Source organism: Eptesicus fuscus, chromosome 10 (assembly GCF_027574615.1).
Source record: "Eptesicus fuscus isolate TK198812 chromosome 10, DD_ASM_mEF_20220401, whole genome shotgun sequence".
Taxonomy (NCBI): Eukaryota; Metazoa; Chordata; class Mammalia; order Chiroptera; family Vespertilionidae; genus Eptesicus; species Eptesicus fuscus.
The window spans coordinates 70,032,994-70,177,172 of NC_072482.1; the positions used below are offsets into that span (position 1 = coordinate 70,032,994).

The 144,179-nt window shown below is 37.9% G+C and overlaps 3 protein-coding genes and 1 long non-coding RNA gene across 7 annotated transcripts; 2 read left to right on the forward strand and 2 right to left on the reverse strand.

The window, feature by feature from the left end:
• Positions 1–544: 544 nt before the first annotated feature.
• Positions 545–49,309, reverse strand: VTA1 (vesicle trafficking 1). 4 transcript variants are annotated; one of them, XM_054722061.1, is made up of 9 exons: positions 49,167–49,231; positions 35,789–35,932; positions 30,056–30,150; positions 28,125–28,252; positions 27,396–27,471; positions 17,717–17,825; positions 15,539–15,712; positions 8,145–8,225; positions 545–2,669 (listed from the first exon to the last, which is right to left on the reverse strand). In XM_054722061.1, the coding sequence occupies exons 3-9, from the start codon at positions 30,134–30,136 to the stop codon at positions 2,524–2,526; spliced, it is 795 nt and encodes a 264-aa protein (XP_054578036.1). In that variant the 5' UTR covers positions 30,137–30,150; positions 35,789–35,932; positions 49,167–49,231; the 3' UTR covers positions 545–2,523. The 4 variants fall into 4 exon arrangements, with proteins under 4 accessions (XP_054578036.1, XP_054578037.1, XP_008160052.2 ...); XM_054722062.1 differs by lacking the exon at positions 35,789–35,932 and adding an exon at positions 47,547–47,659 and having other exon boundaries at positions 49,167–49,185; XM_008161830.3 differs by lacking the exon at positions 35,789–35,932 and having other exon boundaries at positions 49,167–49,309.
• A 101-nt stretch (positions 49,310–49,410) lies between these two features.
• On the forward strand, positions 49,411–58,124 carry LOC114230300 (uncharacterized). Its single transcript, XR_003616198.2, has 3 exons — positions 49,411–49,482; positions 52,214–52,294; positions 57,769–58,124. It is a non-coding gene; the product is annotated as an uncharacterized LOC114230300 (long non-coding RNA).
• On the reverse strand, positions 55,230–57,024 carry GJE1 (gap junction protein epsilon 1). Its single transcript, XM_028140171.2, has 3 exons — positions 56,986–57,024; positions 56,147–56,329; positions 55,230–55,625 (listed from the first exon to the last, which is right to left on the reverse strand). The coding sequence occupies exons 1-3, from the start codon at positions 57,022–57,024 to the stop codon at positions 55,230–55,232; spliced, it is 618 nt and encodes a 205-aa protein (XP_027995972.2).
• Positions 58,125–88,194: 30,070 nt separating the features above from the next.
• On the forward strand, positions 88,195–107,038 carry NMBR (neuromedin B receptor). The gene is made up of 3 exons (XM_008161851.3): positions 88,195–88,616; positions 102,540–102,888; positions 106,637–107,038. Exons 1-3 carry the CDS (start codon positions 88,195–88,197, stop codon positions 107,036–107,038), a joined length of 1,173 nt encoding a protein of 390 aa, XP_008160073.1.
• The last annotated feature ends 37,141 nt before the right edge of the window (positions 107,039–144,179 follow it).

Here is a 144,179-nt window from a genome sequence, read left to right on the forward strand (position 1 = left end):
TTTAAATTTTTATTGTTGAAAGTATTACATAGGTCCTCCTTTTTTCCCCATTAACCTCTTTCAGCCTGCTCCCATCCTCCCCAAGCCCATTGTCCAAGTCCATGCGTTATGCATATATGCATAGTTTATTGGTTGATCTCTTCTGTTTCTTAAAACTCAAAAAGGTAGGCCCCACCCTTAAGAGTTTCTGATAGGGTGGGACTGGGGGCAGGTAGAAACTGAGATTTGCATTTCGAACAATTACCCTTTGAAAACCACTGGTTGAATACATTATATAGTTTTATTTATTTTGTTACCTCTAATTCAAATATAGTCTATGAGGCAGTTTTTTGTTCCTCGTTTTCAGCAATTTCTTTACGCAAAAGACAATTATCAGGCACAAAGTAGCTGCTCAATAAATACATGTTGAATGACTAACTGAAAATTGCCATCCTAGTGTTATATCAGTAAATTTCTAACTTCGTCTTAGATTTTATAGGAAGAAGTACAGTTAAAACATCTTTATAATTTAATCCTCCATAAAAGAAAGCAATAGACCAGAGACAACTGGGATCTCCTGAAATTCAGGAAATAAATTATTATTAACAATTGATAATATAACATTGTTAACAATGAACATTTGTAGATTGCTACTATGTGCTGACTACCTGATGTATACTCTCTCATTCAGCTCTCAGAACAAACTCTGAGGTGTCTGGTGGTATTGCTTCCATCTTACAGATAAGGGCTGTCAGACCATGGCGCACTTATCAGGAGGTTCCAGGGTTCCCACACTGTCTTCTTCCCTCCTTCTCCCAACTGGGAACAACAAAATAGAGTGTGAAATAAGAGGTGACAGTTTTGTCTTTTTTTCTTGTGTCCAGACATGTTAAGATGTGAATTAAAAATTTTACCTCTTTAAAGCACTAATAATCATTATAACCACTTTTCTACTGCAATAAAGTTCTAAAGAAGTATATCAGGGCACTGGATTTCTAGATGTAAATGTTGAATCCTACAAAATGCTGTAGGACTTTATTTGTGAAAGATATGAACATTAATCAGGAGGCATGTTATTTGGGACTTGTTTTTTCAATAATTTAGAACAGTTTATTCTGTCTGAATCCTCATTCTATCAAACCTATACCACAGCATTACACTGATGCAAAGGAAAACTAAAAGACACAAATGATTAGGAGTTAATAATTCATTTTCTTTCTGATAGACCATGAGATCAGGAGTCAGCAAACTTTATCTTAGGGGGCCAAATAGTAAATATTTTAGACTTGTAGGAAATACAATTCTGCAGTTGTGGAAAGCAACCACAGATAAAACAAATGAATGGGTACGGTTTTGATTCAATAAAACTTTATTTGAACAACAGGTGGCCAAGCCATGGACCATAGTTTGCTGACCCATATGTTAAAGTATTTCAATCTTAGTGGAATAAATGGACCAGATACATTACAGATAAATTTACCAAATTTATCTCTCTCTTTTAAAGAAAATTGTGTCTTACTACAGAAATATCATATTCCTGTAACTAAAAATAATGACTTAAAAATGACAATTCTAGCATGCAAATTAAAACAGACATTTGGCTCTGTAGTAAATTGAACTAGTGAAAAGAATCCTTGCATTTATTTTTTACACAGCACAAATGCAGGTGACACATTAAGTCCAAAATTCCCCATAAAACTTATAAACATAACAACTGAGAATCTAATTTCTTATAAACTTCTGCATCATTCATAGCTATACACTATAGAGAACCATTCCATAGCAGCAGAGGAGAATCCTAACTTAAAGCACCAGGTTTCCAGGCATTACTAAAACTGTTTTTTCATTCTCTAATACATGCAGTCAAGCTGCCTATGAAGCAAATACCAATTCACCGTAAGCTTCAAAGGATAAGGAAAAGCAGTTGGGAAACCAACATCCTTCTTAAGTCTAAAAGTGATTCTACCTCCTTATCTTCTTTTCCATGAAAATTTAAACTTTTAATGTAGTTATAACATGAATATAAATTGAATTTTGAACATAATCTCTTTCAGATTAATCTAACGGTTTAGGATGTTCATACTTGTTTTATAAGTTTTGAGGAAAACAAAAAGCATCATTTCTAATCTGGAATGTTCTGGCCATCTTTATTAAAATTAAAATTTTATAGCAAAGTACTATGCTCTGTTTGTTCAAATTATAAATTAAAATATTTTTTAAATCATGTAAATTAAGGTACAAAGCTTATTCCCAATAAATTTTTTAGAACTGTATTTTCACTTTTTGATGCAGAGTTCAATGGGCATTTTTAACATCAGCCCGATACACCCAGAGATTACTGGATCCACTAAATGGGCAATAAAAACTGGTTGAGGCCGCTGATGAATGCTTCTACAGGAATCTGATACATAGACACAGATTTCATTGTTATAGTCAATGGAACTGAAGTCTTCCTTAAAACTGTGCTCCTGATAGGTGGAAGATAGAGGCTAATGGACTGTTAGTTCTGTAAGCCAAAATGCATGGATCTGCTGTACAAAGGCTTTATTCTCTGCCTGTAGTCAGTAACTTGAGGGCCTTCTGCAGATTCTGCACAGCAGTGCTGACATCTTCGTATTGCAAAGCACTGCCAGCATATTTGCAGTATTTCTGAGCTCTAGCAAAGTCCTCGGGTGTTAGACAGATATCCCCTAGAAGAAAAGAATAATTAAGATATTTATAAGAATATAAAGTGTTCTGTTCAGGCTAGGAAAAAGCTTAAATTCAAGATTATAGAAAATATTAGAGGTTATGGAAAAACATAAAGGATTTTTCAATCCCAGTTGTTTTTAAATAAATTTTTCATGCTATTATTTTTTATTACTAATATAAAGCACATATATACCAATACATAATAACTTACTTGAGCAAGGTTTTCCTTTCAGAAGTAATAAACTAGAATTCTTTATATTTTGGAAAATTAATTATAAAAAATTATACTCTGTGAAACAAGGGTAGTAGGTTTGGTGTTTATGCTAGAATCACTCTGCCTCTCTTTTCATGGAACAATACACACAGACTAAACCATTCAACCCTCATTTGAACTGGAAATCTAACCCTCAATTTAAAAAGAAAGGAATAACAAACTTTATGTGAAGATTTTATATAAGTTGTTTAACTCCTTTAAATATAAACAAAAATTTATCTTTTTGTGCCACCCATACAAAAACCTCTAAGGTTTAATTAAGTTTTATATAATTAAATTACACAATTTAGCATGTAAAGCACCCTTATAATTTATTTCTCCAAGATGTATTTTCTCAGCAAGTGGTTGATATGTGTAGAGCCCAATCTAATAATTTGGGTAACAAACCATACTAAACACATGTCATTCAATCTAGGATTTGAATATACCTGAATATATACTTCTAAAGATAAAATTAAATACTTTGTATTTTGTCTTTTGAAATGAATACCCCTTTCCTTAGAAATTTTGAGGATTCTAGGAGAACTGATCAGAAGGCTAGGGGCAGACTATAACAAACATAATATATTTTGTTACCCATTAATCCTAAATAATAATTATCCTGCAGATCCTTAGATAATTTAGTCAGGCATGCCTCACTTTGTATTTTTTGCTTGAAAATACCTACCAGATTCTTTAATGGCTTTTCAACATATATTAAAAGACTCTAGTAACTAAGATATACATACTTTCTAAGTAAGTGGTAAGTGAGACATCTTTAAAACTTAAGTTTACTATAACTCTACTCATTTTGTGTTTTAATATCCTAAGCTCCTATCTCAGGGCAATCTTTAAAAATATAAGGCATCCGCCCAGAATTTACCGGATTTCCTGGAAGAAAGCCCTAATGCTCAGGACTAATCTTATTTTTACAGCATTAGCTTTAGCACTGTTTTGCTGACATATCACTTATTTATTAATCAGATAAAATGTGTATAGTGGCAAGAATTCAGTTACTATTTTAGGTTTATAAACTAAACTTATCTACCAATGATAAAACTATTTTAATATACAAAATACTGACTTTTCTTATAAAATAAATATTTCAATATTTATAAAATATAAATGAAAGTATTTTAAAATATAATTATATATATGTAACAAATATAATAGATATGTATGACAAATTTGTAACTCAAAAAAATAATTAGATAACAACCAACTTATGATTTAGATACAAAATATAAGTTATAGACTTAGATATGTAATTTATTTTCAACAATCAGAATTATAAATAACTTATTAAGCCATTTCAAATAGTTACTTCTGGTATTTCGTAACAGTTTAGGCTTTCCTATATTAAAAAAAAATAATATGTAAGTCATTAAAATAAAACATTTTAATTAAAATTCTAAATAAAAATAAAGTCTGTTTCTTAATTATGACTCTTCTAAATTAGCATTTAAAACCTAAATAGAGGAAGTGGAAAAGACATAGGGAGGAAAAACAGTTCAATTTCATTTTATTTGATTTTATATGAAAAATAGTAAATACTGCTTAATGTACCAAAATAAAAGTTGTTTTTTTCCTATCATTAAAATTTGCCAGAACCCATAATCAGAACCAGACAGAGAGAATATTGTGGGCCTAGAAGGTGTTTAAAGGATTAGAGAGGTTGTTTAACATAATATCTCTTTTCTGAAATATGTGCTTTTAGGTTCCTGATGGCTTCAGACAAGACTGTCTGAACCACAGACCTGATTCTCCTTCACAGGGCAGGACAAGAGCAGACACAGAAGACAGCTAGAGCTATCCATCAAGTTCTCCATTAGAGTGGAAAGAGAGCCTCGGTCAGCACTGAATCAAAGGCAACATTATTCGGTATAAAGAGAAATCCCTGCATGCTCAGTTGGCATAAGCAACCATTTCCAAGGCTGAACTATCAAGTTTCCAAGGAATAAAACTTAATTGTAAATATTTCCAAAATGAGTCTTTAGAGATTCTTTTCTTTTCTATTTAACCAGGTAGTTCTAGAAATTCATGTCAAGAACCTTGGATAATTTATTTGATCCTAATATACTCTATTATTCCCTTACTCAATGGATGCACAGGCAGAACCGGAGGGGAGCCATCTGACCTGCAGTAAATCTTGGAGGTAACTGTAAAGCATAATACTGTAACCTTACCTCCTATCCAGGCACTGCCAAAACATGACACTTGTTAATGGCAACAACAGTAGCAATGATTAGAGGTAGAGTTTCATTACATCAGGAACTATGCAAATGCCGTTTAGATATTCTATTCTCAAAAAGTTTTTTAAGTTGTTATTCATATTCTAATACTATCTAGAGAGAGGTACACAAAGTAAAAAAGGTAAATACTGAGCCTCAAATACCCTTTCCAATTCCATTCTCTTCTCCAGAGATAGTAAAAAATTCATTACAAAAACATTTAAAATATATTAATACTAATGCACACATATTATGTTTGTATTAAAAGGTAAGAAGTACTAAACATTAAAGAGAAAAATGTAACAGGAAGGGGGTATTAAAAGTACTAGAAGTGATAGTGATGGTAGATATAGTGGATATGAAACCATTATTTATTTTTGTGACTTCTCTAGGCTTTTCCTATGCATTTAAACACATATATACACATAGGAGGATATAGTTTTGTTTCAAACTTTTTTTTTGTTGTTTCCTAAACAGGACCATACTATATAATGTTCTGCAACCTGATTTTTTACTTACTGTGTCTAGATCTTTTCACATGAGAGTCATCACATTCTTATTTATTTTTCCATCACCATTTATCCTTTCTATGCCCTCTTCCACCTCCACCCACTCCCTCCCCACAATCAACCACACTGTTGTTCATGTCCTTAAGTTCTTTTTTCTTCTTTTTTTTTTGCTCAACCCCTCCACACTCCATCCTCCCCTCCCCATTAGAGCTGTCTGCCTGCTCTCTCTGAGTCCATCACTATTTTGCTTGGTAGTTCAGTTTTTTTTCTGTGAAATTCCACACATTTAGTGAAATCATATGTTACTTTTCTTTCTCTGACTGGCTTATTTCACAGCATAATGTTCTCCAAGACCATCCATGCTGTCACAAAGGGTAAAATTTTCTTCCTTTTTACGGCATAGTATTCCATTGTGTAAATGTACCACAGCTTTTTTATTCACTCATCTACTGATGGGCACTTGGGTGTGCACATATTAAAAAAAAGAATGTGACTGATGATGTGACCCCAATCACATCCTTTTTTAATATGTGCACAGTATTCGTTAGTATAGATCATAATTGACTACTTTTCCATTAATAAACACTTAAGATTATTTTCTATTACTATAAATGATGCTGACATAAATATCTCTGTAAATACATTTTATGCCTATGTCTAAGAATATTTTAAAAATAGATTCTTAAAAGTATAATAGCCAGGCCAAAAAATTATATTTGCCATTCTGATACTGACATAATGCTAATGAGAAAAGCTTTACCAATTTATAGTCCCACCAACAGCATGTAAAAGTCATTCCCTGTTTTCATTAACATTACAGCTTATCAATCTTTAAAATATTTTTGCATCTATTTACATGTATAGTCACCAACATAGTCTTTGGTGTTTGGAGACACCATTACCTTCAGTAGAGAGTGCACTGTGCTCCAAACTCTCATGTCCCCTAACTTTCATTAAATTCTGAACCAACTATAAATAAATATTTTTGCTATCATACTAGTAAACCAAATGAATGCAGAATTAGAGGAACACAATGTAATCAATCCATGTTATGTTCATAATGACATCAGCATGGTAGATGTGTCACCCCCTCCCATCGCGCTTCTAAATAAAGCTCTTCTAGTTCCACAACTTAGAGGCAGGTAGCTTATTGGCCAGTTTCCATTCACACTAGGAGAATCAAAAAATCACGTGGGAAACACCTGCAGACATAGTATCAGGGTAAACACAAACTCAAACTCAGTAACAAAATTAAAAATAGTAGAGCAAGGCTTTCATTCTAAATAAAGAGGACTAAATCCCATCAGACATATGATGATAACTGAATGAGAAAGACCAAAAGAAACATGATAAATTTCAGAGGGAAGGTGCATATATGTATAACCAACCCATGGACAGACAATGATGTGGTGGAGGGGTGGGAGCTGAGTGGAGGGAGTCAATGGAGAAAAAGGGACATCTATAATACTTTCAACAATAATGATAAATTATATATACATAAATAAATAAAAAGAAACTATTGTAATAAAACAAAACAAAAACACCACCATGGACTGGGGGGGAAACAACAGAAAAGTTGGATAAGTAGCAAAGATTAAAATCAACAAACAGTGAAGGCATGTGCCGGGGGGTAGGGGAGGCCGGGGGAGATCAATGGGGGAAAAAAAGGAGACATATGTACTATTTGTAATACTTGAAACAATAAAATAAAATTTTAAAAAATCAACAAACAAATCACCTAGCCTATTAAGAAAATCCAATCAAAATAATTATCCTCAGAGATTTTTATTTTCAATTAGTTTCTCATCCTAGATAATCTGATCACTCAGTACAGATGAGAAATATCATAATCATAACACATGGCAATCTTTTAAAAAAAATTTTAATCTCGCCTGAGGATATGTTTTGATTGACTTTTAGAGCGAGAAGAAGGGAGTGGGAGGGGGAGAGGGAGAGGGAGAGACAGGGAGGGTAGGAGAGAGAGAGAGAGAAGAGAGAGAGAGAGAGAGAGAGAGAGAGAGAGAGAGAGAGAAACATTGATGTGAGAGAAACAATGATTGGTTGCCTCGAATACCTGCCCAGACCTGGGATCAAACCTCTAACCACATATGTGCCCTGATCAGAAATCGAACCCACAACCTTTTGGTGTACAGGATGATGCTCCAACCAAGCCACCCGGCCAGGGCAACATATGGCAATCTTGAACTAAACTAATCTTAGCTTCCATGATATCTTTGGCCACATGTTTGTGCCACTATATATACAGTAATAAAAAAAAGGAACTATAAAAATTAAAAAAATGCCTTGAGATTTAGGTATTTTTGATAATATGAAACAATCTTGATTCACTGTAGAATCTAGTGAACGTGGCACTCAAAGAAATGTGTTTCAAATTACCTGGACACTCCTAAGATAAAATTACAAAACAATACCCCAAAACAAAAGATACATTATAACTTATAAAGCACTCAGCTGACTTACCCTGGGAACCTGTATTGAAAAGTGCAGGATCAATGGCCGGAATAGTTTGTGGAGTAGGTTGAAGAGTATTACTTGTTACACCTGCAAATCAGAAAACCACAAATGGGTATTAAAGTTTCATACCTCTTAATTACCTAGTAGGAAAGCACTTAAAGGATTATGGAAGAATTGCATCACTTTACTTACTTGAAACCTTAATGAATTCTAAATTGATAAAGTTATTTGATGTTGGAGGCAGGTGTAGAAAATATGCAGGAAAATACATTTTGAGTGTTTACATACACAGTATTGGTTACACATTTCCTATTACGTAGTTTGTCATATCTAATGCTTAATTTGCTTCTCAATTATAGCTAACCAAATATCTGTAGAAGTAATAGAACCCTTCCTACCTTTTAATTTCTTAGTCAATTAAGTAATTTGGGGACAAGGTGTGATGTAATTATGATTTAATTGACCTTACAGGGTAAATCCCATTTCACCACTCTGCATGAAATAAAGATTATACTTTCCAAATTTTCCAGTTAACATGTTTTTAAATGATATTTTTGCCCAGCTGGGGTAGCTCAGTGGTTGAGAGTCAACCTATGAAGCAGGAGGTCACAGTTCGATTCTGATCAGGGCTTGATCATTAGTAGGGGGCATGCAAGAGGCAGCCAATTAATGATTCTATATCATCACTGGATGTTTCTATCTCTCTCTTTCCCTCTCTGAAATCAATAAAAATATGATTTTAAAAAAAGAATGCTAGTTACTCACTGAATATAACAGTCATAAAAAGTTCTAATGGGAAGTTAAAACTAATTGCTTATTGGTTATATAAAGAATATCATCGTTTTAAAAATACTATTTTTATTGATTTCACAGTGGAAAGGAGAGAGAGATAGAGAGAAACATCAAAGAAGAGAGACAATCACTGATTGACTACCTTCTGCACACCGCCTACTGGGGATAGAGCCTGAAACTCGGGCATGTGCCCTAACTGGGAATCAAACTGTGACCTCCTGGTTCATAGGTCAATGCTCAACCACTAAGCCATACTGGCTGGGCAGTAGCATTCTTGATTAATGCTAAGTAATATAATAGAGTTGAAGGTTACTAATCACCTAAAATATTAACACAAATTGTTAAAACTTCCCAGAGGGACTTACATGATACAATTAGCAAGCAAGCAAATGAAGAAAAAAGTTGATTACTCTAAATCAATACACTCAACAGAAAACAGGATTCATTTCCCCAAGCTAACAGATTAAATTTGAATAGGCAATTTGTAGTAAGTATCAAATGGGAAAGACAATGTAATAAAAAGGAGAAAATCGAAGGAAGAAAATAACTAGGAAGTTTCTAGGAAAACAAAAACATAGCCAATGAAAGTTCTAGCATGATGGTTTTAAAAAGGTTGACTTAAAATTTAAAATAGTATTCAGATCTAAGTTTTGACTTTGAAGCACCTTCTCATTACCAACCCAAAAGAAAAATTGCTTAAATATGTACTATGTTATCTCATTTAATTTTGATTTAGGGCAAATTAATTTCATTTTACACCTTTGGAACTATTAATTCATGAAAATATTACTTAGGCAATATTACTTTACAAGAACAAAACAGACGGGGAGAAAATGTAGGTATGTAGTAAAATTTTATTTGAGTAATATTTTAAAAATAGGTAGTTTGCATTTTATTAAGGACTTCTGGTCAGTCATTCAATTAGGACTTGAACCGACAACACAGGCTGCTCAACATGCCTCATACAGCAGTCAGAAGATGCTGCATCTTGTCTGTCTTGACACACATGAGCCAAGGCCTGTCCTCTTGGCAACCACTGTAGAATGTTGCCATGGAGCCTAGCATCCTGGCTCAATACAAGTGCATAAATAACAGTCAAATTAGTAAAAAATTGTTTTTTAATTTATGTTTATTATTTTTTTGAGATGCCCAAATCTAGCATTTTTCCCTTTTTTTCTGATTTGGAAAGGTATCATTTGTCAATTCACAAATGGGTTGCAGGCCCCTAGACTATAATATGTGTGTGAGAGTGAACATTCCTGGGGGATGTTGAAAATGGCTTTCTATTATTTAACAAAAAAGAAGTATTAAAAAGTAACTGGGTTAATTTTTAAGTAGATGGCTGCATATCCTATTAGGTGGGATTAATTAATACACATTAAAAAATTCAAGATCACAAGATTTCTAATTAAGTATTAACTTGTTGTATAAACGGTGTGAGAAAAATGGGTGTTGGTTAGAAAATTAGAGAAGACTGTCCAAAAAGTGTAATTAAACAGAACGCTGAAATGTAGCATTTGGAGCAGCAGACAAATAGGCAGAAAGACATGCTATCTATGAGGAACACTAAGTAGAGGAAAGACAGGAGGACTGGGTTGAATAAAACTTCAGTATAATCATGGAAAATAGCATTGATACAAATGATTAGGCCAGAATATAAACAACTTTGAAAACTGTATAGAAGAACTCAAATGCAGTACTGCTGACATTTAGAAGAATTACAATAAAAGAACTAAGTTTTTGATCTATATATGAGGTGAGCTGCATTTATAATTTAAAGGCTGGTATTAATTATAAAATTGTGACTTAATCTAGATTTTTCACTGAGATCTTCCTCTATATTTACCAACTGTAAAAAGTGATGTTTCAAAAGGAAGAAAACAGTACACTGTATTGCCCATATCTGCTATTACAGTGATTAAAGCCCAAAAGCAAACACATGTCCTCTTTAAACAATCACTATCCCTGCTCTCGTTGTACCCATTACTTTCTTGTGGAAGAACTAAAAACTATATTAGCACATACTATTCTTTTCAGCTATCTTAAGGATTTCCCTTTGATAAAAGTGCATCCTGGACCTTTATATGGGAGAAAGTAAATCATTCTTAAAGCGAGTAAGAGGGGAAACATCTGCTATATTTATAAACTAAAAATTTTATTTCAGTTTCTATTAGGCAACTATAACGGATTAAAAAAACTGTTTTAAATATAATAGAAAAAAATTCCTCCAGCAAAGAGAAGATTCCAACATCTCAAATCAATCTTAAGAGTAAATATATATCAGAAAAGTAGGTTTATATTTGATAGAATATTAGCTCCTTAGAGGAAGGGATAAAAAAGTAAGGCTCCAAAAACACAAAATCAGAATGACTTGGGTTCAAACTCTAGTTCTCTACTTACTAAGTATGTTTGTATTTTAATTTTTGAGATAACTGGTTAATTTGTTTACTCTTAGTAAAATAAGGACAACAATATCTAATACAGTTTCTGTAAGAGTAGATTTGTAAGACAGTTGTAATTATATAAATGCTAAGCCTATGAGAGTGTATACAGTAAAAAGATAGGACCTTATTCCTAATAGAAGATTACCTCCTAATATCTATCTTTATGTGATGCATATTCTAAGCAGGAGATATTGTCTGTTAGTTTGAACATATGAACCTACCAATATTCTATCACTTTTGTTGAACAAAAATAGCAATTTCATATGGTTCAACCTGACAGAACCCTTTTATTGGAAGTGTATGTTCCCTTGCATATGTACATATAGGATGTCTACAAATAAATATGTATGTATGGCTATACCTCTACTCAGCCCTAAGATATATTATATTGTCTAAAGCAATACCCCGTAGGCAATCTTTTTAAGGTCATATCCTATCCCCAAAAGTGACATTTCCTTTGATTCACAAAATGATTTTAAGTGTTCATTAACTTGCTATTAAATATCCTGTCTTTCTTTGGCATAGAAATAGGAAGGAATAGAAAAAAAAAGAAAGGAAGCTAATTTGCTGAATACTGAGTTTGTGTTAGGCATAGTACTAGTCAATTTTTATTCTTTTTCTCCTTTAAAAATTAAAACCATGAGAAATATAATTAATTTCATTTTAGAAAGAGGAAAAACCTTCGTCAAAAGAAGGTAAATAATAGTTGAGTTCGTGGTTTAGCAAGGGGAAGAAACTAATAACCAATACTATTTGACTCCAAAATGCATTTATTTTCATTTCACTCTTCTACAGGGCTGCTTGTGTCTGCAGCTCTTGATTAGTGTTTAAATTTAGTAGTATAATTCAGACAGTATTCATCTACGACTAATATGCCTAAAATAGCTGGTTTTGCTTACATTTTCTAGAGAAATTATCAATAATTCTAAAAGATTAAATATTTAAAACAGTGCTCTATAAAATTTTACTTACAAACTAATTCAAATTGCTTTGCCTATTAATATTATTGCACAGATAATAAAGCAGTGAAAAGGCAGGACAAGGTAAAATACACAGAATGATGACACAAAAGAGATCATTGTTAAAATTATTCCTTTCATTTATACTGTTAAAAATTATTATCAATACTAGAAGCCCGGTGCACGAATTTGTGCACGGGGTGGGGGTGGGGGACTGTGGGAGGTTGACTGGTGGGGGCGGGGGGGAGGGACCGCGGGAGGTTGGCTGCTGTTCCCAAGGAGAGAGCCGGCCCTCAGCCCCCATGAAAAAGGGGTCGCATTCGCCGCCACCTACCCCTGGTTCCCTGTCCCAGCCCGGGCCCTGAAGGCCCTGGTGGGGTCGAGAGAGGGGTGATGGTTGCCAGGCCGGGCAAGGAAGGAATGGACACCGATGCCACTGTCAGCACCCTGCCACCACGCGGTTCCCTGTCTCCCCCCCTCCTCGTTCCCTCGTCTCAAGCCAACACCGCAGCGGGTGGGCATTCCCGGGGGAAGGGAGAGGATGTGAGACAAACCCTTGTGTCGAGGACTGACTTTAAATAGATCGCAGTGAGGGAGCTGCTCTGCTACGTAGGAAACCCTGACCCAGAAGCAGGTCTCTACGAATGGTTTAGCACCAGGGTCTGATGGGGCCAGGCGGCCAGAGGGAAGGGCTGCAGGAGATTGGCTGTGGGAGCGCACTGACCACCAGGGGGCAGCTCCTGCATTGAGTGTCTGCCCCCTGGTGGTCAGTGTGCATCACAGCAACTGGCCAACCAGTCGTTCTGGTTGTTCTGGTCCACCAGTTATAACAGTCACTTAGGCTTTTATATATATAGACTAGAGGCCTGGCACACGAAATTCGTGAACGGGGGTGGAGTGGGGGGGTGTCCCTCAGCCCAGACTGCACCCTCTACAATCTGGGACATCCCTCTCACAATCTAGGACTACTGGCTCCCAACTGCTCACCTGCCTGCCTTCTTGATTGCCCCTAAGTGCTTCTGCCTGCCACCCTGATCACCCCCTAACCACTCCTCTGCCAGCCTGATTGATGCCTAACTGCTCCCCTGCCAGCCTGTTTGCTCCTAACTGCCCTCCCCTGAAGGCCTGGTCACCCATAACTGCTCTCCCCTGCAGGCCTGGGTCCCCCCCAACAGCCCTCCCCTGCTGGCCATCTTGTGGCGACCATCTTGTGTCCACATGGGGACAGCCATCTTTAACCACGGGGGCAGCCATCTTGTGTGTTGGATTGACAGTCAATTTGCATATTACTCTCTCTCTTTTTAAAAAAATATATTTTATTGATTTTTTACAGAGAGGAAGGAAGAGGGATAGAGAATTAGAAACATCGATGAGAGAGAAACATCAATCAGCTGCCTCCTGCACACCTCCTACTGGGGATGTGCCCACAACCAACATACGTGCCCTTGACCAGAATCGAACCTGGGACCCTTGAGTCCGCAGGCCGATGCTCTATCCACTGAGCCAAACCGGTTTCAGCCATATTACTCTTTTATTAGATAGGAGAGAGGCCTGGTGCATGGGTGGGGGCCGGCTGGTTTGCCCTAAAGAGTGTCCAGGATCAGGGTGGGGGGTTCCCTTGGGCCATGGGGCGGCCTGGGCGAGGGGCCTGTGGTGATTTGCAGGCTGGACACGCCCCTCGGCGACCCAAGTGGAGGCCCTGGTATCTGGGATTTATTTATCTTCTGTAATTGAAACTTTGTAGCCTTGAGCCGAGGCCAGGGCAGGCCAGGAAGCTTGGCTTCCTCCATCACCTGGGGCAACCCAAGCCTCCTGCTCTCTCCAGCTCCGTGGCTGCCGCCATTTTTGTTGGGATTTATTTATCTTGTATAATTGAAATTTTGTAGCCTTGAGCGGAGGCCAGGGCCAGCCAGAGCAGGCGGGAAGCTTGGCTGGCAGCGGAGTGATTAGGGGGTGATCAGGCTGGCACCCCCTAACCACTCCGCTGCCAGCCTGATTGATGCCTAACTGCTCTCCTGCCAGCCTGTTTGCCCCTAACTGCCCTCCCCTGAAGGATGGGGAAACCCAAGTCTCCTGCTAGCTCCGTGGCTTCAGCCATCTTGATTGGGTTAATTTGCATACTCACTCCTGACTGGCTGGTGCGCGTGGCTTGTGGGCATAGCAGAGATATGGTCAATTTGCATGTTTCTCTTTTATTAGTGTAGATTTGTAGATAAACTGAGGCTGACAACTGAAAGTCAATGAAGTAGTGGTGTTCTACATAACAGAAATGGTAGAAATCAGGACTTAAATGATGACTCTCATTTTATCAATTAAATGCTTTGAAATATTTGTAGAGTTTACTACCACAGATTATCCTTATGCTGAAATAAAAGTAAAACTTTAAGAACAACTTTTATTAAAAATTAAAATAAGTTAAAGATTTAAACTATGGTTTTAAATAACTTTCTGTTTGGAAGTAGGGTTGATGCCATATTAATAATACATACATATAGAAGAGTATCTCTTTGCAACTTATAAAAATATCTTTATCTACGCATATTAACTTATTGGAGGCTAGTTTTGTCAGACTGTTTTTCTATGAAAATAGACATACAGTCCTAAATTATTCCAAGATAGTAGATATCACTTCCCTTCCTTGTTTTTAGTCACATTTTTGTAATCCTAAAAAAAAAAAAAAAAGTAACCCAAAGCCTCTCTCCTTTTACTAGTCTGTGATTCCACTGCTACTCAGATTCTATGCCTCTCCTTTATCAATAACCCATGTTGAAGGCAGAGCAGGGTCCTAAGGAAATAAGACAGGAAAAATGGACTCTTGCTATCATAGTGGGATGCTGATTGACACATACTATAAAAAACCCCCCTCACCTCAGTGCTATTCTTACAACATTAAAGGGGAAAAAGAGGGGTAAGAAAAAGAAATCAGCAACACACATAAAAGCATAGAAGCTATTCTTATTAATAAAATATAAAGTCAATGTAATCAATCAATACATTTAAAAGTTCTGTCATTCTTGTAAAACTAAAAACATAACTAATATTAAAAAATTTCAATAAAAAGAATTTAATGCTTTTTTTTGTAGGTCAAAATGGAATTAAAAGATCTTATCATGCTTGATGACTACCATTATGTAGCACAGATATAAGTGCAGGTCTTATTTATGAAAGAAGAGTGAGTTCCAAACTTTTGAGTTTCATTTTCTACCTGTGCTGTGAGGCACTTCTGCTGGTGTATTTGCTGGGGCATGTGCACCGGGAGGAATCTGTATTCCAGAATAGTTGCTCGAAGGCATATTGCTGGGGTCATAAGTTGAAGATGATGGCTGAGGTGGCTGAGTGGGCAGGGAGGTGGCTCCAACATCTTCATTTTCTTCAACATCTATTATAGAAAATATGTGCAATGTTAAACTAGGTATTTTGAAATAAAAATGTTTAATATTCTTATTTTGCTATACAGGCATGGCAGACCTTCAAATACAATTTTATTTAATGCTGATGATAAGCAGGCTCTATCTTTAAAAATAATAGTTTTAAATAGTTTCTAAGTTATTCCTGGCAATATGATTACTTCTTTTAATTCTAATTCCAATTCTATAAAATCTTTGCATATAGTATATTTTTCCTGAAAATAAACTTCCTTTAAACCCACTCTTTAAACTTATAAAAAAAGTGACATTTTCAGCAAAACATGTCACATTTATGCTACCCAATAAGAACTCTATTTTCTTTCAGCTGCCCTTTTTACTTAATAGCAATTGTTTTTTATCTATTAATTGACTGTGTGTTTGTTGTCCAAATTATTAAGTTAATCAATAAAAACAAAGAAATAAAATTTCACATTCATCTATCTATAATGAAAGAAGTAATAAGAGACTTGTGTTGCCCTGACCGGTTTGGCTCAGTGGATACAGCGTCTGCCTGTGGCCTGAAAGGTCCCAGGTTCGATTCCGGTCAAGGGCATGTACCTTGGTTGCGGGCACATCCCCAGTAGCAGGTGTGCAGGAGGCAGCTGATTAATGTTTCTCTGTCATCGATGTTTCTAATTCTCTATCCCTCTCCCTTCCTCTCTGTAAAAAATCAATAAAATATATATATTTTTAAAAAAAAAAAGAGAGACTTGTGTAGACAACTCCACTTGTGAAGAGAAGTCCAACATTTACATATTCTGGGAAGGAACACAGCTCTGCTGTTTAAAGGCACTGAAGAGTGACCAAAATCTGGTAGAAACTCGAGTGATGATGGACCTTGGAAGAGGAAATCTCACCAGGTAAGAACTACTTTTTTGTGGCTTTTCACCTGAGGGTACTAAACAGTCTGTACAAAGGGAAGTACTACAGAAAAGTGAGCCTTAAATGTGTATATGAATCCCAACTAAATGTCTATATGGCACTAAAATATGCATGTACACTGGGAGAAGACTCTAGTGGGCCTTGAAGAAAGCAACAGCCTTAAAGATGAAAGAAAGAGAGGCAGCATTTGAGTTCAGGCAAGTTAACTGCTTGTTATAAACAATAATCAAGACTTCACAGAGGAAGATTACAGAATGCAGAGGAACTACAAATTTGTTTATTTATCAACAATGAAAAGGAATACAAATATGGGGTGAGAAAAGTATGACCAGAGTCACCAGAAAGTCTATAGAAAAATAACCCAGAATGACCCAGATATTGATATTAACAGAAAATGACTTAATACCAGGTACTTTATCAGAGAAAAATATAGTCATAATGAATGAAAGAGGAAAAACTCACCAGAGAAAAGAAAACTATAAGGGGGAATAGAAACAGATGGGACAAACAAAAAACAAATGGCTTAAAATCTAGCTAAGCAATTATTATATTAAATGTAAATGTACTAAACACTATTTTAAAGATTGATGCTGTCAGACTGGAAAAAAACACACACAACAACACCTATATGCTTTAAGACTCATATATGTTTAAAATAGGAGGATGAAAATAGATATACCACATAAATACCAGGCAGATAGAAGCTGAAGTACTACTTTCAATAATAGACAACATAAAAATCATGACAAGGAATATTAACAGAGGTAAAACAGGATGTTTCATAATGGTAAAAAGGTTAGGCAGTTAACAACAACAACAAAAAATTTAAAGGTGTATGTGCTTAATAAAGTTTCAAATAAAAACAGAATTAGTAAATACTAAATTAAATACTATATATTTTAAAAAACTTTTTAGACACTAGAACAGTTTGGTTCTAATCTCTCACTGTCCCAAATTTATGATTTTATAACCAATTTTCATGAATTTTGGACCAGATGGGAGAAACAATTATATGGTTCCTTCAGAAAACTTCAGATAATACTGAAAAATTATGATTCTACTAAATCATTTTACATAGAGAAATAAATACATACCATTATCATCATCAATTCCAACAGGCCCTGCTTGAGGAGTCTCTCCATTCTTTAAACAATTATGGATATATGTTGCCTTCCACCTTGCATATTTTCTGTGTTTCACATTCTAAAAAAAATATTTTTATATCGATATTAGACTGCAGTAAAAAAGTCAAGCAAAAATACATATTTATGATAACTTATATTCTTGAGGTAAAACCCATTTTTGCATTGTACAGCTCTGAAAGACTCTAGCACCCTCTCAATCCTACCACTGGGTTCTACCAACTGTCTAGGGCTAAACAGGCTTAATAAAAAGCTATCTTCCTCAAACCACATGTCTAATGGTTCTGAATTTCAGAAAAGGTCTGCAATGGAAGTATGGGAGTATCCTTCAAGCAAAACTTGTAACTTATATGCACAGGGGAGAAATAGGCTAAATGGAATTATAAAATCCTATATAAAAAAGCTAATATGCTAAGTGTCTGCTCGTCCGTTCAATCAATCAAAGCGTAATATGCTAATGATATGCTAAAGCTGCTCAACCGCTATGACGTGCACTGACCACCAGGGGGCAGATGCTCTGACTGGTACGTTAGCTTGCTGCTGGGGTCCAGCTGATCAGGACTGAGCGAGGTGGGTCGGACACGCACTGGAGGCCTCCCGCGATCCCTCTGCGGCTGGCCAGCCTCCTACATCTCTCCCCGGCCCCAAACATGCATCCGTGGGACCCCTCAGGGGATGCTGGAGAGCCAGTTTCAGCCCAATCCCACAGGGGAAGTACTGCTCAGCCAGAAGCCAGGCTCACGGCTGGCAAGTGCAGTGGTGATGGTGGGCCTCTCCCGCCACCGTGGAAGCACTAAGGCTGTCTGACTGCAGCGCTAAGGATGTCTGACTGCCAGCCATCAGTTGGACATTCCCCAAGGGCTCCCAAACTGCGAGAGGGCGCAGGCTAGGCTGAGGGACACCACCCCCGAGTGCACGAATTTCATGCACCGGGCCTCTAGTTAAATATAAAAGATAACAATAAATTGAACTATTTTCACTAGAGAAAAAAAATAAATCTGTACAAATCTAAAAAAAACTAACACGATGTACTGGTTAAAGCAAGCAAACACTAAGACAGATAGCTAGGCAAACTTCACTTTTAACCTGTAGCGTACTATTTACCAGCTCTGAGTCTCATTTATTTCAATTCCCAAAAGGAGAAAATAATAAATCATGGGATTGCTGTGAGAACTGAAAATATTAGTGAAGAACCTGCTAGTTGCCTCTTATTTCCTGACTTTAAAATTTATGCTATATATCATAAAATAAGAAAAATAATGTTTTAAAGAATATGAGAATAAAATCTGTCAGAATTTTTAATGGACTAGTGATTTTTCAGTTCATATAGTTAATGGACCTTTATGATACTCCTGGACCAGTGGTACTAGTATCAATTGGGAACTTGTTAGAAATTAAGAATCTTCAAGCCTGTATCACAATCTATATTGTAACAAGATCACCAGAGGATCTGTATGTACATTAGTTTGAGAAAACAGTTTCATTATGTTGAAAACAACTGTACTTTGCCTTTTGTAAAGATCCACTAAGTCACCAATGAGTACAAATACAGTATACAGTCTAGATATTTAGTTGAGTATTTTATATGATATTCTCTAGATGCTACAGATTAGTATACAGAAACCTAAAGAGTAACCCAACAATTACTGAATTTGTGCCATATTTAATTTCCCTTTCTTCATCAAAATATACTTTTACATACTCCATTATAAAAAAGGTTCTATAGCCTGGCCGATGTGGTTCAGCTGTTGAGCACTGACCCAGGAATCAAGAGGTCCCAGGTTTGATTCCTGGTCCATTTCACTATTTATCTAATATATTTAAAAGCATAATATGGACATTTCCAGTTCCAATCCAACACAATACAATGTAGTATTCTCCCATCCAATATTTAAGTTCTTCCTCCAGAAGTGAGAAACCTGGTTCCCTTAATATACTTACTCATTTGCTTAATCCTATACAGAGTAAGCAATTTTAGAATTGTCAACCTAATACCATCAAGAAAAATCAAACCTACAAACAAGAGTTCAACATTTAAATTTATTTTTTGTGGTAAAACTGACATACCTTGAGATAAATAAATCTTAAATGTATATAATTTGATGGGCTTTGAAAAATAGATATGCCTGTGTAAAACATACTCCTATCAAATTATAACATTTCTAGTTGCCAGAATGTTCCTTCATATCCCTTTCTAGAACAAATTTCCCCTTCCCCGCCCCCTCCAACAAACATCCCAATTTTTTCACTAGAATGAATTTGTCATTATATGAAGGGAATCATCCTATTTGTACTGAGTTTTCTTTTGCTCAGCATAAAATCCACAAGATTCATTCATGTTGGAGGGTAGATCACTAGTCCCTTTTGGTATTTTAGTAATAGCACAATTTATCAATTCCTTTGTTGGTGGACAACTGGGTTGTTTCTAGTTTTGGGCTATTATGAATAAAGTTACTATGAGCACTCTTGAACAAGTCTTTTTCTAGACACATGTTTCCATTTCTTTTAAATAAACACCAAGGAGAAATTACTGGGTAAAAGGTAGATGTGTTTAACTTAATAAAAATCTGCCAAATCTTTTCCCAAAGTGGTTATAATGTCTAACATTTTCACCAAGCAATGTATGAAAGCTCTTGTTTTTCCACATTCTAGCCAATATTTGATGTGGCTAGTCTATTCATTTTAGTTAATTTTACTGTTTTTAAACTATTCTACTGATGACTGAGGGGGGGGTATTAAATCTCTAAGTATGACTATGAATTTATGTATATTTTTATTTCTATCAATTTTTGTATCATATAGTTTAAAACTGTTATTTTGGTACACAAATACTTTTAACTGTAATATCTTCTTGATAAACCGAACCCTTGATTACAAAATATCCATTTTACCTCTAGTAACACATCTTAAAGTTCCTTTAGTCTAATACTAATATAGCCACTTGGGATTTTATATACTTACATTTGCATTACATATTTTTCCCTTCTTTCACTTATAAAACATCTGTGTCTCAGTATTTAGAGTGTCTCTTGTAAACAACATAAAGTTTGAGCTTTTTTTTTTAAATCTAGTCTGAAAAATCTCTAGTTTAAATTGTAGTGTTAGTCCATTTACATTTATGGTACTTACTAATACAGGTGTATTTAGGCCTAAAATTTGCTATTTGTTTTATATTAGTTCCATCTGTTTTTGTTTCTCTCTATACTCCTTCCTTCTTTTGGGTTTTCCATAAACACACACACACACACACACACACACACACACACACACACACGAGGCCTGGTGCACGAATATTGTGCACGGGGGTGTGTTCCCTCAGCCCAACCTGCACCCTCTCCAATCTGGGATCCCTCTAACAATCCAGGACTGTTGGCTCCCAACTGCTCGCCTGCCTGCCTTCCTGATTGCCCCTAACCGCTTCTGCCTGCCAGGCTGATCATCCCCTAACCACTCCCCTGCCAGCCTGATTGATGCCTAACTGCTCCCCTGCCAGCCTGATTTCCCTTAACTGCCCTCCCCTGCAGGCCTGGTCACCCCTAACTGCCCTTCCCTGCAGGCCTGGTCACCCCTAACTGCCCTCCCACTGCAGGCCTGGGTCCCCCCTAACTGCCCTTCCCTGCAGGCCCGGTCGCCCCCAACTTCCCTCCTCTGCCGGCCTGGTGACCCCTAACTGCCCTCCCCGGCTGGCCTGATCACCCACAACTGCCCTCCCTTGCAGGCCTGGTTCCTCCCAACTGCCCTCTCCTGCTGGCCATCTTGTGGTGGCCATCTTGTGTCCACATGGGGGCAGCCATCTTTGACCACAAGGGAGCAGCCATCTTGTGTGTTGGAGTGATGGTCAATTTGCATATTACTATTTTATTAGATAGGATATGCATAATTATAATAATTTTTATTTAAACAGGTATGTTTTTGAAAAAATAAAAAATATAGTTTTTTATATATTTATGTACATAACATGTCCAACGTACTTCATTTCTCCCTATAAGTCCAAATTACCATCTGGTATTAATTTTCCTTCAGACTGAAAATTTTCCTTTCTACGGGTTAGTAACTTAGCGCTTTAGTGCAGATTTGATAGCAATGGATTAATCTGCCTGAAATGTCTTTTATTTTACCTTGATCTTTTTAAAGGATACCTTCCCTCTTTAGAGAACTCTGAGTTGAAAGGGTTTATTTGCTTGTTTGCTTTTTGCTTTCAGTACTGTAATTGTGTCCATTTCATTTTCTTCTGCCCAACACTTATTTAAAACAAAAAAATGAGAAGTAAACCATCCTTCAAAGCATTTTTACCTTGTGCAGAATGCGTTCTTTCCCAAGACGACTCTTTTCAAGATCTGCTCTTCTATTACTGAACTTAACTGGTTTGACAATGATGTTCTTAGATGTGGTTTTCTTTACATTTATCTTACTTGGCGTTCACTGAGCTTCCTGGATCCATAACTTTTTCACACAATTTAGAAAATCTATGGTCACTATTTCTTCAAAATCTTTTTTGTACATTTTATTTCTACTCTCTTTAATGGGACTCCAATCCTATATAATAAAAGCATAGGTGGTATTGCGTGACATCATCACAAGATGGCCACACCGTCATCATAAGATGGCCGCCACAAGATGGCCACCCCATGTCATCACAAGATGGCCACCCCCATGTCGTCACAAGATGGCTACCACAAGATGGCCACCCCCACATTATCACAAGATGGCTGCCACAAGATGGCCGGCAGGGGAGGGCAGTTGGGGGCGAGATCAGGCCAGCAGGGGAAGGCAGTTGGGTGCAACCAGGCCCGCAGGGTAGGGCAGTTGGGGGCAAGATCAGGCGGGCAGGAGAAGGCAGTTGGGGGCGACCAGGGCAGCAGGGGAGGGCAGTTGGGGGTAATAGTGCCGGCAGGGGAGCAGTTAGGCGTCAATCAGGCCGGCAAGGGATCGGTTAGGGGGCAATCAGGCAGGCAGGCAGTCGAGCAGTTAGAGGAGTCAGCAGTCCCGGATTGTGAGGGTGATGTCCGACTGCTGGTTTAGGCCCAAACGGGCAGTCGGACATCCTCCAAGGGGTCCCAGATTAGAGAGGGTGCAGACCAGGCTGAGGGACACCCCCGTGCACGAATTTCGTGCATCGGGCCTCTAGTTACACATAATGGGACTCCAAATATAGCTAGTAGCAATACATAATGCCCATCTATTTCTAAATACATTAATCTTAAGCAAATATATGATTGAGCAGTTTTGAATAATATCCACTAAAACTTTAATGTATTTGCTGATGTCCTCTCTAAATGTAGTACACTAGACCATTATTCATCAACTAATAAACGCAAGAACTAATGTTTTTTAAGCATTTACTATTGCTAGGTACTCTGCTAAAGGCTTTATGAGTATTTTCTCATTTTATCCCCAGGACAACTTGATGAAGTAGGTATTATAATTTTCTTCATCTTATAGATGTGGGAACAAACTTAAGTAAGTCAAATAACTGAGTGACTCAGTTATAAACTGGCATGTGGAATTTGAAGTCTGTAGTATTCTTAACCACATTGTATAAATACTGCATGCAAAAATACTCCATTCACAATTAATTGAATATTAAGTGCAGGTATAGATACAGAACACGCACTTTTGTAATTAGATAAAGCTCTCCCACTCAACCATGGTTTTCTAGGTTAGCAGTGAGATGTTGCTTAATTCAGAAACTTCCAATGCAAATGGATACCTGAAACAGACTCCCTCCAGATGGCGACACAAGTACATAATTGCTCCAGTTGTGCCAGAGCCCTGTTTTTCCAGAAGCAAGAGTCCCAGATTGGGATAAATTGGGATTCTCTGGGATCTTCCACAGAGGGATCTAGATCAGTGCTAAACAAGATGTGGTCCCAGAACCAGTGCTGGTCTGCAAACTGCTTACCAGTTTGAACAAAATAGTACACAAATTGAGAGTATTTAGGAACTTAAAGCAAATTAGGTTTGTATTTTGCATGTCTTAAGTTTCATTTTTCTAGTGTTTCAATTATTACTTGTATTTTACATAACAATCAGTCTGCAACAGATTGCAAATTAAAAAAAAAAAAAAAAAAAAAGCTGGACTTTTATCACCAAGTCTGAGATCACTGTTCTGGGCTATAGCATCTGGAGACAAGGTACTCACATTTTTCTGACCCTTACTTCTCTCACTATAATTCAGAGTTGCGAAAGAAAAAACAAAATATATCTGAGGCATCTAAGTACAGTGCCTGGAAAGTAGTAGAAGTGGGTCTTGACCTGTATTTTCTCATTACTAGACCACATATCATTATAGTTAGCTTGTTTCTCTTTCCAAGTTAGAACACAAGGTCTGTGAGGGTAGGAAAACACCATATTCACTTGATTCCTTAAAATTAGCAGAAACTCAAGAGATAAGAGCAGTGTAATGAACTTTTATAAGTGATTTTCATATTCTTCCTAAATTAGCAGTAGAAAACCTAAACCAAAGACTATAAAGAAAAAAAGGTAAAATGGTATCTGTTTCTTAGACATTGCTAGAAGTGAAATCTATAATAATAAAAGCATAATATGCAAATTGACCGAACAACAGAACGACAGTCCAGACAACCTTCCAGAGGACCACGCTATGATAAACACTGGCACCAGGCCAGCCAAGGCGGGTGAGATGCGATTGGTTGGGGGGCCCCGCAAGTGCCCCCTGATCGCCCCGCAGAGGGAGGCCCAGGCCACCGACCGGCCAGCGACACTGTGGTGGGTGTTTGGGGCCGGCCAGCAATCGCCCCGCAGAGGGAGGCCCAGGCCAGTCAAAGAATCGCACCCCACGCCTGTCACCCGCAGAGGGAGGCAACCAGTAGTGAGGAATGGGGGGGCAGCACCACATAGATGGCAAGCAGTGGCATCAGTGGGGGCTGGGCCAGCTGCTGGCAGCTGGGGGAAGGAAACCCTGATAGGCCCTGTTCACCAGCCAGGCCAAGGGACTCTACCTGGGGTCCCAGATTGTGAGAGGGCGCAGGCCGGGTTGAGGGACATTCCTCCCACCCCCCCAACCCTCACCCCGGGCTGAGGGACAACCCCCTCATGCACGAATTTCGTGCACTGGGCCTCTAGAAAATATATAATACAAAAGAAAGACTCTCAATAATGTTGACCATAAATAAAGTAATCAAGAGGATATAGTAGGAAAATAATATGTTTTGAACATTTCTTGCTTTAAAATATAAAATTAAAGTATATTCTTATGACTCTATACTTAAAACAGGGACATTAAATCCAAGAAAGCTACAGGAATGTGAGAAGTTTGCATTACAAAAGTTTAACTAAATACTAAGATGGAATTATGTTGGGCACAGTTAAAAGAGTTCAATACACAGACCTAAAACAGACGTAGAGTTGAGAATCAGAACAGTAGCAGACAAAATACACATATATAAACAGCTGAAGACTAAAGAAAATACAGACTTTATTTAGTTTTGTGTAACCATGAGTAATGACATGAAGTTAAAAGGGGGAAAAATCAGGAAATAGACCAAAATGCTGTGAGTAATTGAGACATATTACATTTCAGAAGAGTTATGAAGGATGTTCTATGTAAACAGGTCTGAACATTATTTCCAACTACAGGTAAAAAAATAAAAAGCTAACTATAAGAACTTCTGAAATATTAACTAATTAGCCACTGTATTTACTGTGTGTGAACTGCACTTAATGCAAAAGAAGAGTAGAAAAGACAAAGTTCTCCTTTCAAGGACTTGCAGTATAACTTACTCCAAAATATAATATATAAAACCCAAGTCAATACATTTATAGTATAATATCCATATAGTTGACACTCTAAAGGTGGAAGAGTTGAGAGAATGGAGAAATTCATATAATGTCTAGAACAATGTAGCTAAGACTTAAAGGGAATGCAATGTAAGCAGGCTAAAAACACAAAGTCCCCAGAGGTGAAAGCTGGGAGGGTGGTAAGCAGGCTGGCCTGACAAACAAGAAATGGGACTGGTAAGAAAGTACCACAAATAAGATAAACCTGCACAATGCCTGAAAAAGAAAAGTCCCTATGGGTTCTTCAGTAAAACAATGACAGTGAAGACTAGATTGCATAGAAAAAGAATGAAAAATAGTATAAACTTTATTTTTTTTTAAAGAAAAAATAATTTATTTAGAAGACTAAAAATCTTTATGTACAAATGTCATACGGAAGGCCTCAGGTGTTTAGCTTGCTCACTCCAACACTATGGCTATACTACCTTTCTTCTCCCTTCTTCCTACTAGAATTGGTTCTTACCTGGTTTATGACTTACTTTTCTAATCTGAGGTCCATTATTCTCCTTTGCCTGCCTGGTACTCTCCATAACAATATTGAATTAGCTAAAGCTTTCCATAGTTTCCTGGATAAATCAGCCCAGCTTCCTTAATTTCTAATATTGTGCCACATACTAGTACAACAGATGGGTAAAGAAATCCAGATCAAGAATCAGAAACAGGAGTAGAAAGGGAGCTAAACAGAGTGAACCCACAGGGCCTTCAGAATATAAAATGTGCCATGACTGAGAAGCATTTCAGGTTTCTACACTTCAAGTTTCAGTTTCCTCTTATACTACTATGTCTCAAGAAAACTGGACAGCAGTGGCTCTCAATGGGCACTGTCCCATACATGAAAAGGTGTTTTAGGAATATATGGGATGGTTTCTGGTTATCTGAATGACTGGGGAATGCTGTGTAGGCAAGGGCCAGGAATGCTTGGTGTTTTGAAATAAAAGGAACAATCACATAATAAACTGTCTCTTGTTCAGCACAACTTTGAAATGTCCTGCACAATTCTGCCAATGCAAAAACCCAGCTTATAATCATCAAGTCTAGAACCTGATTTTATTTTACATACAAACATAAAGAATTTGTTGCACAGTTTGGATATATTGTTTTATAAAAATGCAAATATCTCATAGATTATACTTTATTTTGTTTGGAACTTTAATAACTGCTCATCACTTCAAAAAATTCCTATCACAGAAAGCAATGTTCTTCATAAATTTTAAATCACCAGTATAAGAAGCCTTTATCAGTCTCATTATGGCTCTCCTTTTTTTTCACCCTATCTCTTTCTAAATTAATATCTCCCCTCACAGTAAAACAACAATGAATTCACAGCAATGTTTGTCACTTAGCCTCAATTTACTCATGTATAAAATGAATATGCACTCTATCTTACAGTGATTATGAGAAACACATTAATAAATATGAAGTACCTTGTAAAATATCATGTTCTATATGTATTTTACAATAGAAACAAATCATAAACAATATTTCTGAGTAGAAATAAAATAGGAAAAGTTCTTAAAAAGTTTCTGCCTCTATGTTTACCAAATAACAGTGAAGAAACTTAACAGCATACAGGATTAGTAGTATTTAAACCCTTAATAAAATCAGACTCAAAACCAATACAAAATTAAAGAACTTCCTACAAAAATATATTAAAAATAATTTTATCTTTTGTTTATACTTTAAAAAATGTATAGTAAGTTAAAATTAAAAATTTGTTTACATTACATTTCTTATGAACATGCTGCTCTAAGTAAACATTGTCATAATAAATGTGGTAAACAGCAACAATACTGATCTTTAGCTATTAAGACAATAAAAACTATATACTCACTTCATCAGTAAGTTCTCCAAACACAGTTATGACATCTATTAAAAGACTTGCCGTATAGAAGGACTTGATCATGTTTCTGGAAGAGAAAAGAGAGCTGGTCTAGTTTAAAGAAAAAACATAATGATGTAGAATTAGCTATGTAGCTATAAAAAAATTCCAATTTTTATAAAAGCATTCTGAAATTATTTTAAATAAAATCAAATTATAGGAACACAAGGAACTCCTCTTACAAAGTTATCAGGAGCAAGTAACAACACTAATACTACATGTAAATATGGTACAGTAAGGATTTATAGTATACACTTGATCTTGAATAATGTAATTAGAGTACTATCTACAACCATATCAAGCCATGTGCATTTTTTTTCATTTAAATATTATAATAATAATGACAAACCATTTGAATCAGTGGAGTGGGAATTTTTAAAATCAGCATCATTAAACCAGACTGTTTTTTGTCTAAAATAAACTCTTACATTTTCAGCAATGTTAAAGAACTAGAGTGTGTTTTCTGAGAAAATAAATCTGTCCTGGGTGTTCTTCTTTTAGTAATATTCTCTAAAAAAACAGGATTGCATCTGATACTCAAAATCATTCTAGATTCTACAAGTAACTTTTAAATATTTAAATCATTAATCAGGAAGTCAGAAAGTGTTCAATGCAAAATTGGATAATTCTGGTTTACAGTAACTAAACTTACCATTTTTATTTTCCTCTTTCTTTACTTACTTGTGAAATCGTGCAGCCCGATCTTCATTATCTGCATACAAAAACATTTTCAAAGCATAATTCTCCAAATGGGCACAACCAACTATTTCTTGAGTAACAGCTTCATTATCACCCAACTGTTTCTTAAGCTAAAAGAAAATCAAATGCAAAGCTTATGATTTTGGACTTACAGAAATGTATACTTAAGTACAAATTATCCTAACAATCATTTTAAATGAATTACTTATATGCATTTCAGCAAAAGATGTATCAATGGAACCCTGCAAAGAAAAATCGCTCTGCCTTAGCCAAAGGTATTTAAAACACAATCCAATGTTCACAAAATTCTGATTATACATATGATAACCTGAAAGCATAATTTATCTCTAAAAATCAAAATAACCAAGAATAGAAAGATAACACATCCAAATAGCTACTTTAAAGCATCAAATATTTCTAAATAAAATATTATCCAATGTACAAACAGGTATCCTAAAATGAAATTAAAAATTACTTCCCAATCATATAATTTAAATTTTTGATTTATTCCCATTTCTATTTCTTATCAAATAAAAAAAGAATACTAAAAGGATCACTATATCCTAAAATAGTATCTTTCAGAGCACATGTGTAAAAAGGGAGGTCTTATTCTAAGTAAGGTATAGATGACAAACTTGGAATTGGATTATACAAGTTTTTTAAATTTAGAAAAGCATAAACCTGAAATCAACATAATTTAAAACTGTGTTAATTTCCAGTCAGTATATCCCTTTCCTAAGTATATAATAATTTAAAATATTTTAAAAACAAACTACTTTTAAATTCCTACATTATACTCAGACTGTCACACTGAACTAAATGACCTTCTGGAAAATTATATCTTAGCACCATACTACTGTTTTAAAACTGCTTTTCTCAAAGACATTATAAAATAAAAATATTTAAAAAAGGCTTCAGGATTTTTCATAAAATCAACAAATATTCTCATATTTACAACAAAATAATTTAATGCCCAGAGGGATTTAATGTTGAAAATTAAGGACATTTTTAGCTACAATTATCCTAAACAAAAATAGAAAAAGCCTGCATGAAATACTAATTACTATATCCAAACTGTGAAATCATTTAATTTTATATTAATTCTAGAGGCAGAGTTAATTCTAGAAAAAAGTTTAAAATATCTGGTAGCAAAAATATACTAAAAGTTTTCCAAATGTGAGTGATATAAACTTTATATTAGGTAGATGTGCTCTCACTATGGAATAAACTTACTCTACTTGTTATTTAATTTAGATACTAATAAATCCTGATGAGTCACTTTATAAATGTGACTTTACACTTTGCTTATTATAAAGAACTGAGTTTTGTGTTATCAAAAAGCTATTATTTTACCTACTGGAGGCCCGGCGCATGAAATCGTGCACGGGTATGGTTCTTAGGCCTAGCCTGCAATCAGGGCCATCTTCCCTGGCTGCCGGCAGCCGGCCTTGCCCCCTGCCACCACCCACCCAGGTTCCCAGTTTGCCATCGAGCGATGGGAGCCTGACGGCCTGGGGGAGGGGCCAAGAGGTGGTCAAGCGGTCGATCTGCCGTTATGATCGCTGGGATTTTATTATATAGGATTATGTTATACTGAGAAATTAATAGGGATATATTCTACATAAAATGTCTGTTAGAGATGAATTTCACAAATATGTCACTATGTGTAAGACACATTCTACTTCCTGCCACATAATCTCATTCTCCAAAAGAGTACCCCAATTTTTCCTGCACTCATGGAAGCAGTGTTAGAAGTGTTAAGGACAACAGGGGCAGTTGAATGCCCCTGTTGCTTATTTTCTCATCAGCTATAATGACATTGTTGATTGCTGCCAAGGGAAAAAACTACACAAATGAAATAAAATAGCATTTTAAACATTAACCAGAAAAGAAATTCTCTCTGTTTAACTCACAGTTTCTAACTGATCCATTAGCTTTGATAAAAATTTACGACATTCAGGAGTTTTACTATCAATCTTCATTCCAGTTTGCATTGCATATAAACGACCTAAAAAAAGAAAAATAATTTAAATAATTTAATTTTTAACATCTTCTGTTGACTGAATTTTTAAAATGTTTCATCTAATAAATCATTTAACATTTAAGTAAACTTAGAAATAAAACTCTGACTTACTAGGAATCTTAATTACAAAGAACACAAAATATTATTCTAACAAATTGTTAGCAAGTAAGGCATTCTCTTTTGGCATGTTAAAAAAAAAAAAAAGGACTAGGCTCTAAGCTGTCAAAGGGACCTGTAATTTAATTGGTTAGTTGGGATACTCAGAAAATAACCCATATGTAGAAAACCATATGCCAATTGTCAGATAAGTGATGTTGATAAAATATATAATACTAGAGGCCCAGTGAGAGAAATCGTGCATGGGGTGGGGGGGGGTGGTGTCCCTCAGCCCGGCCTGTACCCTCTCCAATCCGGGACATCCTTCTCATAATCCGGGACTGCTGGCGCCTACCGCTGACCTGCCTGCCTGCCTGATCGCTCCTAACCACCTCTGCCTGCCTGCCTGATCACCCCTAACTGCCTCTGCCTGCTGGCCTGATTGCTGCTTAACTGCTCCCCTGCTGGCCTGATCGCCCCCAATTGCCCTCCCCTTCCGGCCTGATCGCCCCCTAACTGCCCTCCCCTTCCGGCCTGATCGCCCCCTAACTGCCCTCCCCTTCCGGCCTGATAGCCCCCTAACTGCCCTCCCTTGCCGGCCTGATCGCCCCCTAACTGCTCTCCCCTGCTGACCTGTTCGCCCCCAAAAGGCTTGCTTCCCCACGCCGGCCTGATCACCCCTAACTGCTTGCTCCCCTACCAGCCTGATCGCCCCTAACCGCCTCTGCCTCGGCCCCTGCCACTGTGGCTTTGTCCGGAAGGAAGTCGGATGTCTGGAAGATGTCCAGTTGATCCAGTATAATTAGCATATTACCCTTTTATTAGTATAGATGGGCTGGAATGATGGGAAATGTGATTTAAGCTTAGGCTAATAAAAAGAACTGTTTTCACTATTTTTAGTTTCTTTTTAGTGAAAAAAGAAAAATAATTTAAATATTCTCTCTAAAAGAATCAATAAAAAACATTAGAGATAAAGGTAAAGCTAACAACCTCTCTAACAGTTTTTCCAATGGTAAGAGGTGTGAATAGTTTAGTGGCAATTGTTATCACTGGTGTGTACATATATCATGTGTAATTTACTCTTACATTCAAATATATGTTTTAGAGGTCTCTGTTCATGCTATAGTGCTCCACAGTATGGACACATCATTTTAACTAAAGCACATTTAAGGTTGTTCTCAGATTTTAATTATTACAAATCATGTTGCCCTATCATGCCTTCTTGTGAATACATTCAAGTTCCTTGAGGTAAATATCAAGAAGTGGGATTCCTGGGTCATAGCAATGCGTACCTTTTTCACTTTGAAAGCTACTCTTGAACTGTTCTCCAAAACAGGTTACTACATTAACATGCAGTTTTACCTGCAATATATAAAAGCACTCATTTCCCTCAAACTCGTAAAGAACTGCTATTGCTAAACTTCCTGTCAATGTGAATTGAAAGTGGTATCTGTTTGGTTTTGCATTTTCCTGACTACTAAATAGGTGTTAGATATTTACTGGATAGCCTAATATCCTCCTTTATGAATTAGGACTATCTATATATATAAAAGGCTAATATGCAAAGTGTCCCCTTGGAAGTTCGACCGAGAGTTCAATCGCTCGCTATGACATGCGCTGACCACTAGCGGACAGCGCAAAACTAAGGAAGGGCCCAGCCAGCAGCCGGAAGGCTTAGGTCGGCCCTGATAGCCAGCCAGCCTAGGGACCCTACCCGTGCATGAATTTCGTGCACCGGGCCTCTAGTTTATCAAAATAAAAGAAAAAACTTTTACTAAATTTTCTATTGGGTTATTTGCTTTTTTTAAAAAATTGGTTTCTGGCTGTTCTTTATAGAGTATGAAATAGGAACATAATGTCTTTTTCCCCCAAATGGAATCTTGTGAACACTATCCTCATTCCCTGTTTTACTTTACTCCTCAGCATGTAATCATCTTCTATTTATTTATCCTGTCTCTACTCCAACTAGAATTTAAACTTCATGATGACCACAATTTTAATCTATTTGGTTTGCTGGTGTATCCCTGGCATCCAGGCTAGTACTTGGCCTTTAATAAACATTTTCTGAATAGATAAGAGAATAGCTCATTCTGTCCTACTGATTTAAATGCCATTTTTATCATTCATTATCATATATTAAGTTTCCAATTCTGTATACTGTCCATCTTGCTTCCCTAGCCTACTGGGTCTACTGGGTCTATCACTGCTTTATTTACTAGTTTATAACATCACTTGATAATCTCAGGATTTTCAGTTCAATTATGTCTACCTGAGCATATCATCTTTAAAATATGTATTAATATACGCACACTACTGTGTATAGTCTGGGTGTTTTTCATTTAAAAAGTTTATCAGAAGGAACTACATTTTCAAGCTTAGGTTTAGAGTTTAAGGTTTAATTTATTATTATATTTATTTCCACAAAACAAATTTAAGGGTTTTATCCATCTAGGGATTAACAAGAGAGAAAAAAATTGAGTTCCATAAGTACTGTAGAGATATACACTGCCACACAGTGAAAAAAACATGGTGTTTCGTTTTCACTGCACAGGATCCAGCACTGGATGTCACTTTGACAAAAAACAACAACAACAACAACAAAAACAAACAAACAAACAAAAACCCCACAGACATATGCTACTTTAAAATGCAGAAAAAGCATTTGTTTTAGTTTAAGTATCCATTGCTTTAATCACAAATGTGACCAAGTTTTCTTTCTTTTCTCCTTCTTTTAACTAGTCATGTTTCTTTAGCAAGTTGTCTTGGTCCTTTTTCCCTTATACCTATTAGGTTTTAATCATCAATTCCCCCCTTCCATCAGGCCTTTTAAACATGGTTGAATGCCCTTCCCTTTTTAAACCAGTCATATTTCTTTTAAGTTCTATGCCTGTTTTAGTCAGCTTTTTTTCTTACAACGGAGTGAACTCCCCAAGACTTCTTTTTAAGCTGTTAGGTATTTTCTTCCAGCATTTTTGTTGCATTTATTATTATTTTTTTAATGCATCATGACCTTTAGATAAACATACAGGCTGCAAATACTATATAGTCTTTCAATTTTTGCATGTTGTTTTAAAACACAGAGGCTTCAAATACTTATGTATTCAAAGCTATTATTGTTTTCCCCTATCAGTTTGAAGCTTGGAAAGTTTTTTTATTTGCAAGGTCTTGATATTCAGTTGTACAATATTTCTAGTTGTTCTTATGGTTTAATATTTCAAATATAACTTTTTAATTTGCATTTTCCCCCAAGTTATTGGCACTTGTCTCAAAAATCACTTAATAACTCTTCCTTTCCTAATGATCTCTGTTCCTTCTTTAATATAGGTAATTAAACTTACTATATGTTTCATGCCTATTTGATTTTGCTGGGATCTCAAATCAAATGTCATCTCCTTATATGATAATATCTATAATTGATATAAATTTTCTTCCCCTAATTTAATCTTACTATGTCTTATTGTATTACCAACATTTTCTAAGAAATTTTAAGTGTTATTACTCTTATTTTTAAGTGGAAGGCTTTTTTTTTTTAGTTAAGAGTAGAAATTGTTAAAATATAAATTGAGGCATATTAAAAAAATTAACTCATCTGGATAGGTGACCAAAATGTTAAGAAACATGTTTCACTGCATTCTCACTTCTCTCAAGTATAAATGGTATTTTCTTGCCCCAACCTAACCCAGGCCTCTTTCCCAGGACCTCATTTCTTCTACTGTATCCCTTGGAACTGCTTCATAATCATTTCCTCAGATTCTTTCTCTCTCTTTTTAACTAAAACCTGAATGTCACTTGAAGAAATCATCTGCAGTCCTCTCCAGAATTTTTAATTCTCTTACATTCCTGCTATGTCGGGATTGGCAGGTATGACCAGTTTTCTCCTTGTACCCTACTGCTACTTACGTTCTAGTATTTTGTCAATGTCTTCTAAACATGCTGGTCTAGGGTTCAAGCTACCCTCTTCCACTTGATCTTGTTATGCTTATAATCATCTATGGACTTCCTTGTTCTTCCATCATAACCCCTATTCACACAGATAATACTTGTGGTAGAGACTGCTAATTGCCTTTACACATCCATTCTTCCCATCTTCCTTACTATCAAGACCCCTACATTATTAGGGAGTTGTAATGTACCCAGCCAAAATAGTACATTTCCCAGGGTTCCTCAAAGCAAACTATGGCCATGTAACTAAGACTAATATCATTCAACCAGAAATTGTTGGGAGAGACTTCTGTAAAGTCACCTTAAAATGGAAAATGATTATCAGGGGAAAGATCTGACTGACCCTCTCCCTTTTCTCTTCTCTACTGCCTGGAATAAAAATGGGATGACTGAAACTCTAGGGACGTCTTGGACACAAGCAACCTTGGAAATGGTAACCACGTGCTGGTTTTAGATTTGAAATTGAATGTGATTCCCTAATGACTTCATGGAATTTGCATACTGGCACTGGGTACTGCCAATACCAAACTTGCTTTTAAATGAGGAAGTAAATTGTATTTTACTTATTTTTATTTTGGGTATCCTGTGATTAGAAAGCAAATCTAATTCTAATGCTTACCCAGTACCATGTTCTCAATTCTTATTGACCCTGACCTCTAGTAATTGTATGTACTCTCTCTTACATGCCAGTCATTCCATTATTAATTTACCATCACAAACTTCCAAAATCAGTATATCAAGCACTCACAATAAACACAATATCCTTTTTTCCCAACATTCAACTATCCATCTTACAATAGGCTTCCAGTTCACTGGTGTCTCCCTACTTGTTCATGATAGTCTTCTCATCTTTAATGTTCTTCTACAACCAGCTTTGATTTTACATTATATTTTTCTAGAACATTACTATCCTATCTCCTCCTACCCCTGAATCTTTTTTTACATCCCTCTGGTAAAAGCACGCTCATATTTAAAGCCATCTATATTTTCCCTCTATATCTACATGCAAACCGCAAAGACCACTGGCATATTAGCATCATTATAAAGATCATAATTATCAAATAAGTTTAGTAACTGCCTTCCCAATCTTCCAAATGACTATCTCAAAGAATGTGAATCTCATTAAAAACAAAATGACCCAAAAAGACACACAGAAAATTTGAGCATATTTGTTATCTATATACAATATTGACCAACATGGTAGAACATGATAACATTAGTCCTATACTCACATGAAATACAGTACTGACAGTTTCATTTTCCAGGTCTTTCTCCTTATTTTCTAACCACAGTAGTGAACATTATGTGAATCCTACCATCCAGAGTGTAGTTAGCTACTTGGTAGACCAACTTTGGGGATAAATGGCTATTAAGCACAGGTAACGGCCCAGATCATATGAAATGAGGTTGGTACCTAGGTTCACCTTGGGTTTAGTGGCAGTCATCTCAGAACTTAACCTTTAAGCAGACATGCAGAAAATTAATTCAGCATTTTCTTGCTACCTTGTACAAGAAATGTATTCCTATGTAAAAAGCACAATTTTCAGTTTCAGATTAATTACTCTTCACTTCTACTATTGCTTACAATAAAATGGTGGAGTCAGTCTATCTGTCTATCTCCTTTGAGGCAAAAATCAAATTATTCCCATTTCGCTATCACCAAAACCATGATCAACAAATACCAGCTTCTTGTCCTTTAAAGGTTAACCTCAATACAGATGGCTGATTCCTGAAATACAGTGTAATGACAATATAGTTTACTGGTTTTTCCAAATGCATTTTTTTCTTGGTTTACATGCATATTTAGTCTTTGCAATTACAAGAACATTATTATACAGTAACACTTTTAAATGAAGAATTGGATCATCTCAGAATCGGAAAGATTTAGGACAAAAATTGGGCTGCCTTTACATTTTTAAATATCTTATATGGTTTACAAGTCTTACATACAGAAAATGTATCACAAGATGCATTCTGTAAATGTAATAAAAGTGAAAATAACTTAAAATCTACTTATGAAAATTAATAAAGCTCTTTTGCCATAGGGATGGAAAAAAGGATCACATTCATATAGAACTCTATTCAAGACAAGTAGCTCATTGTAGCAGCAGCATGATGAAAAATTAATGTCTAATATGGAAATTACCTACTAAAACAGCATAAATGTGTAGCTAAAATCATGTATAAAGAAATATATTTGATTCATTTCATCAAGGAAATGTGTTTATTTTAATGAATAAATATTATTTGAAGATGAGTAATGAGGCATATTTGCAAGAGGATTAAATACTTTCCAACTCAATTTTAATTTCATGTGAGGCATCTGGCGACAAACATTTACTAATCCTGAAGGCATGTGTAATTCAAAGTTCCATAAAATCTAAACATTAACATTCTAACACATCCTTGTTTATACGTGAGGAATATAAAAGTATGAAATGCATGATAAAATGCACAAAAATCATACAAAAGCAATTATGAAGAGTGATACTTGAATAGGTTCATAAATGTGGCACTCAAATAGGAATGCCATCATTATGGTATAGATTGATGTCTAAAGCAAATTTTATTCCAATAGAACTGAATATATTACCCTATTTATAAGTACATTGTAAATATTTGCTATATGGTTAGTATTACCTTTTGTGTAGGGACTTTTGAACCCATAAAGAAAAATAAGTCAACAGCCCAATGAGATCAAACAATGAAAAAATAACAGAAATAGATGACATTAAAATACTAGGAAACAATTATAAAATATTTTAAAGGAAACCATGTATAAAGTAAGGCGATAAATAGAACACGCACAAAGGAATATAAATGAAACTTCTAGAGATGAAAAATATAACATTTGAAATAAAGTTTACTGGATAAGTTTAAACACCAGAGAAGAAAAGATTAGTGAACTTTAGAATACAGCAATAGAAACTACTCAAAAAAAAAAAAAAAAAAAAAGCAGGGAGAAAGGGATTGAAAACAAAAGAAAAGCAAAACTAGAGTCTCATTGAGGTGTGGGAAAATTATCAAGTGTTCTAATATATGTGTAACTGGATCCCCCCTTCCCCCCATAAAGGGTGGGAAAATTTGGCAAAAAAAAAAAAAAGTGCTGAAACAAAAAAATAAATTGACAAAATAAAATCTTTATGCACCAAAAATATCTTTAAAAAATAAAAATGAAATAAAAGTTTATTTCACACAACAGAACAGAATTCATTGTCAGCAAGCCTCATAAGATATTATAAAGTTCTTGCCCAGTTGGTGTGGCTCAGTGGTTTACCATTGACCTGTGAACCAGGAGGTCATGGTTCAATTCCTGGTCAGGGTACATGTCAGAGTTGTGGGCTCGGTCCCGTGTGGGGTGTGCAGGAAGCAGTCAATCACTGGTTCTCTCTCATCATTGATGTTTCTCTCTCCCTCTCCCTTCCTCTCTGAAATCAATAATAAAAAAAAAGTGTGTGTGTGTGTGTGTGTGTGTGTGTATATATATATATATATATATATATATATATATAAATATATATATAAAGAGGTAATATGCAAATTAGCCAGGACACTGTAACAGTCACGACCGGCTCAGGAGGAGGCTGTGCGTGCAGATGGGCGGGAGTGGACTGTGTGCACAGTGAGGCAAGCCACAGATGGCACAGGCCTTTAGCAGACACACACACATGGCTGTAGCAGGCCCGGAGCAGACACACCATGGCGCACCAGCAGTCCCACCTCTGCATGTGAGCTGCAGAGAAAACACCTTTTCGGACCGCTCATTGGCTAAGCTCCCTGTACGCCACTCGCAGTGTTCTTGGTAACTTGGGTAATAAGAATCCAAGAAGGTAATCTAGAGTTTTTCCACCTCACTCCTGGAGTAAAAAATGAAGGTTCACTGCTGGAGGGGCTAAGAAATGTCATTTCCTGCCCTAGCCGGTTTGGCTCAGTGGATAGAGCCTCGGCCTGTGGACTGCAGGGTCCGGGTTCAATTCTGATCAAGGGCATGTTCCTAGGTTGCAGGCTCCTCCCTGGCCAGGGCCCAGGTCAGGGCTCATGCAAAAAGGAACCAATCAAAGTGTCCCTCTCACATAGACGTTTCTTTCTGTCTTTCCCTCTCTCTTCCACACTCTCTAAAAATCAATGGGAGAATATCATCAGGTGAGGATAAAAAAAGAAGGAAGGAAGGAAGGAAGAAAGGAAGAAAGAAATGTTATATCCTATGAAAGAGACATCTTGAAAATGCCTAAAGAAAGTCAAGCAAGGAAGGAAGGAAGGAAGGAAGAAATGTTATATCCTATGAAAGAGACATCTTGAAAATGCCTAAAGAAAGTCATCATTTTTTCCTGGTGAAGGGACTGGAGTCCATGTTGATGAAAACACCTTGGCTGCTGCGGTGGCCGGCAGTGGCAGCAGCAGCGGGGTGATGGGGATGGCACCTTCCCCTGATCGTCCCGGTCGCCTCCTGCAGAGGGAGGCCAGACTGTGGCTTAGGCCCGCTCCCCACGGTAGGACATCCCCTGAGGACTCCTGGACTGTGAGAGGGGGTAGGCTGGGCTGAGGGACCCCCCGCCCCAGTGCATGAATTTCGTGCACTGGACCTCTAGTGTATATATATATATCCTATATAATAAAACCCTAATATGCAAAAAGACCGAACAGTGGAATGACTGTTCGCTATGGCATGCACTGACCAACAGGGAGCAGACGCTCAATGCAGGAGCTGCCCCCTGCTGATGGGGAGCGCCGCTCAGCCAGAAGCTGGGCTCATGGCTGGCTAGCACAGCAGTGGTGGCAGGAGACTCTCCCACCTCCACAGCAGTGCTAAGGACCCCTCGGGGGATGTCCGCTTGCCAGAGGGTGCAGGCCGGGCTGAGGGACCCCTCCCACCAGTGTATGAATGTCATGCACCGGGCCTCTAGTATACATATATAAAGCTCTTCCAAACAAAAGAAAATGACAACCAGATTTAAAACTTTGGTCTATGCAAAACAATGAAGAGAGCTGAAAATGTTAATTATGGAAAAAATATTTTTAAAAATTATCTCATTTTATACATTTCTTTAAAACAAGTTTAAAAAATAAGCGTCTTTTAGGTTTTGTGGCATATGTATAAATAAAAATTATGTCAACCAAAACCAAAGAACAGGAGAGGAGAAAACAAAGTTCTTAACTTTATATGTGAGATGGTATATTGCATGACAGTAGGCTGTGATAAGATATTGTAAACATTAGAGCAACTACTAAAAAGAAAATAAAGAATATCTAACAATCCAACAATGGAAGTACAATGGAATCCAAGTGCTTCCAAAGAGAAATAATAACCAACAGAGGTAAAAAACAAAAACCATTTTAAAAACAAAAAACTTGCCAAGTCACAGAAAAACGATACATTGAATGAAAGCAGAAAAATATCAAACATTGAACCTTTTATATATAAACCTGTGCTGCTCAAGAGTATGTAAGCTTTCACTGTGAACAATCAAACACAACTGACATAAAAAATAAATCTTACCAAAACTGCATGAGTACCAAAAGAAAAGAAAATGATAGGTAAGGACAAGTTACTTAATTCCACTGACCCTGTCCCTTCAATCTTAGGGACAGGTTAAAAGAACCTAATGATGACATGATTTACTTTACTCAAAAAGGAGTAACTATTAAAATGACTATTTTTACAAAATAAAATTCATGTTTGTATATGTTTGTGAAAACAAATATAAGCTAAAAGAATGAAATACTAGCGGATAAATCAATGGTCCAACTTTCTGAGTATTTTTTGTAAATTATTAACCTGTTATTGCTATAGTAAAGAATCCTTAGTTGGCTAATAAAAAAAAATAAGTATTTAGATAACAGGACTCTGGGTTCTGATTAATCTTACAGATTTAGAGATTATAAATAAATGGCTCTTAAAGAACATTTATACAAGGTCATGGAAAGCCTTGTACAACGTCACCCCCTAGAGGAAACTTTTACAAACCAAACTTGAAACTTCATATGTTTAGTTAATTAAGCAAATTTAAAAGAAATATTTTTGAGTTTAGCTTTACCTACAATAGCAAACCTGACAGAATAAAAATATTTATAATATAGTGTCCATGTTTAATGGGGACTCAAAATTTTTCTGGCTTCATTAAAAAAAGAAAAAGAGAGGTATATAGAGCTCAAACCTGTTCTTCATTATTTTTGTTTGCTCTAAGACCATAGTAAAGTATCCTTTTACACATTTTAAAGTAAACATCTACTATTTTTTATCAGATGTTTAAATAGGCATAAAAAATGTAACTACTATACTACACTGAGTGGCCAGATTATGATTTCTGAACACATAATAATCTGGCCTCTGTGTGTGTGTGTGTGTATTATATATTAGAGGCCCGGTGCTTGAATTCGTGCATGGGTGGGGTCCGGCCAGCCTGGCCAGGGGGAGACATGGGCAGTTGGCCAGCCTGCCTGCTGGTTGAACTCCTGGTTGAGGGGACAATTTGCATATTAGCCTTTTATTATATAGGATATACACTGAGTGGCCAGATTATTATGTGCTCAGAGATCATAATAATCTGGCCACTCAGTGTACACTAAATATTGAAATCTAAAAATTATACTTTCATCTGAAAATATAGCAAATTGGTATATATCACAATCTATTTTAAAACACAAAAAGCTCTTTTTTAAGTCACATATAATACACTGTTGTATTTCATTTTAACTCATCTTTCCATTTACTTATCCTATAAAATTTTATTATAAAAAAGTATTTATGGCCCTGGCCAATTGAGTGTCTTCCCATGAACCAAAAGGTTGCTGGTTCAATTCAGGGCACGTGCCCTGGTTTTGGGTTCGATCCCCAGTGAAAGACCTGCAGGAGGCAACAGATACATATTCAGCTTTCATACTGATGTTTCTCTCTCTCTCCCTTCAAAAATAAATAAATTAATTAAATAAACACAATTAAAAAAATATATGTATATATTTATATGCTCACAATTCCTAACCTGCTTATCATACTTCTCTGCAAAGTGTATTAAAGCTAAAATTTAAATTAATCAAAATTTCCTGTGAGATAAGGTGCTAGGTGTTAAAATTTTCATTTTGGAATTTAGTTTTTATATTAAAATGCGCAATTGATCAAACATTAATTTTATATATCTAAATAATCATCTATACCAGTAGTCGGCAAACTCATTAGTCAAGAGAGCCAAATATCAACAGTACAATGATTGAAATTGCTTTTGAGAGCCAAATTTTTTAAACTTAAACTATATAGGTAGGTCCATTGTTATTAACTTAATTAGGGTCCTCCTAAGTTGGCCTTTGCTAAAAATTCAAGGGGCCAAAGAGCCTCATGTGGCTCATGAACTGCAGTTTGCCAACCAATGATCTATACTAATAAAAGGGTAATATGCTAATTAGGCTGGACATCTTCCAGATGTCCTTCCGGACAAAGCCACGGTGGCAGGGGCTGAGGCAGAGGCAGTTAGGAGCAATCAGGCCGGCAGGGGAGGGAAGTTGGGGGTGATCAGGCCGGCGGGGAGGGCAGTTGGGGGTGATCAGGCCGGCAGGGGAGGGCAGTTGGAGGCAATCAGACTGGCAGGGGAGGGCAGTTGGGGGTGATCAGGCCGGCGGGGGGAGGGCAGTTAAGGGGCGATTAAGCTGGCAGGAGGGAGCAGTTTGGGGGCAATCAGGCCGGCAGGCAGAGGCAGTTAGGGGAGATCAGGCAGGCAGGCAGGCAAGTGGTTAGGAGCCAGCAGTCCTGGATTGTGACAGGGATGTCTGACTTCCAGTTTAGGCCCGATCCCACAGGCAGTTGGACATCCCCCAAGAGGGTCCCGGATTGGAGAGGGTGCAGGCCAGGCTGATGGATCCCCCCCCCCCCCCCATGCACAAATTTTGTGCACTGGGCCTCTAGTTATATATAAAAGCTAAATTTTATTAGAAATGCATCTTATGCCCTAGCCAATGTGGTTCAGTGGATAGAGCATCATCCTGCGGACCAAAGGAACCCGGGTTCAGTTCCAGTCAAGGGCTCATACCTTGGTTGCAGGCTCCTCCCCGGCCCAGGCCCTGGTCAGGGTTCATGCAGGAGGCAACCAATTGATGTGTTTCTCTCACATTGATGTTTCTCTCTCTACATCCCTCTCTTCTACTCTTCCTAAAAATCAATGGAAAAATATCCTTGGGTGAGGATTAAAAAAAACAAACAAACAAACAAACAAAAGAAATGCATCTTATAATGAGTTAAACTGCATTATCTATGAATCAATATGATTTGTCATAATGAACCATATTAGAGTATTGGTTCTGTTTCCACTTTCATTTTTATGAATGTAACATGCCAATAAAATTCATTCACATAAAGCAGCAGATGAGTGTGAAAATTTTGTCATAGCAAACCACTGAATTTTTCAATTCCTTCTGAGTATGGACTAAAAACCTTGTAATCACCTATCATCAAGTATTATTTTTAATAATCTCTTGGCTGACATTTCAATTAAGTCTCCCTCAAAATTTGTTTTAATACTAGAAAAGAATTTATCACCCCATCAGTAAAGTTATTCATTTTCTCAATTCCCAGGAAGCATATAAAAAAAGATCTTACAAAGATTCATCTTTTTTTTTTTTTCAGTCAGAGGCTTCTTGTTTATCCTAGACAGACACAGGATTGTGAAAACTGAAATACCATTTATTTCAACATCCTCTGGCAAATAAATAAGTTAGCTTATCACTTGTTTTAAATGTATTTCTGAAAAAAAGCAGAACATCCCAGAGTTGAAGATATAGCTATTTAGTTTAAGGAGAATGTCTACCTTATTACATAAAAGACAAAATCTGATGCTAGTGCCAAACCAATAAGCCAATGAGGTTTACTTTTTCAGAAAAATACGACTTAATTTTCCAATTTGAATAAATATGTTAACCTATGTCCCCATATGCTTCATGTCATCTGAATTCCAACTCTAAAATTTTGATAAGCCACAAACCCCTAGATGAGCTTGTCACTTGGATGAAAAAGGCAATGGCCCCTTAAACATTTCTCTTTTGCCCCTTTTCTCCCTTATCTCAGGAATGACATTCTTTAATAATGAAGAGAGAATGAAAAGATAAGGTCATTTCATAAAAACTCTTTACCATTTTGGGAATTCAACACTTTGCAATACAGGCTAATTTTTTTGTTTGTTTGTATTTTTTTTTTTTGCCTGAACAGATATGTCATAAGTGAACTTTCCAGTGTGGTCCTTCTATGACTTTGTCCCCACCCCTGTTGCATAGGACCTTGGTCCCAAACTGTCCCTCCTCACCCCTCTGGATAAAATCCAAAATGATCAAACAAAAGCTGCTAATCTCTAAGAACAATTCCCCCATCTTCTGAGATTCATCTTGACAAATTTCAGGTGACTTCCCCATTTCCTTTATAAAACACTAGAGGCCCAGTGCATGAAATTCATGTACTGGAGGAGTGTGTCCCTCAGCCCAGCCTGCACCCTCTCCAATCTGGGACCCCTCGAGGGATGTCCGACTGCCCCTTTAGGCCTGATCCTAGTGGGATGGGGCCTAAAGGGGCAGTCGGACATCCCTCTCACAATCCCTGCTCTCCCCTGCAGGCCTGGGCACCCCCCAACTGCCCTTCCAGGTAGGATCGGGCCTAAACGGGCAGTCGGACATCCCTCTCACAATCCAGGACTGCTGGCTCCCAACTGCTCACCTGCCTGCATTCCTGATTGTCCCTGACGGCTTCTGCCTGCCAGCCTGATCACCCCTTAACCACTCCCTTGACAGCCGGATTGATGCCTAAGTGCTCCCCTGCCAGCCTGTTTGACCCTAACTGCCCTCTCCTGCAGGCCTGGTCACCCCTAAGTGCCCTCCCCTGCAAGCCTGGTCCCCCCCAACTGCCCTTCCCTGCAGGCCCGGTTGCTCCCAACTTCCCTCCTCTGCCGGCCTGGTCACCCCTAACTACCCTCCCCTGCAGGCTTGATCACCCTCAACTGCCCTCCCTTGCAGGCCTGGTCCCTCCCAACTGCCCTCCCCTGCTAGCCTGATCGCCCACAACTGCCCTCCCTTGCAGGCCAGATCCCTCCCAACTGCCCTCCCCTGCTGGCCATCTTATGGTAGCCATCTTGTGTCCACATGGGGTCAGTCATCTTTGACCACATGGGGGAAGCCATCTTGTGTGTTGGAGTGATGGTAATTTGCATATTATTCTTTTATTAGATATGAGGATTAGATAGGATAGAGGCCTGGTGCACGGGTGGGGGCGGGCTGGTTTGCCCTGAAGGGTGTCCTGGATCAGGGTGAGGGTACCCTTGGGGCATGGGGCGGCCTGGGTGAGGGGCCTGTGGTTGTTTGCAGGTTGGCCACGCCCCCAGCAACCCAAGTGGAGGCCCTGATATCTGGGATTTATGTATCTTCTATAATTGAAACTTTGTAGCCTTAAGCGGAAGCCAAGGCAGGCCAGGGCTGTGAAAACTTGGCTTCCTCCATCACCGGGGGCAACTCAAGCCTCCTGCTCTCCCCAGCTCCGTGGCTGCTGCATTTTTGTTGGGATTTATTTATCCTATCTAATAAAAGAGTAATATGAAATCTGACTGTCACTCAAACACACAAGATGGCTGCCCCATGTGGTCAAAGATGGCTGCCCCCATGTGGACACAAGATGGCTGCCAGCAGGTGAGGGCAGTTGGGAGGAACTAGGTCCGCAAGGGAGGGCAGTTGTGGGTGATCAGGCCAGGAGGAGAGATCAGTTGGGGGGGGACCAGGCCTGCAAGGGAGGGCAGTTGGGGGTGATCAAGTCTGCAGGGGAGGGCAGTTAGGGGTCACCAGGCCAGCAGAGGAGGAAAGTTGGGGGCAACCGGGCCTGCAGGGAAGGGCAGTTTTGGGGGGCCCAGGCCTGCAGGGGAGAGCAGTTGAGGGGACCAGGCCTGCAGGGGAGGGCAGTTAGGGGTGACCAGGCCTGCAGGGGAGGGCAGTTAGGGGCAATCAGGCTGGCAGGGGAGCAGTTAGGCATCAATCAGGCTGGCAGGGGAATGGTTAGGGGGTGATCAGGCTGGCAGGCAGAAGCGGTTAGGGGCAATTAGGAAGGCAGGCAGGTGAGCAGTTGGGAGCCAGCAGTCCTGGATTGTGAGAGGGATGTTCGAATTCCCGTTTAGGCCCGATCCCAGGCCTAAACAGGCAGTCAGATATCCCCCAAGGGGTCCGAGTTTGGAGAGGGTGCAGGCTGGGCTGAGGGACACACACACACACCCCGTGCACAAATTTCATGCACTGGGCCTCTAGTCTTCTATAATTGAAACTTTGTAACCTTAAGCAGAGGCCAAGGCAGGCCAGGGCTGCAGGAGCTTGGCTTCCTCCATCGCCGCAGGCAACTCAAGCCTCCTGCTCTCTCCAGCTCCGTGGCTGCCGCCATTTTTGTTGGGATTTATTTATTTTTTATAATTGAAACTTTGTAGCCTTAAGCGGAGGCCAAGGCAGGCCAGGGCAGGCAGAAAGCTTGGCTTCCTCCATTGTCAGGGTAACCCAAGCCTCCTGCTCTCTCTGTGGCCGCAGCCATCTTGGTTGGGTTAATTTGCATACTCACTCCCGATTGGCTGGTGGGTGTGGCTTTTGTTGTAGCGGAGTTACGGTCAATTTGCATATTACTCTTTTTTTATTAGATAGGATAGCACCCTTTTTCCCCAAATTAGATGGCTCCTTTGACATCTTCCCATGCCAGAATTTTGAATAAAAGCTTATTCTTTACTCTGACTGATTTTCTTCCACACGACACAGAGAAAGACAGGAAGCTCTACCTAATACCTTAATTAATGGAGGTTTCACTAATACTAGTAATTTAAATTTTTCTTTTTTCTGGAACCTGGAGGTTAAAAATACTCATGATTCATTATAGTATGTCTTTCTTCTTTAAACTAGGAGAATGGCAATTGTGAACAGGATGTGGAAAAAAGAGAAAGCAGCATACAGCATTGCTACTGTAGCCAAAGGAGTCTTGTAAGGAAAGGAACAGGGAAGTTGAGAATTGGGAAAAGGATTCCTGTGGAATTATTATTTACACACCAAAGTTTGAAAAGTACTGGTTTAGCATGCCTAGAGCACAAGTTATGTACCCACAAATACAGTAGCTACAGGAATTATCAGACAGCCTATATGAATATAAATATATTTAAAACATTTAAAGAAATAAGAATGTTTAAGAAATATAGTAGCAAAGGATTAACAGAAATGGGTAGGTCAATTTGAAAAGAAACGATAAAAGAAAACCTAAAAATAAAAAAATAAAGTAGAAACACAATACCTGGGTTATACAACAGGATACCTATATGAAGATGAGCACAGACCTTAAGAAATTACACCAAATGTAGCTCAGAGAGACAAAGGGATGCAATCTCTGAAAGCATTAAGAAGGAAATAAAGAAGAAAAGTGCAACACATGTCTAATCAAAATTTCAGTACAAAATAGAGAAAATAGATAAAGAATAATATGCCAAAGTCCCAAACAAGGTACTTCTTACACAAAAGGAAACCAAAGACTAGAAAATCAGAATACAAATCATAGGGAAGAGGGTGGTAAACTGGCTATATTTTAAAATTAAGAACTTTTGAACATCAAAGGACTTATAGAATGAAAAATCAACCTATGAACTCAGAGAAGACATTTGCAATGCATACAACAAAGAAAAGTATCTAGATTATTTAGACATATGGTGAAATAGAATGGTCAAAAGCAATAAATATTTCAATAGGAAATCACAAATGATTAATTAACATATGAAAAGATGCTCAATCTCATTAAAATTCAATGAATTGCAAATTTTGCTCCAATGACACACCATTTCATGTCCACCAGATTGTCAAAAATTTAAAAGTCGAATAACATCAAACATGGTGGGTACATTAAAGTTCAGTTTATTATTCCTTAAATTGTATACACCTACTATATGTTCTTTAATATGCATATGTTTCACTAAAAAGTATTTTTAAGTTGGATTTAGCAATAAAAACGTTTGTTCATGACCCTGCTGAGAGCAGTTTCAGTGAAATAATGGGCATAAAAACCAGATTTCAATGGGCTGAAAAGATTCTATGGGATAAGGTTGTAAAAACCACTACAGGCAGTTATTTCAAGCTAATCTTTAAGGTTGGGCACACAGGACAGCAACTTTAGGGGAATGTCATAGTAAGAATTTCTTTTATTTTTTAAATTAAGGAAACTGGGTAAGTTTAGAAAGAAATGGCGAGAGGGAGAGGATAATGACACAGGAAATAAAGGGTCCCTGGGTAGTCACAAAGGCATATACAGAGCCCATGAATAGGGATTAGTTTTAGACATGAACAATAGCTCCTATTTCATTGTTGTAAGCGATTACCTCTTTGTCCACATCACATCATTTTTCTCCTTACTCTAACCACTCCAGTTACAATGGCTTCCTGATCCTCCTTCAACAGCCCTCCCTCAGGACTTTTGTACATGTTATTCCCTCTATGGAGAAAAGAGAACACTGTTTGCCAGATGAAGCAAAGCCTGTTTTTCATTCAAGTCTTTGCTCAGATATGAACTCACTGAAGCAGTTAACAGACCACTTTGGAAGTGAAATTTCTTCTGCACTCCCTACCATCTTGCTCCTGGTACTCCTATTCTCTTCCCCTGCTTTATTTTTCTCCATAACCTCTAAACGTCTACATAATATACTCATCATATTGTTTAATCTCTCCATCCCAATGCATGTAAACTCCATGAATGTGGGGTACTGTAGCCACAGTGCCTGGTAATATCTGACATAGGCACAAGCTCAATAAATACACGCCGAATGAGTGATTAATGGTTCTTGCTTGAGGAACTGAATAACAAGTACAACTGAAATAATATTGTAAGATTTGAACAAAATGAAGCAAAGCCTAGAGAGTATTCAACTTACTGACTACAGAATAGGTGACATTGGGTTGGATTTTTAATCATTTGAAATTTGCCAAGTGGAGAAAAAAAGGTAGATGTTCCCAGGTGAAGAACATGGAGATCTGAAAGGGCCTTGCATTTGTGAGAAATGAAAATGGGTACACCTGGAGTACAGCAGGGTGACAGAAGGTCAGATTTTAGCTAACTTTAGTAACATTGACAACAGAGGACACCTTATGTGGGGCTTAACTCTAAAAATCCTTTTCAAAAGATGTATAGTTTCCAGGTTACTTATTTGCAATAGAGTTGGAGTATGGAATATAAAATAAAATTGACATAACACTACTAGAACACTCTCTTCACTGCGAAGGAAAAATGTTTGAACAATTTTAATCCGTGCTTCCTTTGCATCGACTGTAGATTATAAGTACTGACAATCAACCAAAGTGAGAATATTGCTACCAAATGTCTGAGTCGCAGTATTAAGACGATAAATTCTCACTGGTGGGAGAGAGCAGTTTGGACACCGAAGTGGAAATGGTAAAATCAAAATGCTTGTTTTGTAGCAGATACTCTCCATTTAACCATGTATGAGTTTTTAAACTGGTTTGCATTTGTCATAATTAACCTACACATATTACTATGTTTACAAAATTAGTCTGTATTCCTTTTGTCCACATCACTACTGTCTTTGGGACACTCGCCACCTTCAATACTCCAATTCAATTGCTCAGCTACCCAGGTTATTTTCAGGTTTCCCTGGTGGAGATCAGAGGCTTGTGTGTGTACACACAGAAAAAATACAAACAAGAACACCTTAGGTCGGTCTGTTTCAGGGTTCATGAGGCCATGTAGTCAGTTTAGGAATATTTAAGCCTAAAACAGGAGAGACGGTGGATACCACGGTGCTTTTGGAGTTTTGCCTTTCCAGGACCTGCAAGGGGGCAGAGCAAAGGTCGGGACCCCTAGGGAGGAGGGGGCACAGGTGAGAAATCAAGTCCAAAGCCAGGAGGCGGGGCCTGCCCCTAGAACCAGAGAGAGGTGTGCGGGCCCCGGGCGGGAAGGAAGGCCGCGGCGACTCGGAAAAACTCACAGTAATAGGCTACCACGGGATCCCGCTTGTCATGCTCCTGAGCCGTCCTCAGATGATGCTGTATGCTCTTAAACTGTGGGGGGAGCGGAGGCAGCGGGGCCAGCGCAGCCATCTCTACGCCGAGACTTTCCACTTCCTACTCGCGCGCCACCGGCACTTCCGCTTCCGCTGGGAGGTCACGCGCAAGAGCGCGCACGGCAAGTCCCGCCCACTCTCCCGTTGCTAAGCAACAGCAAGTCAACTACGGATTTCCAACAGGAACAAACTCAGTGCTTGGCTCCTGATGAAGTCTGAGAGACACCAGCGCTCTCTCCTGGTAGGAAGGAGGAGAATTTTTGTCATGTTTTAACTTTCGTTGGTGGTGGTGGTGGTGGTGGTCACAGGCCCCATCACCCCTTTTATGGCAGAAGGAAGGATAGAAAGGGAAAAAGCAAAATAATGTTTGTTGATTGGAAAAAAAGGATAAAGGCGTGACTTGCCCTTGGCATCACTCAGGAATTATCCCTTCCAAGTCCTCAGATCGTATTAATAGTGTCCATAGAAGCTTTTTTTTTAATCTTAGAAACTACATTCAATTCTTGGTTAAGATGAGAGATGATGTGTTTAAATTTTTAAAATTAGCTTCTTCCATATTGACACATTGGTAAAGTAACCAACAGTTTTCCCTTCTGAATTGGATAGTGTATACTTTAGTGAATGAATAACCTGTAAATCATTTATTTTTGGAAAATGATGAACAATTTGCAAAGTACTTGGGATATTCATTACTTGTCAATGTACAGAGAAGGTGTCCTGGTATACCTCTTACTCAATGCTACTGACTCATAACAGTGTAGGCATCAGCTTTCCCTTCTACCATCAGTGACTTCAGTTCTGTTTTCTTTCCTCTCTGTCCCATATTATCATCTTTCACTTTATTTACCTCCATGAATAACCTTTCATTATTTATTTTATCTTAGTCCACATTTTTGAGAGTTCATCTGAAAACGCTTTTCATTGAAATCACACCATTTCCAAGAAACAAGATCTCAAGCTCTGAAAATTTCCTCTGTCTACTCTTCTCTAATCAACACTAAACTGACCCCAATCCCTGAAGAAGCTGCTCTATGTCCTTATATTACCCCCACTTCACATCCTTTGTCTATTCTTCTTTGCAGAGTCCACCATCTTATTAAGGGTCCGGTTTTTTTTCACACAGAAAGAAACCGAGTTCTTTATTCTTCCCCAATCTCAGCAGCATGCTTAATAGCACTTGAGGATGTATTTGCTATGAACTGAATATTTGTGCCCATCACCACCAAATTCATATGTTGAAACTTAATGCCCAATGTGATGGTATTAGGATGTGGGACCTTTGGAAGGTGATACATTTCTGTTGTTTATAAGCTATGCAGACTGTCGTCTTTTGTTATAGCAGCCCAAACAAACAAAGCCATTATGATTTCTTTCTCTTACTCCCACTATCCTGACTTTCCAGTCAGAAGTTGCTGGATTGGTAGAGAAATTAATGAAGCAAAGCAGAGTGGGTTAACCATAAATGTCTTTCTCTGTCTTATGACTTCTCATTTATTCTCTTTTTATTACTTCTTGATTCTCAACTGTGGTTGTCCTTAAAGATCATCGCAGAAGTTTTCTTACAGATTCATATCAAGGTCCTACCACCAGGCATTCAGATTTCATTGTTCTGGCTTGGATCCTAAATATCAGTATTTTGAAAAAGTCTTCAAGAAATTTTAATGGGATATCTAGGGTTGAGGACAAATGCCCTAGTGAATCACCAGTACACACCTGATTCTACAAGCCTTCCCTACTCTTTTCAAGCCAGACCTCCTGCCCTGATTGCCATAGTCAAAGAGTGTACTTACTGCTGTTGAGATTAAGGCCACCAAATAGGATTTGTTTCACCTCACCTCTGCCACAACGAAGTAATAATAACTAGTAAGAATTTATTGAAGATCTCTGTATCATACATGTTTCTAGGAGTTTTATATCAACTCACTTAATTTTTATCACAACCCTATGAGGAAGGTAGTATTATCATTTTCATTGTTTTACAGGTGAGAAAAATAAGGCATAGAATGTATGTAACTTGTACTAGGGCACAGCCAGTAAGTATGAGTGTTCAACATTAAAATCCAGTTACTTTGGTTTCAGAGCCTGTGAATCTAGCCACTACTACTTGATTTGAATGGCTCTCTAGACCGAAAATAGATTCTTGTGTTTTGTCTTTTCTCCGTTTCATATTATGTCCAAAAACCAAGTGTTGCTCTTCCTTTCTGGTGAAAACTGCATCTTTGTGTTATTTTCCTAATCACTCCCTTCAGGAATGGAGGTTGCTCAAAGTCCCTTTCTCAATTGCATACATTCTAGGAGAAGAGGAGCAAAATGTCCAATTAATTGAAATGGTTAGAATTGGATTTTACTCCATCTGCCAACACATGATCTTTTTTTTTCCTAAGCACCATACTACCATCAGTAGAGGATAATTTATATGAGTAGGGAAAGTAACATAGATAACTGTTAGCCTAATAATACATTGAAATTATGCTATGAGTCAAAGTAAATATGAACAACATTAGGTTGGGTTTTCTTCTTGATATTTTACAGTAAAGAATTCACTATGATATTTTACTATGAAGAAAAACGTCAACTCTTCTTTGCTGAAAAATCTAACATTACCCTTCAGGATGGAGGTAGAATCTTGGCCAGTGAGGAGAGGGCAGAGATAGGGGTTCGTGGCAACCACAGGAAGAAGAAAAGGGAGAGATACTTGAACTGACAGGTGTTTTGATAGAAAAAAGTAAATGTTTTGCACTACTCCCCAGACTCCAGTGTGTGTGTGATCATATCACAGCAAAACTTTATGTTCCAATTGTGGTCACAACTCTTTTGGTGACAAATGACAGGGCTCAATCAATGTAATCAGGGAAATATACCAGTATATCCATTGCTGTATCTTTGGGGTACACTGTATATTGTAGAAATTTGGGTTCCAGTACCATGAGACTCACATCCTATTAATTAGAGATAGTTTTTTTCCTTAAAAGTTCCCGCAGAAGACTGAAAGAGAAGACCCTGATGACTTGGCCAGGCCTATTTATACATCCATGGCTGGGACAGGACTGGAGGTAAAAATTACAGTTTATTTTTTCAACATGCATATCTCGTTTTTTCAGCATAATTGAATCATGTTAGTGAATTAAAAACAAAAACAAAACCACACAACTATATATTTGTAGAACTAATTCTAATCTTTTAGTTTTACTGTAATCAATATACCTATCCCATACCAATTCCACACTGTTTGGCTTATTGTACCTTTATAGTAAGTCTTGAGAGTACGTAGTGTGAGTCATCTACTTTTATTTTGCTTTTTCAACATTGTGTTGGCTATTCCAAGTCCAGAAAATGGTGGAAGGATAATATTTCTGAAGCACCAAAGGAGACTCTGATAGAGCTCTCAGAAAGGCTTTATTTTTAGTAATAGGGCAACATTAGCCCTTCAGTGAGGGCTACACTGGTCCCACCTAATAAAGCTTTAAAAAATCACAAAGAATAAACTGTTTCCAACTAACTTAACTGTGCCTCAGAATAAAGTTTAAGTATACTTATGGAAGACAAAATTATCTCCAGCATTCAACAAAGACAAATACGCATTCTGGCATCCAATCAAAACTTACCAGCCTTCCAAAGGTGCAGGAAAGTATTACTCAATATGAAGACATTTGTGTGTGTGCGAGGATTGGTGGTAGCAGACTACCCTGGGGCAGGCAATAAAATGTGCATTATCTTTAATGAATTTAAAAATAAGAATGAAATGGACTAAACATTGTTGCTGTTTATTAGCACTAGGGGCTAGGGATTCTAGACAAAGACAATAAATAAATATTCCTTCCCTCAGAGTGGGCTATTTCTACCAGCTACCCCTCTAGTTCTGCCACTGAACCTCCCACTAGAATATGATCTCGTAAAGGCACTAAATCTTAGTTATCGTTGTATATGAACTCTCAGTGCAGTAAATGGTAAATGATACTCAGCAGCTATTTGCTGAATGTTGGTAAGCAGGATTTTTCTCCTGTGTACTCATGTGGAGAAAGCCTCAAGAATTTAAAAATCCTAAATGTAGAAATTCATGACATCAAACATAGGCTGAATAATACTGAGGGAAAGATTGAAAACCTCAGTAATTGACTGACTCTACTTATTTCTCTAATAAGGCACCAGTAGAAGGCAGTCATACATAAAGATTTTAAATTACACCAAATGAAGATGATTATTGGTAAGGCAGACAGATAGAAAGAAATGCACTGAATTGATATAAAATTGTCTTTGCAATAATTTCATGGCTATTTAGAAAGTCTAATGTAATATAAATATAATTTTCCATTTCAATAATCTTGAATATAGAAGCGATAGTTATATCTATGAGCACAGAGGTTTTAATTTATTTCAACAAGAAACAAGAAAGCCTTGCACAATATTTTTCATACCATTTTTATTTATTTGGAGGCTATATTACCATATCATTTAATGTTTAAAAATTCAAAAAAACAGTAGAGTATAATATTAAAAATGTAATTGCCACATTTCTTCAAGTTAGTGATCAAATATGGAATGACTCTTTTAATAATTAACTTACAACTTTTGTGCTTAAATAAGTTATACTTTACATGACTGCAAATATAATTATATCCTTAAGTTAAAACTGCATAGCTCAGTGGAAAGGGAGATAGCTTCAGAGTTAGGAAATCTGGATTCCAGTATGATTGTATGAATTTGGGCCCATGTATTAACCTCCTTGAGCCAAAATTTTTCACTCTGTGTAAAAGGGATAATAAAAGTTTCTCTATCCACAAAATACTGTGATCTATTAAGATATTGTAAGTCAGAGAATTCTATAAAAGTACTATTTGTTAAATGTATCTTTATTGTTGAAAGTATTACAAATGTCTCCCCTTTGTTCCCCATTGATCCTCTCCACTCTGCACCCCCTCCCCAGGTCTTCACCGCACTATTGTCTGTGTCCATGGGCTATGCATATCCTATATAACAAAAGCCTAATATGCTAAGTGCCTGGCCTTCCGGTTGGCCATTCAACCAATCAAAGTGTAATATGCTAATGATATGCTAAGGCTGCTCAACCGCTTGCTATGACATGCACTGACCACCAGGGGGCAGAAAGTTGACCGTCGACCTATCACTATGATGTGCACTGATCACCAGGGGGGAGATGCTCTGACCAGTAGGTGAGCTTGCTGCTGGGGTCCAGCCGATGGGGACTGAGCGAGATGGGCTGGACACGCCCTGGAGCCCTCCTGCAGTCCCTCCCTGGCTGGCCAGCCTCCTGTGTTCCTCCCCGGCCCTGATCGTGCATCGGTGGGGTCCCTCGGCCTGGCCTGCACCCTCTTGCAATCCAGGACCCCTCAGGGGATGTTGGAGAGCAGGTTTGGGCCTGATCCCACAGGCCAGGCCGAGGGACCCCACTGGTACACAAATTCATGCACCAGGCCTCTAGTATGCTTATAAGTTCCCTGGTTGATCTCTCTCCACCCCCATGCCCCGCCCCACCTTCCCTCTGAGATTTGACAGACTGTTCCATACTTTTATGTCTCTGGATCTATTTTGTTCATCAGTTTATTTTGATCATTAGATTCCACATATGAGTTGAGATCATGTGATATTTGTCTTTCTCTGACTGTCTTATTTCTCTTAGCATAATACTCTCCAGATCCCTCCATGCTGTCCTAAAGGGCAAGAGATCCATCTTCTTTACAGCTGCATAGTATTCCATTGTGTAAAAGTACAGGTTAAACAAGTTAACATTAGTTCTATGTATATTTTCTAATGCATGACAAAATTAAAATAGACTGAAATATTTGTTCAAGAATTCCTGCCTTAGAAGTTAGCATTATATTTATATTAAACATAGATTTTGGACACACTGAGGTATATTGAAAGAATAAATATTTATGTTTGATATTGAGGTACTCACTGAATAAAGTAAAAATAATTACAATGATTGATAAATAACTGTGGTATGATAGCAATTAATCAACCTCTGGGTCACTGCTTAATTAGAAAGCATAGTCTTCTAAATATGATCTCAAAAACCTCAGCAACACATAATACCATGGTAATTACAGTAAATGTGTACATTGCGATGAGAAAGATGGTCTTCTCAAAGTGATCTGGCACCATGCATTTTATAATAGTAAACTTTCCCCCCAGAGATCCAGCATCACACAGGTAGAGAGGCGTGACTTGGAAACCAAAGAGGTGAATCTGAAGCCAAAATGACATCACCTCTAGACTGATTCTTACTAAAACAGAGATGATATAAACCACAGTGTAGATGGGCTTTTGAAGAATGCATTCTTGACTGATGTTTTTAAATGCAGCATAAAGATGGAAAGTAGCACCAGGAACCAGGACAATCACTAGTTGTAATGCCCAAAACACCTAAAGTGTGTAAGAAATATCTTAGTCAAATCAATCAACATATAACCAAAATACATTTTAAAAATTCATTGATTATCAAGAGTGGCTAACTTAAGAATTCCAAGTTTCATAAGTCTTATAAGCAATAAAAATAATATAAATGAAGATAGTAATGAAGAACATGTCTCTTTTAATAAATAAGTTAAATTGTGAAAATGTAGTCATATTATACTATCTATCATCACCTACCAATTACCTAATAATGTTGAAATATTTTATTTTAGTAGCTATGTAATTTCCATTTTCTAATTACAGGCCTGGAGTATAATTTTAACATTGGTAGATAATAAAATATTGGAAGAAACTGTCAATCAACTCAAATTAATTTACCTGAAATAAACAACTGTTTAAAAATAGTAATAATTCTAGTAAATTATACCTATTAAGGTATTTTTAATTTCATTATGGCATTAATTTATATTTAAAAGAAAACAATTTTATCTGGTATAGAGTAAGGCTTATGGGCACACAGAAAAACTTACTTGTGGAGTGATTGGCCTGAACTGATTGTAACAGAAGAGGTTTATTTCCCTCCTGTCTGGATCACAGCTGAAGTGCAAAGCCTCATTCCCGTAGACTGCAAAGCCTAACACCCCAAGAAAGAACATTCGGATGGATCCAAAGAAAAGGGTGTGGAATTGACCAATCACAGTTGGAGGCTTCACCTATTATAGTTTTAGGAGAAAATAATCTTTTTAAAACAAACATTAGAGGAGGACATTTTAAAGTGTTTTTTTTCATTGTCACATTTTTTAAAATTTAAGATTCATAAAGTTTTGAGGCAAGAAAGAACCTTAAAGATCATCAAGCCCAATGCAAGTCCTGTATTATGAGATTTCACCCCTTTTCACACTGAAAATATGAAGGGCAACAGTGACATGTTACTAATCAAATGTATAATTTTGGAAATACTTAAAAAGTTTAAAATTCAATTAATATCCGTAATCCTTTTATAATAAAATCAAGAAAATGTTAGAATATCTAGGACCTCTTTTGGAAAAGTAAATAACAAATTCAATAATAAACTCATACACTATCTTAACAACCAAATAATGTTTATGTAGTTCTCATTACAGTCTATTTTCTACTACTTTATTGAATTGCAAGAGAGTGGGCTACTTTAAAACACCAACAGCTAAAAGTACTTCCTCAAATATCCTAATTATAGTTTAAAATTCATAATAGTTTGAAGTATATGGTTAACCTTTATATTACTCTCCATATATGTAGAGGAACTTATTATTCATTGACGCTCACAAGAATCATATTAAAATACACAGACTGGACTCATACATTTAAAAAAAATTTGTATAATACTTACACATCCTTCATAGAAGTTTTTGATGTAATTTAGAGACATGTCTCAGGAGATGTTATCCTTGCTTCCCTGTAGGTTAATTCTTGACCCACATTGCCAGTTTGCTTCTGCAAGAGTCAAACTCATGTTGTGTCACAACTTTTACAGCAGAAATCACTTATCACTGCGCATTTCTTTCCCCTCCTCCTTTTTTCTGTTTTTTTTTTCTCCCCCCCCCCCCCCTTAGATCTCTGGGGCCCCATACAAATTTCCTATCTCTGTCCCAAAACAAAGAAACAAAAGCCTAGGGCATGTGCTCAATCTAATAATGCCTTGATTTACACTGTCAGCACAGCAAGCCAGACAGGAGTGCCAGCAAAGCAGGAAGCCAGACTCACAAAGGCCCCAAGCATTCAATACTTCTCAATTACCTGAGAATTGCCCATATGTAAATCAGTGAACTGTGGCTTATAATTTTCTAAAAAATATATCATGACCTATTATTATCATTATTTTGGCTTCCATTTACATGTGTCTGAACAAATAAGTACAAAGAAATATTCTTGATTCCTTTTTGTTTTCTTCCATGAAATAGAACTGATTTTTGGGAAGCTATGATAGTTATTACTTCATTAACTATTACTGATGTATTGCTATATTTTCCTTTTGGCTGAATGCTTACCATATTTATGGCAAAATCCGAAGTTAGAGCTCTGTTCTAGGGAAAAAGATAGGGTACTGCTAACCAGGATGAGACCAGGATCTAGCACAAATCATATGAATAATTCCCCTTCTTTTGTCTTTCAGCAGATATACATCATCTGCTAGACATTGTTATGGGTTGCTGGTGGTCAGCAGGTACCAAGATAGACAAGTAATTGCCTTCGGATCGATATATCTGCTTAATATCTTTCATCTACCCAGACTGTCATACAGCCAGTGGTGGGTCAAATCTGCTTTCTTCACCTGCCTTTCTCATCTTTGTTTTGTTTGTGATCTGCGAAAGTTGTGACTACAGAAAACTTCATTGCTCTCTTCACCTAGTGGAAAAATGACTGCATAACACATGTAACTGTCACCAACAGGCAAGGGACAGTGGCCTTGTCGAATCAGTGTTGTCTTGGGTAGGAAAAAATAAAAAAGAACAACATAATCATCTTTCAGAGCTGTTGGATAAGAGAGTTTGAGTATTTGTCCTCTTCTCAGAAACAAAATTATAGATTTGCTCTGTGTTGATTTCTTCAAAGGGGTTCCCAAAAGTCACAACAAACATTTGCATGGGAGGAATTCTGTTTGACTTCTACCATTGTACAGTAATGAATTTTTTTGTTTAGACAAATACATACCAGTGTCAGACATGTAAAAAACCATCAGTCTTCCTGTGTCCTTTCAGAGATAAACAATATAAACCTGAGCCATAATTGCATGTGTAGAAGAGAAAAATGCAGCATCATTTTCATTGTTGGTAACTGTGAAGGACCCAGTAAATGATACCAGTCTTACCATTATAGAGTATCATCCAACTGAGTTGCAAGACAAAGGAATATGGCAGATATCACCTGACTACACTCTTATTACCGTAAAGATTAGGTTGGAGGAGAGACATGTCTTGTCTCTTTGGGAAAGTGTTATTCTTAGATGCCATGCACGCCTGGTCAGTGCCATATTATGGCTTCCTTTGCTTCATGGAATGCCCCCCTGACTCTGTAAGATTTAGGCATGAGAGGAGCAGAACAGAACCGAAGACCCTTGTGGACAACTTGTTCCTAAGGGAAAAGTGCTGCGAAATAAAGGACGCATGCCCAGTTTTACCTTCCAGATGTAAATTAAACTCACCGTAGAAGATAGCAATGAATAGTGAAGCTGGCTTCACATGTATGGCAATTGGTAGGGCTGTTAATTAGGATAATAACCTGAGCTTCTTTACATGTGAACAGCTGCAGGGTCTAAAAGCAGAAAAAGAGGGCAATCTCTAATGTGCACGCATTATTTAATTTTTTGCTTGCTTCATGTCAGCTATTACATTAGGCAAAGCAAGTTAGCGCCAACTCAGATTTAAGAAATAGCTTCTGCCTTTTATACAGTCACATTGCTTCAGGGATTGTAGCTAATTTTATATTTCACCACAGTGTGCCCTCTGATCACATATATTCATATCACTTCCACATGTCTTCGCCCTCAACCCTGGATGTCAAAACTCTCATCTAATTACAGCATTAGGGTTGAAGTCCAGGATTTTGTGATTTGTATCACGTTCAAATCTGGATATGACTCAGATGTGGCTCCTTGTCATCCAGAGTCTAATGAAACAAAAGGAAAAGTTATCTTCCACACTAGATCAATGTACGATGGTGACAGAGGGTTAGGATGACTTCAATAGACATGTCTCTATTGAGGAAGAGCAGGAGGCACACTGGTGTCACTAGTTCATAACAATTCTGAAATCTTTCGGCGACGATATTGCTAGTTCTTCCTACTCTGGAGGGAGGGGAGTGTTCCATGAATATGGCACAGTACTATTCCCTGAGAGCTGCTCTCTAGTCTACTGTACTCCACTAGAGCAGGTGGGGAAAGAAATAAAAACAAGCTAATCTGTAAATGCATTATGCTTATTAAATGGCCTGTATTGCTAACTAGTGTTTTAAACAAATTATCTCCCTGAATTTTTACAACTCCATGAAGCATACACTCTTACAGGTCTATTTTGCAAACAAAGCTTAGAGGGTTTAAGTAATATATTCAAAGTTACAATTAGTAAGCGGCAAAACCAGGTAGTGACATATAGTGACCGAGTTGCTTGTTGTTAACTGGTAGGCTATAGGGCACATGAGAATATTGTTAGGTTGATTTCTGGAGCCCTAAAACATGGGGAGTCAGGGGGAAATAAGCTCAGACTTTCTTACTTCTGTGAAGAGCTTAGGGGATTATTGGGGTGTATAGCATCTGGAGAGGGCTGCAGAGCTTGGCCCTTATCCCATGCTCCTGGCCAGATCTCATGTGAAGAGGAAAGGCCAAACAAGAGAACTAACTACATATCCTATGTGCCAGGGGAATCTCTTGAGAAGCATGAAGGACCTCACAGAAATGAATTCAGCACATGCTTCTTTCTCATGTGGAGTCAGTGTGAACGAAAAGGAACACATGGGCTCAGGAGTCATCCCTGGTTTACCATTTGGCTTGATTTGGGATCTTAAAAAAATATTGACCATCTCTGAGTCTGTTTCTCCAATGGGGGATGACAATAGTTTTTACCTCACAGGGTTGTTGTATGAGAATTATTAAAGCATTTGGGAGAACATTCTGCCCATCTTTAATGAGAGCCTAAGCCATCTATTATTTTGTCAAAATATATTTTTATTGACTTCAGAGAGGAGGGGAGAGGGAGAGAGAGATAGAAACATCAATGACGAGAGAGAATCATTGATCAGCTGCCTCATGCACGGCTCCTACCCAGATTGAGCCCACAACCTGGGCATGTGCCCCAACTGGGAATCAAACCATTACCTCCTGGTTCATAAGTCAATATTCAACCACTGAACAACACTAGCAAGGAGTGAACTATCTATTATTTTCTATTAATTTCCATTTTGTGTAGATTACAGAAAATTAAAAACGTAATCATCTTTCTTAAGCAAGGAAGAGTACTACTTCTCCAATGTAAAGAACCTTCGTGTTTATCTGAGTACAAAGATTTGATGTTTTTTTACAATGTCTATCTATCTCTTTTTGGGAGGGGGTGTCCCTTCCTTTAGAGACTATTAAGATGCCAAGACATACACTTCTGTTCAGTATGGACTAGTGGATCTAAACCCGGGGGTATTTTGAGAAAATTTAATCATTAAAATTACTTCTGTTTTACCAGCCCTAAAAATTAAAAAAATGTCCATTACATCTCCAGCAATTTCCTGAATAAATGACTAACATTTGAGGAAACCACATCAGCTTGCTTGCTCAAATTTGCTAAAAGCTTTTACTTTCAGATAGAGGAACAAAGGCAAGCTCAGATCTGCCACTTCTATGATGAACACACACACACACACACACACACACACACACACACACACACACAGCTGACATTTCTTGGTCACCACTATCTTCCACTACTACTCTAAACCCTGAAAGTTACATATAGTCTTTGAATATATATTCTTGGGGTCCTAAAATTTCTGAGATTAAAAACATTTAAGGTTTGTTTGGTCTAATCCTGAAAGGGGATAGACTTCTAATTTCATGCAGAACCCAAGACAGGATTGACTGAAATAATAGTATAGAAAAGCACTACCCATGATGGCTAACACATGAGGATCAATCTGTAAATGTTATTTATTATTGTCATTTACGATCTTCTCTAATTAATACTTTAAAATCTAGTTACCTGTATTGCTTTAGATTTATGCTTTTCCAAATGTTTGTGCTTTTTCACTCATTTTTTTTTCATTCACCCAATAAATATTGAGCACCTACAGCCACCAGCTGCCCAGCTGCTATGCAAGGTATTGGGAATGCGTGAGAATAATGCAGCCCCTGTCTTCATGGGGCTTACAGAACAGCATGTGTGCTTGAATCTATGTACTATGTATGCACATGGTTGACATTTATATTTTTGATAATTTGCTTAAAGTAAAGCATTTATATTTAATCCTTTAGAGTACAGTCACAGACTATTTTGGGTTATTTTACATGTGGCAAAAAAGGGGAAAATGACCTCTCTATAAGTATCCTTTTTAACATCCTTTGATTTTCAGAATTTTGCATTTTGTTACTTTACCTTCTTCTTAATGAAATAGCCAATGACTGTTGAATAGGATGGAATAGAGGTCAATTTAGATAGTCAAAATAGTATGTTTCACAGCAGGACAGCTGAGATAAGGCAATCTGGAAAGCTGCCTCAATTCATACATCACAGTCCTGAACCAATTCACATCTCATTGAAATCTCTGACCTGCCAAAATTGGGTTTGTCTTTCTGCATGAATAATTTATATTTTCTGGAATGAAATTGGGGACTGCTTAGAAGAGAGGGTCAATAACCAATGATGCTATTTTAGGTAAATGATACAATCTACTGGGTTGCATTTCTATTGCTCCAAAAGGAATAGACAGAATTCTACAATCTGTAAATAATTTCACAACTCTATGGTTTTATACTTCTAAGTATTATAGCCATACCGGGAGCTAGTGTACTAGCTCTGAAATTTATTGTCCTTAATTTGTATTGTGCCAGTGATTGCTTGAACTAATGCTAAAATCAAAGGCCTCATTTCCTCCTTTATCAGTAGGTTTCTATTTCAAATGTTTCTAAACTACATGATTTCTACTTATAGAATGCATATGCCTTATTTATTTTTCAAGTACTCTAGCCATATAGCCAAGTTTTACAGGAGAAGATAGTCTGTAAATCCAGAAGACCTGAGGTTTATTCTACCTGTCTTTTTCTACGATTACTGGTTGTTTTTTAAGCATTCTGTGTTAACTCTGTGACTTTAAACTTTCCCACCTGTAAAACGGAAAAAATTATTCTTATCTAATAGAGATATTGTAATTGAATAAGATAGTATATGCGATAACATCTAGCACAGCACCTGATATATAGCTGGTTTCTCAATAAACATAATTTTCCCTCTTGTAGTGAAGACTAGACTCATACCATCAAGCTTGAGAGGAAGTATAACAAATAAGTAAAAACTTGGGTTTCAAATCATCAAACAGATTGAATCATAGCTTGTTATGAAAATGCCTCTGGAAAATAATCTAACAACTCCAAGCCTCAGTTTTCTCATCTGCTTGGAATTTGTTGAGCTTTCTGAATCTGTGAATTTGTTTTCAACAAATTTTAGGGGGAACATCAGCCATTATTTCTTCAAATATTATTTCTGCCCCCCCCCTCTTTTTTTATTCTGGGGCTCCAATTACGTATATGTTAGACTGCTTGATGTGGTCCCAAATGTACCTGATCCTATCTATAAATGCTTTTTTTTTTATCATTGTGCTTCATTGTGAATAGTTATTATGCTACTTCCACTGATCTTTTCTTATACAGGATTTCATTGGAAGTTAACTCTATTTAGGGCACTTTTTATTTCTGACATATTAACCTCTAGATCAAGAGTCAGGGAACTATTGCTCATTGATCAGACACACCATTTGTAAGACATCATTTATTGCAGCATTCATCTAGATATTGTCTATGGTCGCTTTTGTGCTACAAGGAGAGTTGAATAGTTGCAATGGAGATCATATGGCCCATAACCTTGAGATATTTACTATCTGCCCTTATAAGGAAAATTTTGCCAGACTTTCTAGAGCCAACCCATTTCTAGATGTTGAATTTGATTATCTTTTTTTTTTAATTTTCCATTTTTCAAATCAGTATATTAATATTTTTCTCTACCCTAGTTCCATCATTTCTGTCTTTTTTTGTGTCCATTTATAATGACTATTTTATCTTCATTATGGGTTTTATATTCCTGTATGTGTGTTTTTTTAACCTGGTAATTTTTAACTGAATGCCTGACATTTTGTTGGTTACTGTATTTTATGTCTTCCTTTTAATAGTGTTAAAATTTGCTCTGGCACGCAGATAGGTTACTGGAATCAGTAGGATACCTCTGAGGCTTGATTTAAGCATGGCTCAGATCGGTTTAGATTAGCTTGTGGTACAGGGCAAATTTAGGCTCACAACTAAAGTAATGTGCTACTGAGTATTCTGAAGGATGAACATTGCATGGCAAGGTCTTCCCACTCTGGCTGTGTAGGCAGAACTATTCTCAGCCCAGTTTATATTTCATGTCTTTATGGGTGTTTCTTTCTCAGGCAATGGGATCTTTTTCTCAGGTATGAGCTGGTCAGTACATGGCCAGAGCCTCAAGTGGATTCCTGCAGACTTCTGGAGTTCTCTCTGTTTGGCTCCCACTTCTGTAGTACTCCGCCCTTCCAATTCTATCCATCTTTGCCTCCTTAAACACTGATCTCTGGTGCTTCAATTAGGGTTTCCACTACCTGAGCAGTGTGTGGCCTCTTAAAGCTGGCCTTCCTGAAAGCTGCCTGTAGGTCATAAACTCAATGCAATCAGGACTGACATGGTCTGCTTTCCTCTTCTCAGTGATTACAGTCCTGCTTGTCTTCTATTGCTCCAAAAGGAATAGACAGAATTCTACAATCTGTAAATAATTTCACAACTCTTCTAATAGTGGTCTTATATTTTAGAATGATTGTTACTTTTTTGGATTCAGTTTTATAGTTGTTTAAAGCAGAAAGCAGAAAAGAACATCCAGTCCTCTTTACTTCATATCTACCAGAACAAACATCCTTTCAAACTGGTTTCATGTTTCTCAACAATTCTGAAGAGTTAAGATTGTGTGACCCCTGAATAAATGTAATATCAATTTTGTAATATTTGTAATATTATGAAGTAGATCTGACTTTATACTTAAAATTAAGATGTTAACAGAGTTCTGTTCAAGCATCAAGTAGTATGTGATCAGTAATAAGTCAGACTGTGTAGATCATTTAGTTCTTACAATGAAGACATCTGACAACTTTCCTTTCAATTTCTGTTATTAAGTTATCAGTTGTGTGAAATTGGATGCATTTCTGTTTTTAGTTTCTGGACTTAAATTTCCCATCTGTAACAAAAATAATAATACCCACCCCATAGGGTTGCTATTAGGATTAAATGAGATGGGTTATTTTAAGTATTTAACACAGTACCTGCAACTGTAAGTACCAAACATCTGACAGTCAATGGTTTCTGTGAAATTATTTGCTATAGAGTCAAACTCAGAAGCTCAGGCTTAATACTGTTCCTTTGTCAGTGCTTATTCCTGACTTCACCCCAATTTTCATCAATGTAAGTTCTATAAGCCATCAATTTGTTATAATTTTTCAGTGTTGGACATAATGAGAAAGTATTAATGTTTTTGTTGCATGCCTTAGTGTGGGGAAAATTAATGATTGTTTATGTTTGGCACAGCAATATACTCTATGTTTCTTAATTTCAGTATATGTTGAATCATATTTTGTATTATAATATACAGAGCATTCATTTGACTTATGAAATGCTTGTAGAATCAAACTTTAGTGTATGTAATTAGTCTTATATGTGATGAACTCCAGATTACTGAATTAAAACTCTGTGCTAAATTGTTGGGCTATCATTAGAACTTCCGTTCCTTATTCCCTTTGTGACATGTTACCAGGGAAAATTCATTGCTTTGAATAGTAATGAGCTTGAGACAAATTTAGCTTTTGAAAGCTGATTAATGTATTCCCCTGTTATGAACACCCAATATAAAACCACCTTTGCTCCCTTTTACAAGGAAAATTTAATGTCCATTTTTCTATGAATTTCTACTTATTAAGTATTAAGATGTGCTAATTTATCTTTAAAATGTTAATATAGATCTTGGGATGCAAATGTACTAGAGCTGGTGAAATATGAAACCATATGTGAGATGATTATATTAATATTCTACTGACTATAATTATTTGAGTTTTATGAGTCATATGAACTAAAACTGTCACATATTCTCTAATAGTTTCAGATGAAATTACTTTTTCGGCTTTATATGTTAAAGGTATATAGTTTTCAAGGTATAATGAAAGGTCTTGTGAATGTCTAATGACCTTTAGTGACCTTATCATCACAAGCATTCTTGTACACTACAATGAATGGAAAGCAATCCCAGCATTTATGTTATTGAGATACAAATATTTAAGGTGAATTTATGTGCTGAAAGTTTATAAAAATGTATATAGGACTTCCTAACTTATTTTGGGTGAGGTGGTAGGTTTCTAATACTATTAATCATGATATTAGAAGTTAATAATTTGTTAAAAGCAATTGTGCTAACAACAAAGGTAGTGATTATGGGGTTATTTGGATAACAGTGGATAAAATTTACAGTAATAATAATCTGAAGGGTGATTTTATGCCATAGGTCTGTTAAAATTATGTAACACTGACTTATGAATGGAAACTTCATGAATGGATAAGAAAATTTTAAAATGTCTAAATAATACATGGCTGAAAATTGCTAATCAATCGTCAGATGATACAGATCTTGAGAAATAGCAAAACCCTGCTGAAATGAATTCCCTTGAGTTGGTAGATGGAGTAATTTAGAATCAACTGATATCACAGATATGATATAGAGACCTTCCACTGGTTCCTGATAGGTCAGAACGCAAAAGCATTAGGCTTTCAGTATCTACTCAAAACCTACCAGGGTTTCAAGACTGTTAGTGGAAGTATGGTTTAAGGGTGAGTCCATAAGTGGCTCTAAAAATAGAACTGTTTGAAGACATTTATCTGTGTCCACAGAAGATTTTAATAACTCAAACATCCCCTTAGAGCCAAGTATTCTATGTCCAGCTACCTACAGTAATTGTAGGTTGAAGGTATGTTTTTGTGTAGGTGTAGGTATATGTGTTTGAGTAGGTATATCTTTCTGTGGGGTTACGAGGATACAGCCTTGGACCATATGGCTCAGTTGGTTGGAGTGTTGTCCTGTATACCGAAAGGTGGTGGGTTCAAGTCACAGTCAGGGCACATACCCAGATTGTGGGTTTGATCGCCGGTTGAGGTGTGTACAGGAAGCAACAGATCAGTGTTTCTCTCTCTCTCACTCTCCCATCCTCTCTCTAAAATCAATAAAAAAATATCCTCAGGTGAGGATTAAAAAAATGAAGGAAGAGGATATTGGATATTAAAGTTCCTTCTTTGATTTAATAATTCTACTAAATCACAATTCAAGACCTTTAAATAAATTTTCATGACCATTATCCCTATGTCAAATTCCAAAAGATCTGAGTGTTTTAACTTGATACCTACATGGACATATATTAGAGCTAATAAGTTTTAAAAAACACAAAAAGTAATGCTCACAGGAAGACAGAACAAAACTGCATTTTTTTAGTATAGATTATCCCTCCTCTTCACTTCCACTACTTCTATACTAGTGTGGTTCAGGTCTGGTATAATAATTTCTCAATTGTCTTCTTATTGCCATATTACCTGCACAAAAAGTTTTGCACCCAATATATAATCATCTTATATTTGGCTTTATTGTTTCCCTCCAAAATTCTCTATTGCTCTCCAAATCTTACTAACCATAGACTACACACCTTAATTTAGCATTTTGAGTATTCCACAAGTTGTCTTTTTTCCATGGGATCTTGGATCTTTCTAGAAAAATCTATGCTTCAGCCACTTCAGACTATCTTATATACCTTAAATGTGCCTTATTTTTTTTTCAACAAATGGATCCTTTGAATTTTCCAAAAGACCCTACTTTACCCACTTCCCAACCCACCCACATACTGTACTCTTAATATTCCCCATTAAAATCCTATTTGTTGTTCAGACTAAATTTAATTTTTTATGTCTATGATCCCACTCCTAATAAACTGAGCTAATAGCAAACTTTTCTGTCTGAATTTTTAGAACATTTGGCAACACGCAGGGCTTAATACTAGGCCACTTGAGGTCTTTGTATAAATTGGAAAAACTCACTCCATTTGAGCAAGCAGTCCCACAGGGACACAGCTTAGTGAACAGACTGACTCAAAGTGAATTAGAAAAAAGGAATTCTTTTTTTTTTTTTTTTTTTTTAGATGAATGGATAAAAAAAGGTGTGGTACATTATACAATGGAATACTACTTGGCCATTAAAAAAAAGGAAATCTTACCTTTTGTGATAGCATGGATTTACCTAGATAGTATTATGCTAAGTGAAATAAATCAGCCAGAGAAAGACAAATACCATAGATTTTACATATACATTAAAAAACAACAACAGGAAATCTTAAACCTTGCATATGCAAGGATTAGCGAATAGAGATTCACTAGACTTTAGTTCTCTTTTTTGTCACTGTCTAGCTGGGTGACCTTGGATATATTGCTTTACCTCTCTAGATTTAGTTTTATCTCTTATAAAATAGGGATAATAATATGGAGTTCATAGTGTTGGTAAAAATATGACATGAGATAATGAATGTAAACTGTTTAGTTGGATATTTGACATATACACGCCAATCAGTAAGTAGTACTCACCTTTACAATTATTATGTTCTATGCTGCCACCCTTAGTTTCAGGACTAGTCTGTTGTTTTTCATTGAATTGAGATTTTTGATATGGAAATGTAACATATTTGTAGACACAATGCATTCTTTGACTAAAATTTTTACTGATGATCATTATCAGGCCAGTACCTCTTAAATAAATATTAGCACAACTACATTTCTTAAACTGTGATGCATTTTTATCTGCTGTTGACATTAGCTAGACACATATGTACATATGAACCCAGTGAGAGACAATAAATATGAGGAAGGTAATAGTCTTATTAATACCCTGACCTTGACTTAAGATTATGATGAATTTTGAGAAAGACATTTGTTAGCATGATCAATTATCCCCATTCAACTAATGAGAACACTTTCCATTTTCTGAAAGACAGTTTGTAAAAAATTATCAGATCACTGACCACAAAAATGTCAAAACCACCTAGTTATCTGGGGTGTGGGGGTGGGAGGCAATAGAGATGATTCTCCATACAACACCAAAGTAAAAGGCTTTAGCCGTGACCTGTGGAGACTGCCTTCAAGGCAATAAGGTAATTTATTTTTTAACCTAGACTCATTCAAATTCTTGTTTTCTCTGGCAATATAGCTGCAGGTTATATTCAGTGGACCAAATTCCTATCAGTCTTTTAACCTCTCCAGAGCACTTTGTAACAGCATATATCAGCTTTGAGTGGAGCTTTTCCTATTTCATAATTGGCCTGTATATGCTGAGAAACCTTTGGGGGATTTGGAAGGGCAGCCAGGAAAATTTGAAAGTAGAAGGGAACTGGGAAAAGGAAAATGTCTGTTAAACATTAATATACTTGCATGTGCACAATGTAATTGACTTTGATATTTTGGCTAGGCTTTTATTTACAATATATCAAAATCTTTATGTGGAAAGGAAACATTTGGGCAAAATTGAAAATCCAGGCAAAAATGATAAATATTTAAATGTTTACAGGTATTTAGATGTTTCCAAATTGGTAAGCTGCTTGTTATACAGTTGGAGACTACAGATAAGAAAATATGCAATGTGAGCATTGTTTGATTCCTCAGTGTTCTATCTGCATTAGGAATATGGTAGGAAAAAAATGAGAGTGATGAATGTCTTTAATCAGATATATGGAATTATTTTATTTTTAGTTTATTCTTAATTATAATGTTATGCTATTTTATTATTCATTATTATTATACTAGAGGCCCGGTGCATGAAATTCATGCATGGGAAGGGGGTCCCCTCAGCTCGGCCTGCACTCTCTCCAATCTGGGACCCCTCAGGACCTCTGGCTCCTAACCGCTCACCTGACTGCCAGCCTGATCCCCCTAACTGCTCTCCCCTGCCTGCCTGATCGCCTCTAACCTCCTCTGCCTTGTCCCTGCCAACATGGCTTTGTTGGGAAGGACGTCCAGAGGGACATCTAGAAGGTCGTCTGGAAGATGTTCAGTCTAATTAGCATATTACCCTTTTATTAGTATAGATGCCACCTTGTCCTAAAAATGCAGGTTGTTCCCAGGTTTTCCTATTGTGGAAGGGGAGCCCGCAGTAGCATCCTGGGTTCTGAACAGGGCTTATGCGCTTGTGCTTTATCTCAGCAGATGCAATTCCTAGTAGAAGACTCTTGGATGTACCTTGAACATTTCTATCGAATTTACCAAATGTTGAACCACTTTAAACTCCGACTAGCAACCATGCGTGTGCCCTCTGTCCCACTTTGATGCTAATATCATTGATTTCTCCTAGAAGCTTCCCTCCTGTCAGCCGGGACTGCTAGGTACTTGAGCCAACCTCATTGTTCAGCTGGGGACTTGATTTCCTGAGATAGAATTATGGAGAAGGAAAAATAGTTTTCCTCTACCTTTCTGAGTTCTTAGTGGAGGCCCTTGTAATGAAAGACAGATCACCAAGAGAAAAACAAAAGTTCATTAACATGTGTACTGTGTGTATATGTGGGAGATCCCAGGGAAAAATGAGTAACTCCCTGAGGTGGCTTAGAATGCAGATTTAAATACCTTCTTCCTAGGGAAAGGGGACGGGAGATGTAGGCCTCTTAGAGGAGAGTAAATGATATTTAGGAAAGATGAATGGGGGTGGGGGGAAATAGTTTGTAACAAAGTTTGGGTATGATGTCAACTTCTACTCTCCTGTCCTGTGACAGGAGTCAGTCTTCTCTGCCTGATGACAATTCTCCCTTCAAAGGGACCTATGACATTTAAGCTCCTTTAGGGGGGTCCGATTTTAGGCAGATCAGGAGACTTCAGTGAAAGCCTCTGCATGCATTTGCTGTTTTTCAAGCATCTGCAGCTCACGATCATCAATATAACAACACAGCATATGTTGGGGTGGCATGTTCTCTGACCTTCAGAATAAACCCAACAAAAGCTTGTTTCCTCTCTTAGATGATTTGCCACAGTAGCATTATTCCCTGTAGACAGTATTCTGACCAGACCTTCCTGGGAGTGGTCATAACATGCCCTATGCTTGTAGAAAGGTGTGGGCCACATCACTAAATAAACCAGGGTCAGTTTTCTCATCTTGTGGAAAGGGAGATAAAGTTATGATAGTTTATCTCCCTTTCCACAGGTTTCTTGTGGGTTTGTGTCTCCATTGTCCCCCAACCCCCACAGCAGCCCCAGAACCACGGTGGTGGGCCTTGGGGCTGCTGGGTGCCGGCCACCTGGCCACTATGGGTGTGGCATCTTTGTTGGGTAATTTGCATACTCACTCCTATTGGCTGGTAGCATAGCGGAGTGATGGTCAATATGCATCTTTCTCTTTTATTAGTGTAGATTACTTCAGACAAGGTCTACATAAAGGTAGTGAAAGAGCTAAAGTTTGTGAGAAGAACTTTTCTTATATAGAATCATTCTGTTTTATAAAACTCACCAACAGTTGAATATCAGCGACCTTGATACTTAACCACATTAAGTTCTTCATGTACTTCATGTCTCTTCAATAATTTCACCAAAATCAGAAGTTTGAATTACTAGCTTTTCATAGGTCATGTTTGGTGTGTATGAGTCAATGCATCTTTACAACTGAAAAATAAGTGACTTTAAGCTATAAAAATAACTCCTTTATTTTTGTCAGAAATGAAAATTTACCAACAAAGCGGTTCTAAACCACCAAATGCGGTGACCAGGCCGGCAAAATGACATATTTCAGCTTTTCCAAATGCTTAGATCAATTGAACCTAAAGTAGCAGCCTAGCTTGGATAAAAAATTCAGTTGTAGCATTTGTAAAAAATTAAATAAACTGAAAATGTTACTTCATTATGGGTTACATCATATAGAATGTTTTACATTTTTAAATTCTTTGTGGTTACCAAATATTTTTCACATGCATTATTTTATATAGTTGTTATTATAAATCTGTAATATAGTTAAAGCAGGTATGACTTAATATTTGCTTTATTCAAGCTAAAGCCTCCTTTAATCAAATTAAGTATCATACTTATATAAATGAAATGTAAAGCTAATTCTTTCCTGACATTCATTGCTCTGGCTACTGAACCTATTCTCAAATAGCTTGGATGAAAAGAAAATGCTGGAAGTATAATCATTCTATTGTCAACCTTTTGTTACTTCCACTTAGTTCTTTTTGGGTGTGCATAGCAAGTTGCCTTCTGAAATGTGACCAGCACTCAGTAGGTGGCACTAATGAGACATAAAATACTGAACTGTCACCTACTGTCAAAGATTTATTTATTATTGTAGTTTAGTAATAAGGATGTTAGGGGTAAAGACAGGCTGATCATATTGTCTTCCATTTGAGGCATGCTGATGCCACATCAAATTATTTTAGAGATTTATTCAATTCCTACTTTATACTGGATTTGAAGATAGTATTGTCTTTCTTGTTTACTTCATAATATTTGAAAATATATATAATAAAGCACCTTCTTCCACTGAAAACTAAGCCTAGTTGTTTGCCTACAGATGAACTGCCTTCCAGTCATATGTTGCAAGAGGGGGAAATAATTGATCACATTGTGGTGATTCCATTAAACACAAATATAAAATTCAAATGATATTCTTAGGAGCTACTAACACAAAAAATTGTAATCCTGTTTACCTTTGAGAAATACCTAGCAGATTATTAGGCCAAGGGATTCAAGTTGGAAAATTTCTTTTGATTTTTGGCTCCACAACATTCAGAATGAAAATCAGATGTATTGTGGCAATTAAATGGAACTTTCTGAATAAGAAAATACTATTTAACTAGAAAGGATTGAAGTATTTGCTTACTTTGTCAATCTAGCAACACAAATAACATGCTTTTGTATTAGGTATTGCCTTGGTGGCTTCTGAGCAAGTTCTTTGAGAGATATCCCACTAAGAGAGAAAGAGCTGAATTTTAAATGGGAATTCAGAGGAATTTTCTAAGAACAGACTAATGCATGTTTCTACACGAATTAAATTATCATTGACATTTATGGTATCCTAAGGTTTTCAATGTTTAATTTTTTGCTAATAAAACCCAATGTCATTCCAATTCTATGTTCTAATTTGCATAAGGTAATTCATTTCACATTTTGTGAATCTTAATTGAAACTAATGGATAGATAATACTATTTTAAATAAGTTTCCCTTTAAAGGACAATGGTTAAGATACTGCTGCATAAGTGAAGGTCTAATTAGTTTTTTTATAAGTAATTTTAACAATTGGAAAAAATCATAGAAATTGCAATATTATATAACCAAAGCAAATTTTTTCTTACTAAGAAAAGTATTTAATTTTTTTGGTTTTTATTAACATCTCAGAAATTATGACTGTTGCATATATTGCCCCTTCCCAACAGAAATGACCTCTTCCCAGATACCAGGTTTTGTTGTGTACAGTGAGTAAACCAAAAGCCGCACATCAGTGAAGTTAAGGTACAAGTATTTGTGGGCATAGCTACATATCTTTTATCATTTTATAGGGTTCATTTGAAATAGTTTCCCTTTGGGAGGGGTCTTCTAAAAGAGTTAACCAAGTTCTTAGTGGGATTATCCTATATAATAAAAGCCCAATATGCAAATTGACCGAACATCCGAATGACCTACGAAACAACCGGTTGCTATGACATGCAGTGACCACCAGGGGGAAGATGCTCAATGTAGGAGCTTCCTCCAGCCTGCAGGCCCCAGGCCAGCCAAGGTGGTTGCGAGTGGGGGCCCCCTGATTGCCCTGCTGGTTGCCCCGCAGAGGAAGGCGACCGGTGGTGGCAGCGGAGGAGGGGTAGGGCTGGTGAGTGGGTGGAACCTGGCCAGCCAAGGCAGGTGTGATTGCCCCACAGATCAGCCCTGATCACCAGCCAGGCCTAGGGACCCTACCTGTGCAAGAATTTCATGCACTGGGCCTCTAGTCTAAGATAAATTTACTGTAATTCCTGTCCCCACATGGTCAACAATTGTGTGTGACTTATTTGTATTTATTCTTGAAACCAAGCTGGCAAGGAGAATGATGTGAATTACATCCCTTATTTAGAAACTTCCATAATTTAATGGCTTCATAAATTTTCTATAATTGAGTAAGCAGTAAATATGATAAGTTGATGACCCTCTTCTTCCTCCTCCTCCTCTTCTTTCTTCTTTTCTCTTACACCCTTATTAATATATAATTAATATACCATACCACGAACACATTTAACTATGAATATATTATAAAGCATTTAATTAACAAATACAATTAAATGCTTTATAATATATTCATAGTTGTGTAACCATCACTACAATAAATTTAAAAATTGTTACTGCTTTCAAAACCAAACCTATACCCATTAGCAATTTTCCAAATTTCTTCCCATTTTTCCCCAACTTCCCAGTCAGGAAAATACTAAATTATTTTCTGTCTCTATAGGTTTGCTCATTCTAGACATTTTGTATAAATTTCATGCATTACATTTCATATACATACTAGAGGCCTCGTGCACAAAATTTGTGCACTCGGGAGGGGGGTCCCTCAGCCTGACTTGTGCCCTCTTGCAGTCTGGGAGCCCACAGAGAGTAGGCCTAAGCCATCAGTCGGACATCCTTAGTGCTGCTGCAGAGGTGGGAGAGGCTCCCACCACCGCCACTGTACTCGCCAGCCATGAGCCTGGCTTCTGACAGAGCGGTTCTCCCCACTGTGGGAACGCACTGACCACCAGGGGCAGCTCCTGCATTGAACGTCTGCCTCCTGGTGGTCAGTGTGCGTCATAGCAACCAGTCGTTCTGCCGTTTGGTCGATTTGCATATTAGCCTTTTGTTATATAGGATATGGAATCATACAAAATGTGGGTCCCCTCAAAAGTTAATATTTTGTTGTATGAGTCAGACTTTCCTAATTTTTGCATTTCTCATAATTTTGCTGAGACTTGGACATTTTAGATAATATATTGTAGCCACTTTGTATACTAACCCTGTCCCCACCCACTTGTTATTGCTTGCTTATTTATTTGTTTAGTGACTACGTGGGGCCGTTTCAATGTTGTCTGTTTTCCCTGCATCGTGCAGCCTCTGATATCACTCCTTACCAGGCACAGCCTTTGGTGTATGTACAGTCACACTGGGATGAAGTGGTTTTAGCAGTGCTCTCTTTGGCGTTCTCTTTTCCTGATCCTTATGTTAAGCTATCTGCCTCTGTAGGTACAACATGAGCTGTTAGCCTCCATTAGTTGCTGTCTGTCTGCTGCCTCGTTTTCAATAATTCCTTAATGTCATAAATCCGCCCACAGTATGTTCCAATTAAATCTGGCCTCTTTGCAAGAGCATTCTTTAAGACTTGCTTTTTATGTTTGTTTCAACTCCAAAAGGATCCTTCTTCACTATCTTTTTCCAGTTGTAAACTTGCACCTGGGTTACATTTTATTTTGTTGCTCTTACAACCAGCCTCCTCTTAATTTCTTGTCACTAGAATCTCCATTGTTTTCAGGAGCATCCTTTAGCTTGAATTTACCTATACTTTATTCCCAGTAAAGTCAGTTCCCTTAGGAAAAGCTTTGGAGTTCGTTTTGGGGTCAGAGACTATGACTCTTTTTCTTTGAGTGACACCCCTGATTTATTAGCATGGCTTTGGGCAGGGATGGTAGCTTCTGGTCTGCTTGGCTTGCCTCTTTCAGCACAGAATCTCATCTCCCCACTACAAGCTAGCTGGGGTGAGAGGGATTGGGGTGCAGTATTCATACCTGCTGCACGTGGGGTAGAATTTCTACCCTAGTAGTAAGAGTTGAGTGTGATAAAGATAGGTCCAGACCACTCAGCTGCTTTTTTTGGGAAGAGAGCCTGGAAACAAGAAGGATGAGAATTGCTACTATCCTGCCTGCCCCTTTGGGAGGGATACCACCACACTTGATGGGGAGCTTTGGGGAGAGGAAACCCTGTGTTCTTGGCTGCTCTCAGATGGAAAATAGCTTCTGTCATGCTGAGCTGGCAGTATAGGGGATGAAGTCTCAAATTGAGTCCTAAATGCCAGACTTTGGAAGTTTTTTATTGAGATTTAGTAGATATTATTGAATAATATTTTTTTTTTCATTTGCTATATGCAGTTTGGACAATTTCTAGAGACATTAAATAGCTTCTTATGTTTATTCATAGTTTTAACCAGTTCTAGATGTTTCACTGGAGCCCTTTATGCTGCCATTCCAAAAGTTGTCCTCCCACACTGAGCTGCCTCTGCTTCCATTTGTAAGGGCACATCTAACAGCCCTGCTGGATTCAGACTGCAAGTGCCTCCCACCATTTTGTTCAGTCATGTTTTCTTAACATTTATTTTATTTACTAGTAGAAGAATTTAATTAAAGCTTCTTTACCAGACTAAAAAGCTTGCTATCATTTACCTGCCCCCTGGAACAGGATAACCATGGGGCATCTTATCTTGGCAAGAAATTTCTATCCTCTTAATGTCTCTGCATTAATGGTGAATTTTGTTAGTACTGATTTTCTTATGCCTAGTCCTACCTTCCCTAAAAGTCTTTATGATCTGGTATTCAATTTTGCTTTACTTACCACATATGTTGTATCCACTGTATGCTAACTGCCTGAATAAAATTACAAAATGTTATTACAAAATTGTTGTGTTTTCTAAGACAAACTCATGCAGTAGTGGTTATCCCTAAATAATACCTTTATCTATGTATGCCTGAGGGTCTCTCATAGACCACCTGAATTACAGGAGCTGTGGTTAGTCTCCAGTTTGTGAGTCCAGTTGTGTTTCTCATGAATCTGTCTGCTTGAGTAATATTCATGTTATATATTCTTTAAAAAGAAGTAAGATAGAAAGTGTTTTGACATGTAATATTTATGACATGCTACGCAAGTGGCAGACAACTTTCAACCATAACTTGGTATTTTTGTAAGAGATGGTCATCAAAATTTATAGTTACACAATGATCTTTAGCTCAACTATTGAATAGTCCTCTTAAAGGTTTATCGGGAGTGAAGTCATTCCTATAGATCAGTGATGGCGAACCTATGACACGCGTGTCAGCACTGACACGCGTAGCCATATCTGATGACACGCGGCCGCATGCCGAGAATGAAACATTTGTTGCTCCTGAGGATGAAACATTTGTGACTAGAGTCTTGGAGTTAGTTTTTTCCTCAAAGTGACACACTACCCAAGTTATGCTCAGTTTTTTGTCGAAGTTTGACACACCAAGCTCAAAAGGTTGCCCATCACTGCTATAGATGTTCCAGAAGGGTTTGTGGTAGTGCATGTCATCTGTAAATTGAGAGACAACAGGTAATCACATTAGTGTCTCTTCATTTAGCCAGTGTAAGAGTTTCTGTGGTTTTATCAAATAAACTAGAGGCCTGATGCACGGAATTCATGCACGGCGGGGGGTGGGGGGGGGTGTGGGGGGTCCCCTCAGCCCAGCCTGCACCCTCTCCAATCTGGGACCCCTTGGGGGATGTCCGACTGCCGGTTTAGGCCCGATCCTGGGGCAGTTTGACATCCCCCTCACAATCTGAGACCACTGGCTCCTAACTGCTCACCTGCCTGTAAGCCTGATCGCCCCTAACTGGCCCCCCTGCTGACCTGGTCACCCCCAACTGCACCCCTGCCACCTAGTCGCACCCAACTGCCCCCCCACCACCAGCCTAGTTGCCCCTAACTGCCCCCCCACCAGCCTGGTCACCTCTTACTGGCCCCTCTGCCAGCCTGGTCGCTCCCAACTGCCCCCTCACTGGCCTGGTTGCCCCTAACTGTCCCCCTGCCAGCCTGGTCGCTCCCAACTGCCCCCTCACTTGCCTGGTTGTCCCTAACTGCACCCCCTGCCAGCCTGGTCGCTCCCAACTGCCCCCTCACTTGCCTGGTTGTCCCTAACTGCACCCCCTGCCAGCCTGGTCGCTCCCAGCTGCCCCCTTGCTGGCCCAGTCACTGCCAACAGCTCCCCCCCCCCGCCGGCCTGGTTGCCCCTCACTGCCCCCCCACCCCAGCCTGGTCACACCCAACTGCCCCCATTGCAAGCCTGTTCGCCCCACGCAGCCTGCTCCTCGGTCGTTTGGTTGCCCCTCACTAACCCCCCTGCCGGTCTGGTTGCTCCACGCAGCCTGTTCGGTAGTCCATTCAGTTGCGATGCTAGCTTAGGTTTTTATATAGATAGATATGAACTAAATTACTCTAATAGCAATGTTTCACAGGTCTGCTGCCCCTCAGGCCATGGCATTTTGTTGCAGTAATGGCAGAGGCTTCAGCCAAGAAAGTAATTTGCTCTGATAGAAATAAAATTCAAGATTAAGAGACAAAATTATTAGTGTCTTCCTAAACGTATCTCACAAGTCACCAAAGTTATGTTTACTTTTTCCTCTTGAATAATTAATTTGTTAGCTCACTTCTTCAAATTATAATTCACCTTCTTTCATTAAATTGCATAATTTATTTACCTAAACATTTCCTCCCAATGTAAGTCCAGTTTGTCAGGTAGATTTAGTTTGGCAGCTGAACTACCATATCTTTGGTACCCCAACCCCTATACCAGTGATGGGCAACCTTTTGAGCTTGGTGTGTCAAACTTTGCCAAAAAACTGAGCATAACTCAGGTAGTGTGTCACTTTGGTGAAAAAACATTATTTTGCAAATGTTTCATCCTCAGGAGCAGCAAATGTTTCATCCTCGGCATGCGGCTGCCTCAGTGGCCGCGTGTCATCAGAAATGGCTACGTGTGTCAGTGCTGACACGCGAGTCATAGGTTCACCATCACTGCCCTATACATTTCCTATCATATGCTTTAACAAATCTGTATGTCTTTTCACTAATTTTCTTGCCTTAGTGCAATAGCTAAAATCTCTGTAACAACATTAAATTAGATGTGTAAGAAAAGATTCTCTCTCTCTCTCTCTCTCTCTCTCTCTCTCTCTCTCTCTCTCTCTCTCTCCCTCTCAGGGAATGGAATTCATGCACGGGAGGTGTGTGTGGGGGGGGGGGTCCCCTCAGCCCAGCCTGCACCCCCCCCCCCCCCCCCGCCACTCAGGAGAAAGGCATTTCTTGTTTGCTGAGAAAGTTTATTGTGAATAGATGTTGGATCATTTCCAATGCCCTTTCTGCATCTATTAAGATGTTAATATGGTTTTTCTTTTTTTAGTCTATTAACAGTGAATTGCACTGATTTTTGAAGTGATAAGCCAATGTTGCAATCCAGGGATAAACTCTACTTGGTCATCATGTAGTGTTTTTTGCTTAAATGCATAATTTTGGATTTGATTTACTAAAATTTTGTTAAGAATCTTCATATTGGAAATATTCTTTCCTCTTCCATTTTATAGAATATTTCATTTAAAATCAAGTCATTCCATCATATTTTCTTATCCTGATTTATTTCTTGATAGCATTTACTTTTTGTTTGTTTTGTTTTGTTTTGTTTTACTTACTTGAATAATCTTTGTTTAAAATTGGCATTATTTCTTTCATAAATATTTGGTAAAATTTAGCAGTGATGTCATCTGGACCTAGAATTTTCTTTATGGCAAAGTTTTCAAATGTAATAGCCTATTTAATATAAGACTATTTAGGTTATTATTTTTTTAATGTTGTCTTTGGTAATTTGTTTCTTTCCAAAGGAATTTGTCCATTTCTTCTCAATTGTTTAATTTATTGTCATAGAATTATTTATTGTATTTTATATACTTTAAAATATCTACAGAATGTATTGACTTCATTACTGGTATTTCTCATTTGTGTCTTCTCTATTCTGATAAGTCTGGCTAGAGGCAAATCAATGTTATTGATCTCAAGCTTTTGCGTTGATTGATTTTTCTATGGTTCTTATGTTTTCTAGATCATTGAATTTGCTTTTACCTTATATTCTTTCTTCTGCTTACTTTGGGTTTAATTTATTATTTTTGTTCTAGATTTTTAAGATATAAGCAAAAAGCATTGATTCTGCTCTATTATAGGCATTTAGTGCCATAAAGTTCCCTCTAATCACTCCTCTATCCTATTCATCGATTGTGCTTTTGTAAATTTTATTAACTGGAATTACATTCTACTTTGCCTTTTGATTTATTCTTGGAATAAGTCATTTAGAAATGTTTTATTTTACATAGATTTGAGGATTTTCCAAGTAACCTTTTATTATTGAGTTCTAATATAATTCCTTTGCTGCTATTGAACAGAATTTTAAGTTTTGTATTCTTTTATATGTTTTAGAATATATTTTATCATTGTAAGTTCTCTGTAGGCAGTAGAAAAGAATGTACATACTGCCATTGCTTAAAGAAGTAATTTATAAATGCTAATTCGTTCAAGTGGGTTGATAGTATTGCTATCAACCTACATAGCCTAATTATCCCAGTCAGTTTGTCCCAGTCAATGTTCAAGTAATATTATACCATTTCATATATAGATAAGAACATTACAAGAATATACTTGCATTTCCCCTCTCCCTTTTCCTTCTAGTATTATCATATTTTACTTCTATGTATGTTATAATTCACATAATATGTATATATTTTACTTTTGCTTATTCAATTATCTCTTAAAGAGATTTAAATAAAAACAAATTAATTTACATACTTACCATTTACATGATTTTATTCATATTTGAAGATAAAGATAGAATCATTTTACTTACACCTGCAGAACTTCTTTTAGCCTTTTAGTGTGGGTCTGCTGGTGATACATTTTTGACCTTTTGTATGTGTGCAGTTATGTATCAAATATTGTTTTTCAAAAAATTTTTTTTTTTAGTATAAAATTTCAAGTGACATTTTCTTTTCTTTTAGCATTTTAAACATACTGCTCCATTTTCTTAGGCATGCATTGTTCCCAGTAAAGTGTTTCCTGTCATTGTTTTATTTGTGTCTCAGTACATGGTTGTTTGCTTATTATTTTATTTATATTAATGGCTGATAGTAATATTTTTTATTTGTCATTGTGATTTGATTATGATGTTCCTTGGTACAATTTTTTAAGCCCTAGGTGTAGTCTATTTAAAATTAAAAGCAAACTCAAGTCCCAGCCGGAGGGGCTCAGTGGTTGAGCATTGACCTATGAACCAGGAGGTCACTGTTTAATTCCAATTCCTAGTCAGGGCACAAAACAATAATAACAACAACAACAAAACATCAAGTAAGGTTTCTCTTGACAGTAAAATTTAAAGCAGATAATCCTAACAAGTAATTTTCATAAACATAAATATCTAGGTAAAATGCAGCACCTTATTAGACAAATATAACTTTTTAATATTTATCTATTTAAAAATTTGACTTTAATTTTTAGAGCAATTTAAAAGCAGTTTTAGGTTCACAGAAAAAGTGAGCACAAGGTACAGAGATTTCCTATATACCCTCTTTTCTCACACATGGATAGACTCCCCCACTATCAATATTCTGCACAGAGTAGTACATTTGTTATAATTAATGTACCTATATTGACAGAGTATCATCACCATTTGCATTAGAGTTCACTCTTGGAGTTGTACATTCCATGGATTTTGACAAATGACACATGTTCCCACTATTATGATGCCCAACAGAGTAGTTTCACTGTCCTAAAAGTCTTCTGTGAGCTGCCTCTTCTTTCCATCCTCCTTAGGGTAACCCCTGGCAACTATTGCTCCCTTTATTCTCGCTGTAGTTGTGCCTTTTCCAGAATGTCATACAGTTAGAATCATGCAGTATATAACCTTTTAAGATTGGCTTTTTTCACTTACATTTCCTCCATGTCTTTTCATGGTTTGTTAGCTCATATTTTAGAGCTGAATAATATTCCATTGTCTGTATATATCACAGTTTATACATTCACCCACTAAAGGACATCTTGGTTACTTTCACATTTTGATAATTATGAATTATATAAATACCCATGTGCAGTGAAGGATTATGTGTAAAGTAAGTTTTCAACTCATTTGAGTACATATCACAGAGCACAATTATTGGAATGTATGGTAAGTGTATATTTAGGCTTGCTAGAAATTGCCAAACTGTCTTCCCAAGCGGCTGTACAATATGACATTCACACTAGAAGAAAATATAGGCAGTAAAATCTTGGACATATCTCATAGCAATATTTTTTCTGGTATTTCGCCTTGAGCAAAGGAAACAAAAAAATATATAAACAAATGGGACTACATCATTGTTGTTTTAATTTGCAATTCCCTAATGACATATGATATTTAGCATCTTTTCATATGCTTGTAATCTTTACATGTTCTTTGGTAAAGTGTCTGTTCAGATAGATCTTTTGCCTGTTTTTAAATTGGGTTATTTGTTTTCATACTGTTGAGTTTCAACTGTTCTTAATATATTTTTCTTCCAGTTTGTGACTTGTCTTCTCATTGTCTTCTCATTCTGTTGACAATACTTCTTGCAAAGCAGAGTATTTAATTTTGATTAGCTCATTAAGTCAAGCTTATCAATTCTTTCTTTCACGGCTTGTGCCCTTGGTTTGTGCAGTCATGCAGTGCCTAACAAATGGAAATGCACTGTTAGTTGATTTTTGTTGAATGAACATTACAGAGTCCATTTACACAATCCTAGATGGTATAGTCTCCATTTTCAGAATAGGGTTTTATCCCTACTGAATATTTGCTCTTGCAAGTAATTTTCCTCCATAATCAGCTTATCTAAAATTTTCCAAAAATTCTTCATTTGCTACTACATCAACACTCACAGACTCACCAGTCACGTGCACATTATGCAATAAATAATAATTCTTGAATTGTTTAAAGCACCCAGTACTAGCAGTAAGTCTAGCATTCATAGTCAGGCCCAGACTTTTCTTTCAACATCACAAAAACAAAATTTTTTATTTGATCATGATGGTCATGGTGCTGTGAGGGATATATTTCTGTGTCTGGTCTGCAATCCAGGTCATTAACATTTTGTCCAAATTTGATAGAGGATCTTTCTGAAGTTTCTTAGTCTCATTGCCTTCAATGAAGCATATCCTTTAACAGCTTCCATCATTTTCTTCTTGTTCTCAAGATCATAGCTATGGTGGAATGGGACATGCCTGACTGGTGAGCCATAGCCATCACAAATTTTCCAACTTCCTAGTCTTTAATCACTTTTAATTTCATTTCATTTAATCACTTTTAATTTCATTTCAATCACTTGATGTGAACTCTTATTGAAAACATTAGCAATGGATTTTGTGTCCTTAGGGGCCATGATAAACTAAACAGCACACAACTGACTCAAGCACAAGAAAAATAATGCAATCAAGAGCCATGGTAAACAAGAGATGTATGAAGTTGCTGCTGGTCCAGCATCACATAAATTAGTGTTTTACAGCAAACTCTTTTTATAAGTAGAAAAGATATACTTTAAAATAATGACAAAAAGTATAGAATAGTAAATACATAAACCAGCACCATGGCAGTTCATTATCATTATTATCAAGTGTTATGTACTGTATATAATTGTATATATTATATTAACACTAGAGGCCCGGTGCATGAAAATTCATGCGCTGGAGGAGGGGGCGTCCCTCAGCCTGGCCTATCCCCTCTCACAGTCTGGGAGCCTTTAGGGGTGGGAGGTGACCTGGAGATCAGGGGAAGGCGACACCCCATCACACCTCAGCTGCTGCCACTGCCGGCAGTGCAAGCCTCGGCCAGCCCTGGTTACCTGAGCCTCTAGCAGCCCTGGGCAGCTGGGCAGCTGCCATCTGAGACTTGCCTGCACCTCGGACTGGCCCTGGGCAGCTGGGGGCTGAGGGGACTGGGGACTCCGGAGGCAGGCGTGTGGAGCGGCTGGACCTGCCTGGCATTGGGCCCGGTCATTCCGTGCACTTGCCACCCCGGTGGGGCTGAGGGGACTGGGCACCGCTATCTTGTGGCTGTGGGTGCCACCAGCTTTGAGGGTGTGGCAGTCAATTAGCATATTCCCTCTTTATAAGATAGGATAATGTAGTACATGGAACATTGATTAATAAAAAAAATCTTATTTCTTCAATGGATGTTTATTTCTGATATGCATTGATTCTATGGGCAATTGAGACAATGCCCATATACTTATACATAATTTGGTGATGAGTCTAAGTAATATGAACATAATTATAATAACTTTATAACATTTTAATAAAGTATTAGTAAGGCTTTTGCTATTAAAACATTCATTATATTCTCTACTCCCATTAATCCAAAGCTTTGAGTAAATACACGTGAATTCACTAGAAATGGAAACAATTCAATAACCTAGATGCTTATTTCTATAATGCCAGACAGTTGGATATTTGTTAATCCAGTTTTTAGGCTCAATAATTTTTTTCACCTAAAATAAACAATTTGCATAATATGGAAAACATTAGAAGAAAATATATATGTGTACGCAGGGATTTAGACTGCAATATGTTTTCATATAAAATAGATTAAAATAAGATGGTTGTAGTTTGAAAGTTTGAGAGATTTCATCATTTAGAAGATTGCTTTAGTAATACAATTTGCATAATGTGATTGGATGTTAAAATAATAAATTTAAATAAAGATAAAATAGTTATAGACTCTAAAATTTATATTTATGATATAATCTATAACAATATAATTTATAACAATAAAAGAGTGATATGCTAATTAGATGGGGCATCCTTCAAGATGTCCTTCCGGCGGTCCTTCCGAAGACATTACAGATGAAGCTGCAGCGGCAGGGGCTGAGGCAGAGGTGGCAGAGGCAGCAGAGGCCCCGGCCATTGTGAGGCCGAATTTCGTGCATTGGGCCTCTAGTATTTACATATAGTCAGTTTTATGTATATAAACATTCTATTTAGCCAACTTTCACTTAGTAACATTATTTTAAGTAATGGAATCCAGAAGACTTTATTGAGAAGAGTATCCAAGAAGAGGAGATTGAGTTAGAAAACATAACATTGATTACAACAAAAATGTTTGCCTTTTCCAACATATATCCTATATAATGAGTGGAATATGCAAATTAGGCTGGGACTCCATAATGTCATGACTGCTCAGCAGGGGGTGAGGGGTGAGGGGGGAACGGGGCCTGCCCTGGGGACATGAGCCTGTGGTGCCTCCTCTGCAGTTGGGGAGCTAATGACCGATGGACTGCGGTCCTCCTCCAACAGCCCTTTCCAGCAGGCATGGGGTTGCTGAGACCCAGGCCGGGCCTCTGGCCACAGATCCACAGCTTCACGGAGACCAACTCTACCAGGCTGCCTGGAGGCCATGTGGCTGGGCCGCAGGGTACCTGTTCAAGATGTGACAAAGAGAGGAGGTGCAGGAGGAAATCCAGAGAATGAGATGTGGGGGTTTAAGACTCAGTTCCTTTGGGCTTTGTCCTTCTTGGCCTTGGTCCTTTTCTTTCGGGCCTGGAGCGCAAGCACTGCAGGAGAGAGGGATGGATGAAGGCCGAATGTGGAAGAAAGGAGGTGACCCAGGTGAAGGTAGAGACCTAGCAGAGGTGAGAGGCAGACTGTGGGGCTGCCTGAGGGGCGGCTCCCGGGCAAGCTCGGGGGCTTTGGCAAAGCAGCCAGCCAGGAGGCGGGCAGTCCAAGGGGCGCAGAGCGTCTCTGCACCATCCCTCTATGAGGACACCCCACACAGGCGCTGCCTTCACCAGCAGGCCCTGGGCGACATCTGCAAATGCGACTGCAACCTCTAACATTCTGGGCAAAGAACTGACCCTGTGCCCCGCTGGGTACCAGGCTTGCTAGGAGTGTGCTGTCACCAATGCCACAGATCAAAGGCAAAAACCTGGCGAGGCAGGGTGCACCGGAGGGGGCTTGGGCTGGGGCAGTGGGCCCGCGGGCAGGGATCTGCCTCGCCTGTGGAGAGCAAGGTTCTGCAGTGGCCCCAAGATGCAGATCGGCCAGGCAGGGAACGAGGGGCATGGAAGGATGCCTTGGTGGAAGGGTGCAGACCCACAGCCCTGAGGCGGGGGTTGAGGGGTGGCACCACCTCAGTGGAGGGGTGCCGCACTGCAGGGTACCTGACTGGCTGCCGGCGATTCAGAGAAGCTCCTGGTGCTAACCAGGCCTCGCCCGGGCGGCCTTCTCACTTCAGAGGCAGTAACTCCTGCTCCCGCCTTGGCCCAAAAGCAAGCCCGCGCCACCCTGCCCCATGGCAGGCGCACACCTGTGCAGTGAGTGCAAAGCCTACCACCTGCTACCCAGAAGGGAGGCCAGTAAAGAATGGGGGTGGGGACCGGGGAGAGGAAAGAATGTGGAGCATCCACGATGAAGAGGTGCTTGAGAACTAGGCTCGGAAACCTGATGGGAAGGTTTGTTCTGTTTGCCCCACAGCTGCCCCTTAGGAAGGGCGGAGAGCAAGGCTGTGAGGGCTCCCTGCACGCTGGTCAAGTTCCACAGCCAACTGGAATTGGCCTCAGTTTCCTGATCTGTAAAATGGATTAAGCATGTCCCAGTGCCTTCGCTGAGCTTTGATGGCCAATTGAGATACTATATAAAGAAAGTGAGGGAAGAAATGAGAAAGAAAAGGAAGGACGAGCAACACAAAAGAAATATTGGAAGGAACCTGTAAACCTATTGTCACTTAAATAGGGAATATAGTCAATAGTGTTGTAATGATGGTATGATGCCAGGTGGGTACTGGAAATATCGGGGAACACTTTGTAAAGTATATGATTGTCTAACCACTATTCTTTAATATAAAATGTGAAACTAATACAAAATAATATTGAATGTAAAGAAATGAAAATAGGAGTGAAATATTTATAAATTTCAAAGTTTAAATAAAGGCTGTAAAGGAAGGAAGGGGGAGAATAAAAATAGTGTTTTTCATTTTACCACTTTATTGTCTTTTCAGTATGTGAAAAAGACAGTTGTCTTTATATGGTGCTTTTATACTTTCTAAGTCATTATCTCATTTGATGTTCAGGGCAACTTAAAGACAAGATAATTATTCTTTCCACTATTCAAAGAAAGGAAATCTTGGTGTCTGGCCCCAATGATTCAATTGTCAAGCCCTTATTGTAAAGCAGGGTTAGTGAAATTTTCTGTGAAGAGTCATATCTATACTAATAAAAGCCTTGGGGGTGATCAGGCCAGTAGGGGAGCAGTTAGGAGTCAATCAGGCCAGCATGGGAGCAGTTAGGGGACAATCAGGCTGGCAGGCAGAAGTGGTTTGGGGCAATCAGGCAGGCAGGCAGGCGAGCTGTTAGGAGCCAGCAGTCCCGGATTGTGAGAGGGATGTCCAACTGCCGGTTGGGATTGGGCCTAAACTGGCAGTCAGACATCCACCGAGGGGTTCTAGATTGGAGAGGGTGCAGACCAGGCTGAGGGACACCGCCCAACCCCCACCCCCGTGCACGAATTTCATATATATATTATGAACATAATCATTGTAATCATTAGAGTTTCACAAATTTCAGTGGCCTGGTGCATGAAATTCATGCACGAGGGTGGGGGGTAGGGGGTGTCCCTCAGCCTGATCTGCACCCTCTCCAATCTAGAACCCCTTGGTGGATGTCTGACTGCCAGTTTCTCTCTCTCTCTATATATATATATAGAGAGATATAGAGATAGAGAGAGAGAGAGAGAGAGAGAGAGAGCGCAACCTGGCATTAAAAAGTAAAGTCATGGGCATACATATGTTTAGCCTTAAGTGATATTGTCAAGCAGGATTCCAAAAGAAAAGTTGAAATTTGCTTTGAAAAGTTGTCAATTCCTGTTAAAGTTGAACATAATCATTGTAACCTAGCAAATCTACATCTGGGATTCAAATATGCACCAGAAGAGAGTCACAAGAATATTTAAAGAAACACTTCAAAGTAGCTAAAACTATAAAGAGTCCTAATTTCAATAGCCTTAAATGGGATAAACAGTGGTATATTTATAATGGAATATTATATAGCAGTGAAAAATCCTACATACAAAAGCATGGGTGGATCTCATAAATATAATGTTGAGTGAAAGAATTTAGTCACAAGATTACATACTTTATAATTCCATTTATGTTATGCTCCAGAGCAGCACACTAATCTTAGATGATACAAGGCGGAACCAGTACTGGTTACCTTAGGGACAGTGTTTAGCTTGTAGGTTCTGAATGGTGGTTAGCTTGAGCTATACATTTAAGAAGTGTGCATTTTATGCATGTTATATTTCAATAAAATATGAGTTTAATGATAATATTCCAGCTGTAGGAAATGAGAAAATTGGATCCAGGAAGAATAAGTGGGGAGAGAATTCCATTCATTTACTTTATTCTTTATCACCCATTCTCTTCTCTAAATTCACAAACTTCTGGCTGGGGCTCCTCCTGCTCAGAGGCTGGTATTGATGGATATGGATGCAGGGACACATTGTGAGACAGACAGCGCCCAGATCCCCTCCAATCCCACACAATACAACAGGAACTGCGAAAACAAGGCATGGGATGAGCAGAGTACCAGCCGCCCCACGCTAGTTCCCAGAGATTCAGCCGCGGTTCGCTGGACAGCGACAGGATGCCTTCCTCCGCTCCCAAAGAAAGGCAGGCAGGTACTTTCAGTCATCCCTCAGGGATACGTCTTTGTTCACCGAAGAGCCTTCCTCCAGTGGAGACTGAAACAAAGACGCAAATTGCTTTGCCTTTTTTTTTTTTTTTTTTTTTAAATTCGGAGCCAATGTGCCTCTTCTAGGAGTGAAGCGCAGGAGCGTGCGGACAGATTTCTCACACGCCCGCCCGTCCCCGCCGGGACGCGCAGTGTGACGCGCTCCCCGCAGGCAGTCAACTTGTCACGGAAATCCACTTTTCAGGGCACCTGGGCGCGCGAAGACTCCAGCGCACGCCCCTGGCAAGAAGACCATGCCCCCCAAGTCTCTGGGCAACCTCTCCCAGACCGCCGGCCTGAACCAGAGCGGTTCCTTTCCCGGGCTGTCGGACGGGGCTTTCCTGCCCGCCTCCGAGGGGACCACCGCCGAGCTGGTGATCCGCTGTGTGATCCCGTCCCTCTACCTGTTCATCATCGCGGTGGGCTTGCTGGGCAACATCATGCTGGTGAAGATCTTCATCACCAACAGCGCCATGAGGAGCGCCCCCAACATCTTCATCTCCAACCTGGTCGCCGGGGACGTGCTGCTGCTGCTCACCTGCGTCCCGGTGGATGCCTCGCGCTACTTCTTTGACGAGTGGGTGTTCGGGAAGGTGGGCTGCAAGCTGATCCCGGTCATCCAGCTCACCTCCGTGGGGGTGTCCGTGTTCACGCTCACTGCCCTCAGCGCCGACAGGTAAGGGAACAGGTATCCGTGGGGCGGCCTAAAAAGTGGTGGGGAGGGCTGGGGAGTGCACCTGGGAAGGAGAGGGGGCAGGAAGAAAAGGCTGGGGGGAGGAGGAGAGGGAGAGTGAGTATCTGGGAATTAGAGTAAAAGAAGGTAAAAAGGACTGAGATGTGAAGCTTGAGAAAATACGAAGATGATCACTTTTAAAATAACTAAAATTGCATTCGTTGGAAAGTAGTTTTAAAATCGCACATCCTACTCTTCCTCTTCCCTTCCACACACTTTGGGAGCTTTTATTCTATTTCATAGAACAGCTATAGAATGCATGGGCAATAGTGTAGCTACCTTTGCTTTTTTATTTAACCTTACAAGTTCTTCAGCAGCTAATTATTTTTTAAAAAATATGGTTTTATTGGTTTTTAGAGAGAGAGGAACGGAGAGGGATAGAAACATCAATCGGCTGCCTCATGCATGCCCCCCACTGGGGACCTCGCTGAAACCCAAACCTGGGCATGTGCCCTGATCAGGTATCAAACCAGGTATCTCTTGGTTCATGGGTCCATGCTCAACCACTGAGCCACACTGGCTGGGCCGATGTAGCTATCTTGTATAGGTTTTCTCTGTGTGCTTAAAAACTTAGACGTGCAGTTTTCTTATTTGGTAGCTTAACAACCTGATTAGTAAGAATGTCTTCCTTAATATTAGGGAAATGCTTGATTTTGCTTTTTTCCAAATAAGGAGAAACATCATTTACACGTAACAACTAAATTATACTATTTACTTGAAGCACAAACATCTAGAATAGTAACTGTTCTTCTGATAGATGAGTTTACACATTTGTTTTAATACCTCAAGTCAAATGATATGTTGTTTGTTTTTTCCACAAACAGGCAGGTACCAAATACTTGTATTTTAAAACAGTGTTGTAAAAATACATCTTTGGTATCGAATCTGCTTTTCACATATTTTAAGGGTGGGAAGTGTCCATTACTCTACCTTGCAGATCAACTAGTCCAACTGGGCCATTTTCCAGGTAAGGATGTTGAGGCACAAGGCATGTAAGTTCCTGGGCAGAGCTGGGAGGAGAACCCAGGCCTGCTGAGCCTGGGTCCAGTGCTGCTGCTGCAGGTTCCCTATAACCATGCTTTTGGGCATTTAAACAGGAGGGACGAACTGGATGGGAGCGGGGGCAAAATTGGGCATGTCCAAATTTGGAGTGATGTTCAATTGGGCATCTTTGCATGAAGCTCTAGTCTAATTCCCTTGGGGGTGGGGTGTTGACTTAAACTGTTGAACTCTGATGATTAAGGTGGTGTTCATCCTCCTTCTCTTTAATTTACATTTTGGGCTACTAATGAAAAATAAATGCATCTAAATTTCCTGGTACTTGCAGTAATACCTTTACATTACTTTGGTTTTAGGAGTTAATTTTAATGAAAGGAAGAAAATATTCAGTGGCGATTTGAGAGCTATTGTCTTTTTAAAAGGAATTATTTTTGGTTAGCTTTTTGGTTTGTGTAATATTTTCTTTAAAACCACATTTCTATGAAGATATGTGCCTTTGGATAAATTATCCACCTCGTTTTGATTAACTTGATTTCTATTATCTTTTTTTGGAAAGTTTTCTTTGGATTCCATAATTAAAATGTGACTTTTTATTTTAACTGCCGTTCTTTAGGGAACCCATTTTAAATAGAAAGTTTGAAGAAATACTAGGTAAGGATTGAGATAAAACTTAATAGTTATTACTACAATAGTTAAAATTATGATCATTACGCTTTCATTTTTAAAGGTGATATTAGGAACAAGATCCAGGGCTTAAATTTATTTCACACCATTTTTCTCTCTTGTCATGGAGACACACAGATAAATTGGCTCTGACAAAGGTCAGAGAAAATGCTATTCCTCACATATTTACTGACTTTTTCAGTGTGCTATGTGAATCATGTACTCTGTAAATAAAGCATGGATCCTTTAATAATAATGATAAAGAAAAGTGGGTTGTCTCTTTTCCTTGGTCCAGAAGCTACTCTTGCCTATCTGTGTGTTTTGGAAATATAAATTGAGGAACTGAAATCACTGGTGGTGAAATCACACAATACATTCTAAAAGTCACGTAAATGGCTTGGGAATGTTTTGTTTTCTATTGTGTATACTTCTGTTGTTCTTCTAGAACATAGTAATCTAGGTGTTGATTTGGACCTGATCTCCTCATACTTTATCTCTCCAAATATTTTAATTTCTTGTGGATTTGGAAGCAAGAATAAGACAAATTGCACACAGCACTGTGCTAAGTGTTTTTGTGTGAGTTTATTATCCTCACAATTCCATGAAGTAGGCACTATCATCATTACCATTTTAAAGTAAGGAAAATTAAGGCTTGAAATTAAGCAACATTTTCCTGATCTCACAGTGGAGCCAATATTTAAAACCAGGTCAAAGCCTGCAGTCTTCACTATTAAGCACATTATCACATTTCCAGGAATAAGAAATTACTATTTTTTTTTCTATTTAGTGACAGACTGAAAAATTACATTTAAAACATAGCACCAAGATTTAAAAAAAATTGCAAAAGCTTATTCATTAGATTCAATAGAATGGAAAAAAAAATGTAATAAATGTAACTGCCAAGTACAAAAACACACCCTGAATTCAAAATTAAGTAGTAATTGTAGCAATAGGATCACTTAAAAAAAAACACTGTTATTAGAGTTTTTCAACAACAAATTCAATTGTTTGTTAAACCAAACTAAATATTTTATCCTCATGAGATGGCTTAAATAAAGGTAGAAAAAGAAACAGGCAGATAATTAGACTTTAGCAAGCATATCCCAATGTGAAGTGGAAAGTTAATTATATGTCATTGATGACAGTATCACCAAATAGCAGAGACTGAAATAAAAAATAAATATTTATGAATCTACCTTGAGGCCTGAATCACCTTGTTTGATGTGGGTGGTATGGATAACACTGTGTGGTAGTTCTGGTTATTAATCTTTGACTTTCCAAATTCTTTTGAGGAGTATCAGCTGATTCATCCTTAGGAAAGATCATTGTGCCCACTGGGAATGTACCTCAGAGACATTGCCTAACCAGAATGGGAGGAAAGGCTGTGCATAATCTGAAATGGTGATAGTGGTGCCACCATTTTACTTTTAAGTTTTATGTTGAAGAATTTTTTGTTAGTATATAAAAAATATACTTCTTTTGCTTGCTTGCATTAAATAGCTAATTAAAAGTATTTGCATATTCTGCATTGTGTCATTTCTACCAGTTTTACACACACACACACACACACTCACTCACTTTCTCCTCTCTCCCACTGTTGAGACTTGTGTGCTATGATGCTAGGTAGGGGGATCCCCATAAGCCACACTTTGCTTATGATTGGCATTATAGAAATCTTCTTCACGACCTATTACACTAGCTGCATTCCAAACTCGGGATATTTTTTTCTTGAACTCTTAAAGACATTTTGGCCTCCAAAATCCCATATTTAAAATGGTAGTAATTTTTAAGAATGAGTTCTCCTTTTTCTTTTATAGCAAAAAAAAAAAAAAATTCCCACAGACTCCTAATGCTAGAGTATGAACTTCATTATTTTGTGTACTTACAAATGTAAAACTAGAAATAAATTTCTTATGCTGTTTTTTAATATAAATGTTAACTAAAATGCATTTATAAATTTAATTCTAAAATTCTATAAGACAATAAAAATGAAATTAATATTAATTTAATATATCAGGTTATGTTTTTTCTGATACTCTATAGCCAATGTTGGATTGAATACAAAAATAATATCTCATCCAATCAGACTAAAGTGCTAATGTATTAATTATTTCAAGCCTTTGTTTGATAGTTAGGATAAACATATTTAATTATGTTAACTGAACTCATGCTCTTAGGTATGAACCTTGAATCATTAACATTATTTACATGTTATATCAATGCAAACATATATTTCCTTTACTATAATTATTTGTTAAAATACTGAGACAGATCAAACGTGGGTCCTATGTCTAACACTCCTGAGGCCTTAGGAAGCTTTTTTATCAGTCTTTGTCCAGTGGTGAAAGGGAATGCCATTATCTGTTTGCTGGTTTCTCACCAAAGCTCCTTACAGAAGCTCAGGTACTGATTGAATAGCTGGCTTTTGTGGTTTTTTTTTTTTTTGGTCCATAGCCTGGGGCAGTGTGCTGAGATTGGCTCTCAGAGTGTGCTTCTAAAGCTCTTTTGAGGAGTTTGGGCTGGCCATGCATACCTAAGGCAGTAATCCACACTCACCCTACCAATAACCCATGTTTCCAGAGTGATGGTTATCAGAGAAAAAAGTGCCTCGTCTTCTCCCATTGCTAGTGGGCGGTGGGATCTTAGAGTACCACTGTAAGAAGCATTTCCAGAGGCCCCCATGGGAGAATGAGATATGGTAGAAAGCTTTATTTTCATGGAATATATCTCATTCCCCTTAGTGCAGTCATAGATGTGTAGCGAGAGTTTCAGTAAAGCTAACAGCAAAACTGTTGTTTCCTTTCCATATTGGAGCTGGGTCCACACACAATGCAAGGGAGCAGGAGCAAAAGAGCCCCACAAGCCAGGAGTTAAGCGCAACACACCAAGGGGGATGAAGAAAGCGACCTCTTTTGTGTAGGAGTTAGGTATCCCAAATCTTCATGGACTTGCAGTGGCCATGCCCATCTGGCCAAAGACCTCTGCTCCCAGGTGTGACTGACAGACCTCAGCTTCCCTAGTCACCCAAACTTTACTGGACAGGAAGCTATCTTTCCTTTATCCATTCCCCTCCTCTCCCCCCAATATTTTGCGGGGAACATGCCTTCCCTGTCTCAATAGTGGGAGAGGGTTATTTCCCTTTGCTCTTTTCCTGTTATTAATAACTAGTTAATTACAAAGGTATCATGATAACTTATTTTCAACTTGTTCCAAAAGAATTTAAGGCATCTAAAAGATAAAGGTACAAATATAGTACAATGAGTATAAAAAAGGGAGGAAAACCAGGTATCCTATATAATAAAGTGTTAATATGCAAATTGACCCTCATGCCCTCACACAAGATGGCCGCCCCTATGTGGTGAAAGATGGCTGCCCCATGTGGTCAAAGATGGCCACCACAAGATGGCCGGCAGGGGAGGGTAGTTGTGGGCGATCAGGCCAGCAGGGGAGGGCAGTCAGGGGCGACCAGGTCAGCAGGGGAGGGCAGTTGGAGGGGACCAGGCCTGCAGGGGAGGGCAGTTAGGGGCAACCAGGTTGGCAGGGGAGGGCAGTTGGGGGCAATCGGGCCGGTAGGGGAGCAGTTAAGCATCGATCAGGCTGTCAGGGGAGTGGTTAGGGGGTGATCAGGCTGGCAGGCAGGTGAGCAGTTGGGAGCCAGCAGTCCTGGATTGTGAGAGGGATGTCTGAGATTGCTGGTTTAAACCGGTAGTTGGAAATCCCTCGAGGGGTCCCATATTGGAGAGGGTGCAGGCTGGGCTGAGGGACACCACCCCCTCCCAGTGCACAAATTTCATGCACTGGGCCTCTAGTAGGGAAATAAAAGTTGAAGAACAGAAAGTGACCCATACTTTCACACAATGTTTGTCCTACGGTAGGTACATTTGTCTAAAGGCTTTCCAGCTGCCAATTCAAAAGGAAAATTTGTTTTGCATAACAAGTGCCCAGTTGTTGTTTTTACATAACCATAGAAACAGGATGAATTGTAATCTGCACTTAATTTATTAGTTAATTTGAATTTATATGGTTTTTCATTAGATAAAAGCTGTTGTTTTTGCCTCCAATAATCAGATATATTTTACTCATTAGTCTCAAATACTTCTAGCTTCTTTTCTTTTCCCTTCTAATTCACACATTAAATTAGGTGTTGTATAGTCCTCATAATATTCACACTACTGCTATTATTTATGTATTTCTATATAAGTTTTAAAGATTATTCATCCACCTTGATCTAAAACCTTTGGAGCACACTATGTAAATAAAGAGAGAATGCACCAGTCTGGGGCTTATGGCACCAAGGTGCTAGTTCTGACTCTATTATGTCCAAATGTTCAAGTTGGAGAAAATGATAAAACGGCACTGAAGACATGCCCACAAGTAAGTATTTTATTTGTTTGCAAAATAAAAATAATGTCTTCAACTGTAGAGCTGAGGGTCCTAAGATGGGACCCTGTTACCGCCTCTCTGAGCATTGAGCAAACAGTATCGCAAACAGAGCAAGGGACACTGATAACTGGTGAGGCAACCCGATGCTCAGTCCAGTGCTCCAGTGCTTGCCTGTCGCACTCTTCCGTGCCACCACATCTCAGACAAGTCTCTCACTTAATAACTTGTGCTGGTTCTATTTGTACACTTCCCAGTGGGAAAAAGGACCCTCTAAGATGTCCCTCTCAGTCTCTTGCCTGCAGTAATGCATTTGACATCTGTTCTGGGTGAGCCATAAAGTCAGACAGTCAAGTACAACGTTTTCCTTCTTGTTAGTTGTCACCGGCAGTACAGTTCTTATTGGTGTTTTTCAAAACCCAAAATAACTTACCTTGGCCCTTTCAAATGCAGATTTCTCAGGAGACTTCACCAATTTCCTAGGTCTTGTGTAGGTTTTAGATCATAGTGTAACCAGATTACTTTCAGCTCTTTGGAGAACCTCACCCACATCCCCAATTCACTGACAATCTGGTATTTCCAAAGTTTATTTCTTTTCTGTACCAAAGGACGCATGTCTTCATTAGACATCCTTTTATTTTTAATTCATTTTTAATTTTTGTTAATCCTCACCTGAGGATATTTTCCCACTGATTTTTAGAGAGAGTGGAAGAGAGAGGGAGAGACAGCGAGAAACATTGATGTGAGAGAGACACATTGATTGGTTGCCTCCTGCATGCACCCCAACCAGGGCTAGGGAACCTGCAACCAAGGTACTTGCCCTTGACTGGAATCAAACCCAGGACCCTTCAGTCCATGGGCCAACACTCTATCCACTGAGCCAAACTGGCTAGGGCAACATCCTTTTATTTTATTTATTTTTATCGTTTGTTGTTCTTTGTTTCTCTATTATCATTTGTTTTCATATGATCGAGGTTATTTTCATTTTTATGCCCCAAAGTGATGATCCAGCTTAATTTTGCTTGCTTCAAACCTAATGAGCTATCTTAACTTATTGTTTTAATTATTGATATAAAATATTAAATGTTATTAGTCCATACCCTACTCCTTATGAACACTACTGATTTATTAAGACTCTTGGCAGTATCTTCTATTTCCAGTTACTCCTAGGTCTCATGGGGAGGAGAAATAAACACTAAACCTTCACTTCTCCCTAGCACTTCCCTTGACTCCCTTGAGTTTTAACTTTTTTCTTATATAGATTTTCATTAAGAATAAAACTTTCAATGTAGACCTCCTTCTTCACATTTATTATTTGTGAAATTTTGGAGGGAATATTTTAAAAATTAAAATTTTTATTAAATCTGGTTGAATTCAAATTAATTTTTGAAAAAGAACCACATTTTAAGAGAGAGCCAAACATTTAACATCTCATTTGGAACCAGATTTAGATTATGAAAGTACAACCTACAAATGATTATAGACATTTATATAGAATCTATGAAAATGCAGTTTTAAGAGATGAATTAAAAGAATAGGAAACAGTACTTGCTGATACTGTTGAGGCTTAGTTTCTCTACTAAAAAACATGATCAATTAAGAAAGCATAATTACAGATATAAGTTAAGTCTTTACAGTTAAAAATACCATTGACTTTATGAAGATAGGAGATCAAATGTCTAAAAATTGAGAGTAGATAAAGCATTTAGTGCTTCAATTGTATTCTCTGTAATATGCTATAGTTTAAAACATATCAAATCTATAATCACAACATGTGAGTGAATTCTGAGTTTTATGCTACTGGCTCTGTAATCATTTAAGCATCATGTAATCCCTTAGTCTTGATAAGCTTTTCTGTGAAATGAGCACACTAATCAGTTTAGCAGCACAGGACTATTTTAGCAAGTGAAATAATGTGAAAGCATTTTTAAGCTGTGGGTTACTGTGTAACTACTTCCATGTCACCTATGAGTCAAGATAACAAATGACTCACTAATTCAAATCAGTATTTATTCACACATGCAGTTAATTATCAGAAAATAGGCACTGAAGTGGAGAGCAAAATGGTTCTCTTGTACAATTAATGATGACAATCTCTTCAGCATCTATAGCCTTTCCTCAATCCCTTTATAATCATAGACTGGCTAGTTCCAATCATTGTCTTCATCAACATAAGTTGTCATTATCATTCTCCTCCTTATCAAACATTTGTGTCATTTAAGTCATACATTTTAACAAATTAAGAACAAAGTGATTTTCCCCCCTGGTAAAGAACAATTAGATTCGCTGACCCCTCTGTAATGAGAAAGGTATTTCTCATCCTTTCCTAATCCATACATTATCTTATTTTTAATATGTTATTTATAGTTCTAGCCATTCTATTATATGACAATGCTTAGATATTTTTAAATGATAAATTTAGTAATTTCATTCAGAATAAGTATTACTGCTAAAAGTCATCAATACTCTTAAAACATGATATGACACACTGTGAAGGCATCTGATTTTCAAACACTGAACTTCTGCTGGGTTTCTGATCCTCACCGATGCTGAATGTGTATGCATCACAGGGAGCCTGTGGAGAGATGCTCACTGCCACGGTCAGTCTTCTGCAGAGGTGGTTTCTAAACTTGGTTTATAGTGAGAATCACTTGAAAATCTTATAAAATGCAGAATGTCTCCTTTTGCAGGCTAGAGACTCTGTGCTAGTAAGTCTTGGAGGAAATGTAATAATACTCTATATCTATTTTCAGTGTTCTAGGTGGTGCTGGGGATTGATCTAGCTTGGGCATCAGTAGACTAGACTGTTCCCATTTCTCACTTCCATATTCACAGCAACCTAATAGCCAGCAACTACCACCCCACTCTACCAAAACTGCTCTTAATAAAATCATCTCCTTGTTGCTCAGGCCAGGTTTCCACATAAGTTCAGTAAAGATTTATTGAGAATCTACTATGGGTCAGGCATTGGGTTACACATTACAGATAACAGCAGAGAGCAGGACACAAGCTCTGGTTTCAAGAGGATTTTTGTCTACTTTTAGAGTATTTGACACAGAGGCCTACACTTCTTTTTGAAAGTCTTTTTAAAAAAATACATTTTTATTGATTTCAGAGAGGAAGGGAGAGTGAGAGAGATAAAAACATCAACGAGAAGAAAGAATCATTGATCAGCTGCCTCCTGCACTCACCCTCCCCCCTGCCCATGGGGGATCAAGCCCACAACCCGGGCATATGCCCTGACTGGGAATCTAATGGTGACCTCTTGGTTCATAGGTCAGCACTCAACTACTAAGCCACGCTGACTGGGCCTTTTTGAAATTCTTTCTTTTGCTTCCATGAAATCCTCTACTTGTCAGATAGTTCACCTTGGACTTTGTTGGTCTCTGATAAATAAAAGTTTGGTATAAAAAAAGAAACTATGGGTGGTATAACTTTGCAGACATTTATAGATAGAGATTTTTAGAAGTCTTGATAACTATATGAGCTAAAATTATCTAATTTTCATTATATATTGTATAATATGATTTAATTATTACCTCTTTAGATTTAATTAAGACTGTATACAAATATAATAAGCAATATTCAAATAGGCATCAATAAAGAAGCATATATATTTACTGATATTTAATATGAGAATGATGATTATGTTATCTTTATATGAATTTTGATTGATTAGTTTCCAGGTAAAGATATCTTTCTGAGACTATCTGCATGAAGAAACACACACACTTTTTATACATACTATTATGCTACTAAATTCAATGAGATAGAATACCAAGGGACTATTTCATTCCTACATTTTCATAAATATTTAAAGGAAATATGATTAAACATGTTCATATTAATTTGCACTATGAATTTTTACTTTAAAAAATGCACATGAAGTATTGGTTGGTGTATAACATTATCTGACAATTATAAGCTCTGGTTTGGTAGTAATAATGACCCTTCAGTAATCTGTGTTTTTAACTATAATTTCTGGCTTTATAACATTTGGAATATTTTTTGTTGTTGTTAATCCTCACCCGAGGATATTTTTTCCATTGATTTTTTTTTTTTTTTTTTTTTTTAGAGAGAGAGAATGGAGCGGGGGGGGGGGGGGTGGGGAGAAAGAGAGAGAAAAACATCAAAAACATGACTGTGAGAGAGCCACCACGACTGGTTGCCTCCCACATGCAACCTGACGGGCCCAGGGATTGAGCCTGCAACCAAGGTACATGCCTTTGACCAGAATTATACCCGGGAAACTTCAGTCCACAGGCCGACGCTCTAACCATTGAGCAAACCGGGTGAGAGCAATACTCTTTTTGATCAAATGTGTATCATTTAGTGGAAGATCCATGGGATCTATTTTCCCTTTCCTGCAGGAGGTGGCTAAGAATCATCCCTATTGAAAACGTGTGCCCTGACTCCCACTAGGTCTCTTACTCCTTCTCCACCAAAAACTCTGGATGTGTTGCTAGCTTTACCATGACAATCTTATCAGGACAAGAGAGTCATTACTTTTATTCCTATTTGAACTTTTCCCATCATCCTTTATGATTGTAGTGCTTCTGCTTGTGCTTTGCTATGGGGTAGGGGTGAGAGTAGGGAAGTGACCTTTTCCTCCCTTTAAAAATCATGAAAGCCCTAGCTGGTTTGGCTCAGTGGATAGAGTGTTGGCCTGTGGACAGAAGGGCCCTGGGTTCAATTCTGGTCAAGAACACATACCTCAGTTGCAGACTCCTCTCCTTTAAAATCATGTGTTTCTATCACATCGATGTTTCCTCTCTCTTCCACTCTCCCTAAAAATCAATGGAAAAATATCCTCAGGTGAGGGGTGAGGATTAACAACAACAACAAAAAACCATAAAGGAAAATTCAGAATATACTTTGTTCTTTCTAACAATCTAAAAAGAGAGTCTAGTTAACTAGTCTGTTTGCATGATCAACAGCACCTTCTTCCCGCCCCATATTTCTGTCTTTCCCTATTCTTCCACATACAAAAGAATTTGTAATCAGCCTTTTCTTAGTTTGATCTTAAATATGAATTGTCAGGCAATAAATATTTAACTTTTGAGGAGTGGTTCTAGAATAAAGAAACTAAACAACAACAAAACAAATTTGAAACTATTCTAGAATGAAAAGAAAATGAAACATTTTCTGTATTATTTCCCTAGCCATATAATAACTGGAAAACTAGAAAGAACTTCTAAAATTTGGGCTATAAGGGGTCAATGGGAGAAAAAAAAAGGAGATATATGTAATACTTCCAACAATAAAAGTTAAAAAATAAAATTATAATAAAAAGTCTAGAAGAAAGGAAGTAAGCTAAAGCTAATAAGACAGCTTAGAAAATAAAAGCTCAAAGAAGACGGAGATGAGTTTGATAAAGTAAAACATTAAGAAAGAAGAATAATTGAGATTCAACCACTGGGACTCCAATTATTCAGGAAGCTGATGAAATAACAATTAGAAAAGGATTAAATTCAGGTTAATGGAAAATCATACAAATGAAAAAATTAGTAAGTAACAACTCTAAGAAAATCAGACATGCATATAATAAAGAGAATGTCACAATATACACTTAACTAGATAGTGAGTGATATTTGTTTAGTCTTAATAATCTATTGACTATTTTATAAGCGATATAACTTACTAAATCAGGAAGTTGGGAATGGGGGAAATAGAGGTTGCAGGGAGAAAATCTTCAATTACCACAATGAGATATCAAGAGCTAATATCTAATATTTGATTCAGGAGACAGTGGCAAAATTACATTTCCTATATACTAGTATATGGAATGATGTGAAATTTGTTTTAACCCAGGAGCCAGGTCTGAGATGTTAGTTACAAGGGACTTCTATTTATCTTTATAGTACTCTTAGTGCTCTCTGAGTTTAAAAACAAGCAAATAAACCTCTTTGAATGTTATCAAGCTGATAAAAAATTTAAAAAGCAGAAAAAATAGCTCATTCTAGTTCCTGATTGTAATTAAGTTTCTTAAGAAGAATGTACAAGTAAACAGAATAGTAAACAAGATGTTTTGTGTTAAGTCTGCGCAAAATGCATGACTCACACTATTTTACTTAATTTGGTGTTGAGGCCCTTTGCTGTTGTTCTACTTTAATTTCCATGTTTCCTGCTTCACATGGGAAGAGCCTCCAGATCAAAATGCAAATGAGCTTCTTTCTATGGAGGGTCTGGGGGTGACACTTGGATTCAAGCCCCAAAGGAGAAAGAGGCTTCCTCAGAGTGGGATTGAGGCTGAGGGCGCTCTTCCTCTCCTGGGGGAAATAGAAAGCATCCTTACAGAACCTGAAGGAGGCCTTAAATGATTGTTATCCAGCTTGAAATATTTTGAATTTTTAGAACATCAGACTAAATCAAATGTAAATAAGGAGAAGGTACCGGGTCATCACATGGTTAATATCTGCTAATTGCCAGGCACTGTAACAGGTGCTCTATGCACTTTTTTCTAATCATAAACTTTTGAGGGAGATGTTTTTATCCCCAACCCACAGAGGAAAGGAAAAGACCTTAAGTGATTTTTCCAGTGGTTATCAGAGATACAATAACACTGCAGATTTTTTTTACCAAAATCACTTTTAACTGTATCTTGTTAATCTTCTAGGTATACTGTAACTAACATATCTTCAAAGACAAATATAAATAGTGTGAGGTTTACATACAATTTTGGTTTGTTTGCGTTATTATTGCCCCAATGTGCTGACTGAGTTAGCTGCAGAGGGTTTGGATTGCTGAAGCCCTTATGTCCTGGAGTGGACCCTTTACCACTATGATGGTGGCAGGTGGGAGGAGAGAGGACTTCATGAGGTCTCCACATTAAATAAACTTGAAATTGAAAGATAGAATATTTCTCTCAGTCCTTATAACTGGATGATGGGAAAAAAAATCCCCATTTAAATTAGTCTCTAAGATTTACTGATCCTCTATAATAAAAGGCTAGTATATCAAATCAACTGACTGGCAGAGCAACTGGTCACTATGACGTGCACTGACCACCAGGGGGCAGGCACTCACCGCAAGAGCTGCCCCCTGGTTGTCAATGTGCTCCCACAGGGGGAGCACCGCTCAGCCAGAAGCCAGGCTCATGGCTGGTGAGCAAAGCAGTTGTGGAGGGAGCCTCTTCCGCCTCTGTGGCAGTGCTAAGGGTCCCTGGGGCGGGGGGTGTCCAACTGCCAGCTTAGGTGGACATCCCCTGAGGCAGGTGGACATCCCCCGAGGCAGGTGGACATCCCCCGAGGGGTCCCAGACTGCAAGAAGGAGCAGGCTGAGCTGAGGCCAACCCCCCCCCCAGTGCACTATGTCATGCACCAGGCCTCTAGTATCCTTCGAAAAAAAGTGGGCAACTCAGGTTTATCAGCTAAAGAAGTGTATCAAGGTAGAATTTAATAAATATTTTGTGGGCATTGTATATTTTATGGTTACTGCACATTATAGCAATCATAGTAGCAATAGATTTTTCAAAAATAACAGTATTTAATTAAAAGTATTCAATAAATAATGACATTTATGTGTAGATTTAGAAAAAAAACTTGTGAAAGCAGTTAAAAAATTACTGCAATTTGGGAAATAACAATTTCAGATATTTTTCTCTGTCTTCTTGTCTTCGGTGCTAATAAGCAGTAGAATAAGCAGACAGAGACACCAGGGGATCTTAGTACAAAACAGCTAGGGCATAATGGGGTTTGGCATCTCTCTCTTAGCAGATAAGATTTCTCTTTCCTCCCTCGTTCCCTCCTTCCCTCCCTCCCTCCCTGCCTCCCTCCTTTTTCACTTCCTTTCTTAAGAGTAATTTGCGGCATGTTGTCTTCGCAGGTACAAAGCCATTGTAAACCCCATGGACATCCAGACGTCAGGGGCGGTGCTGTGGACCTGCGTGAAGGCCGTGGGTATCTGGGTGGTCTCGGTGTTGCTGGCTGTTCCCGAAGCTGTGTTTTCAGAAGTGGTGCGCATTGACAGCTTGGATAACGGCAGCTTCACAGCGTGCATACCCTACCCTCAGACTGACGAATTACACCCAAAGATTCATTCAGTGCTCATCTTCTTGGTGTATTTCCTCATACCCCTTGCTATTATTAGCGTTTATTATTATCATATTGCAAAGACCTTAATTAAAAGTGCACATAATCTTCCTGGAGAATACAATGAACATACCAAAAAACAGGTAAGCTCGGGGTGTGTGTGTGTGTGTGTGTTTGTGTGTGTGTGTGTGTGTGTGTGTTGGGGTGCCCTGGTCAGCTGCAGCACTTCTATTTTGGGTTCAGTTTCATGGGTTCTCAATACCAGGAGGGATGATAACTGAGACAGAGGGCACTGGGACATGCACTGGCCTGAACTGGAAGGGGCCTGGGGATCTCTAATATGGGGCCATGTCTCAGCTCTGAAAAGGCCCACGAAGGTCCTGCTACTGTGCCTTCTGGGCCTACAACCACTAAAATGTAACATCTCAGAAGAATTTATTTTACATGCAAGTGTTTATGCAAAGAACCACACAATGAAACAGAAAATTTTCACAGTTTAAGTATACATTTATTTAATTACTAGAGGCCCGGTGCACGAAATTCGTGCACGGGGTAGGGGAGTGGGGGGGGTCCCTCAGGCCAGCCTGCACCCTCTCCAATCTGGGACCCCTCGAGGGATGTCTGACTGCCCATTTAGGCCCGATCCCACCAGGATTGGTCCTAAATGGGCAGTCGGACATCCCTTTCACAATCTAGGACTGCTGGCTCCCAACTGCTCGCCTTCCTGCCTTCCTGATTGCCCCTAACCACTTCTGCCTGCCAGGCTGATCACCCCCTCACCACTCCCCTGCCAGCCTGATTGATGCCTAATTGCTCCCCTGCCAGCGTGTTTGCCCCTAACTGCCCTTTTCTTTAGGCCTGGTCACCCCTAACTGCTCTCCCCTGCAGGCCTGGGGCCCCCACCAACTGCCCTTCCCTGCAGGTCCAGTCACCCCCAACTTCCCTCCTCTGCTGGCCTGGTCACCCCTAACTGCCCTCCCCTGCAGGCTTGATTGCCCCCAACTGCCCTCCCTTGCAGGCCTGGTCCCTCCCATCTGCCCTCTACTGCTGGCCATCTTGTGCCAGCCATCTTGTGTCCACATGGGGGCAGGATCTTTGACCGCATGGGGGCAGCCATCTTGTGTGTTGGAGTGATGGTAAAACTGCATATTACTCTTTTATTAGATAGGATAGAGGCCTAGTACATGGGTGGGGGCCAGCTGGTTTGCCCTGAAGGGTATCCCGGATCAGGGTGGGGGTTCCCTTGGGGTATGGGGCAGCCTGGGTGAAGGGCCTGTGGTGGTTTGCAGGCCGGCCACACCCCCTGGCGACCCAAGCAGAGGCCCTGGTATCTGGAATTTATTTACTTTCTACAATTGAAACTTTGTAACCTGGAGCGGAGCCAAGCCTCCTGCTCGCTCCGAGGCCGGCAGCCATTTCTCGTGGGATTGATGTATCTTCTATAATTGAAACTTTTTAGCCTGGAGCGGAGGCCTAGGCCAGCCAGGGCTGCAGAAGCTTTGCTTCCTCCATTGCTGGGGGAAACCCAAGCCTCCCGCTCTTTCCAGCTCAGTGGCTGCTGCCATTTCTGTTTGGATTTGTTTACCTTCTATAATTAAAACTTTGTAGCCTTGAGTGGAGGCTTAGGCCTGCAATGGCACGCGGAAAGCTTGGCTTCCTTTGTTACCTGGGAAACCCAAGCCTCCCTCCTGCTCTCTGTGGCTGTAGCCATCTTGGTTGGGTTTATTTGCATATTTTGCTCCTGATTGGCTGGTGGGCGCAACTTGTGGGCGTGGCTTGTGGGTGTAGTGGAGTTAGGGTCAATTTGCATATTACTCTTTTATTAGGTAGGATTGTCTTCTTCCATTAGCCCACTAAGGTAAGGATGACAGGAAATCTGGGAGAAGGATGAATCGGGAAAGGGCTGTAGGACACTGCCTGGGGCAGGGGATGAGGTTCTGTAGGATGCCACAGTGGGAGGCTCTGGATACAGGGCAGCAGAACAAGAGAATGATCAAAGGGAGGCTGGTGTTAAAGTCATACTTGGTCTAATTCAACTTTATAGATTTTCCTATAAAGATTGTACATTAACTTGAAAATTGCAACATATACCTTACATACTCTTTCTTCCTTAAAGAATATGCAGCCCTAATACAAGGAAAATTTATGTTAATCCACAAAGGGATGGAAAAACTGTACTTATGGGACAAAGTTTTAAATTGTGCATTTGTGCACTCCTAGCGAGGACCTTCTTCCAAAGGTGCAAGGAGGTTATAGGTGACTGTTCCCTAATTTGAATGAAGACAAGTTGGATGGCAGATCATTAGGATTTTCAGGACTGTAGATGGAGACACAGGCTGGGGCTTTGGGCACTTTAGCAACAGCAGGAGTTGTCATCAAGGTTTCTGGCTTGGAAGGTCGCCTCTATTTATTGATGACCATCAACATCAGAGATCCATGTCTGCTTGAAAGCCTTAAAAAAATCAACCAAGCATTAGAGCAATTGTTAGATAAATTAATAGATGTTTTTTTTCTAAATATCTGGCATAATTGAAGCAACAATGTCCAGGTCATGTGCTTTTTCCTTTTTATATAATTCTTTAATTCAGAGCCTGGGGAGCTGGTTTCTAGAGTTGGGTTCCTCTTACCCTCCCCACCATCATTTTTTCATATTGGCCTTAGTTCTGCCTTGTTTTTATAAATTTCCCTAATGAGATCTATAAACTCAGGCTGGGTAATTGTGCTTGACATCTGTTGAGAAGTAATCTCAATGCCAACAGCCTGCCTATGCTTTTGACCGCCCAAGTACAGATTGCCATGAAGTTCTTCCACCCCAAGCTCCACCTGCTAGGAAGGACATGGCTTAGTAATAAACATTTTACATCGGCCTTCTTAATATTGCCGGGTCACCTAACATGCCCCAGGGAAACATCTGGAGTGCCACGTTCTGCTTTCTAAACTACACTCCTTTGCACTTTCCCCTTCCTTTGCTGTCGTCACTAACTACTTCTCCCCTATGTCAGACCTGTTTGATTCCTAAACATTTCCAGTGTCCTCTGGCATATTCTAATTGACTACCCTTAGTTTTAGCTCATGTCTCTTATTATCAATATCTTTTGATAAATTGTTTTCACATCCATGTTGCCTTATTTAAATATTTGAACAAATCAGGCAAATATCAGCTAATCCTGGACTCTAGAATATTGGAAGATGATATTTAGATTTAAAAAGATCAATGTCCAATATTTGAATTATGTCTATTTATCACCTTCCTGAAAACCTGCCTATAAAGTAATAAACCCAGTATGTAAATTTTATGAAAATACAGAAAACTATATATTCATTTTTAAAGGTAACTAACCCAGTAATACTTATTGACAGTTATGTCAGGTGTTTTGAGTTTATGAGTCTGGAGTTAAATCCCAAGGTTTTTGTGTGTGTGCAGTATGGTTTAAAAAAGTTATACTTATTTTATTAGATGTATTTTTCCTATTAAAATACCCTGATTTTAAAAAGAAATTCTAAGGTTGACTATATTCTATGATTCATTAATCCAGTGGATTTAATACAAATAGAAGAGGTTTATAATTAAAATGAACAAAGCTAAAGGAAAGTATTTTAAAATAAGAGACTTTTTAAGATCACAGTTTTCACATAAAGACAGCCATTTCTTAATATTTTATTATCTAGTCTTGTATAAACTGTAAAATTTTATGAATGGAAACAGTGTAGTGACCACAATAGGCTTAATCAAACTGTTGAAACCATCCCATTGTTGAGGAAAATAAATAGTTTTGTTATTTTGGATGTGTTAACATGCTATAATAAGTTTACCCCTATTATGTCATGAGTTTTGGATGTGGCTGGCTCCCCTTTCATTTTAACCAATGGGCCTTTTCTTTGTACTTGCAGATGGAAACTCGGAAACGCCTGGCTAAAATTGTGCTGGTCTTCGTGGGCTGCTTTGCCTTCTGCTGGTTTCCAAATCACATCCTCTATATGTATAGATCTTTCAACTATAACAAGATTGATCCATCTCTGGGCCACATGATTGTCACCTTAGTTGCCCGGATTCTGAGCTTTTGCAATTCTTGTGTCAATCCATTTGCCCTGTATCTACTCAGTGAAAGCTTCAGGAGGCATTTCAATAGCCAGCTCTGTTGTGGGAGGAAGTCCTATCCAGAGAGATCAACCAGCTACTTAGTCAGCTCTTCTGCAGTGCGTATGACATCTCTGAAAAGCAGTGCTAAGAACCCGGTGACCAGTTCTGTTTTGCTAAATGGGCACAGCATGAAGCAGAAAATGGCACTGTAATTTTGGCCATGCAGCTTACTACCTGGAAATAACTTACTTGTTTTATTTCTATTGAGCAGAGCAAAACTAAACAATTTTCTTTCTTAATATTTCTGAGCGAATTCATTAGACAATTTATGATTGACTTAGGAAAGGCAAGACAAACATAGCTGGCATTTTTCTCTAAAATGAACTTTAAATTACATAAATATATATGTATATACATATTGTTAACATTAAAAGGGATTCAAACACCAATTCTACATGAATATAAATCAACATTGCTTCAGGATTTAAGCTGTTGCTAGAGCCAATGCTAGTGTTATCTTAAATTTGTTTTAACTTGAAGCAGGCAATACATTTCTATATTGACTCAATGATTTAATGAGTTTAATATACAAACTCCTAATATTTGAAATACAAGTCATTTTTTTGGTGAATTTTATTTATATTTAATGCATGTATATATTTCCTTTGTTTGAATAAGATAATAGAAAATCCAAAGGTAGACTTAATCAGAAGCCAATATTTATTGTGATTCTTTGTGTGATAAACCATGATTTCTAGAAATAACCTATTTGTAACTTCTAGGTTTGCAGGCATTTATATCATAAATAGTAAAATAGAGGTCACCTGAATAAGATTTACATTATGAATGTAAAATAGGTATCATATGTTTAATGTAAAACTGTGACACAAAAATTGGCATGTCCTTTTTTTTTTTTTTTTTTTTTTTTCAATGAATCTTTATTGTTCAGATTACAATTGTTTCTCCTTTTTCCCCACATATCTCCCCACCACCCAGTTCCCACCCCCCTCTTCCCTTATCTCCCCCCCTCCCCCCACACTGTCCTTATCCATAGGTGTATGATTTTTGTCCAGTCTCTTCCCATACTCCCCACACAGACACCCCTTTCCCCCTGAGAATTATCAATCCACTCCCATTCTATGCCTCTGATTCTATTAAGTTCACCAGTTTATTCTGTTCCTCAGATTTTTAATTCACTTGACTTTTAGATTCACTTGTTGATAGATATGTATTTGTTGTTCATAATTTTTATCTTTCTTCTTCTTTTTTCCTCTTTTTAAAGAATACCTTTCAGCATTTCATATAATGCTGGTTTGGTGGTGATGAACTCCTTTAGCTTTTTCTTATCTGTGAAGCTCTTTATCTGCCCTTCAATTCTGAATGATAACTTTGCTGGGTAGAGTAGTCTTGGTTGTAGGTTCCTGCTATTCATCACTTTGAATATTTCTTGCCACTCCCGTCTGGCCTGCATGGTTTCTGTTGAGAAATTAGCTGATAATCGTATGGGAGCTCCCTTGTAGGTAACTAACTGTTTTTCTCTTGCTGCTCGTAAGATTCTCTCTTTGTCTTTTGCTCTTGGCATTTTAATTATGATGTGTCTTGGTGTGGTCCTCTTTGGATTCCTTTTGTTTGGGGTACTGTGTGCTTCCTGGACTTGTAAGTCTATTTCTTTCCTCAGGTGGGGGAAGTTTTCGTTCATTATTTCTTCAAATAAGTTTTCAGCATCTTGCTTTCTCTCTTCTTCTGGCACCCCCATAATTCTGATGTTGGTACGCTTGAAGTTGTCCCAGAGGCTTCTTACACTATCTTCAACTTTCTGAATTCTCTTCTCTTCATGCTTCTCTGGAGGAGTGTCCTTGGCCTCTTTGTATTCCAAATCTTTGAGTTGATTCTTGCAATCCTCTAGTCTGCTTTTGGGTCTCTGTATAATATTTTTTATCTCAGTCAGTGTATGTTTAATTTCTAGTTGGTCCTTTTTCATATCCTCAAGGGTCTCATTGAATTTATCGGCCTTTTCCATGAAATTCTTGAAAAACCTTATAACCGTGGTTTTGAACTCTATGTCCAGTCGCTTGTTCTCCTCCATTTCTTTGGTTTGTGATCTGTTTCCTTGCTTCCTCATTTTCACTGATTCCCTGAATTGGTAGGGTAGCTTTGTGTACTAGGTGTCCTATTGGTTCAACGGGTCAGCCTCCCAGTTACTTGAGGTGGACACTCTGGGTGTACCCTTGTGTACTGTGTGTCCCCCAGCAGGAGCTACAGCAAGGGCTAGTTTTCTTCTCCTTTGCTTGGGCGGATTTGGAGCAGTCTGACTGGAGCTGCTATTTATTTGGTTAAGCTGTCACAGAACAGGCCATTTATATGCAAAAGCCGCTGTGTGGAGCCTGGGAGGGTTTGTAGAATGTGCGGGACGGGGCCTCAGGGCGGGGCAGGGTCTCAGGGCGTCACTAGGCTGGGGCGTGGCCAACGGCGATGGCTGGCGTCAGCGTCTCTGCCTTTCCACGTTTCCAAGTCCCTGCGCCCCGCGCGCTCCAGCGCAGTAAACAATGATTGCTGGGCGCACCTCTGCAAAAAAGTCACTCTCACTTTCCGACCCGATGGCCGAGAGTCCAGCCTCTCCCCGTAGGTGCCTGAGTCCCCCGCGTGTCCCCAGAAACTGGATTTCCGAGTGATTGGGAGCTTGTCTCCCTGCGGGTTGAAGAAAAACCGTGCACCCAGCCGCCCACCGCCAGCCCGATTCACGTGCCTCCGTACCTCAGCTTTTCAGCGTTTGTGCTCCTTTCTCTTCTTAGGTATAAATCTTCCACTCAGCCAGCTTTCCCGTAGTTCTGGGTGGTAGATGTTTTGTCTTTTAGTTGTACCCTTGAAATTGTTGTGCGAGGCAGCAGACCAGCCGTTTAACTATGCCGCCATCTTGGTTCCTCCCCCCTGGCATGTCCTTTTTTTGAACATATTGCTGAATCCCTGGATATTTGGATGATTCTGTATAGCTATGATAAGATTTGTGTAATTCTGGTGAGTTCATCCATCTACTCACCTTTTCTCATAGCAGCCACCTGACAAGGCAACTTTACTCTGCCTGGCCTCATAGCTTTCTCTGAATAAAAGTCTTGGATTTTTTTATTTGCCAAAATAAAAGATGGTCTTCATTAAATTCTAAAGCTAGCCCTTCTTAGTATGATCAATAAGTCTAATATTTGAACTCATGTATTTCATACTATTTCTCTTACCAAAATTGTTGAGTAGAAAGAAAACTTGGTTAGTATACTAAGCCATTTCTTAAACAACCCTAACCTACACTATTTAAAACTCTCAATTGTATGTAATAATGGGAAGAATAAACACACACAAATTGCCTATGATAGTTGATAATCATGAGAATGAATATTAATCAAATGTTTTCTGTGTTCTAAGCTTAATCCTAAAGCTTTACATGTGCTATCTTTTAATTCTTAAAAAAACAACTCCTGAGGTGAAAATGAGAAGGATCCAATATTGGTAGTGTATGAAGTTACACAATTTGGAATGTCTCCATTCCAAAAACACACACACAATGTTGCAAATTTTACAAAAATACTTGATGATATGAACACATTTCCAAGGCTCTGAATTTAAGCTTAATAGACTTCATAGTAAATCCACTTCTGAAATATGTCTTGTTATTATCTTTATTTTTAAAATTAGTAAACTGTAGAGCAGAGATATTACAAAACTTAGTGAGGATAACACAGCCATTGAAAGATGGGATTTAAGATTGGTTACCACACCATGGTGCCTGCACCCACTATTCCACCACCACTCAGTCGTGGCTTTCTTTTGTCTTGAGTAGTTGTTCTCAATCATTGAGAAAGTTGTAGATCTACTCATCAGAAAGGCACAAGATATTGCACACAAATTTTGTATTGACTCTGGGTATTATAAATTTTTAAGATTCATCCATTAAAATTTAAAGAACCAAGGCTAATCCTTGGCCAATGTGGAATTTTTTTTTCTTGCTGATATTACATTGATGATAGAAATATACATATGAAAGATTGCAAGATATATACATTTTGCAAGACCCTTTTAGTTTCATACAAATTATTACATACAAATATATACATGCAAATTATTTTATGTAGGTATATGAAGCTAAGGGACATACGTACATCTCAAGTATAAAGTACTGATAATTTAAAATTTAAGAGAATAAAATTTTCAGATAATCTTTTATCTGATTTAATTTTCAGGAATGAAATATATTTATTCATTACATACTTTAGAAGATTTTATTTACACATATTTTGTTAAAAATGTTTTTCTATAATGACACTAGTGAAGTAAAAATGGCAACACAAATTTCAGTTTTCCTTTTTAAAAAGAAGAATTTTAGCAGAAGCCAAATAAACTCTTGGATGCGTTTAAAATTTTTCCTTCTGGTCACTATTTATATTAATAGTGAAAGTCAGACTTTCTCTTGAGGTTGGTCCCTGTTTTGTTAGAATCAGTAAATACATACAACTCTGTTCATAAATTAATAGGTCAAGGACTGTGCAAACTTTTTTTTGAATCTGGCTGTTGTACTCTACTGCTGAGTTAGAATTCCAGTTCACTCACTGTTATGATTTCTTATTTTCAAGAAGTCCTGTGAATTATACCATTTTTTAAAATATGTCCTATCTTAGAAATGGATACCTGAGAGGTAATATATTAGTACATATTATATATTTAGTATGACAAAGGCAAATATTTAATACTAGAGGCCGAATGCATGAAATCTGTGCAAGGGTAGGCCTTTGCAGCCCTCACAGCCCCAGCTGCCTCCCAGCCCCCGCTGCTGCCTCACGGCCGGTCCTGCCCCCCGCCTGCACCCACCTTAGGCCTGGCGCTGTCCCCATCTGCCGCCACGCACCCTGGCTCCCCAGTTCTGGAGCCCCCTGATCAATTGCCCCACAGAGGGTGGCCTGGGCCTCCCTCTTTGGGGCGATCGTGGAGCCCCCCATCGATTGTCCATCTGGCCTGTGGCCTGGGCCTCCCTCTGAGGGCGATTATGGGGTGATGGCGGCCTCCTGACCAATCACATTGCACCCACCTTGGCTGGCCTGGCACCAGTGCATGTCATACTGTGGTCATTCTGATCGTCAGTCATTCCGCTGTTCAGCCGTTTGGTCAATTTGCATATTATGCTTTTATTATTACAGATTTTCTTTAATCATATATATTTCAAGTTACAAAAAATTCTATGTCTTACACACACAAACATACACTCAAACTCATATGAGAATGGGTTCATTTTAAAATTGAACTTAAACTTTTGCATTGATTGAATTTTACATGTTTAGTTTATATATACATGTGTTACATATTTATTTTTGAACTATTTATTTCTGAGCATTTAAAGATTTTATTGTTCTTCTTATTAAAGAATAACATAAAAGAAAAAAAAACCCTAAATTTATTGGTGAAATCAAAATACAGGAGCAAATCAAACTAATCATGCGTATTAGTGAGAGTATAACAAAAATGCCAAATTCCAAATCTGGTCCAAACATAGAGTGAAATGAAATAGACCTTTAAAAAAGTAATCAATTTCCTGATTTATGTAAGTCAATTTAATGGTGTCTTGAGTCAAGAAAAGGTTAGGAAAAAACCTTGGCTAATATAGTAATATCTGCCATAATGGAGGGAGATATCACCAAATTATTATTTTTAATGTAAGAATAGGATTTATCCTTTTATGTCAATTTTCTCTTTAAACCAGGAGTAGTTGAAAAGAACTACAACATGATAGGATCCTTGGAATGCTTATACTGGAGAATGTTCCCCCTTAAGGGTGTTGTCTATAAAATGGGTTAACATTATGTGTTAAATTAGATACTGCATGTTAAGTATTCATTTGGTGCCTGACACATTAGTAAGTTTCCAGTAAAGGTAGCTTTTATCATCATGTTTTAAAGTTATTTTTCCTCATGTAGCAAAATAGTAATAAAGTTTATTAAGCATTTACTATGTGCCAGATCCTGTGTTATGTCCTTCACGGGAATGCTCTTGTCAGCTCACAAGGCAGGCATTATCCTGATTTCTAGTCCATGAATGAGGAAACTAGGGGTAATAAGCAGGTAATACGAGGATGGAAGAGCCTGTTGCTGAACTCTTGTCTATCTGAATTTAAATTTATATATTGTTTTTAGAGTCAATACTTGCAGCAACCTGGAGTTTATATAATTCATTGGAAGATAGAAATAAGCATGTCAACATTTTCCTCTCTGAGATGCAGACATTACCTGAAGATAAAGGATAAAAAAGAATGGTTCTCTTGATTTTACTTTAGGTAATAATTATAAACTAAATTCCAGATCACCCATGTGAATAACTTTACAACCACAAATTTGTTTCCCCATTTTGTGCTTGCTATATAAAAAGGGGGGAAGAGAATAATAAAAATTAATAGAACATTTTTTGATACCAAGGCAAATATTTAATTTGATTATTGCATGTTAGGACATGTTTTAAGTTTTTATATGATTCCATAGAGCTGTAAAATAGTTAATGGATTCTGAACAAGTATAATTTTTCCATTTACTAATATTTTATTACTAGTTTTATTGCACACTTAGGAAATATTTCTATTAAGCTTCTGACAAATGAAATGTTTCAAGCATCAGGCTTCTCTTAAAATAGAACAAGCATGTGTTCTATTTTAACTCCAAATAAATTAACCTGTGTGCATATTTTACTCACATTTTTTCAAAACAAGAGGGCAAAGTGTGAGTAAATACGGTCAGTTTTGTTGCAGAAAGCAATATTTAAGTCATTGCAGAAGAATGACTTAAATATTGCTTTCTGCAACAAAACTGAATGCTAAAGAAAGTCTGGTTTCACTGTATCTTTAATGATTATTGGAGGAAGTGTTAACTATAGACAGTGGTTATTTTACACCATTTTATTTTCTAAATTATTTTACAAAGTTATTCCAAGAGCTCTATTTTTCCATATATTGTATCTGAAGTAGTGTACAGAAAAATTTAACCAAGATTTCATTTCTAGTAACTAATTCTCCTCTTGGGCAATAAACATAATAATTACTCTGCATAGTAGAAAAAGAATATAAATTTAAACCACTTAGGGATTTAAAAAGTATGTTAATGGTACTTAATAGAACTATTTGAAATGGGAAACCTGTAATCTTTTGAGGTATCTTAGCATTGTAGTTAACCAAATCTGAAAGTGAAAAACTTGAACGTTTATACTGCAAAAATTTAATTGGGGAATATGAGCCTATGCTTGAAACTTCTAATTTTCTGATGAATATTAGAAATGTACCCATTTGCTTTAAGTGTGGGATTCAGTTATATTCTTCAAATCAAAAAGTGTAAATGCTCAGCCATATGACCCATCTTCTACCATTTGCACGTGTTTATTTATGTGCATGTATAATAAAGAAAAAAAGTATGTAAAGATGGGTCATTTTAATATGAACCTGTTGTCTCCATTGGACCTGTTTATTCTAAGTTCTAGTTTTTAATTGGTAAGGCTTCTTTACGGCAATGGAGGAAGAGTTTGGTTAAATAACTATATAGTGTCTTGCAGATACTTAATACAATCTAATAGGAAATTGAGTTTAGTGACACTCCTAATTCATTTTAAAAACGCAAATTTTTCCATATAACAAATTGCCAAGAGTAGTGTTATTTCTGCTTAAGTGTTCAATTCAGTAAATCTCTTGGAATCAACAAGGACCATATAAAAGTGTACGGTAGATTTCAGGTGTGCGTGATCTGCCTGCAGTAATTTCAGCCTAAGCTATAACAAGCTGTCTAGAGTATTTAAAAATTAGAACTGGTTTCTCCTCTCCAGGCAGTTTTCCAAGAAGCATATTAATGAAGTGTATTACTGTTGGAAAAAAATGATCTGGCTTATATGACTGCATAGGACAGGAAGATACATTTCTTTTGGAGAATTTATTATTAGTGAGTGAAATAAAAAATAGAAAATAAAGATACATGTTCAGACACTTTTGATGCTTCTAGTTTTTTATGTTGACCTTAGTTTTAGAATACCATATTGGCTTCTTTTTAATTAATAAATCAGGGTGGAAAAAGTACATATTTGAAGACAAAAATCACAAAGTTCTGGAGTTCAGTTCTACAGTCTGCTTAGAACACTATTTTGGTGTCCAGCAGAGAACTTTCCATTTAAATTCTCTTGTAATTATATGCTTTCCTTTACTATCGTTTCCTAATACCATTCAAAGTTTAAATATTACTATACGTGTAATTTTAGGTTAAGATAATTACATAATTTGTAACTTAAAACTAAAATCCTGCTAAGTACTTGTGAGGATAAACTTCCCAGGTGCAACTGTAGAAGCAAGAGTTAGAAAGGGAATTGGTGTCAGACTGTACACAGTTTGAGAGGCTCACTGCCACTGGATTCTGTGTTGCAAGTCAAGGGCAATTGCTGACATTGAGCAAAGGGATGTTTTAATTGGAGTTGTTCCTTCAGGTTATTAATATGAAAGTAGCCTGGATAGTTTGCTGATGGGAAAACAGTTAAAGACAAGATGGAGATTATTGCTCAGAGTAGTGCAGATTAAAACTGGGAAGACCTGAACTAGGATCTTGAAAGTGGGAATCCAAAGAAGATGGTGAGTGCCAAAAATAATTTCAAGGTAAATTGAGCCCACATGGTATTCAATGCAGTATATAGAGTTGTACTAGGTACTTATTCTTTGCTGTAATAATTGCTTGTATATAAGACTTCTGACTGGTACAATTAGCTTTCTTATGGAGGGAACCTGTGAAGTAGACATTTTCTTGATCTGGAAAGAAAGCAAGGGCACCCAGACTGAGACTCAATTTTCACACAGGGCAGAGAAATCTGCTAGCATCACCAATTGCAGGTAAATGTGTGTAGCCTTGCAGGGTAAACTAACCAGATACAATTAGAAATGGATCAGAGGTGGGGATTCATGCTGGGACAGCACTGATCAAGGAGCCAAAACCAAGGGCTAACTGTAGTATTTCAACTCTTCTCCTGGGGGTATGTATGATCTGCGGTAAGTGCTTTAAAGTCCCATTTTGGTCTTTTTGAGTCAGTTTTACTTGAGGCAAGTTGCCAGAGGCTATGACCAACAAGTAGTTAGCATAATTATGCGAGAAGTCCATTAGAAGGCTAATAGACTTTGATATTCAGCAAGAGCTGAAAATCAGCATTGTATTACCCTGCTGCTGGCTGAATGGCTGAAGGCAATCCCCTAACCTGATAACCCTTTATTGTTTACCAAACCTTACCATTGATATGTCTGTTTGCTTTGCTAAAGGGCAAATGTGTATTCTAGTAAATAAAAAGCTAATGGGTCCGGGCATTCGGGGAACCTCTCCACTAGAGAGTAAGGTCTCTGCCTGGTTCCCCCCAATGCCTTCTAAATTTTTATTTCTTGTCTAGTATATCCATTTGTGTGTGACCCCTTCTCCAGACCTTGAAACCTAGCAGTGCCAGTCGCGGTCTCATAGCAAGTGGTAGTGATATTGTTCAAATAAAATAACAGTTTACTACTACCACTACACATTATAATGTTCCATAGTTACCTCAATTAATCTATTATTGATGAGCACACTCTAGCTCACATTTGGGACAGCCTACATATAATCTTCCAATTCATAAATAAAAGGTTTCATGGAACCATTTTTACTTTGTGAGTCTGAAATTCCACAATTGCACTGGATTTAATCATAGGGAAATGTTTTTCTTTTAGAAATGGTAACATCAGTATTGGAATAAGTAAATCATTCATTCAAGTAATTATGTGTTGTGCCTAATATTGTAAAGAACAGATATTGCAACAATAAACTATTCTGGTAGAATATATATCTGCCTTATGCATTTAAATTTTAATTTACTGTTATGTCTGAAATAATGAAAATTCAGTGTTGAAATATATATACACTAATTAAACTACTCTTTACTCTCTTTACTCTTTGATTTGGCTGGCATCTTAAACATTTTGGACTGATGATTACTTGCTACCCACAGCCAGTATTTAGTTTCAATGACTGTGTCAACTTTGCATACATTTTAATCAGCTCTTGTACCATGTTGGAGTATAGTTCAATTCTATTAAATAATTTAATTTGCCATTAAATTCACCTCTCAGTGGTGGTGTTTATTAAATATGGTGTCTTGGAGAAAATCCATATTACTAAACGTTCACTGGTGACATGAATTATCTCCCGAAGATGGTGCTGTGATTCGATGCCATAAGTTATTTGGACAGCTCTTACGGTAACTCTGTTTTACTCTGTAACACCTCATAACTCACTGCTGTCAGCTGCAAAGGGTGGGAGGAAGTCCCCAGATCCAAATGCCCTCTCCCATTAGTCCTCCTTGCATTCTTTCCTTGGACAGAAATACTCTGTCATAGTAATCACTGGCAGAATTTCCCTTTGAACCTCAAGGCTTATATGCTTTAAGTTTTTTGAACTAAAACAAACCTCTTGAAAGAAGTGGGAAGACTCTGATCCTTTCAATCCCCAGTGTATCCATCTTTCAACTTTCTGGAACAAATATTTGCATGAAGACATCCTCACTTCTTCATGCTCACTTTGGGACAAAAGGCTTATTTGCAACTTGATGAGGTCACTCATGAACTGTCTGAGTGTGTGCCACCTCATTATGCTGTTAGAAATAGCAGGAGAAAATATGGGGGGAAGGGGAGAGAAGGAATCTTATGGGTAAAATGCAGAACTGATACAATTATCTGTCATTTCAGACAAATGCCAGAAGATGGCAGTCCTATTTGTTCAGGACTTTATGAATTTTGCAAGACCCATGGGTCCTCTCTGGTTTCAACATGATCATAGCTCATGAAGAAACCCAGAAATTAGTTTTTGTTACTATAGAAACCAAACAGAATGATTTTTTTAAAGAAACAGTCTCAAAAAATCAAGTAAAAATAACAGAGTACAATATTAGAAAAAAAAAAGTGACAGTGAAAACAAAACACTTTATTTTTTTACCCCCTATAGCAGCATTATGAAACCCTTGGGCCCTTAAAAGTTCTTTTGGAGAGTTTCTTTTCTGTGTTTGTTTTTTTTAAAAAAACAGAAATATGTTCAAAGTGGCTTTTGAAATAGTCTATTCCTTTAAAACAAATTAATTTAATTTGTATTGTTGTAAGTGCAATAAATATATGAGTAGGAATCTGAAAAGATTTGTTTCACTACAAGATATCGATTAGGATACTTTTCATGCTTTTGAGTATAATGGCTTTCAATAAAGAAATAATTTAGAACAGTGCTAAATTTAGAAAACAAAATTGTTTTGTTTCTTCCTCCTCAAGATATTAATAATTCAGATAATTGCTTTCATTGAATTTACTATGTGATCTACAAGGTGCAATTGATCATTTTTGACTACTCCAATGAGCACATTTAACATTAAGACACTCAAGATCCCTCCTTATATTTAGGATCGGCTGGGGCTTATGTCTTATTACTGTTAAATTTCACATGAAATCTACTAGCAAGTGATCATAAGTAATACATATAAAAACTGCACTTTAAGGAAGTGCCTTTCTTCTATATCTTTGGAGTAAACAATGACATGATTGTATCATATCAATCAATCATGACAATTCTTACAATCCTCACATGTCACCCAGGGACAGTGACAATTCATGAGGAAGATATGCTCTACAGGATAATCAAGAGCGATTAGTGCAACAAGTTGTATAACGATTGTACTCTGAACGACGCCCAGCCTTTAAAACCCTCCCTTAACCTCACCTGAGGGGTATAACCCTCCCCTAAATGTCTTAGACCCCTATTCTATCATGTCCCAAAGACTGGATTGATCCCAGTGTTGTACAGTTCAGCAATTTTGCCCCTAACTGGGGGTATTGTGCTGTTGTTGTTTTTTTTTACTGTCTTTAAAATATACCTCATAGAGTGCCCCTCCTTTATTACTTGAGCTTCTTCCTGCCTCATATCATAACCCTTGTTTAGGTAACCTAATATTCTTATTTATCAATACTAAGTCACTGCTTTATTCTGGGGAGACAAGAACCCTGATCTTGAATTATAGCTGGGACGTTGCTCACCACCTGTTATCTGATGGCTGATCCCAGCTACACCCTCTGTGACTCTGCGTGTTATTCCAGGACTACCCCCCCCCCACCCCCGTCCACACCTCTCCTCTCACATCTCTCGAGACCCATACCCTACTGCCTTGGTCACTCCTGGGCTCACCTAGACTGTGATCTAGCAACACAAATAGATTCTTGCCTGTGTTTTATTTTCTGATGGAATCTTATAGTTATACTTGCAACTTAATATGCTCCTAAGTTGTGCTCACAACTTCTCTGCAGCACTCCTAGCTCCAGAATTTGGCTTCGCGGCTATAAGTGGAAATACTATACCATGGGTGCTACTGCACGTCTCTTATCTATTCTGTGACATCATGTTGGTAGCTTGAAATCAGCCATGGTGGGCTTATTTACCCATGTGAATTGGGGAGCTCTGTGCCCCCCCCCCCCACACACACACACTGCAGAAGAGCAGGTGTTAAACAATTATGAGAAAAATCACTATCCCTCAACCTTCACATGGCCAACATTGCCCTTTCCCTAAAAGTGATCCTTTGCCAGTGTTATTGCAGAAATTATCCCATTCACCCAGGGGTTCAAGCCAGAACCTCGAGAATAATCTCTGACGTCTACCTTTGAAAAGTTCTTGACTGACACCGTGTTCCTTCTCTGCTGCCTTGCTGGTACTGTAGCAACCGCTTCTACATATCCTCCCACTTCCTCCTCTTGAAGTCCTTTCCCACTCTATAGTAAAATGAATTTTCTAGAAGCAAGTCTCTCCCCTGTTGAAAGGCCTTCCGAGGTTTTCCTCAAAACAGAGGTTCTCAAAGAGTAAGTGTGGATCACAGCATCAAGGATTCCAGGGCATTTGCTGGCATTGCAAATTGACCCCAGATCTATTGTAGCAGAAACTCTGGAGGTGGAGTCCAGCGCTCCAGTTGGAGAAGCTCTCCAGGTGATTCCAATTCACACCCAAGTTTGAGAACCACTGACTTAGGATGCCCTTCAAACTCCTTTCATGGTTATAGTCTTTGTTTTTACTTTTTAAAATACATTTTTTATTGTTGATACTATTACAGATATTTCCCATCCTTCCCCTTCCTTCCCCTTCTGCCAGCCCAACCCCCCCACCTCCAGGTTTCACCACCCTATTGCCATGGGCTATGCATATCTATAATAATCTATAATAATAAAAGCATAATATGCTAATTACACTGGATGTCCTTCCGAATGTCCTTCCTTCCAGACAAAGCCGCAGTGGGTGGAGACTCCGGCAGAGGCGGCAGAGGCCCCCAGCCTCAGGACAGCAGGCTGGGCCGGGGCCAAGGTCCTTGCATGGATTTCATGCATTGGGCCTCTAGTAAGTGTATAAGTTCTTTGGTTTATCTCTTCTCCTCCCCACATCATGGTATGTCAGACTGTTCCATGCTCTATGCTTTGGGTCTTATTTGGTTATAGGTTTTAAAAGCCCGCTCTGATTTACCTTTCCCCTAACCTTTCTTTCATTTCTCTCCAACTTGAATTCTTTGCTTCAGCAATATAAAAATACTTTTAGTTCTTCTACTTGGAGTCATGTTTTGTTTCACCAAGTTCTCTTTGCATATGCCAGTGGTTGGGTTTTTCTCCCTCTCTTTTTCTTTGTTTTTCTGCCTAAACATTTTTCCTTCAAACTTTAATCCCCCCTTTATTTTATCAGAATAAGGCTTATTCTTTTTTATAATTCAGGATTTTAAAGACAATTACATGTCCAAATATAGCAAGCTGGACTATGACCCAGTTTTATATCTTATTTAGCATAATCCTAAAATTCTTAATTTTATATTTCAAACTAATTATAATTATAACTTTATATGTCATATTGCTACAGAATAACTTAAGCAATTAAAATAACTTTATTCTTTTTTATATGCATTTGTTTTAATACATATCACCACAAACAGTGCAATCAAGTGTATAACATTATAAAAATCACTTTATTCTCAACATTAAAATAATACCCACCCCCAAATTATTAAAAACTATATGGTTACCAAAATCTTTGGTAATAAAGTTAGATATAATAAATTTAGAGATGAATGAATACAATTTCCCTTTCAAATTGATTATATAATGAAAGAGAATCCAATTGATGTAGAAACATAGGCATTAGCAGCATGGTAACATAGTTCTCAGATTTGTATTAAGGTCTTGCAATGAAAAAGAAAACAACTGAAAATGAGCTTTGTATTTTTGAAAATAGAAAACCATATACTGAAAAATTTGATATAAAAAAGAGATATAATAAGAGAGGAAGAAGCACTGTCTCCTTATCATACTGGAAAATTTAATATATACAGCCTTTCAAAACGTGTTGATTTCTAAAATCACTGTAATGTCTGGCAAATGCCTTTGAATGTCTTATGTCTGTTTTGAAGTAGTTATTTAAAAATGTACAAATAAAATAATTCTTGCTTATTGCTGGAAGATGACTCAATAATTTAAAAAAATACATACTTTAAAGCAAAAAATTTTTGAATCCCAACAAACATTTATATAACAGCTGCAAGTTTAGTGGGGGGAAAACAACAATAATAAGCAGCACAGGCCATTTCAAAAGTGAAAATGTCGCTAAATGGCACCTAATGCTCTCAACATGAGCCTGTCTTTATACTTTTTCTTTGACATCTTAAAATGAGATATTTTTAATACTTCCAACCAACTGATAGTATCTGGGAAAAGATTACACCAGCCATCAATCTGAAGAAAAAAAAAGTAAGTTCTTGATTTGGAGCATACAAAAAAATGAAGACAGAGTAAAAAGTGAAAGGAAGAAAATTTCCCTTTATCCTTTATAATCCCCAGTGATTTACGGAAAAGTTGTTTTGATTAATGGTATTATGATTGAATTAGGTTGACCTTTCCTGTTTAGCTCCAACTGCTTATAATTCTAGCTGTTGGGCACTCTTTTAACCAGCCAGCCACCTGGACCATTTCAATGGAATCCTGCCTCCTGGATTTGGAGTGATTCCCTGTAATCTTAAAACAAACTGGAGCTAAGCGGATGCAAAGAAGAACAGCTGTACAAAATCAGGCTTCTCGTTATTTAGAAGCATTTCTGAGACACACGAGATTCTATTCTCTTTGTTGCCCATACTCTTTAGGCACACAAAAATAAACGAACTCTCTTTTTGTTGTTAGCTCATTGTGTGAGTCCAATAAATCAACACAGGTTAATGCTCTTAGAATAGTGCCTGGCACATTGCGTTTCCCGTTATTTTTATTCAAATCAGTAACATTTTAAAAATTACTTCTCCTGCCACTAAGTGGACTACCCAGGAAATATGTGCCAGGGTCCTGCAGACCCCTGCCGTGTCACAAAGTGGACAGTTACTGACGCTGTATGTATAGGCACCGGAGAAGCAGCACCCTCATGTTCCTGTGGAAATACTCTTAGCTTCCCCCCCCCACCCCCCGCCCCAAGGCTTTTCTTTTAATGCATTTCAGCCTATAGCCTGCAGCTTCCAGCCACTAAACATTTACAAGTTTATTCTTTGTTTGAAATACTTCTTTTGACGTACAATATTATATTCATTTCAGGGGTACAGCCAAGTGATTAGACATTATATCACTTACTAAGTGATATGCCAATAGATACAGTGCCCATCTGACACCATACATAGTTATTACAATATTATTGACTATATTCCCTATGTTGTATTTTACATCCCCATGACTATTCTGTACCAATTAGTACTTCTTAATCCTTTTAACTTTTTCACCCATCCTCCTAACCCCTCTTCCATCTGACAACCATCAAAATCTTCTCTGTATCTAAGAGTGTGTTTCTGTTCCAGTTGTTCCTTTATTTTATAAATTCCATATGTAAATTAAATCATAAGGCACTTGTCTTCCTCAGTCTGGCTTATTTTACTCAGCACAATAACTCTCTAGGTTCATCCATGTTGTGTGGCTGGCAAGATTTCATTCTTTTTTATAGCTAAGTCATATTCTGTGTATATAAGCACTACTTCTTTATCCATTCATCTGTTGACAGACACTTAGGTTGCTTCCATATTTTGGCTATTGTAAATGCTGCAATGAACATATGGATGTATATTTCTTTTTGATTTTGGGTTTTGGGTTTCTTCAGCTAAATTCCCAGAAGTGGAATTGCTGGGTCCTTCTTGTCTCTTGTTATACAGCCTTTGTTTTAAAGTCTATTTTGTCTGGTTTAAGTATTGCTACCCCAGCTTTTTGTTTGTTTATTTGTTTCCATTTTTATGAAATATCGTTTTCCATCTCTTTAAGTCTGCGTGTGATTTTTGTGAAAAAAGTGAGTCTCTTGTAAACAGCATATGTAAAGGTATTGTTTTGTTATCCATTCAACCTCCATACGTATTTGATTGGAACATTTAATCCATTTGAATTTAAAGTAATTGCTGGCTGATCTGTATTTTTTTTTTTTTTTTGCCATTGTATTATTCATAGTTTACATTTTTTTCTTCTTTGAGAAGACCCCTTAACATTTCTTGTGTTATTGGTTTAGTGGTGATGAACTACTTTAGCTTTTTTCTTGTCTAGGAAGCTCTTCATCTATCTTTGGATTCTAAAAGATAGCTTTTCTTGGGTAGAGCAATCTTGGAGAAAGGTCCTTGCTTTTTTGTCACTTTGAATATTTCTTGTTAATCCCTTCTGGCCTGAAAAATTTCTGTTGAGAAATCAGCTGATAGTCTATGTGAGCTCCCTTGTTGATATCTAACTGTTTTGTTCTTGCTGCTTTTAAGATTCTCATTGTCTTTAATCTTTGGCATTTTAATTATGACATGTCTTGGTGTAGGCCTCATTGGGTTTCTCTTGTTTGGGACTTTGTGCTTCCTGGACTTGAATTTCCTTCACCAGGTTAGAGAAGTTTCCAGTTGTTACTTTTGCACATAGGTTATTATTTCCCTGCTCTCTCTCTTCTCCTCTGGCACCCTCATGATACCAACTTGAAGTTGTCCCAGATATTCCTTATACTATCCTCACTTAAAACCATTTTTTTTCTTTTTGCTATTCTGATTGGGTGTTTTCTGCTTCCTTCCAAATCTGTGATTTTGTCCTCTATTTCATCTATTCTACTATTGATTCCCTGTAATGTATTCTGCATTTCAACTAGTGTATTCTTCATTTCTGACTGATTCATTTTTGTTTTTTATATCTTTTTGTTTCCCATCTCTTTGCTGAAACACTCACTAAGTTGATCTACTCTTCTCCTAAGTTCATTGAGCATCCTTATAACCAGTGTTTTGAACTCTGCATCTAGTAGATTGCTTGTCTCCATTTAGTTTAGTTTTGTTTTCCCCCTGGAGTTTTGTTCTGTTCTTTCATTTAGGATACATTTCTTTGTCTTCTTATTTTGGCTTCCTCCCTGTGTTTGTTTCTATGTATTAGGTAGAGCTGCCACATCTCCCAGGCTTGGTAGAGTGGCCTTATGAAGTAGGTGTCCTGTAGGGTCCGGTGGCACAGCCTCCCCGATCACCCGAACTGGGCACTCCAGGTGCACTCACCTTGCCCTGAGTGGGCTGTGTACATCCTCCTGTTGTAGTTGAACCTTGATTGCTGTTGACACCTCAGTTGGAGGAATTTACTCTCAGGCTGATTGCCTTCAAGGACCAGCTACAACCACCCCAACCACCCTGGAGGATCGGCTGTGCGGGGGCCAACCCCACAGAACAGGACTTATTTAATGGGGCTCTGGTGCCTACAGAGTCCACTGTCCCTTGAGTGTGTTCCTTGTGGAGGAGGTTAGGTGGTGCTGCAATGTAGTCTGAAACTGTCCACCAGGCCTGCTGGCTCAGGGGCCTGCCGGGAGGTGCAGGGCCAGGTCAGCCGCCACCTGTGTCTTTGCCTGAGTTACCCAGCATAAGCTACAAATCAGTCTGCAGATGGCTGCTGCTACTTGTGCTGGGCTTGGTCAGCTACAGACAATGCTACTCCTGGAGCCCCTTGGAGAGAGGTACATGGCATGCTGAGGCCAAATGCTGCTTGTTTGAGAGATTTTAAGAAAGTTGGAAGCATGAGTGAAATCAAGCCATTTGTTTGAAAAAGCGACTGGAAATGGCTTGGGCTCGGCCCGTCCCACAAGTTGGGTGGGGCAAGGTCCCCGGTAATCACTAGGCAGCAAACAACGTGAGCCAAGTTGATGGAGACTCAGATATAGTGCCCACCTGCTGGCTCGCAAGCATGTCAAACTTGTGGCAGGTGAGGCACATGACTCGTTTATTTAAGAAGAGGCAGGGCCCAGAAAAGAAACAATGGCCTCTGCCAGCAATTCTGTCTGGAGAAAAACTGCTCCTCTAGTTCTTGCCCCAATGCCAGCAACTCAGTTCTTCCCAATATGTCCCTGGTACCTTTCAACTTGTTGCCCCAGCAATGGAGTTGGAGCCAGTGAATCTGAGTAAGTTTGTGCATGGGCCCTTTAAGAGGAACTCCTAGGATTCCAGCAGTCCTCCTTCTCACTAAGACACAATCGCCACTGGTTTTTACAGCCAGGACTTATGGGGACTTCTCTTCCTGGCACTGGAACTCTGGGTTTGGGGGCCGGGGTAGGACTGGGGTCCCTCGCTCCTTGGGGGACCACTGCAGCTGTGATATCCCTCCCGATTTTTATCTGTCACATGTGGCTATGTAACCAGCCCATTCCTTGACTCCACTCTGTCCTATCAATCTTGATGCAGCTTCTTTATATCTTCAATTTTAGGACTTCTGTTCAGCTAGATTTCAGGCAATTCTAAATGATGCTTGTTTTGTAGTTTAACTGTAATTTTGATGTGGATGTGGGAGGATTCAAGTACCTCATTTACCTACTCTGCTGTCTTGACTGGACCCTGAGTGAGTGCAGACATTCAATAATGGGTTCTGGATTGCCTCAACATTTATATTTAGGTCCAGCTACAATTCTGAATGCTTGCTTATAGTCAAGTGCTGGACAACAATTTCACATACATTGCCAAATTTAATCCTATGAGTTAGGTGCAACCTTCACTGCTTCACTATGAGGAAACTGAGGCTTAGAGGGTGGTGAAATTTGCTCAAGATTGCACATATAGCAAACAGAAGAATCTGAATTTTAACCTGGGCCTTCTGACCCCATGTCTGCTGTTATTCTGACTGTGCCTTAGCCACCTGGAAGTTGGCCTTGTCACATGATGTTCCTGGGCTAACTGCTTTGTGTTTCAGCTCTAAAGTTCCTCTGGAGTCCTAAGACAGTGGTCTTATAGTCTCATGGTATCCACTGGCATCAAACCAGTCTGTGAGATGAGGATGGGGGTGGGAAAAGTCATAGCCACTGAGAGTAAAATGTTATTATTTGGGGTGTGGCAGTGTCCAAGGGATGGTTCTTGCTTATAAGAACAGTTTTAAGGAGATTAAAATGTTGCATTATGCTCCCTGAATGGGTACTACAGTAATCTGAAAATGTTGTCAGTTGTTGGATCCTAATTGTTTACTTGCTGTGGTGGAAATTATTCTCAGGTATACTTAATATAACAATGTCTTTGCCTGGCTGGTGTGGCTCAGTGGTTGAGCGTTCGACCTATGAACCAGGAGATCATGGTTCAATTCCTGGTCAGGGCACATGCCTGGGTTATGGGCTCAATCCCCAGTAGGGGGCATGCAGGAGGCAGCCAATCAATGATTCTCTCTCATCACTGATGTTTCTATCTCTCTCTTCTTTTTCCTTCTTCTCTGAAATCAATAAAAATATTTTTTAAAAATGTCTTTAAAATTGCCTAAGAAAAAGAGAGTCTGATTTTGTTTCATTCTTATTAGGATCTAATTATTTTTCACATCTCAGATTTTTAATGTTCACTGAATCCTACTTACTTTTTCTGTTCTTAGATATTGCTTCATTGTCTTTTCATGCCATCCTTTTTTGCCCATTCATTATGTCTTTGAAATTTTGCTCCACAGGCTTTATGTTACCACTGACATTGTTTCCTAAGTGAAGCAAATTGGTCAGTGAAACGTACAACTCGTTCACTAAACCACCTGCCTTCAGTGAGTTGATGATGATGGATGTTATTAGCGAAGACCATTTTATCACTGCCCAGATAACTGACTGTATTAAAAACTACCATCCTTAAGCACCACTTAAAGATGAATATTTCTAACAGACCCCAATGGATGGTGTATAAAACTCTAAGCAAATATTAAACCATAAAAGAAACTCAGTGAATAATAACCAATCTGCAGAAAGAAGAAACCAGGCATAATTTTCTGTCTATAAATTTTATCAAATACTTGAAGTGTGTTAGACCATGGACATATTAACTTGTTGCAAGTTAAACATGATTAATACTTCTCTGGGAACCCATTCTCTCATAGTTCTTACTCAAATTTTGCACTTTTCCTGAACTTTCTGAAACATTAATCCCTGAAATGGTTCTCAAAATACCATGGATCTAACTGACATGCAGAATTCATTACAATAAAGTGCTGGTAGAAGTGACCAGAGAGAGGGAGGTAATATATGCAAGAGAAGACATCTCTGCTGGCCAACTGGAAAAGTGGACAGTTTAATCCATAATATATAACATATTGGTGATGATATTCATAGAGTTAAAAATCTCAAATAGTGTAGAATCATTGAATGTATAATCCTTGGTATGAATGGGAGGCATTTTAGAAGAGACATTCTTATGTCACATACTTATGTTGAAATATAGGATGATTTAATGACGTCCCCTTCTCCCTCTAACTGGACATATTTATAGTCAGCCATGGGAAGTGGAAACACAGAAGCTACCTTCTGAATTTTGATGTAATTATGGAAATACAGAATTCAAACAGAGGATGTGTTGAGACTTATCTGAACTTCCCACTACCTCAGGGTTTTTTTTTAAACCAGAGAAGTGGCATTGAGGAAGAGATTTCATATCTTGGGAAAAGAAAAGTGATCTCCAGACCCTCTTGACAATGCAGCTGTTGATTTTCAGCAGCTGTTGTTGCAACACTATCAGCATATCCAGTGTGTCTATATCTTCTTTTTATTCTGGACTCATTCTGCTTCACACTGTAATCTCATAACATCTCTCTTAATCTGAAAAGTTGGTCTTGTTTTTTCATAAGGAAGCGGCCACAATTATGGGCAATGCTAGATTGCCAGATGCTGCTGTTGTCTCCCTCCTTTGGGCAATATTCCTCAAAATCTGCTACTTGGAACCATCTGTATTCCATCACTTGGTGGGGGCAGTTATAAGATGTTTAAATTTATTAAGCCAGAAAGAATATCTGGAACCTTTAGTTTTACCCCGTGTTCTTAATCTCTCTCTCTTCAATAACAACTGAGAGCCAAAACTATTGGGCCTGCATTATAAAGGACCAACCAAGATCATATACAGGTCTGCACTGGGACAAACTATAAGCTGCAAAGAGTCATTCCTAAAATTTTATTTTATAGATTAGATAAAAGCATAACAGAAGACACATGATAGTGCAATATTTCAAGAAAAATGAGTTAACAATGCTTTTAAGAATATGTATGCACACTTGCACTTGTCCTTTTTCTTCCCATGCTGTTGCTTGGAAAGTCAAGAGAATCAGTAACCTCAAGTGAGACAATATCTAGGAAAATAATTTCAAAAGGAGTGGAAATACAAATCTTGGATTTTCTCCCCTCCCCTGTGAAATTGTTTGCTCACACCAAACATGAAATTATTTTATCTTGATTGGTTTTCACAAGATCATTAAGTCAGAAGGAGAGTTCTGAGAGGTAGGCCTAATCAGGGATTCAATGATATTATGCACATAAAGCTTAGCAAAGTGGTTGCCACTAAATCATAATAGGAAACACCTCTGTATCATAGTCTATATTACAGAGTATGTTGCCAGGTACTATTCTAAGCATGTTACATATATTTAATCATTGTGATTGGGCTGGGGTTTTGAACCCATGCAGATCAGATTTAGAGTGAACACTGTTAAGTCACTGTACAAAACTGCAACAAAAATGGGTCCTTCATTCTTATCTTAACAAACAAGCAGATGTGAAACATTCCAAAACTTGTGGAAAGAAAGAATAATACATAGGGACTCATCTTACAAGATAATAAAACTTTCTGTAAGACTAAAATAATTAAATGTGTAATTTAAATGATTAAACTATACAATTAGTAGGTGAAAAATGGACTTGCAGATCAATGGAACAGAATAGCTATCATGGAGCAAGATCCTATCATGTAATACATGATAAATAAATCCTGATGAATCAGGTGAAAGAGATGGATTGTTCAAATGTATTGCTGAGAGTATGGATGAGCAGTTTAAAAAATCCATTTCGATTATACTTCACTCTATTTCATTAAAATAAATTATAAAAGGATTAAAGAGCCAAACATAGAAATTGAAACTAAAAAAAAACACACAGAAAATATTGGTGAATATTAACAAAATTTGTGAATTCAAACAAGCTTTATGAATCTGAATAAAATCATCCTACAAATGAGTAACACATCTTTCTATAGGTAAATACTTTTAAGTCAATAAAGCAAAAGAAAAAACCCAACAAAACTAAATTAAATAAAAATTTGAAAATGTATCCTATATAATAAAGAGCTAATATGCAAATGGTCATTGCACCCTTGTGCCCTCGCACCCTTGCGCCGGGGCTGGGGGACCTGAGGCTGCGCCCCCTGCCTGGTGGGGCTTGACAGGGGTGGGGCCAGCCAGGTCTGGATCTCCAGCAATTTCGAGGTGTGCGCGGGTGGGCAGGGACTTGACTCTGGGTCCCGCAACGCACCCCAGACTCTGACAGGAGGGAGATTTTCATATACATTTTACTAATTTTCTTTCATCTCTGACACTTCTATTATAGAGAAAGGGCAAATAGCAATATTTAAAATATTGCCTTTAATTAATTCTCTTTTAATGTGCATGAATTTCATGCACTGGGCCACTAGTTTGAAATAAAATGAGACAGATTATTAGTACTCTTAAGTTATGAAGACATAACCCACTTCACAAAAGAGAAAATGCCACAAAGTTAGCTACAGGTAATTGGACAAGGCACATGAACTATTCACAAAAATAGAAAGGCAAATGGTCAATTAACATTTGAAAAAAATTACTGCTACTAATAATGAGTTAGTAAATCATAACTATGATATTCCATTTTCAGTAATTATGAAAGATATAATCATTACTCCACTATTTAGTGCTAGTGGATGTATAAATTGAAAAGCAACTTTTTTAGAAACTGTTAATATGACTCACAGTCTAGCTATGTTCACACACTTTCACCCAGAAATACTACTTCTGAATATATACTCTAAGGTATATTCCTAAGAGAAGACAAAGATTAATAGAGTAAGTGTTTAAAATTCCTACTTTATAATGGCAAAAACTCAGCCAATACCAGAATATTCAAACTCAACAATGGTGTATTTATACAGTGAAAGAATATATAACCTATAAAGAGTTTTAGCATTTTAAATGTATGCTAAACAGTTTGCATAGTGATAGTAAAATGAATTCAAAATGTTAAGGGATAAAAATTTGAGTAATGTTTCTTTGTTTTTTTCCCTATAGTTCTTTAGCATATCTTTTTCACAGTGAAGGCGCATTACTTTTGCACTCAGAGAAGATAACCCCCTCCCTTTTTTTTTCAAAAAGGCATGAGAGGAAGAGAGAGATATTAGGAGACCAAAGGTGGAGTAGTGATATTATGGAAAGATGTGAGTGCTGCTTCTCATGGGGAGGATCACTTCCTGTTGGAGAGACTGTGTCTAGGAAAAGTGAGAAATCTAATGTGTGTCCCCAAAGATGGTCCAATAGATTTCAGAATTTGCTAACAGAAAAATACATGTTCTTTTCTTGTTCAAAAAGGAATTGTGTCTATTTGCTAACTCCAATACTATCATTTAAATGTTTGCCCCTACCAAGCCATTAAAATTGTTCCTATCACTGGTGACTTTCATAATAACACATCCAATGGCCTAGCATTGACACACCCATTTGACACAGTTGATTCTCTCTCCTTTTTTCCTGATACACTTTCCTCACTTGCTTGGTGGAAAACGACATTTTCCTAGTTTACCTACAACCTGGCTTTACCTCTTAATTTCTTAACTAGATCTTTCTCTGTCTTTCTCAACTCTTTCTTTTCTATCCACACCCACACTTGGAAAGTCATTTTAACCCCCTTTAAGGCTTTCAATATCACTTATATTGGTATGGCCCTTTAAATTTGTATCTACAATCCCATCTTCTCTGTTGAACTTCTGACTTGATTATGCAGCTACCTATTGATCATTTCCAATGTTACCCCTCCTGGCCCAAGGCAAAATAATCTCTCAGCTGGATTGCTTAGTCCCCTAATTGGTGTCACTTTTTTTACTCTTACTCTCTATGATCTTTTCCATCTACTAGATAAAGTGAATTATAAAACAAATCACACAACTCCTCTGCTCAATATCATTTAATGGCTTTTTTTTTCTCAGTCAGAGAAAAAAAAAAAAGCAAAAGTCTACAATAACCTGAAAGACACTAGATGATTTGGCTGCAGCTACTTCTCTCTAATGTCACTCTGCTCCATTCTCATTGGATTCCTGTTATAAGGATTCATAATTTCACCAAAGACTTTGCCCTTTCTCCTTTCCTTAGACCACTTTTCCTCAAGCAAGATAAATGAATTGCTTTTTCACAACCTTTACTTAATTTGCTTATTATTGCATTTTCAGAGCTTTCACCAATATCTGGTATGTAGCTGGTATTTAGTAAATATTTGTGGAAAGAATGAATGGACATAGATCTTTCTTAGCCTACCCTCTCAAGATAAAAACCAAGTCTTAAAGGTAAAGCCTCAATGATAAAGGACCCAATCTAGTCTGAATAAGGGAATACTCTTTAAAAACTTATCCTCATCATAATATTATCATATCATAATTATACTGTGTTTTTGACTTTGAGAAAAAAATTATTAAATCTTTTTCTTCTCTTTCTAAAAATTAGATTGCCATTGTGTTTTTAAGATTATTTCTTTTTTACTAAAAGGCATGGAACTTTAAAAATCAAAATAATATGTACTGAATTTTTTTATGTTAATCTCTTTGTATTAAAATATAAATGAGTCAAAGACAGCTTTGTAATTTGGAATTGTCTTCTCAGGAAAAAAAAATCATACTCCTCCTTGACGTTAGTTAATGCCTTCAGTAAGAGTCTATCATATCATTAAGTATTATCCCCTGGTGTGTATGACAAAAGACACTCTTACAATCTTTATAACTGATTGTTTTACACTATTGCCAGGACGACCATAATTACATAACGTTAGTCTCAATTTTTTTGTGGTTCACATCAATTGCTGTTTCACATTGAAGAGCTGTTGTTAGTTATGTCAAGCAAATTATCAAGAGCCACACTTAAAAAAAGGACTAATCAAAATTATTAAGTGGAGCTCCATTATTGGGAGGCTTAAGGGTTTGTGTGTCAGCCTTTGCATAATGCATGAGAGATTTATACTCAGTATTCATGCATGGATGGTGGAATGTATCAGAAAGTCATGACCTATATTTATTCTAGTAAATATGTTCAGTTTTACACCTGTCCAGTAATTTTTTGGGCATGCATGTGACATAAACCTCTTTTTCCACTTTTAATCTTTAGACATAGGCTAGTACCATTGTATATTATTGGATATCAAACCACCCCTAAATTTTTATAAGTTAAAACCACAATGATTTATTCTTTTTTTATGATTCTGCAGATTGAATTGATAAACTAGACTTCTTTAAAATTGAACATCTCTGTTCATCAAAATATCTACACTAATAAAAGAGTAAGATGCAAATTGACTGTACCTTTGCGACACCCACCAGCCAATCAGGAATGAGTATGCAAATTAACCCAACAAAGATGGTGGGTTAATTTGCATATATAGGCCCCAAGAGGCTGGGGGTGGGGCGGGATGCTTGCGTCATTGCCATGGCAAAGATGCAAGCATTCTGCACCACCTCAGCTGCCACTCTGGGCCTCTGGGTAGTGTGGGATGGTAGAAAGGTGGCACCGGGCCAGAGTGAAAAGGCGGCTTCGGCCGGAGTGAAGGTGGTGCTGGCAGCCAGGGGAAGGAAGGCCCATTCTTGCACGAATCTTCATGCATCAGGCCTCTAGTATCATCAATAAAATAAATGAATAGGCAAACCATAGCCTCAATGATAATATTTATAAAACATGTAACTGCAAAAAGACTGGTACCTCAACTATATAATGAACTCCCACAATCAAAAATTAAAAGACAAACAATCCAATTAAAAATGGCAAAATATTTTAATAGACACTTTACAAAAGAAAATATAGAAATGTTTATTTAATCATAGGTAAAATTACTCAAATCATTAGTCAATAGGAAAATATAAATTAAAACTATAATAATATATCACTATAAAATAACTAGAATGAATAAAATTAAAACACAGATAACATCAAATATTGACAAGAATATGGATTAACTATAACTCCATACATTACTGATGGGAATGTAAAATGCACCAGCCATTTTGGAAAAGTATTGGCAGTTTTTTATGAAACTGAACATATATTTATACTTTGACCCCTCACTTTCCACCTTGGGTAATCTCCAAAAGTTATGAAAAGAAAACAACTCTTATAATCATACTCATACTAATCTATTCTGAATTGTTCCAAACAAGAAAAAAACACACCTTGGTGTACAATAACAGGAGAAGAGATAAACAATCTGTGGTGTATTTATACAATGGCATATTAACTCACAATAAAAAATCAACAACAACATATTGACACATACAACAAATCCCCAAATTGTGCCAATACAAAAGGCAAACATAAAAGCACATATTGTATGGTTCTTTCTGTATACATGAAGTTTTGCAATAGGCAAATCTAATCTATAGTGAAAAAAAATAACAAAAAAATAGGTGTCCCTGGTGATAGGTTAGGGATTGACTGGGAATGGGCATGGAGGAACATTCTGGGGTAAATAACAATAATAATCTATGTTGAGAGAAGAATTTGGGTTATGCAGCTGTATCCATTTGCCAAAACTCAGTATAAATCACATACATTTTATGTATTTAATTGTATATCAATGTAATGATTTCACAGGATTAGATAAACGAAAGGACTTACAATACTTCACAGAGTGCACTCACCTAAGGCTTTAGTCGAAGCAAAGAGAATGGCCTGGCCTGCTCTGAGTGTAGGGGCAGAGACCTCTCAGGGTCTGTTTCAGCCTCACGGATTGCACTCAGTCTGTGGACCACAAATTAGGAACCTTGGTTTTAGGAGACCACAAGAAAAAATGTTCAGCAGAGTCCTTATGCCCCACTAGCCAGGGTGGTTAACCAGTTACACCGGGTGTAAGTGATTAATACACAAGTTGGTCCTGGGTGTAAAGTTTAAAGTTTGAAATTTAAACAATGCATTATAAATCTTCAGTTAACCCACTTTTTTTTGTCTTGGTACCAGACTTCTAAGCATTTCTGGAAATAAGCACAGAACTAACCCAGTTAGCTGTCATATAATGGCATCTTATACCATAAATGTTGCATTTAAATAAAATAAACTATAAAGAAATACTGAACTTAAGTTTTAATATGCATTCTGAAGTACTTAAGTTTAAGTGTACAGTTTCTACAATTCACTCTAAAATGCATCAAAAACTGGGAGAGACTGATAGACAGGTAGGTGACTGGTTAAAAAAACGTAAGTACATGTTAATGGCAGAATCTAGGAAGTGAATATACTGGTTTCATATTAAAATTCTTTCAACTTGGCAGCATATTTGAATCTTTTTATAAGATGTTACAAAAATTCTAAAGTGTATGAATTTATCAGGCATGCTAAAGTTTACAGTTTTGACTTTGGAGAAGGGGATTGCCTCAAAAAAAAATGTGAATTGAACAAAGTACATTGTCTTGTCTCTTCTGTTCTTTATTGGCTCCTCTCTGCTTCCTGGTACGCATGAGTTTCTGCCCATGTTAAATCTCTCTACTAAGTTTTCTTTCAACAGTGTTCTTCTGCCAACCCAAGTTTTTCATTTCCTCACTTCACTAAAACCAGTTAACTGAAAAGGCAATTTACTCTAAGGTGCTAATAACCATAAACAAACTTTTAATGAGGTCTACCCTCTTTGAGTAGTACAATAACTGTGTGTCTATAGATCTTTAAGGACATTTCATTTTCCTGAGATGATTTGAATTTAAAGGTGGAAAAAATATGTTCAGATATGGATATAATTTACAATTCAGATATGAATTCTATAAATGCAGAAATCAGGGGTATATCCTAGATGAATTTTGTTCTGGGAGGATAAGAACATACTTGACTGGAGGGCAAGAAAAAGTCTCAAATTGAAGGTGGATCTTAAAAAGGAATATTGGGCTGCCTAACGTAAAGACAGCATTCTGGGCAAAGGGAATGAAAACAAATAAAGGTACAGTGGTCTCTCGATTCTCTAGGTTCCCTTTTGGGGGGCAGTGAAAATACAGTTCATATTAGAGAACTGTGGTTTGACAGAAATATTTACATTTTATTTTGGCTATACTGGAAAGCAGATGATCAGTATATCCCCAAGGAAAGTAAATCTTAAACCACAGTCATGAGGCCAGGATTAGAAGGGCCCACATGGCATTGGATATGGTTTCATAAATCACACAAAAATTCATTTTATTACCTCTTTGATGTACAACTTCCATAGATTTAAAAAATATTTCCATATAGCTGATTACTAAGTTCTCTGAGAGAGAACTATATAGAGAATGGGACAGAGGTGCTCAGAAAAGAGAAGTAAAAGGTAATATCTCAAACCTAAAAGGAAGATTCTACTAAGAGGATTTGTCCAAGCAGGGCAGCAAGTGTGTCTAACTGGAAAGACTTGTGTTCTTCTTTTACCTGTGATTTCAGAATTGTGGAGGTAGACTTGACAGAGTTTGCTAATTCATTGGTCCTTGCTAAGAAAAATGGGAAGGCATTTTCATTCCATATTCTTCCTCATACTTTATACCCAGTTGGTTCCCAAATTCCCTTGATTTATTTTAGCAACATTTTCTCATTTGTATCATCTTTTTCCTTAAGCTTGTCCTTCCTTAGTTCATCCATATTGTTTCCTTTAGTAATTATTTCTAGTTAGTCTCTGTTACCCCAATATCTCCTGCATTTTAGGGCAGAACAATGACTTTTTAATATCATCAAACAAACTACCTAACCATGCAACTAGTATGATGCTTGATTGAATCATTGAGTTAAATTTTTTTTATTGAACTTCTTATAATGAAAATATTTTTCTAGAATACGAAATGATTGTAGAATATAAGATGTGTAGCAACATGGCAATATTTATCTACCTAACTTAATTAGAGTATAAATAAAACTTTTCTATTTAGAAATTAGTAGCAGGTATTGCAATTAAAATATAGACAGCATATTACAAAATTATTGGTAAAATGGACAAAATCCCAGTTATTTAACTGTGTTCTACTTACTTAAATCCACATGCTGTTGAAGCCAGATAAGTGTTTATTTGCATTTATATGCAAACATTTATAAACAGACATTATTTATAAAATTTTGTCTATTGGGGGCATGTGTGGGAAAGGGGGTGGGATGGAAATGGTGGGACGAGGACAAATATGTGATACCTTAATCAATAAAGAAATTAAAAAAAAATAGAAGATCATATTGAGTAAATAAATGATGTGCCAGGTGCTATGCTAAAAAACAAAACAAAACAAAATTTTGTCTATTATAGTCTGAGCACATGGGTATTCATCCTTGGACATTATATACATATTTATGTTTTTAAGCCAGGAAAGAACATCAGAGAAGGAAAACACTTTGTCTGGATTACTGAATTAATATTAGCTATAGCTTATGAGTGTTTACTATAATCTAGTAAATGCACCAAAGACTTAAAAGACATTATATAATTTAATCTTCATAATAATCTTTTGTTATTCCAATTCCTATTTTACAGATGAGGAAATAGGTGCTTAGTTAAGTTAAATGTCTTGCCCAAGATCATTTAGTAAATAAAAGATAGAATGGGATTTGAAAGATACCTGCATAGCTTAAAAACTATGGAGTTTGGCTGCCAGTCACAGGAGGTAGCAGAGGATTCCTTTTACAGGAGGAGGTTGGGCTCCAGTCATGGGCACTGAGTCTCAGTGACAGGACTCAGTCTCTGGAAGGATTGCTAAAGTCAATCCTGTCTTCCTAAACTTGTCCACATATAAATGTTAAAGATCTGCAAGCTACAAGCTAAGGCCCATCCACAGATCTTGATCAAGCACATTAGGAAGGGATTGGGGTATAAAATTAGCTACCTGTTATATTTGTCTTCCATTGTTACACAATGTACTGGTATTGCCACCAATTTACCAGCTGAAACTATGCATACTTATTATCTTACAATTCTGTAGGTCAGAAGTAGGGACACAGAAAAACTGGATTCTTCACTCCCAATCTCACAAGGTTGAGATCAAGGTATCTATAGGATGTGTTTACATCTGTAGCTCAGGGACCTATTACAAGTTCATTCATGTGTTAGATAATTCAGTTCCTTATAACTGTAGGACTGAGGTCCCTGTTTCCTTGTGAAAGACCACTCAGTCTCTTGCCATATGTTCCTCTTCACCTTCAAAGCCTGAAATGGAGAATCTTTCTTGTGTTGAATCCTTCTGACACTTCAAATTTCTTTTGCCAAGAAGAGCCCAGTCCCTTTTAAGGGCTCACATGATTAGGTCAGTCCCATCAAGTCAACTTGCTGAAAGTTAACTTGCTGAAAGTCAACTGATTTAGGATGTAATCATATCTGCAAAATCCTTTTACAAAAGTACCTAGATTAATGTTTCCTTGAAAACCTCAAAGAAGGTATGTGTATACCAGGGTCACAGTCATCTTAGAATTCTACTTACTATATTTGTCCAGATTCCAGAATCTGTGATGAGCTTCTGTGCATTACATGCCATACTCCAATGGGCTATCAATACTCTTAAAGTATATTTTATTTACATAAGAATTATGTCAGGTAATATGTTTTTATTTTTCTGCCCCTAATTCCAGCCTATTCATTTATGGATATGACTTTTCCTAGATTTTCTTAAGCAACTCTTTGCCTTGTTGCTCCTATTGGGAACTAAATCCTCTTCCCTTTATCCTTTGCTTATGCTTGGAGTATTGCTTTACCTTCATAATACACCTAGAATCATGAACATCGTTGAGTCTTTGCTATATGCCAGGTCCTGAGGACATGGAGATAAATAATAGAGACATTATAATTTAAAAGTTCACAATCCAGAAGAGGACATAAGTAGTGAATGTTTATATGCTTTAGTGAAAGAAAAAGAAGGGAGTGACCTTGAACAAAGTCCTGATGAATAAGTTGAAGTGCTAGGTAAACTATTTTGGGTGGAGTGTTCCAGGGAGACAAGGGGGGATACAGAGCAGGACACATTAATGAAACTCCACATCTCAGGAATTTGGTATGGCAGGTGTATAGGGTTAGAGAAGAACCAAAGTTAAAGCATATGACTGGGGTCCCTCTCACTTTGGAAAAAGGTTTTCTCTGAGCTTTGTCTGGAATCTAAAGGATAGAGTTGTGCTTCTGATTCTTGATCTTGTTATTTAATAATGATTACTGAGGAGATGAGGAAACTTCTTCAGTCTCACCTTTTAAAGAATAAGCTTGATTTTAATATTTGAATTACTACAGGATTCCAACAACTTTTAAATAATGTTATCACTATATTGTATCTGTATAGTTAAGAATCTTATTAGGTAATAAACTCTGCTTTTTCTCTCATAATTGATAGAGATTATTTAGAAGTAAAACTCCTTGACATAAACTATATAGTAATATATTGAGATGTTATGCATAGTAGGCTTATAATAACTATTTTAAGTGATACATATATTTTTGTCTATGTATTCAACTGAATATAAAATACTACTGCATTCTATAGGTTTTTAAAATTTATTTTCAAAACAAAACCATTTGAAACTTTCAATAGTATTCATGAATGCTAAATATTTTTAATTTATAAGAATTGCCATCATAACAATTCATTTTTTAAAGTTTATACATGATGCACAGTACATTCCAATGTTAGATTGCAAAATATTCATTGTTCATAAAACAAGTGATAATAAATGGGTAAATGATCATGTATTAATTTAGTCATCTCTAAATCAACATTGTCACATTTATGTAGACAATTTTGTCACATGCAGCAAGCTAGAAATGACTAAATAATTTCTGCCTATTATAATTATGCTATTTCTTCTCCATTTATTTGTTACTAGTGGCCTGGTGCACAAATTTGTGCACATTTAAAGGAAATTAATTAGAAGAAATACTTTAATGTTGCTATTTGCCCTTTCTCTATAATAGAAGTGACAACCAAATTCACGATCAACAATGACAGATCAAAATACACACGTGCGATTGGCGCCAGTGAGAGCTTTATATGTATTGCGCATGCGTGAGTCAACTTAGCCTTTTATATATATAGAATAATTAGGCCTGCTTTCTGATTTAGCTAAACTTTTTCCAGCCCAGTGAAGCACCCCAAATTCTCTTTCAAGTAATTGTCAGCAACACAGCAGTAAATATCAACACAAAGCAGATTATTATTGTAGATCACACAGGGAGAACAAAGGGTAAAATATTTAACTGCAGCAGTGTTTGTCTATATTCTGTGCAGTGAGAAAACCTGAAGTCATTTTCAAGGTCCACCATTTCTTACTTCTTTTCAGTAGGGTCAAGTTTCTAAGCTTTCTAAATCTTCATTTTCCGGCTAATGAAAATAAATAGGATTCCATGGAGTCTTCTATCTACCTACTCCTGGACTTCTGTGAGGATCAAATGAGATGAGGCATGGGGAAAATGATTCACAGACATTTGGTTACAGTGTAAATGCTTCCACCTGGGTATAAAGCAAGTCATGTTCCTGGGCTGAAGAAACTGCAAGGAGGTTAGTTGCTAGGGAGAGGAAGCTGGGCATTGCTACATGATATCATTACCTGGTGCCCACAGTGATGATTTCTGGGCTGCCCATGGGGTCTCGGCAGCATTTTTGTGATTTGGTGGGCTGTCACTCTGGGTGGTGGCAGGGCCTGTGTCCCACTGGGGAAAGCCAAGTGTTGCTTTGTGAGTGCCAGGTCCGCACTGCCATTTCTCCGTAAATGGCAAGTGTGTGTCAGGGAAGCTCCTGCATTGAGCATCTGCCCAATGCAGCCACTCAGTGAGAAGGACACTTAGCATATTAGCCTTTTATATATATAAATAATTTCTGCAAAATATAAAATCCTCTCATTATTCAAAACCATAGTAGAAGAGCATATTTTAGATTTTAATTTCTCAATTGATTGCATGTTCCATCTGGACAAATATCATATTTATCTGTCTTAGTACTCAAGGTACGCAGAGTATAATCTCTGGGACATGGTGAGCACATGATAAATATTTGGCTAATTAATGCGTTATTTTTATGGCTCTAATTGATTCTGATTCTTATTTTTATCACTTAATGATGATTTCCTAAGAAGATTAGGATAACTGTCTTTACTCTGGCCTTTTAAACATAGAAATTTATTCTTACTACCTCAATTTTTATAGAATGTTATCTACTTATCTTTAAAGACATGTATCACCATACAAATAATTAGATTTATTTTAAGTATTTATATTTTAGGTTCTTCATTAGTATATAAGCAGAATCTATGTCCCTTTAGGATTTTTTTTTTTTGATAGAGATTATTTAGAAACAAACTAAATTTTAAACAGCAGTATAATGTACAAGCAGATTTTATTTTATCTTACACAGGTGGTGTGTGGAATAGTAGGTAAGACCCATGAGTGATATAAGGAATGACTATCATAAGTGTATAGAGACAGAATATACTATACTAGAGGCCCGGTGCATGAAAATTTGTGCACTCGGGGGGGGGGGGGGGGGGCTTTTCCTCAGCCCAGCCTGCCCCTTCTCACAGTCCAGGAGCCCTCAGGGGATATCCCTGGGGAGCGGACCTAAGCCGAAGCCTGGCCTCCCTCTGCAGGAGGCGACCAGGCAAATCAGGGAAAGGCTCTGCCCCCATCAACCTGCTGCTGCTGCCACTGCTGGCTGCCATGGCTGTGAGGCCTGAGACCGGGGCCTCACAGCCGCTGTGGTTTTGTCTGGATAGATGTCCAGAAGACGTCCACTCTAATTAGCATATTACCCTTTTATTAGTATAGATTAAGGGTACTAAGTTGGTGGGATCTATGTAGAGTGGATTTAAGCACGGTAGTTTTAAAATTAGATTACTTATAAGATTTCACTTCAGTACTTTAATTCTGTTATTTCATGATTTCATTTTTGCAAAGCAATTAGTCACAAGTATTTTTGATTCTTAATGGGTAATTCAAAGCAGGCATATATTCTCTTTAGCAATTTCCCCCCAAAAAATCACATCTCTTTTCTGTAAGCTGCTTAATAATAAAAATTTAATCACTGAAAATGTAGAATTTTTAAAATTTTAAAAGCTATTTTTAGATTTAAAACAATGTGTAAATACTGTGAAGATGGCAATTATACAGAATAGCCTATATCATTTCATCAGCCTTTAAACCAGCTTAATTCTTAAAATTTTAGTTAGCAAAATTAATTTTTGGTACAACAGTAATTTACTATAGATTTGAAGACCTTTTCTTGGATTGTTTAAGGACACCAATCCAAACAAAGGGAAATAGTAAAAGGTTTGGCATCCTGATCTCAGAGAGAAGGGAATCAGGCAGGGCATGCCTGTGTTCCAGTTACTCTAGGGACTGCTTTAGAGTGTTCTGTGAGCATTTCTCTGCTCTTTGGAACAACGAGTTGCTGGAACAGCAACGTCATCATCATGAATTTGCGCCTTTGGTGGATAATCATAAGGCTTCATTTTTCTGAAAGTCATAATTCACATCAGCTTGCTGCACTGAGTGAGATAACATTATTTTCTTGTTCATGGAAATAAAATTCTACAGGTAATTTACTGATGTGCTAATTACCATTTCCACTGATGAGCTAAGGAACACTGTGGTTCCTCAAATTGTTTTCACCCTGAAAAATGTATTTATATTTGCCAAAACCCTGAAGCATAAAATGATATTAGTCTTGTGGATTGTTGCAAAGCGTGGCAGGCAATATGCTCATGCTTTTCTTTCTTTCTTTCTTTTTTTTTTTTGGTAAACGATCAGCTATGTTTGGGCAGGAAATAACATAATGACTGATTTGTGTGTTTGAGTAACACTTTCTTCATAATACCAGTGACAAAAACATTTCAGCATTGAAGAGACTTAGCAGATAGGTGGAATATATATATATTCTTTTTACACAACAGATATATTGAATTGCAAAAGTCCTACAAAGGGAATAGTGCTTATATTTCAAAAGGTCTTTATTTTAATTGTCTGAAACCTTTGGTTTTCATCTGCGCTGCTTGCTGCCATCTGGGCATGCCCCAGCACTTCATCCTCAGTCATTTCTAAAGCTCCGCTGTTTAAATCTAAAGGAGTCCAATTTATCCTGCAACATTTGTCTCACCCTTCCACTGTGAAATCTGTCCTGATTTCCCTTTGGCTCTGATGTCTCATTCTGTACCTTGCTCAGGGCTCTTCTAATTGTGTGCCTTAATCAGGGCTCTGGTTATTAGATTGAAATACAGTAATTGATGCCATTGCTGGATTGTGGGCTTCTTGAGAGCAAGGAACTTTACTTTCTTCATCTTTATATTTCTCCTTTCCTCACGCTAACCTCTACAGCACCAGTAGTATGCTGCCTGGAAAATGGTAAATTACATAGATTTTCCTTGATTGAACTGTTGGCTGGAACTTCTTTCTTGTCATCATAATCTCCTTTCTTGGTCTTGTGGACATCATTCTCATAATTTTATTTCTAATTTGCTGTATGTTCCCTGATATTAATTTATTCAACTTTTATCCTCTTCATATAGATTTGTATTACATTTTTTATTTTTATTTTTGTTAAACTGAAGTCAACATTATGTATTTATTCCCCCCTCTTTACAACCTGACCCGATTTCATTATTCTCTTCCTGAGTATAACCAGAGGTGCACCTGCCTTGGAAGTGCTAATTTGGCCCTAGCCAGTTTGACTGAGTGGATAGAGCACTGGCCTACGGACGAAAGGGTCCCGGGTTCAATTCTGGTCAAGGGCACATACCTCAGTTGCAGGCTCCTCCTTGGCACAGGCCCTGGTCAGGGCTCCTGCAGGAGGCAACCAATTGATGTGTTTCTCTCATATAGGTCTTTCTCTCTGTCTTTCCCTCTCTCTAAAAATCAGTGGAAAAATATCCTTTTGTTATTCTCTTTTTTTGTGGTGTCTTTATCTGGTTTTGAAATTAGGGTAATTCTGGCTTCATAGAAAGAGCTTGGAAGTGTGCCTTCCTCTTGCATTTTTTGGAATAGTCTAAGGAGGATAGGTTTTAGTTCTTCCTTGAATGCTTGATAGAATTCCTCTACAAAAGGAAGCTAAACAATCCAATCAAAAAATGGGCAAAGGACCTAAGTAGACACTTTTCGAAAGAAAACATACAGAAGGCTGAGAGACATATAAAAACATGCTCAAAGTCACTACAAATCAAAACAACAATGAGGTACCATCTCACACCTGTCAGAACGGCTATCATTAACAAATCAACAAATGACAAGTGCTAGTGGGGATGTAGAGAAAACGGAACCCTCGTGCACTGCTGGTGGGAATGCAGACTGGTGCAGCCACTATGGAAGACAGTATGGAGTTTCCTCAAAAAGTTAAAAATGAAGCTCCCATTTGACCCAGTAATCCCACTTCTAGAACCATATTCCAAGAAACTAGAAACACCAATAAGAAAGGATATATGCACCTCTATGTTCATAGCAGCACAATTTACAATAGCTAAGATTTGGAAACAGCCTAAGTCCCATCAGCAGATGAGTGGATTAAAAAAACGATGGTAGGAGAAACCAAGATGGCGGCATAGGTGAAACACCTAACCTGCAGCCGGGCACAACAATTTCAAAGGCACAACTAGAGGTCAGAACGGACATCGTCCAGAACCACAGGAGAGCTGGCGGACTGAAATGCCCACAGCTGGGGGGAAGGAGAGGGCCACGGGGACAATCGGGGGAGCCGTAAAAGCCTGAGGTATGGAGAAACTGGAGGAGACACGAGCGCGCGCGCCTGCGGGGAGGATGGAGCCGGAGAGGAGGGGGCGGCTGACGGCCTGGCCGGCGTTCACTGGCAGGAAGGAGATAAAGGCTCCGGAGTGCGCTAAGCGCC

Coding starts and splice junctions, on each gene's coding strand:
- VTA1 (XM_008161830.3), bottom strand. CDS start 49,278: ATGGCTGCGCTGGCCCCGCTGCCTCCGCTCCCCCCACAGTTTAAGAGC. Junction 8,226..15,538: donor AGAAGTGCCTCACAGCACAG/GTAGAAAATGAA, acceptor TCTGATTTGCAG/GTGTAACAAGTAATACTCTT. Junction 2,670..8,144: donor TTTCAATACAGGTTCCCAGG/GTAAGTCAGCTG, acceptor CTTTTCTTCTAG/GGGATATCTGTCTAACACCC.
- GJE1 (XM_028140171.2), bottom strand. CDS start 57,024: ATGTCTCTAAATTACATCAAAAACTTCTATGAAGGATGT. Junction 56,330..56,985: donor AAAACTTCTATGAAGGATGT/GTAAGTATTATA, acceptor AAACTATAATAG/GTGAAGCCTCCAACTGTGAT. Junction 55,626..56,146: donor TCAGGCCAATCACTCCACAA/GTAAGTTTTTCT, acceptor TACACACTTTAG/GTGTTTTGGGCATTACAACT.
- NMBR (XM_008161851.3), top strand. CDS start 88,195: ATGCCCCCCAAGTCTCTGGGCAACCTCTCCCAGACCGCCGGCCTGAAC. Junction 88,617..102,539: donor ACTGCCCTCAGCGCCGACAG/GTAAGGGAACAG, acceptor TTGTCTTCGCAG/GTACAAAGCCATTGTAAACC. Junction 102,889..106,636: donor ATGAACATACCAAAAAACAG/GTAAGCTCGGGG, acceptor TTGTACTTGCAG/ATGGAAACTCGGAAACGCCT.